This window comes from Chenopodium album, chromosome 6 (assembly GCF_948465745.1).
Source record: "Chenopodium album chromosome 6, dcCheAlbu1.1, whole genome shotgun sequence".
In the NCBI taxonomy this organism is placed as follows: Eukaryota; Viridiplantae; Streptophyta; class Magnoliopsida; order Caryophyllales; family Amaranthaceae; genus Chenopodium; species Chenopodium album.
The window spans coordinates 1,589,806-1,728,546 of NC_137839.1; the positions used below are offsets into that span (position 1 = coordinate 1,589,806).

Genomic DNA, 138,741 nt, shown 5'->3' on the forward strand with positions numbered 1-138,741 from the left:
GTCGGCAGTTGAAAAAGGATCTTCAAACCGCCCATCGATCTTACGAGTACATGCTTGTCACAACTTTATCATTACAAAATTTGCTTGTTTGATGCACATTTATAGGTATTAAATTTACGTGGGAATGTACTCTTTTTCTAAATTTAATCAATATAAAGTCTAATTATTTTTTGTCGACTTTTTATTATGACAATTTCATCGTTCAAAAAAATTTTTTTTTTTTTTTTCTCAATTCGCTTTATTTCAAGCCCACCAAACAACATGATGAAAAAGTATACAAAGACACAAAGTATAATGCTTGAATGATCATTTTTTTTTCTTTGTTTACTCACAAGTTGCAACCAAACAAGGAAGTGAACAATTGAATGCTAGCCTCTTCATACTACTTACATAATTACATACATTGGCTAATCAATACGAACCGAGATTAGCCTTTAAAGGGTTGAACTCAATTGCATTGATGCTTATGAAGGTCATATATAGAGTAGTTTCCTCTGTTCGAAAATAATAGTCACATAAAAGGCAAAATGATCCATGCATGCAAGTAATGTCATGTATGCGTAGTATAAGGTTTAAGTATATATAGTTATCAGATTTTGTTCATAGAAGAATTGAAATCAAGCACGAGTAGTCAACATTGAATAAATTTTATTACGGTAGTTAATACAGGGAAAACCTTTATTAAAGGGAGGTTATACATGATTAAGATATTAGCATCACAAAGCTAGGATCTCAAATATATTACAGGAGATAGTTTAGAGGCAAACACATCTCATAAGTGATCCTACAGACTACAGTCATCTACAAGAGAGCTATCACATAAAACTCAGGGATGACAGTCAGAGGTCACACAATCACAAGTAGTGATTAAACACAAAGTTACAAGACTTACAGCTATGTAAGGCGATCTATTACTGATCCATTTCTATGGTGAATTAACCTTAAGCAACCGAAAGTACGGGTTGCTTAGTAAAGTGCTTACCTACTGAGTTTTTAACTGATAAGTGGGATCCGCCAAAGCACAAAATCGGGTTCACAAATCTCTTGTTCATGGATCCTTGCTTCCTCATCGCATCTGGGGCAGCATCAGCACTGGTTTGCTTTAAGCGAGAGGGTCTAGCATTCTCATCTTCCACATGAATTTCTTTCCCCTTTTCGAGAGAACTATTAGAAGAAAGTGATGACTTGGAAAATGAAGGTTGAGATGAAAGGTTCACAATAAGCTGATCCTGCATGGCATCATGTGCTACCCCTGAAGCCAACCTCTTTCGGTTGGTAGGGCTAGATATGTTACTCCTCGCTTCAAGTGTTCTTTTGTTACTGGAAAGAGAAGAAGAATTGGAGTATCTCTCTCTTAGCGAGATTGGTGTTTCCTCCGAAGTGCTCCTCCTTTTATCAGAAACACTCTCGTCTTTCTCCCTTGTTCTCTTGGATCTCTCAGTTTCTTTCCTTTTCCCCAATGGCCAGTGGAACATAGTTTTAAGGCGCTTAGCTGCATTTTGTAGAGGGCCTGATTTCTTAATGTCCGGAGTTCTATGGTCCTCCTCACTAAGTGACCCGCAATGACTTGCCTCACTGGAGGAGTTAAAATGAAAACGTTCTCTACTTAGATGGCCTAGGCTAGGATGCACTACATGATCAATTCCTGTCCCTATAAATATTTCATTATCAGAAACTCTGAAAGATGTTCCAGGACTGCTGCAAATGCCTTGCATCTTCAAATGAGAAGCAAATGCTTTTCTCACGGCATAATCTTTGCAACTGGATATACCACCAGCAGATATCAGCTGTCTGATCAAGATTTCTGATGATGCAGATTTTGGTTGTCGCTTAAGATAATCAAGCGGGGTCATCCCATGATCATCACGGATGTTCACATTGATGTAGCGGGCACTCGTTAACAATTGCACTAAATCAGAGTGAATGTTCCCGATAATGGCTAAATGAAGGGCAGTCCTCCCTTCATTATTCTTGGAATTGATAACATCTTCTATGATGAAACATTTGCTACTTACTAACTGCTTCATGAGTTCAATCTGTTGATCCAATCTACGAAAACCAGGAGTTTGGAAACCAGCAACAGCCACATGAAGAAATGTTTCCCCAACCTTGTTGACTACAAAGGCAGCTTTAGGCGATGCTTGAATCAGAGCTTCGAGAACAGGCAACTGACCTCTGTATGCAGCAACATGCAATGGAGTATTGCCTTTATCATCGGTGACAGAGATCATGTCATAGGATGCTATCAAGTGTTTAACTACCTGCAAGAGCATAAAACATCTCTAAGTGATTGCAAATAAATACTCCATAGACAAAAGAGTTATAAACCATCTGAAAATGAATTACTGAAAATTATAATGGTTTGAACTTTGGCAACATATCATCCTAAACTTCAAAAGGTTCTTTTCCATTTTGTGTTTCACCTATTGTCTTTTTTCAAGAAAGGGTGCGGTAAGAAGTCTAAGGTTGAGTCCCTTTTCCCTTTCTATCTTTACTTGTATCATGGATTATACATAGGAAGCTTGAATACCAAGGGTGTATACTGAATGTCACAATAAATCTGAGGTCATTGTCTATCCCCCCTCTATCAAGATAAAATGATGGTTATCTAATTAATAGTGTGAGCCAACACCGCGAGAAGGCAACGAGGGACATAGATGGCTGCAAGTACATGATAATTAAGTGTATAGAATCTATAGATAGTAATTTAAACATGGTGCTAAGTTGTTAACTGTAATAATCACAGTCCTCAAGTTAAAAGCCCACCACGGACCACTCCACAAGCGCGATTTCCAATACCCCATATTAGCTTTTAATACATGAATTGTCACTGCCTCTATTACTTCTATGAGTTACATATTATTACTCAGCTATTACTACTTTACAGGCTTGGTTTGCTGCCTGACACTGGCTTAATAGAATTACCTGTCGTATAGCAACACTTTTCAGTGTCCCTACTGCGAGTTGGATGCAAGCCACTTGTGCAAAACATATACCTCTCTCTTCCCTCCACAATGAAGAGAAGTATTAATCTACCTCGGTTTCTCAGATATTCTACACTATTCAACCAATTTTGTTCAACAAAAGCATCGTATACTACATCGAAAGGTCTTGTATAGAACGGTTGTATTGTACACAACTATACATGCACACACTAGGCCAATGCACCCCTAAATCACATAAAAGTCACTACTTTACAAAGTTCACTTCAATGTGATTCAGGATAGCAAAACATGTTGCAAACAATACATGCGTTGCATACAAGTCTTCCTCATATCAATAGTCTCAACACATAGCACATTTACTAGACAACCAGTTGCTATATCAAACAGCATCAAGTCATGAATCCTGCCAAAAAACTTTCATTCATGAACAGAAGAATGAACACAAACAAGAAATCTAACACCAAAACTTGACAGTTGGGATCTTGAAACTTTGTAATAAAAAATCATCCAAAAACAGAACAACATAAAAACATAAGTCAACTAGTTTTTAATTTTTTCTTTCAGTAAGAAGATAGACCCTAACCACTAACCAGACCTTAACTCTTGTGGTTTTACAGTATTTTCATTATTTGCGGGCTAGACACTTAAAAGTGAGAGGGAACGGTAAGGGATCCTCACCCTCAAGTACCGCATTTGAGAGGATTCGACCTTTGTGAACACAAGTCAACTAGCTAGCATATTAAAAACAAAAAATAAATAACATTGCTAAAAACAAAAAAGCAAGAACCTCACCTCAACTTGACCTTTACCAGCAGCAGAATGCAAAATAGTTGAGCAATTAACATCTCTAAACCCTAAAACATCAGTACAATCAGCAAGAAGCTCCATCAAAACAACCAAATTCCCACCTCTAGCAGCAGCATGAACAGCTCTATTCTTCACCTCAGTCTTAAATTCCATTGGAACATCTTCAATCCTTTGCTCCTCCACCACCCCTCCACCATCCAAAAACCGCGGCGAAACCGCGAAACCATAAACAGCCCTAAAAACCTCAGGATTCTTACTCTTAGCAGCAGCATACAGTATATCAGTCAACCCATATTCACCTTCTCCAAAAACAAGCAAAGGGTATTTTCCTAACAAGTATTGTACAAAACCCAAGTTCCCAGCTGATGCAGCAGTGTATAAAAGCCAACCACCATAACCTGCAACAATCAAAGAATTCTTTTCTTTCCCTTCTTTTTGTGTCTGACATTCATCAAACAGTTGGTGTGCAACTTCATACCTGCACTTTGCAACATCATCGAACAATTCTTCATCATCCCACACCGCTTCAAGGCGGCGGATGCGGCGGAGGGAGGTCAGGTTGATGAGGTGGTTGCCGTCGAGGCGGAGGAGTTCCCTGACTAAGTCGTAATGACCATTTGCAGCAGCCCAATCAATAGGTGATGCATACCACCATTTATCCCCTGTACTTTCCCATCTTAGAGGAAAATTTGAAGGAGACATCTTTTTTGCTTAAAAAGGAAAGATTTTGAAGATTACCCAGAAAGTTTTGGATGAAGGAATCAAATACCCAGATGATAGATTACAGATAAATTACAGAAAGATTCAACTTTTTTACAAGAAAGATGAAATTTAGCTAAAAACTTCAAAGGGAATTAGTGGGGTTTTTTTTTTTTGGGTTTTTTCTTTTTGACAGATAGAAAGGAATCTATTGCTGTTGGGTTTTTGATAAAAAAAAATGAAATTGTACCAAATTAAAGGAATTTAGAGAGAGAAAAAGGAAGAAAAAGGTGATGTTAACAAAAGGTGCTAAGATAAATAGAGAAACAAGACAATGGAATTGTGACTCTTGGAATGTTATTGAAAGAGTTTATATAACTACCATCATAAAATATTAGTTTGGCATGAGGAGAAAATAATAGAAATCTAATAAATTAATGTGACTTGATTTGGTCATCTAACACCAACAAGTGATTATCAATAGTTAATGAACGAGTTAGTTCTAACTTAATCAGATGTCTCTAAATGTAGTACGTAGCCACAGCTCTTTAAATGCAACAATATTTATCGGGAATAGTTTCTTAATATGGGTTTACGATGTTAATCTTTGTCTAATCGGTTTGGGTGGAGTATCTTTTAATCTTTAAAAAAGAATTGGTCATACAAAATAGAAAAAGAGACAGGAGGAATAGGACGGCAATAAAAATGAATAATTGCTCAAACTTTGATAAAATGAAGCATGGCTTTTGAGGAAAAAAGTTAGAGAAGGATGGAGGAGACAACTTTTTTTATAAGCCACATGCAAAAGGCTTTCCTTCACACTCAAAACTATATTGTCACTGATTATGATTTTATTCAGAAAATGTCTAACAAATTATAAATTAATTTGGGTGGGGAAAATTTAATGAGGATTGGATTAGGAAGATAATGAACAATTGGTAGGAAGATTAGTTTCAATTTGCACCATAAAATTTTTGGAATTGATAGTTTCTAGCTATTTTGTCTGCTACAAGTTTTTGGATTTTGGGTTGATTGTTTTGTTGTTAAGTATGACAAAATGATCATATGTGTAATGTCTTTACATAGTTAATGGTTTGTCTTCCTATAGGAAAAAACAAGGGAAGATTGGTCATGTAATTGACTATTGCCGCGTATGGCTACGATGATTCTTAGAAACACACGAATGAATTCATAGTGTTTATTATGGTGTGATTGCCTGTCCAAAAAAAAAATGGTGTGACTACTTCTTACTTTCCTAGTAGGCTAGTAGCTCATAGTGGATCATTGGTTGAGCCGATACCATTAAAGTTGAACCAAACCTTTGATTAGTGTTGAAACATGTTCGAAGGCAAATACTTGGTTTTTCAAGCCGACTGTTTTTTACCAGGATTATGTTATGTAGTTTTATATGTAATAGTTGTACCATCGGAGCTAGTAAAGCTTCTTTGGGTAATTTATCGAACTTAGTCCATAGTTTGTACGTTGTATATGTCTATTGAGCTAATGTAAAATAAATAAATAAATAAATAATTGGTGATGTATTTTTAACGTAAGAAAAATTATTCTAGTGGGATGAAATTGATGACATGTTTGTTCCTCAAGGGTTAGCAAAGTAGACCCTTAAATAAGGAGGAGAATTGTCGAATTGATAAAAACTACAGTCCGTTAAAGTGTCTCTATTGAAAATTGAACTTTCACATAATCTGAATGTGATCAGAATTTCTCTATCTGATCTAATTTCTAAATTTGATCAAAATTTAACTTTATTTATACAAGATCAAACAAGGGAAATAAAATCTTGTTCTAAAACACTTGAAAATCGACCATTTGAGTTAGGCTCTGGCATATTAAAAGGGCCAATGCATGGCCCAACCATTCTAGTCGTATTTATAGCAATGTTTAATTTTAAATCATTGCCCTGAAATCAAGGTGGTAAGTGGGTCATAAATCCATAATGATTCAAGTTCTATAGTACTCGTATCATAACTCAGAAGCTCATGTATTAGCCAATTATATACACTTGTCTACGGCCATCTTACTCTATAGACTTCAGAAAATTATGTACGTAGTAGAAAGTTTTCAACTACAACAGAGAAGAGATGTTATCTACGTATTAGCCAATGCATTGTATTAGAAGAGGTTGCTTGAGGTCCATGCTAGTCATTTTTCATTTATTTAGTAATAGCGTAGATGATATTAGGCTAACATATATTCACGTGAAACCTTTCATAGAATGACAAAGATTAAGCAGATCAATCTTACACATATACTGTTAGATGTACAATCTAATAAGAGGTTACCTTACACAGCACAATCGCTTTTGTATTTTTAAGGGTCTGTTCTCATACGTTTATTTTCAGTTCAGTTCAACTGAGTTCAGTCAATGAGAACGGGCCCTTATTGTAGTAAATTTACCAATTCGCCATCAATTAAACCCTCTACTATACATTTTTTAAAAAATTGATAAGGAGCACTTTGATCAGAGCCCAACCCTCACGTTTTTTTTTTTTTTTTTGCCGAACATTTGTAGATTAGGTACTTGGGAGTAGAAGGAAGGGTAAGGGAATCCCTCACTTGGTAGAATTCGAATCTCATACCTCTAGGATCTGAGATAAGAGTCTTACCAAGTAAACCAACACTTTATTGGTAATCAAACCCTCTACATACCTAACAACTTTCTCCACTAATATAATAATCAACCATCACCCTCGTTACTCCATATTATATTAATTTTGTGAACATACGAATTTAGTTTTTGTCAAATAAAATAAAGTAATTTCATACTCCGTATATAATAAGCAAATACTCGTATTAACAAGCGAGGTCGAGAATTGAATTAGAGCAAATAAATACTCCAAAATCCTTTTCAAACTACACGAAATGAAACTTCTCGACTATCCAAAAACAAAACCTATAACCATACTAGTTGGTAATACAAGTATTTCATTTCATTAACTCTCCTCTTATAAGTCAAAGTTTAATAAGAGTAATTCCATCAAAAAGAGGCATCCAATCATGTCGTGGCAAACTTACGTAGATGATCATCTTATGTGCGACATCGAAGGCAACCACCTCTCCTCCGCTGCTATCCTCGGCCACGACGGCACCGTTTGGGCTCAAAGCCCCTCTTTTCCAGCGCCGGCTACGAGCTCGTTGAGCGATCGCTCAGGGCCCCCTTTTGTGGGGCCCACTTTTTTTTTTTTTTTTTTTTGGATATCTTATTAAAAAAAAAAAAAAAAAACCTATTCTTTGATAAATTTATAAAATGTAATACTAATGACAAGTATAACTGCTTCTTTTTAATCTAAAGATGAATCAAAAAATTAACTTACTTAGGGTTCATTTGACATCGTTGTGGTTTTCCCTTTTTTTGGTTTTCAAACTCATATGATATATGTCATATAATAAAACAAAAATTAGACAAACCCATTAAAATCATGATAATATTGAAAACAGACAACAAAAAAGTGAAAACACCTTTTTCTTGTTTCTTGTTTTTGGTTTTTTGTTTTAAAAAAAAAAACTAAAAACTGAAAACAAAAAACAATGTCAAACAAGCCCTTAGCTCAAGTGATTTTTTTGGGTTCAAATGGAGGAAATGAAGAAGCACTAAAGCAGGGGTTTGGTTTATTTGCTTAATTATCTTTTGTTTGATATTTTTAGATTTTTTGGTGAACTATAATCAATAATTTTGGTGAACTTTATAATATAAAAATTTATGAAATACATTATCATAATTTAGGGGCCTTTTTTAAGATTTCGCTCCGGGCCCCTAAAATGTCCAAGACGGCACTGCTCTTTTCCTCAGGTCTCCTCCACACCTATATCTAGTCTTATTTCGCAATCATTTTTTTTTTTCGAAACAAAAATAATAATGTAAACGATGTTTGATCTCGAATATTGACTAAGCTAGTTGACATCCGGTGTGATCATACTATCATAGTAATAATAATATAACATGTACGGAGTACTATTATACCTTTACAGCCTCTGAATTTTATTTTATTTTAACATAATCTCTAGGATATGTTGCACATGTTTGGAATATTCTTAATTAATTATATGCTTTCTAGGATGATCCGGTTCAATTTTGTCAATATCCTCTGCTTAGTATTTTAACGCTATCAAATTGAGGATTTTGATTTTTGTATCATATAGTATGATTTAATTAAGCAAAGTGATCTATTAGGAAGAATTGCCCTTTCGGTGACAAAGTCATGAAATGGTCAAAATTGTAAACATTTTGAGTTTGTCTGATGTATAGTATGTTAAGCTGATCAATGATGAGACCAATCTTGGTTGGGTTATGGCCCCGGGCCAGCCCGACAAAGCCTGGTCCATCCGACCTGGTGTATATGGCCTGTCTTTTCGCAATTAGTCTAGGGTATACCCTTGTGCACCTTAGATAGGTGTAACAACGTAAAAAAATCAACACTACGCTCTACAAAATGAACATTCAGTAAAAAAAATATGAACAATTAGTAAAAAAAATGAACATTTAATAATAAAAAATGAACACGTAAAAAAATGAACATTTAATACTTACAATGCATATGTTTTATAATCATATTATTTTTTATTACTTCAAATTTTTATGTTCATAATTAAATGCATTATATTCATAATAATATTTTATATTTTCATATATAATTTCAAATATTCATAATCCCAATATGTAGTGTTGTTCATGAAATATTAATTAAATCTGTTTATGCATATGTTGTCTTTCTTAAATATTTATGTTCATATTTTTTTTACTTATATGTTCACCTTTTAAATGCTTATATTCACTTTAAGAAAACCAATTCTTACGTTCATATTTTGAAATGTTATGTTCACTTTCTGAAATGCATAAGTTCATATTTTTTATGCCTATGTTCACTTTCTGAAAAGTTAATGTTCACATTTGAGGGAACCTATGCATATGTTCATATTTTTCATGATTATGTTCACTGATAAAAAAAATGCAAAAAATCAGATAAAATTCAATTTATTAGAATTAAGAAAATCATATACAACCTCCGTTAACATTTAGTTGCAACTTTGGAATATTTTATATCTCTCAAATAATACCCCAAAGTTGCAACTAAATGTTGACGGAGGTAGTATAACCTAATCAATCAAAGTTAATCACAAAGTCACCACATAAGAAATCGAAAATCACACATTTTTATGCCTATGTTTACTTTCTGAAAAGCTAATGTTCATATTTTTTATGCCTATGTTCACATTATGAAAAGCTAATGTTCATATTGTGCTGTTGTTACACCTATTTCTAGGTGTAAGAGTGTGTACCTAAGAATATGCGGCCTTTTCGGACACGGCCCGACCCATGATCACCTTTAAATAGCATCTTATAATTAGGCCTATATGAGATGAAACAATAAGGCATATATACAATTGATCAGTATAATCAATTATATCAATTGGTTGTTCGTCAAGTGGTGATTGGGATTGTACTTGATAGGAAACACTATGTGTTCAATCCCCCGCAACAACAATTGGTCTGATGTCAAACTAATTTTATCTGATCTGTTGTTTTTATGAAACAGACATTTTGGTCTGTTTACTCATTATACTGATCAGTATATTGCAAGAATTTTTGCTAAGTATTCATTACTAATTTGTTGGCCAAACTATTTTCTGCATTACAAGAATGGTTTTATTGTATGGTTCAAAAAAAAAAAAAAAAAATAGAATGGTTTTATTGTAATATCTACTGATCTTAAGGATAATTGTACTTTTCTGCATGAATAATTTTCTATCTGATGTTCTGACTCTTAAACTAATGTTGCTGTAGCTTAAGCCTGAAGAGGTAACTGCCATCATGAAGGACTTTAACGAACCTGGATCTCTCGCTCCTACTGGCTTACACCTTGGTGGCTCAAAATATATGGTGATCCAAGGCGAGCCTGAAGACGTGATCAGAGGGAAGAAGGTATTTTCTTGATTTCCTGCTCCTTGACCTTACCTAGTTTTCGAAAGTTATAACATATACTCCATACTTGTTGGCTGTCAAATTGTGTCAATTCAAGTGTGTGTCAACAGCATATTAGAGCAGAACATTAGTATGGTTCAGTTTGCGAATTGTGAACCGGTTGATCTTATTTGATGATGTCCTAACAGGGCCCTGGAGGTGTAACCATCAAAAAGACCAAACAGGCTTTGATAATCGGAATTTATGATGAGCCTATGACTCCTGGTCAGTGCAATATGGTTGTAGAAAGGATTGGAGACTACCTTGTTGAGCAGGGCATGTAAATAAGAAGGTACTTGTTTTGTGTTAACTGACAGCGTGCTTTTAGATCATGTCGTGTCTTTATGCCTCTGGAACGGGATCCTCTTCAGTACCTAGACGGTCTGGTTATTGAGGAATTGGGTTTTTGGGGCATACAACGTCCCATTTATGTTAAATTTTTATCACATTCATTATTGACTGTGTGCAGTAAATTTTTTACCCCAATTGTGTAGGTTGTGGACTGTGGAGTTCTGTGTGGACTAGTCCGGGGATTGAGTATCTTCAACATAGCTTCCTTTGTCTTCTGTTTTATGGTCTCTCAAAGAGAAGTAGATACTTTCAGGTGTAATTATCAAGATGCTGAAAGATTTACAATTGCTAATGTGTAGCAAATTAGCTGATTGAAGATATTAGCAGCATTATTACATTATTATGTGTATATATGATTTTCCGCCCTAAAGAATGATGGTTGCTAATCTTGCTATGTATACCTTTGTCACTCTTTTGGAGATGTATGTTGCAAAAATTCACATAATTATTTCCTGCGCTTGCTTTTTCTTAAGAATATCATGCAATACCGCCCCCTTAAACTTTGTCAACTATCCGATTGGCATCTACTTGTATGCTTATAAAGAGGTTAAGAACCTTTTTCCTAGTAAGTTGTAACGATTCTGTATACCTTATTTATCACGTTTGGCAAAAATTATATCGAGTACTCTGTATATAAGATCAACAAAATAACATAAACATACGACAATACAGAGCTTTGAAACAATCTGATTCTGATTGCCTGACAAGTCTAACAAAATTGGTCTCAACAGCCAATATTTTCATCCAAAGAAAGAAGATGCATAATAAGTATGAAAAATACATTAAGTGGATTGTGTAACTATTTAACAGCGGAGGATCCCTGACAGATCCTACAGATTCGGCAGAGCTAAGGGGATAATGGATCCTGGATGATCTGTTCTTTGTCCAGCAAGCGAGTAATAAGCAACAAAGTTTCCATTTATATTGTATTTGTCCCCATGAACCAGCTCGATGTTCCAATAGGGACGAGCCATTTCTAGCAAGTCAATAGTACCTGTTTCAGAACTGCGGTATCCTTGAACCCAAATGTACCTCAGAGAGCTAAGTTGTTTAGCAGCAATTGCTAATGCACGTTCTGTAAAGCAGCAAGCCCTCATTTCAAGTGCCCGAAGCCTAGGGCAGCCTTTAGAGAACTCAAGAAGCCCTGCATCTGTTTCTCCAACACTGCCTAAAAGCATTCTCTTCACATTTTGACTGTACTGACCGATGTAACTGAGGCCTATATCACTCAAGCCTCCCTGTCGAAGGTATAAGGATAATCTTCGGAGGTTCTGACAACCCTGCAGAAGAGCTCGTACTCCATTATCAAGGGGGAGGTCAGTGATTGTTTCTTCCTTGTCAAGCAATACAAGCCGGAAAACATTCAGATTATTCAAGTTTGCACCTACACATTCCAAAGCCTCATTTCCTATATCAGCCACATTGATAGATAAGTATTCCAGGTCATGACAGCCCTGTGCTACAGAAATTAGACCTCTATGTGTAACTGCACCTGCTCGAACTCCAAGTGTTGGCACATCTTCCCCTCGTTCTACCCGAAGTTTCTTTAGTCTCTTACATGTTAAAGATACCACTTCCAAACCTTGATCCCCTATCACATCAGTTGTCTGTTTAAAAACAACAAGCAAGAATAGTAAGAGGCAGAAATTCTGGTGGCAAAAATAGGGATGCCAGCATGAAGTCTTGACGTTTTCAATTCAACATAGACAGCAATCCTTAAAAATAAGTTATTCTGACAGAAAAAAAAAACAGCAAAGATTCAGATGAAGATTTATACCTCCAAAACTCGTAAATTATGACATCTTTGTAGTAAGTCACATTGAGCGCCACAGGTAAGTGTTGCATAAACAATATCCAACTTCCAGAGCGAGTTTGCAACAGGAAAACATATAGGCAAATAATTGTCCAACATGTACATAGGACCGAAAGAACTTAGTTGAGTAGGAAATACAATATCAGCATACCGGTCTAATTCTGCATCAAAACAACTCCCACAAAACTCTTGCAATCTTGCAGCTATACGAAAAAAGTTTCTAAGACAGAAAAGATCAGTATCACTAATTTTGACAGAAATTAAGGGACAGTTTCGGGCTAGAAGTTCAAGATCTTCAACTTTGATCTTCTCCAGAAAAGTCATGTAGTAATTCAAATATTCAAGAACCGTATTGTTTAATGCTAGCTGATGAAACCATTCACCATTCATCTCATCTATACTGCTTTCTTCTAGAAACAACGTCCTCAAATTCCTGCATCAATTAATGGCAAGTTCATACAGCTGATCAGTCACCAAAAATTAACCATATTTAGGCAAAATATACATTCTTAGGTACATACATAGATAGCTCTCTACATATGAGTGATAAAGATCACGAAAAGTGGTAATCATGGCGCTATTTAGCTCCTCTGACTTGTGGAGATATGCTAATAAATAAATAAAATTTGTCACAAAATGGCATCTCAGAAAGACTAATCATAATATTAATAGATTATAGACTATAAATTATTGATTACGCGACAACTATATAGTATATATATATACATGCCTATTAATTAATTCCGAGATGAAACAGAACATGACATGAAAATGGACTTAAAAGGGTGAGTAAATATACGAGCAATGGCGAGTAATATGCAAAAGACCATCAGTAGAGAAGCCAGAGCACTTATCCAACTTCAACAATTGCAAGGAACAGCCTTTAACCGAACCAATCGTGTAAAGATCAGCATCTGTAACAATCATACGCCTAAGATGAAGGGAGTTTAGACAACGAAAACTCCCCAACACATCGATCCAAGGCTTAGCAAAACCTCCCCAATCATCCGGTATCAAATTATACATGGCTGGCCTCGGCTTCCCCTTAAGCCTCAATGACTCAATGTTTGGAAAACGATCATAGAGTCGTTGAGGGGTCGTGGTGTAACAAAGATAAATAGTGATAGTACGTCTTGTCAGCCTATCTAACTCGTACCATCGCTTTGACACCATTGAAATTGATGATCTATCACTAGGATCTTGAATGTATGGTATGCAACATTCAAGAATTTCATCTGACATGGTGAATTTTCAAGCTATAATGGTTTGAATTTTGAAATTAAATATTTATGAATGAATAATATTGAATAAAAAATTTTGAGTAGATTTTATCTTGAGCAAATGTATGTGTATTAGATTTATCAGCTTTAGTTGCCAAGAAAAAGGCCTATTGAGTGAAATGAAAGGTACATGCAACTGAAAGACTGTAGTACATGCTCCAGCTTATGTGGGAGGTTGTTGTGCTATGTAAACCACAAGTGTGTGTCATCCTTCTCATGCTATCATCATGCTTGAGTGTGTGGCTTTGCTTTTATATGGATGGATGTCAATTCATATCGGGTCATTTTCAAGTAAGGCTCTTCCAAGTTGTTTTTGAGTTCGGGTTAGTTTGTGTGTTAGGTCGAGTCGAAGCATTTTCGGCTTTATTAAAAAAATTAAAAAAAATCATTATTAGAAACATTGATTATCAAGTCAATTCAATTTGGTTCAGATTAGTTCATTTCATATCTAATGATTTCAGGTAGATTTTGAATTCCCTACGAATCATGCAATAGATATATGAAAGTCACAAATTAAAAAAAAGTGGACCCTATTTGAATTTGAAGAGTGCAAACACTAGTCCAAAATCCAAGGCCTGCCAAGATTTAAAAAAAAAATAAAATGTACTCTAGACAAGAATATGAGAAAACCTTTCTACCTTCCAAGCAGACTAAATCATGCGCACTACTCCATACTACAATATGTGCAGTTAGAAATCCTAGCCTTAAACCACATTCACAGTGGCAATATGTATGCCGGTTTACTGTTTTAGACCATCCCATTTACATGGTCATATTACAAAACTTAGGCAGGGCTGTATGTTTGACATCACATCTACACTCCCAACCTTAGGAAAGAACGCATCCTCCGATCCATTTTGAGCCTCAGTTCCTCATCCTCGTCCATCAAATGCCACTGAAACTTTAAAGCCGTTATTTCACACAAGTGGTAGCAGAAGTGAAAGCAGTCCAGCAGAAATCCATGGAACAAATGCAGTTTGCCTCTGAATTGATATGGCTTTTGCAGGTGTAGCACTCATATTATTTGAAGCAGAAGTTTTCTTGTTCCTGTATGAAAATAGACATTACAATACAATGTTAGAAAGTTAACATAACATGACTAATGAATTAATCAAGTCAGCCGTTTATATAGATTGCATTGAAGTAATGGGATAAGTAGAACATACCCTGCAGTCATATACAGGCACTTGTCGTAGCCTGCAATAGTAAACATAACAATGTTTAGTTCACTACACTGATAGAGTACAATATCAAGCCAACTGAACAAGTTCTCACAATATCCTCGTAAATAAATCTAGGATTATTAAAGAATGCTATATTATGTTGCAGCGTGTATATGCTGGTGCTATCTTCCCTCCTCTCTTTTTCTGACACCTTAATATCAACATATACCATGAACAACCTGTTATTTGATCGTGCAGAACATACATCAAATTTGAGACATCACCAATATTGAAATGTATACTACCACAACTTTTCAGGATACCTGCTTCAAATTTAGTAACATATACATGCAAGAGTGTCGTGTAGCTTAATCAAGTTTATGCAGATTGATGAGCTAAAATTTGTTCAGAACCAAGAAACTTACTTGGATCCTTGGTAACTGTAAGACCTGCCCCGCCAAAACTACAAGCAACATCAGTGGCTCCATTTTGCTGGTAATAACTGTTGAATGCAAAGGATGCATGAGAAACTAGAGTATTAGGCTCATAACAAGGCTGGCTAGGCTGTATTGGTGTACAATCTACATCTCCAGGTCCACAAGCCCAATTCAAGGCATTTTTCAAATCTGCCTCAGTAGCATTTGATGAAGCAATACACCAAGTTGGCTTGGTACTGTTAGTAGAATTTCCCCCTCCAGCCATCTCAGTGACACCTTTTCCGGTAAAATCCAGATTATAGACACTCGTCCCACCTGGGTAAAATAAACCCCAATTCCTCTCAGACTCCATTCCTGGCTTCCTGTTTTCGTTGAATAGCGAGAAGATATAGACATCGAGTTCCTCTCCTGGCTTAGCTGGCGTTCCTGTGTCATTGATGACATGGCGAATGAGATTGGTGTTAAATGTCTGAGCATTATCAGGAGTAGCAGCTGTCTCCTTTGGAGATCCTTTAGAAGGCCACCCCGTTTCAGTCACCATAACTTTGATGGTTCTGAAATTTAGAGCCATCAGTGCAAAGTACAGAGCATCGATTTGTGCATCAAACATATTTGTGTAAAGCATGCCAGTGTTTGGATCAATGACCTCAGATGATGATTGGAAAAGAGCATAGTCTAATGAAACATTGGTGGGGGAATCTCGGTATGCATAATAGGGGTAAATGTCAACCATAAAAGGTGACTGGTTTTCAGCAAGAAACTCCAACATGGGTTTTAGATAGTATGCATAATGGCTACTAAAAGCTCCAGCTGAGGGTGGGAATGAACGAGACAAGACCCCAAGGGAGTGGGTGCTTGAGACCTTAATCTTCTTATGCAAGCCGACTTTCTTTAAAGCTGTGAAGACATTTCTCATAGCAGGAACAACCATCGCAGAGACATTCTTCGGGGCCTCAGTCACCTCAGCACCAACTGTTATGTATGTGATCTTTGTGGTTGGATAGTATGGGAGGATACTGTTTTTGAGCCAGGAGTCAACATTGGATTGAAACTGAGAGAACGCAAGCAAATCATCGTTTGGGACCCCAATCATAAGCTCCACTCCACTATTGGCAAATGCTTTGAGAACCTGAACATTGGAGTCATAAATCCTGACATATTTGATGTTGTGCTGCTTAACGAGGTCTGCTGCTTTATCAGGAGTTGGAAGATCGTCACCATTCCGTCCGTAGCAAACTCCAATTGTGCTGCCACTACATATATCTGTAAAATAGATTTCTCCAATAAATCATAGCTAGTATACCATTGATTACAAGACAGAAAAACAGCAATTTTTCCTTTTATATGCTTTTTGAAACAAGATATTGATGTTATGGCCATATGGGGCTCAATAGCTTTAATTCACTCTTTAAAATGTCAAAAGAAGATATGAAGCATCAAATTGTAAAGGTCCCTCTTGAGGACCCATAAACAAATGTTGCTAAAAAAAGCCACATGAAAATCTTGCTTCACTTATCAAATTCTATAGCGCAACAAGATGCACGCCGAATGACCATGACCATAATTCATAGCAGTAACTGACAGTCAATTGCCTTACATCAAAATATTTAATTTGGCTATATTATTTATACATGACACGAGCCACAATGATTGAGGGTAGTACTAAGATGGGTGACCTCTTGGGAAGTCCTCGTGTTGGTTCATGTAGCCGACCCCACTTTATGGGATTATGGCATTCAAGCAAGCAACCAAGGGTGAATTGATCAAATTCTTTGATCAAAAGGGAAGCTGACCTCTTACCCAATTCATGCTAATCATGCTAACCATCAAACAATTTCACATGATTGATGAGAACTTCATACTCATGATTTGTTTACTGAATTCAACTTGTCAAAACTTATAATATTAGCCCCTATGTTTTCTGAACCTATCTAGCCTCATTTGAACTTATTCCCCCTATCTTATTCGAACTTATTAACTCTTATCAAGATTAATTTAAACGTATTAAGCTAATGCCATTTTGTCTCTCACTTCAAATGACCTTTACTAGTCACTAAAAGCACAAGAGTGACAAAAACTACAAACAAAATGTCATTAACCAAACAAGAAATTACCACTAAACTCCTCTGGCACCTCAGCAGAACATGTGAGGAACCCTCCAACTTCAACAAGACAATTTGATAAATCTTGTTTTGGCAATTTACACTAAATTCAAGAACTTACTTAAATTACTATAATTTGCCAAAATTAGAGAGCTGAAATCACATAAATTCACACATTAATATATCATCTTTTATTAGTCAAATTTCCAGAAAATCAGTAACCCATTTTCATGCATACTTCCAACTGAAAAAAATACAAAATGACATCTTTATTCAAACCATCAATAAATACCCACCAACCAGCATAAAGACTCATATCAGCAACAACGAAATTCATAAATACAGTCCCTTTTTTTTTTTAAGCTATACACAAAACATATATAGTCAGCATTTCAGCTAAATGAAACTCTGAATACATTAAAGATCTTGCTAACGAACGCTCTAGATAAGTAGATAACACTTTAAAATATTTCCAAATATGGTATTAATTTGATAATGCATGCCAAAATCACACATCAATTGGTGTAATTAATGTTTAATTCAATTAAATTTCCTACTTTTAATTATCTTATTATCTAACGTCTCGAGGACATTCGTTAGCTTTTGTCCGATGTACTATAGTCTTAACGACACCAACTATAGTCTTAACGACAGCAAAAACTTTAATGTTGAGTATGCTCAATAACACGCTACCCGTAAACTCCGCCGGATTCCGGTTAATTTCCTTCTTTTTTTTTTAATCAAGTTTAGAAATATTATAGCAGAATGTTGGTCTTACTGTCTTCCACAAATACCCAAACTCATAATAATAGTAAAAATCAAAGAAATAAAAATAAAAACATAAAACCCAGAAATTTAAAGTAATGTAATTTAATTTACTCAAGGAATTAATGAAGAAAACAAGAAAATGAAACTTACCCAGAAAACTAAAGAGGAAAGAAGCAGCAAAAATGAGTCGAAATCTCCAAGCCATTGTTACTCAGAAAAAAGCAAAGAACAATTTCTTCACTTTAAATTTCGTATAAATAAAAAAAAGGAAGCTTGAATTAAAATGTAACGTTATAAATATATCCGTTAAATTGCTTCTTTTTAGTATTCTGAACTGTAGAGAGTTCCAAGGCTCGAGAGAAAGAATGGAGGAGAGAGAATCATAGGAAGAAGCAGAAAAAATAATGAAATTTTAGTGGGTTTTTGTCAGATATTGATGGTGAATGAACAGAGGTTTTAGCGGATTTCAGGTTTTATTTTATTTTTTTGTAAAAAAAGATGGAATCGAGTTCTGAGAATTACTCTTAATTCCGGGATTTTCTAGCATGTCTGTTTCACTGTTTTTCCCACTATATTAATACAGTATAGAATATAAAGTACTTGTGTATTATTATGATTTATGCTATATTATGTGGAGGTTAACCATTTTATTTGTCACTTAAAGATTGCTCTTTATTTATTTTTATTTTTTTTATATGGAGTAGGTTGTTTCTAAGAATGGGGATGGGATGTATTGGGTTGGGCTAGACTGGACTAGATTGGATTGGGTCGATCAAACATAGCACAATGCACGAAAATGTCCTAACTTGATCCATACCCACCATAGCATGAAAGGCGCGTCAGTTGACTATGAGTTGTGGATGAAAATTATTTTCATAAGTTAACACTACAAGTTGTCGAATCAGCCTGCTTTTATGTACACCAATTTATTACATACTTCGTACAAAAAAAATTATTAATGGGACCGTTAGCATGACACGTACTGACGTAGGGTAGGATGTACAAGGGCTACGTTGTTGAATGTGTGGTCAACACGAGCTCGATATGAAATGATTTTTTTCTATCTATTTTAAACACCACGAGATATGCTAACAAAACACGTGAGCCTACACACCCTAGATCAAACCCGTATTTAGCTTGTTCCTAAACATTATCATTCTTTTCTTTACTTTAAATGCTCACATACTTACATGCTAAAACAAATCTAATTACCCATTTAACATAGCTCAAAAAAATTATTTTTTTTTCAAGATTTAACATATCTTAATTAAATGAATAAGGATGAGCCAACTTTAGAGATCGAGGAGTGCTCCCAAATTCCTTTTTTTTTTTATTTTTTTTATTTATATTTTTTATATATCCATTAAGAACTTTAAAATCTTAAATCAAATTTTGTTTATATTATTTGTCATTATTAGTTCACATATTGACACACGCATGAGCGTACACACATACTATATCGTATATACTGTGTACACCGTATACGGAGTATCTTTTTAAAGCAACTAGATCTTATATAGTTAGGTTAAACATTGGAAGATAATACTATCAAAGATCTAATATTGAATTTCATCTATGGAGTACATATATATCAATAAAATCCATGCATGCATGTAGCTTATTGCAGCTTTTTTTACAATCAAAAAAATTACTTCCTACTTAGGGCATGTTCTCATAGACTGAACTCAGTTGAACTAAACTGAACTGAAATGAAATGAATATTTTATAAGAGAAGGAAATTAAGAGCTGAACTGAAAATAAACGTATGAGAACAGACCCTTAGTATGTACAGAGACGTACAATAGTTAGATAGATACACTCCATATTTTACCACGGGGATCGGACTACCCCCTAGTCTCACATAAAATAATTTTGCCCAACTTATCTAGCACCATTTTAGTTTCTTATAAACCTCACTTAACCAAAAGTTAACAAATTAAAGTCAAAAATGCATAAGGGATATATATTTAGAGATAGAAGAAACAAATTTTCATTCTAAAGAATAATATTAAATGATATAAATTTATAATTATAGTATAATACTGTGCAATTATGATTTATGAAACACTGATAAAGCTGAAAGCTCTTCGCTTCTAATTCTTTGTTGCTCAGTGCCTGTATTTTATACAAGTAAATAAGTAGAAAAGGTTACATATGATAGTATGTTGGGAGTATTTGGGTTCTTTGCTTGCAATATGTGGTTTTATTGTGTCTTAACATGCTGCGAGTACATGCAATTTACAACGGTCAAGATATTACATATATACTTTACTACTAACTTCAAATTTTATAAGAAAACATTAAATCTCATCCTAACTTTTGAATGTAAGATCATCTTTAATGTGGACTCAAAAGTAGATAATAGTGTTGCTAAGTACTCCATACTACTACATAACAACTCTCTTTTGAATGAATTATTAGAGATTATAGCTTTTTTATTATTTAAATGGTTTACAATAAGCCATTGTCTAAGGTTTTGACAATCTAAGTTAGATAAAACTATAATCAAATACCAATACTTACCTATATACAACTACGAAGTACTCCACTATTATTCATTACAGAGTATATTATTTGTAAAATATACGCAACACAAATAATCATTTTAAAAACAATTATTATACGACATTTCACATTAATCACAAACAAATTAAATAATCTTGTGTAAAAAAAAATAAAGAATGATATGATCTAACCCGATTACATGTTGACGTGGAATGACTCGAATCAAAATGATCCAAATGACCCGATTGCAAAGTCTAATTGTACTCGTGTTTCGTAATAAATAAAATAAGCAATTTATTTAGCAAAAAGTCAAAAAATGAGTCCACATTATGATAGTCCAAAAGTCCATTACTCCTCGTTTTGGCGGTCATCCTTATTCAAAATCCTCACTCCACTCTCTCTCCTTCTCTATTAAACCCTAATTTTTCGACAAATTCAGAATTCCGACCGATCAAATGAAGACGAAGACTCCATTGAAGCAGCTCAAGCTCTCTCTTCCTGCTCAAGAAACTCCCATCACTAGCTTCTTGTAAGCTCATTTTGATGTCATCTTTCTCTCTCCTCCCCCAATTTTGTAATCCTTGTTTCAATTTGATTGATTGAAATTACTTTATTTTAGGGTTTTGTGTTCGAATTAATTAATTAATTTTACATATTTAATTTGATTTTTTTTTTTTTTTTTATTATTCTGGGAAATGGGACTGAATTGAAATTGATGTTTCAGGAGTGCGAGTGGGACATTTCAAGATGGTGATTTGATGCTGAACCAGAAAGGGTTGCGGCTTAAATCTGATAATAAAGAACCTCGTGTAAATTTCTGCTATTCTTTTTTATTTTGAATTCTTATTGATTGTGCTAGTTTCTAATCGATGTTTAATTTTCCGTTCAAAAAATAAAAAATTGATGTTTAATTTGTGGGTGCTATTAATGCCTTATCAGTGTTATCACTGAAATTAGTGGGAGTTTTCGGCCAATCGATTTCGGGTTTAAATGGTATTAGCTTTGATAACTTTGTTGAGCACTGGTTGAGGTCTGTTTGACTGTATCAAATTTGATGTCCACTTGTCCTGTATAATCTTAGGATTGAACTCTAACTTGTGAATGCCACATTGTAGTGTAAGTTGCTTTACGCTACTCCCTCCGTCCCTTAATTAGATGCCTACTTCTCTTTATTATGTGAGTAATAAAGGCTAAAGATAGGCATCTAATAAAGGGACGGAGGGAGTAGCGATTTCAGTTGGTAGTGTAGATAATTTAAAATCCCGGAGTCAACAATTGCAATCTGATTCTTGTTACATACATGGTTTGTTGGTATTCTTCATAAATTCTAATAATTGAACAGTTTGGTTTTATTTGTATATTAATTAATGGTATGGTCATGACATTTACAGACTAACACAAGTTATATAATTCATAGATGGGCTATCAATCTGGTATTCTGCCTTACATGACTAAGCAGAAGCAAGTGAACATCTCATGTGGTCCATGTGATCTATGTAACTCATCAACAGCCTCAACAATTTAAAGTTTCTGTTATTCTGCATTGAGTGCATAATCATGACGGGTTTTCTTTCTTCAAAATTTTCTGAACTAGTGTTATTTGTTTGAACAGCAATCAGATGCTAAAGAGCTTGACTTTGAAGTTACATTGGAAGATCTTGAGACTGTAAAGGTCATTGGTAAGGGAAGTGGTGGAGTTGTTCAGCTTGTTCGGCATAAATGGGTTGGGAAACTATTTGCTTTGAAGGTAATTGTATTTATGACTGTTTCATATCCCGTGATCTACTACTCTGTACCTATTTGTTATTCTTATGTGGAGAGTAAATTAAGAAGTATATCAAAAATTCAAAACTTGTAGTACCACAAGGAAATGCCAACCTTTCTTTTACTTTTTTTTTTTGGGGGGGGGGGGGTTATGGAGTAAAAGCCAAAAAAAAATAGCATCGTAATAATGAAGGATGGTCTAAGGTGAATATTTTGCTTCTTAGACAACAATTTTATCAGATTCAAGTTCATATTGGCCTAGAGTGTAAAACGTGCTGCATTCCTTTTCCTAAACCAAGATGCACTACAATATAACAATCACTTTGTAGCTTTTCATATTAATATTGGCATTGTTGTTTAATTTGCTGCTTCTTTGTAATTTTTGAGCAACAATGTCAGTTGCTATCCCCTTCTACCTATGTTTAATTTGGTACGTGCCAATGTTAACAGGAGCCATCCTAACTGATTATCTTAAGTTACAGTGTTTAATATGTTAACATGAACATTCCTAAAATTACAAATTTTATTCAATAATGTATATGTGACTAATATATACAAATGCTATTGCAATTTAATAAGATCATTCACATGAATCTATAAGGAATTTTTTGTACTTGTAACAGGTCATCCAGATGAACATACAAGAGGAGATTCGTAAACAAATTGTACAGGAGTTGAAGATTAATCAGTCATCTCAGTGTCCTCATATAGTTGTATGCTATCATTCCTTTTATCACAATGGAGCATTCTCTCTAGTTCTAGAGTATATGGATCGTGGCTCTTTGGCGGATGTCATTAAACAAGTCAAGACGATCCTTGAACCTTATCTTGCTGTTGTTTGCAAACAGGTATCTTTTTCTGGTATTTCATATCAATGCTTTTGCATATAGACCCTTATTTTATTTGTTCTGGGTGAGTAGCTTTGTTCTTCTTTGCAGGTATTACAAGGTCTTGTATATTTGCATAATGAAAGGCATGTCATACATAGGGACATGAAGCCTTCCAATCTATTGGTAAATCACAAAGGAGAAGTAAAGATTACCGACTTTGGTGTCAGTGCAGTGCTAGCTAGCTCAATGGGTCAACGTGACACATTTGTTGGGACCTACAACTACATGTCGGTAAGTTGAAATTACCTTTCTCATTCTTAGCTACAGTCCAGGAATGGTAATTCATTAACCTGCTACAAACATTTTTGTGCATGTTCTAAGCTGATACATGAATTGTGTGCCTAACATGTCATGTCCAGCCGGAGAGAATTAGTGGAAGCTCTTATGACTATAGCTGCGACATTTGGAGTTTGGGTTTGGTTATGTTGGAGTGTGCCATTGGGCGTTTTCCCTACATACAAACTGAAGATCAGCAAAGTGCACCGAGCTATTTTGAGCTTTTGGCAGCTATTGTAGGAAGCCCAGCCCCTTGTGCCCCATCCGATCAGTTCTCCCCAGAGTTTTGTTCCTTTATATCTGCTTGGTAAGAACTTAGACACATCAACTCTTCGAGAGAAATATCTGGTTCATATGATGCATATTTGTTCAAGATCTTTTAGTCTCAGTCTCTCACTTAACTTTATCCTTCTGTTAAAAAAACGTTTACACACTCTTTTTCAACTGTGATATTCTACCTGCTACTGGAACATATACATGATGTGTGTGTGTGTATTTTGGGGAGAGTAGCTACTATATCGCCTATCCTTTTTACTTAAATATTGGGCTGGTGGTGGTATCTTGGTAAGCTGGTGTGGCTGTAGCATAATAATGACTCATAGAAAATTTTCTTGTAGCTTGGAAACACTAGACCTTTGAGATTTGTAATGGAGGATATCCTAATGCTTTATTACAGTTAAGAATTCCGTTTGACATATAGCTGTCAATTGATCGAGTTAATTCATATATGGAGTGTAACCTAAGTCATTTTGGCTGAGCCTTTCTTTCTAATTAATCTAACATGTGGTGAGTTTCCCTTTGCAGCATACAAAAGGACCCAAAAGACAGATGGACATCTTCTGACCTTCTGGTTTGCACTCATATCTCTTATATAGATGATTTACTCTTATTCATAAATTCTACTGAACTGTCTACTAAACTTTTTTCTGTTGGCTGCAGAATCACTCATTCATCAAAAAATTTGAAGACAAAGATATCGATCTGGGGATTCTGGTTGGCAGTTTAGAATCCCCTGTAAATTTTTCAAGATAAGTTTACTTACAATCGTTTCAATCATTGTATTATTGTAGGTAATGTAACAGAATTTACTATTATACATTTATACTATGTGAAAGTAAACTGGTTGAGACTTATAAATCAAGCAAACAATCTTTTAATTACAATCATTCATTTAGTAGTATTGTAGGAAGGATAGAATTGAATGCTGGCATATTTGCATGAGACTCAGATTCATTGAACGAATTTTTTTTTTTCAACATTTTTCAGTTCCTAGGCCTTAATATGTTCAAGTCCACTTGGTTAAAAGCCCATTCGAGAAAATTGCCCGATAGTTGAGATTTTAGAAAGCACTTTACTCCCTTTGTCCCATAAATATCACAATTTCGGCTTAAGGTCAAAGATTGTTAACTTCATAAAATATATAGTTGAGATTTTAGAAAGCACTTTACTCCCTTTGTCCCATAAATATCACAATTTATGGCTTAAGATCAAAGATTGTTAACTTCATAAAATATTACACGATATATTGTTATCTATGGAGTTAGTTAACCATATTGGATCTTGTAAAAAGCTTTATTGTCTTGCTTAAAATACGTTGTCATACGTCAAACGAAATGAGTATGCTTGACGATTGAAAGTGTAAACCCTATTAGATAATTATGCAATGTCTTCTACAAGTGGATGCTTCGAATATCACACAAACATTATCACTTATCAAATGTACAATATTTGTTGTATCCAATCCAAATTCTAAATCAATTTGATTATATAAGCATAGGTGGTAGTTATCATAGCTCCTTTATCTACTTTTAAGAAAATTCTCCGTATACTCTCCTAATGAAGATATCACTATCACTAACATCACTCTCCTTAGAATATAACAAAAGGCAACAATTAAGGACTTATTTAGGAATTTATTACTTAATCAAGTGGGGTTTAGCTACTGCATGCTTAAATTCTTTTACAATTTACCCTTCTTTGGTACTCGTATGATCAATTAGTTTTTTACTTACAATCTAATCTTTCAATGTTCCTTTCATCATGTGAAAATTTTATAATAGTCGACTGAAGTATGACTACCATTATGTTTTAATGATTATGCAGTTCATCATTGATTAATTTTTCTTCAAGTAACACAGTGTATTTCTTTATTATTCAATTTTTTGTTTTCATTTAAGTTATTTTTATTTAATAATTTCTCTTTTATTTTTATGTTGGATTAAATTTTTCAAAAAATTATATTTGCATTGTAGATATTAAAAGAGTAATTGTGTCCATGTTATAAATTCAAAAAATGAACTATTCATATTGTTTTATTAGAGTTATCAATCCGGGTAAACGGGTTGGATTTGGGTCGGGTAAGAGTGGGTCGAGTCAATCCGGGTTGGATCAATTCAGATTAGTTCCATAACCTATGCAGGTCGGGTTTGGGTTGGGTCATGCTTGAGTCGGGTCACGTCGGGTCATACTTCTTATTGGGTTTGGGTCGGGTTTAGGTCATGTTAATAACAAGTCGGGTTACATTCGGGTCGGGTGAACAATAGGTCGGGTTTAATTCGAGTTAAAACGGGTTAGGGTAATTCTCGGGTTAGAGTCGGGTTCGGTTCAAGTCAATAATTTGCTGGTTAGAATCAGGTCGGGTCATTCTCGTGTTTGAGTCGGGTTCGGTTCAACTCAATAATTTGCGGGTTATAATAAGTTCGGGTCATTTTCAAGTCGGGTCATCTCGAGTTCAAGTCGGGTTCGGTTCAAATTAATAATTTGCGGGTTATAATCAGGTTGGGTCATTTCCAAGTCGGGTTGTGTTCAAGTCAATAATTTGCAGGTTACAATCAGATCGGGTCATTTCCAAGTCAGGTCATATTCGGGTTCAACTAACTATAAATAGATAATTATCATTTTTATCAAGCTAATTATTTCCTTTGAGTATAATATATATGGCAATATACTAGGGAACTATAGTCTATAATTTAGGAAGATAATTATCTACTTTGACCATACAACAAATATATACTATATTTGACTCTTAAATTTGAGGATGATGCTCCTTTCTTTTGCTGGCCTAGACCGACTTGGTATCCTAAGACAAAATGCTTTGATCAATAATAATAAGGTGGTCTAAATTGCATTTAAGGTGATTTGAAATCGGGACAGGAACAATTTGGGTTGAATTTAGGTCAGGTTAATAACAAGCCGTGTTAATTTCGAGTCGGGTTAGTTACAGATCGGGTTGAATTTTTAGGTTGGGTAAGTCATGGGTACGGTAAAATTCGAGTCAGGTCAAGAACAAGTCGGGTTGAATCTGGGTCAGGTCAATAACAAGTCGGGTTGAATTTGGGTAAGGTCAATAACAAGTCGGGTTGATTTTGGGTCCAATTTGTAACAGGTTGGGTTAAATTCGGGTCATAATAGGAACAAGTCGAGTCAAGTTGGGTTGAATTCAGTTCAGGTTAGTAACAAGTCGAGTTAAAATCGGGTTTTGACGGGTTAAAACGGGTTTGGGTCAATTTCGGTTCAAGTCGAATTCGGTGCAAGTTAATTAAATTGGCCGTTGTAAAATGGTAAATCGATGCAAGTTAATTAAATTGGCCGTCGTAAACTGGTAAATCGGTGCAAGTTATAACAGGTAAATTGGTCGTTTTAAAGGAGATTGAATGGTTCCAAACACCCAATTGGACTTGCGGATGGTATTAGGGACCATGGTAAACATTTCGGCAACTTTTATTTCAGAGCGAAAAAAAGTTAAAAAATTCCAAAATTGAAGGCTAATATCCACACTTTATGAGAAATTTTAGAGGTTTCACGACCCGGCGTCGAAAAGTCTTGAAATTCTATGGGATACATCTTGCGGTCATTTAATGCCGTTTGGAACCATATATGATCATTATTTGTGGTCATAACCAGCTTGAGTTAAAGAAATCAGTGCAAGTTATAAAACGGTAAATAGGCCGTTAAAAGGAAAATTGGATGGTTCCACCCACCCAATTGGACTTCCGAAATGTATTTAGGACCATGGTAAACATTTCGACAATTATTAGTTCCAGGCGAAAAAAAGTCTTAAAATTCCAAAAATAAAGGCTAATATCCACGCTTTTTGAGAAATTTTAGAAGTTTTTGGGCCCGGTATCGAAAAGTCTTGAGATTCAAAAGAATACATCTCGGGGTCATATAATGTCGTTAGGAACCATATATGATCACTATTTGTTGTCATAAATGCTTGTGGTAGGCTTGAGTTAATGAAATCAGTGCAAGTTGTAAATCGGTAAATAGGTCATTTAAAGGCAAATTGGATGGTTCGACCCACCCAGTTGGACTCCCGGAGAATATTAGGGACCATGGTAAACATTTCAACAATTTTTATATCCGAGCGAAAAATGTAAAAAAAATCCAAAATTAAAGGCTAATATCCACGCTTTTTGAGAAATTTTAGAAGTTTCGGCCCGGTATCAAAAAGCCTTGATATTCAAGGGAATACATCTCGGGGTCATATAATGTCGTTTGGAACCATATATATATGATCACTATTTGTTGTCATAAATGTTCGTGGTAGGCTTGAGTTAATGAAATTGGTGCAAATTGTAAACCGGTAAATTGGTCGTTTAAAGGCAAATTGGATGGTTCCACCCACCCAATTGGACTCCCGGAGGATATTATGGACCATGGTAAACATTTCGGCAATTTTTATATCCAAGCTAAAAAAGTAAAAAAAAATTCCAAAATTGAAGGTTAATATCCACGCTTTTTGAGAAATTTCGAATGTTTTGGGGCCCAGTATAGAAAAGCATTGAGATTTTAGGGGATACATCTCGGGGTCATATAATGTTGTTTAGAACCATATATGATCATTATTTGTTGTCATAAATGTTTGTGATAGGCTTGAGTTAATGAAATCGATGCAAGTTGTAAACCGGTAAAGTGGTTGTTTAAAGACTAATTTGGTGGTTCTACCCACCCAATGGGACTCCCGGACAGTATTAGGGACCATGGTAAACATTTCGGAAATTTTTATTTCCGGGCGCAAAATAGTCAAAAATTTCAAAATTGAAGGCTAATATCCACGCTTTTTGAGAAATTTTGGAGGATTTAGGGCCCGGTATCGAAAAGTCTTGAAATTATTGGGGATACATCTCGGGGTCATTTAACGCCGTTTGGAACCAAATATGATCATTATTTGTTGTCATAAAATGCTCGTAGTAGGCTTGAATTAATGAAATCGGTGCAAGTTATAAACGGTAAATAGTTAAAAGGAAAATTGGATTGTTCCACCCACCCAATTGGACTTCCGAAGGGTATTTAGGACCATGGTAAACATTTCGGCAATTATTATTTTCAGGCGAAAAAAAAAGTCTAAAAATTCCAAAATTAAAGGCTAACATCCACGCTTTTTGAAAATTTTTAGAAGTTTCGGGGCCCGATATCAAAAAGCCTTGAGATTAAAGGGAATACATCTCGGGGTCATATAATGTCGTTTGGAACCATATATGATCACTATTTGTTGTCATAAATGTTTGTGGTAGGCTTGATTAATGAAATCGGTGCAAGTTGTAAACTGGTAAATTGGCCATTTAAAGGCAAATTGGATGGTTCGACCCATCCAAATGGACTCCCGGAGGGTATTAGGAACCATGGTAAACATTTCGGAAATTTTTATATCCGAGCGAAAAAAGTAAAAAAAATTCTAAAATTGAAGGTTAATATCCACGCTTTTTGAGAAATTTCGAATGTTTTGGGGCCCGGTGTCGAAAATCATTGAGATTTTAGGGGATACATATCGGGGTCATATAATGCTGTTTGAAACCATATATGATCATTATTTGTTGTCGTAAATGTTTGTGGTAGGCCTGAGTTAATGAAATCGATGCAAGTTGTAAACCGGTAAAGTGGTCGTTCAAAAGCAAATTTGATGGTTCCACCCTCCCAATGGGACTTCCAGATGATATTAGGGACCATGATAAACATTTCGCTAATTTTTTTTTCCGAACGAAAAAAAGTTTAAAATTTCAAAATTGAAGGCTAATATCCATGCTTTTTGAGAAATTTTGGAGGATTTGGGCCCTGTGTCGAAAAGTCTTGAAATTCTATGGGATATATCTTGGTGTCATTTAATGCCGTTTGGAATCGTATATGGTCATTTTTGTTGTCATAAATGTTCGAGGTAGGCTTGTGTGAATGAAATCGGTACAAGTTATAAACCGGTAAATAGGCCGTTTAAAGAAAATTGGATGGTTCCACCCGCCCAATTGGACTCCCGAAGTGTATTAAGGACCATGATATACATTTCGGCAATTATTATTTCCGGGCGAAAAAAAAAGTCTAAAAATTCCAAAATTAAAGGCTAATATCCACGTTTTTTGAGAAAATTTAAAAGTTCCGGGGCCCGGTATCGAAAAGTCTTGAGATTCAAGGGAATACATATCGGGGTCATATAATGTCATTTGGAACCATACATGATCACTATTCGTTGTCATAAATGTTCGTGGTAGGCTTGATTTAATGAAATCGGTGCAACTTGTAAACTGGTAAATTGGTCATTTAAAGGCAAGCTGGATGGTTCGACCTACCCAGTTGGACTCCCGGAGGGTATTAGGGGGCCATGGTAAAAATTTCAACAATTTCTATTTTCGAGCGAAAAAAGTTAAAATTTCCAAAATTGAAGGCTAAGATCCATGTTATTTGAGAAATTATGGAGATTTCGAGGCCCGGTGTCGAAAAGTTTTGAAATTTTAGGGGATACATCTCGGGGTCATTTAACGTCATTTAATTTGGAACCATACATGATCATTTTTTGTTGTCATAAATGTTCGTGGTAGGCTTGAGTTAATGAAATCGGTGCAAGTTATAAACCGGTAAATAGGCCGTTTAAAGGGAAATTGGATGGTTCCACCCACCCAATTGGAATCCCGAAGGGTATTTAGAACCATGATAAACATTTCGGAAATTATTATTTCCGGGCGAAAAAAAAGTCTAAAAATTCCAAAGTTAAAGACTAATATCCACGCTTTTTGAGAAATTTAAGAAGTCGCGGGGCCCGTTATCGAAAAGGCTTGAGATTCAAGGGAATACATCTCGGAGTCATATAATGTCGTTTGGAACCATATATGATCAATATTTGTTGTCATAAATGTTCGTGATAGGCTTGAGTTAATGAAATCGATGCAAGTTGTAAACCGGTTTAGTGATCGTTTAAAGGCAAATTGGATGGTTCCACCCACCCAATTGGACTCCCAGACGATATTAGGGACTATGGTAAACATTTCGGCGATTTTTATTTTCGGGCGAAAAAATTTTAAAATTTCAAAATTGAAGGCTAATATCCACGTTTTTTGAGAAATTTTGGAGGATTCGGAGCCCTGAGTCGAAAGTCTTGAAATTCTAGGGGATACATATCGGGGTCATTTATCTCCGTTTGGAACCATATATGATCATTATTTGTTGTCATAAATGTTCGAGGTAGGCTTGAGTTAGTTAATGAAATCGGTACAAGTTATTAACCGTTATATAGGCCGTTTAAAGAAAAATTGGATGGTTCCACCCACCAAATTGGACTCCCGAAAGGTATTAAGGACCATGGTAAACATTTCGGCAATTATTATTTCCGGGCCAAAAAATAAGTCTAAACATTCCAAAATTAAAGGGTAATTATCCACGCTTTTTGAGAAATTTTAAAAGTTTCGGAGCCCGGTATCGAAAAGCCTTGAGATTCAAGGGAATACATCTCGGGGTCACATAATGGCGTTTGGAATCATATATGATCACTATTTGTTGTCATAAATGTTCGTGGTAGGCTTGAGTTAATGAAATCATTACAAGTTGTAAACCGGTAAATTGGCCTTTTAAAGGAAAATTGGATGGTTCCACCCACCCAGTTGGACTCCCAGAGGGTATTAGGAACCATGGTAAACATTTCGGCAATTTCTATTTTTGGGCGAAAAAAAATTCTTAAATTTCCAAAATTAAAGGTTAATATCCACGCTTTTTGAGAAATTTTAGATGTTTCAGAGCCCGGTATCGAAAAGCCTTGAGATTCGAGGGATACATTTCGGGGTCATATAATGTCGTTTGGAACCATTTATGATCACTATTTGATGTCATAAATGTTCGTGGTATGCTTGAGTTAATGAAATCGGTGCAAGTTGTAAACCGGTAAATTGGTCATTTAAAGGCAAATTGGATAGTTCGACCCACCCAGTTGGACTCTGATAGGCGTGTCGCGTACCTAACAAAAATAAACCTAACTAGACCACTACTATGTAGACGGGCAAGCAAGGGTCGGATCCCAAGAGACTATGGTTCAACTAATTAGATAGACTCAAGCAATTACTAAGCAAGTAACCAAAGAAAATAAGTAAGAATCAATATCTAAAAAAAAACTAATTAAAACGATAAAATCTAAACAATATGACAAATCAATGCTAAAAACATCCAAGATCAAGCTTCACCACGAATACAATTAATGCAATAGTCATTCTACCCCTAACACCTAATTCAATTGATTAATGAGGAAAAGTAATCCATGAATAATACCAATGGTCTCTCCCGAGTTATCAATGACTTCTCTAATCACAATCAAGCCTACTTCCGTGGAATCATGTAAATTAAAGACCTTAAGCACATTACTCTAACTTCCTAATCATCCATTCAACTACTCCCGTGATGAACTTCAAACCCTTAATTGATTTATTCAAATCCGTCAAAACCCAACTCCCGCTGCGATTACAACAAAGGATTAATAACAATACCAATTATCCCTAATCTAGTATTGGCATAAGCATAATCAATTAAGCAAATCAATTACAATTATTATTAGAGAATTTAAAGAATTAAATCATGCATTAATCATATTCGGGTTCCACTAGATCTTGGAATAAAGAACTACTCACACATATTGATGGAAGCAAAAACAATAATCAATGAAGAAAGCATGATTAATAAACAATTAAAAGTGAGAGAAGAAATAAGATGAATACCAATTGCTTGAATGAAGAAAAGTACCAATTGTTGATGAACAAAGATCAAAACTTGAAAGTGCAAATTAATCTAGATCTAGAGAGAATATTAGGGTTCTAAGAAGGTTTTAAAGCTAGAAAATAATAACTAAGTATGTTTTATCGGGGTTTACAATGGGTATTTATATCCCTTAATTAAGAAATCCCGAAAAATAAGAAAAACGGGCTTCGCGAAACTCCGCCCGGTCAGACCGGGCAAAGCCGCCCGGTCGGGCGCGAGAAGCAAAAATGATCTTACGCCTTCAAGAAATCTTTCATATGCAGTGCTTTTGTCCGCCCGGTCTGCCAGGGCAATGTCGCCCGGTCCGGGCGGATGGAAGTTGAACTCTTCCATTCTTTCTCATGACTTCTCTTCTTTTCCTTCTTCGCCCTGGCTGCCAGGGCAATGTTGCCCTCCAGGGCGGACACGGGTAAAATTCTCCTCCATCATAATAAGCTTCCGTGGCTATCCAAAACAAGTCCAAATCATCCGGAAATCTTCATATGCCTACAAAATCAACCAAATAGACCAAGCCACACTAGAGAGGAGGATATTAGCGAGAAATAGCTCCGTAGAGCTTAGGAATCATACGAACATAGCTATAAAATGAGGGTAAAATATGGTATAGAATATGTACATCAGACTCCCGGAGGGTATTCGGGACCATAGTATACATTTCGGTTTATTTATTTTTACGGTGGAAAAAATTCCAAAATTGAAGGCTAATATCCACGCTTTTTGATAAATTTCGGATTCTTCCCCGGTGTCTAAAATTTGAAATTCTAGGAAATACATCTCGAGGTCATATAATGTCCTTTGGAACCATATGTGATCATTATTTGTTGTCATAAATGTTCGTTGTTGGCTTGAGTTAATGAAATCGGTGCAAATTGTAAACCGGTAAATTGGTCGTTTCAAGGAAATTAGATGATTCTACCCACCCAATTGCACCCCCAAAAGGTATTAGGGACCATGGTAAACATTTCGGCAATTTTTATTTACTGTCGAAAAAAAAAGTCAAAAAAATTCCTAAATTCCTAAATTTGCGGGTTATAATCTGGTTGGGTCATTTTCAAGTTGGGTCATTTCGACGTCAAGTCGGGTTATGTTCAAGTCAATAATTTGCAGGTTACAATCAGGTCAGGTCATTTCCAAGTCAGGTCATATTCGGATTCAACTAACTATAAATAGATAATTATCATTTTTATCAAGCTAATCATTTCCCTTTACTATAATATATATAGCAATATACTAGGTAACTATAGTATGTAATTTAGGAAGATAATTATCTACTTTGACCATACAACAAATATATACTATATTTAACTCTTAAATTTGAGGATGATGCTCCTTTCTTTTGCTGGCCTAGACCGACTTGGTCTTTCTAAACAAAATCCTTTGATCAACAATAATAAGGTGGTCTAAATTGCATTTAAGGTGATTTGAAATCGGGTCAGGAGCAATTTGGGTTGAATTTGGGTCATGTCAATAACAAGTCGGGTTGATTTTGAGTCGGGTTTGTAACAGGTTGGGTACAGTTAAATTCGGGTCAGGTTAGGAACGGGTCGGGTTGAATTCAGGTCATATTAGTAACAAGTCGAGTTAAATTCAGGTTTTTACGGGTTAGATCGGGTTTGGGTCAATTTCGGTTCTTGTCGGGTTCAATTCAGGTCCATAATCTACGGGTTACATTCGGGTCGGGTCATCTCCAGGTCAGTTCATGTTCGGGTTCGGGACTCACATACTTGGGTCAGCTCGGGTCTAGGGTTGGTTTCAGGTCGGGTTTGGATCACCATTTTTTCGGGTTTAGATGGGTTAGTTAATAATCGAGTTTGAGTCGGTATTTCGGGTCGGGTCAACTTTTGACAGCTCTATGTTTTATCATAAAAATAGTATGGTAGTCCTATATCAAAAATTTTACTTTAATTAAAAGTCACATTGATGGAGATGCATAATTTAAATATTTGATACTTTGCATAATTTAAAGTTTAACCCAAGTATTTATAAGGAAAAAAAAAAAAAAAAGGGATAGGGAGAATAATCTTTACTTTGAACCTCGTTAATTTTGAAATTTGTAAGTCGAATTTCATTTTCATAGTTTTAAATGTAGATGGATCTTAAATGTCCTAAACACGTTCTCAAGCAAGGTCAGCATCTTAAATGGTCCACTTGGCCTGAAAAAAATTAAAGATTAAAAAAAAAAAAAAAAAAGGTAATGAGAGAAATTGAAGTAGGAGAAGGTCAATAGCGTAGGACTAGTTAGGTAGGGGACAGGTTTCATTTTTGTTAGACATTCAATAATCACTCCAATTTTATCAACACCAAAAGTGCATATCACTAGATAAGAACGACCAATGTGTAATGTGTATGGCTTGTAATTTTTTGAATTTGTCAATCTTAATATCATCATATAAAAGTATATGCGAATCTTTATAAAAATATATCTACAGAGTAATATTTTGACTATTAATACTATCTCCATTAGAAATTAGTCCTCTGTTTTTAAATATTTATTCCACTTTTTTTTTCGGCCTCTTTTAAATAATTACTCCATTTATTTATTTGGAAAGTTTTTATAATGTTTAATTCATTTATTTCAACAAGAATATTAGGGTTTGTTTACATTTATTGAACTAAACTGAAGTGATTGGAGCTGAACTGAACTGAACTGAAATAAATTAAATTGAATATTTTATGAGAGAAGGAAATTAGGAGCTGAACTGAACTGAAATGAAATTAAGTTGAAGTGAATAGACCCTTAATTTCATACTTGTAATTTTTTCTCCTATTCTCTCAACTATTTTTGTTGTTTACAATTTTTTATTCTTTTACCAACCCCACTACATCCATATTTTACTACGAAATAAATGTATCAATCAACTAAAGGAACATATAATCCAAATGATGTCTGATATTAGCCAACAAAAGGGAAAAAAAATATATTTTTGCCAACACAAAACTCATATCAACCAACAAATGGAATATATTGGCGAACACATAAAACATATCAGCCAACAAATAAAATGTATTTTCTCCGTTTTTCTAATTGACACCGTTTAACTTTTACACTATTCACACAACACGCTTTGACTCGCTTTTGTGGTTTATAAATACGATAAAATATATTCATGTTGGATCTTGTTTGAATCGTTTCAACGTATAAATATCCACTTTTTATAATTTTACAATGTTAATAATTAGAGATATTAATAGTTAAAAATATGTGTTGGCATGCATGATAATATAAATATGTCAAGTAAAAAAAAACAGTGGAAGTATTAGACAAGCCTCTCACGCCAAACAGTTCGTGTGTCCGTCCGCACGCAATACCTTCTTACGTGACAAATAAAAAAAAAAAAAAAAAAAAAAAAAAAAAAAAAAAAAAAACCGATGACATATTTTTATGGAATAATTTATGCAGTTTGCCCCCACCTTAGATGAACACTTTTTCTGAATTTACACAGCTACCCTTGCCATGTACATTCATCATGTTGATTACCTATCTAAACATTGGATAATGGCTATTCTTAGCCACAAATTTTCTTTTTATGGATATACCATTTGCAATAAATGCCTCATTAATTGAGTACTCGTGTAAATAAATAATAATCATGTTAATCACGTTTGTGAGCTAAGACAAGAAATTACCATAATTTAATTGAATGGTTGGAGTTGAACACTAACCCTAATGTCTTCTTAAATTTAGAAAATGCACTAATATTGTTTAAGAAAGATAGATTAAAATATCTTTATTATCTAATGAATCTTTTACATATATATATATATATATATATATATATATATATATATATATATATATATATATATATATATATATATATATATATATCCGGTAGCTTTTTTTTCATCAACTAGAAACTTGATTTATTTAGGGAAAAAAATGTTTATGGTATATAATAAATGTAATTAGACTTATCAGATCAAATGAGTAAGCCTAATTGTCAAGTTTAAGCTTGCTACAAATTGCTTGGTTTGAGGCCTTTTTCAAATGGCTACTTGTTTAAGACCCAATACATCTAAAGAGGAGTAATTAAACACTTTAACAACATGTTAAAAAAAAAACTATGAGATCATATTACAATGAACATGTAAGCTCGTTTCAACAAAATATTTAGTTTAACTTATGAATCCCAAGTCAGACCAAACAAAATTATTAATAGTTGAATCCAACTAAACATATGATTCTTCAAATTACGATTAGAAAAACAAAATGTTAATAAGTTCCATGATTTTATTAATTTTAGATATTTTTCATGATAACATTTTATTTAAGTGTAATTTAATTGTAATTGAATTTATTGAGTTGGAGATTATAGGGTGTGGTGTATACCAAGTTTGTTTTCGAATTCAATCACATTTTGAGTCACTCAATCAACCTTGTTCATTAGTTCGAATTTGGTATCAAATCAGGTTAATTACTCCAAATTAATAAAGACTATTGAGTAAATGTCATAAGTTACAAATAATGAAATGTATTGTTGAAGATTCTTTGATATCCCATACTTCATATCATCTTATTCATTTCCTTAATTTTAAAATCTTAACTCTCCTCAAAAGGAAATGTATTTTGATTTTCTATCCTAGGATTTGTTTTAAGAGAAGTTTTAATGAAGATTTGTTTCTATGCTAGGATTTATTAATTAAAAAACACATGTCATCTAATAAAATGGTATTGGAAGATTGCTTTGCAAACATTCCTCTTTAAGCAAGTAGGCAACAATTTCAAAGTTGTAATTGTAATTTTGAGCAAAAAGTGCAAATTTTCAACAGTAAAATGTTTGCAATGTTATCACTTTGAGAGGCAAAAACATGCCCAAAATCGGGCAAAATAACTGAAATAATCTCATCCACTAAAGAATAAAATAAATATTTAATTGTGTGACTCAGCTAAGAGTGTCTTCAAATTTGACCTTATCCATTTTCTTGTGAATTGGGAAATCCTAGACAACTTCAAAACTTATGGAATTGATAATGACAAGGCTCAAGATAAAAGCAAAAGTGTATTACTTAATCAATTTTTTTTTTAATTAAATAAATAATAATTAAAATTAAGAAGATAAAAATAAAAGCACACCTCAGCATTATTTATATACCTTATCAGAACTGTACATGTATTTCCTCCCCAATCCATGACTTGATACCTATCCATAAAATATTCTTTTATTATTTTGGAATTATTTGTTTTATCAATTATCAATATTATTATTATAATAATTATCCGAAAATGTCACCTATATATAAATAGTATGCAGCATGGTTGTGTAATAAACCAGAGGAAAATTTTGCTATTACTTGAAGCCAAGAAATTGTTAACAAAAAAACATGGGAAAACAAGAAGAATCAAAGATTAATTTTCAATTAATTCCAACACCTGAGGAAATGATTGCAGCAAACAATTTTGAGCAGAAAAAAAGTTGTAATTTTTACAACAAATCATCAGAGAAATTATCATTAGGTACTAGTAGTAGTAGTATTAGTAGTTGTGATTCAACCACAACTTTTGAATCAAATTCATCATCTTCATCAGATTTAATGGAGGATGCTACTTCTACATCATCATCTTCTACAGATGGACCTTTGTTTCATTTGTCAGATCTCATGGATAAACTTCCTATCAAGTAAGTAACATTTTCATGGCTCTTTATTTCTTTTTTACGCATCATGTTCTCGAGTGTAGGATCTAAGTGTCTGTTTTATTTTGGTTGGAAATTATTGTTTCATGTAACCGGAGCATGTTGCGCATCATGTTCTCGAGTGTAGGATCTTAAAGTTGGTTTTTTTTGGGGTTAAAATTTTGTGTATGTGATGGGATTTGGCAAATTTGCACAAAAGAGAAAATGGGTATTTTGATTTCTGCCATATTTTATGTGTATGTCATTTTAAAATTGAGTATATGTAATTGAATATTATGCTAAACAAAGTTTTAATCTTTCTACAGAAAAGGGTTGTCAAAGTATTATTCAGGGAAATCGGAGTCATTTACATCACTAGCAAGTGTGGAGAATTTGGAAGATCTTGTGAAGAGAGAAAATCCGTACAGAAAAAAGATGAAATTATGCAGGAGTTATTTCAGTCCAAAACCAACAATTTCAAAGAAAGTTTCTTATTCAAGAAATTCTTTTTCCAGAAATTGTAGCAGTAATCTCATGTCTTCAGCTTGCAGACCGCCTTCTATACCTCCTATGTTCAAGGAATTTTAATTTCATCCTTTTTTTTTTTTTTTTTCTTTCTGTTTTTAGAATAATATTCATTTTTAAGGTAAATCAGAAAATTTTGTACGGTTAGCAATTTGCCTGTTCCAGTGTTCACTGCTGCAAGTGCAAGAGTAAAAAATTTTTGATGATTTTTTCTCAATTTTCTGGTTCATAATCATTTATCGCAAATTTTGTTAACAGAATTATTATTGCAAATCAAGTTTCGCGAAAGTAATGATGCATTGTAGGAAAGAGTTCATATAAAGTAACTCAATATTATCCCTTGTATACTTATATGGTGTAATCCATCTTGCTACGCTGTAATAAATAAGCTAACAACATTCCTTACCCGCTAAACATGTGAAATAACAAGTGCATTAAATGCTTCATATATCAAGAAGAGAAGGTTTATGTCACTGTGTTATTGTTTTCACAACTTTGAGGGGATCACATTGAAACCAAACAAAATCATAACCAGAATATCGAGCGAGTAGCAAACTAGACTGATCAATTGCCACCTCTGCAATCTCTGCCTCCCAATTCGTCGCCACCAAAGGGAGACCTTCCACCGGGGCCAAGTCCCCCGTAAATTATTGTAATTAATTAGTCAATAAACTTAAATAACCTATATTACTTATAAAACATTGGGATACAAAGATTAGTTTTGAGCAAGAGGTAAGCTTTTTAAATCCCGGCCCCTCTAATATTTTCGGCCAAGATCCGCCACTGGTCGCCACCCTTATTGCTAGACCATCTCAATGATCACCTTGAATTCAACATACAATCCCGCGACAATGTGAGAATCTATATAAAATAACCCTTTTAAAGGACACCAATCTGAAGGCTGAAGCTACGACAAACAAGGCGATTACAGCTCTTGTTTGTGTCGTGATGCTTAGCAGCAATTATAGGTGGTTGCTGGTTGTAATAAGGCGATGCAACAAGTGAAGGTGGTAGCAACAGTGGTACAAGACTTTGGTGTTATGAAAGAGTTTTTAGGGTGGTGCAGGAGAGGCTGGGGAGTATTATTTAAAGTTAATTATAGGATTTCATCATGAGAGGGAAGCCTTTTATTATATAATTAAGAAATTTGTGCAAATATAGCCAATTTTGAAAAATATAGGAATCTGCCATGAACAAATTCAAAGCACTGCAAGAGAAGGATCATTTCCTTTTGAACTCTTGAATGAGTATTTCTCAGTGTACACTATAACAACGTGACAATCAAGTCAAGAACAAACTCCAAAAATGTTGATGCCCTCTAAAAATACATCAAGAACTACAATAACTTGTCATATCTGGTAGACGGGAGTGATTCCAAGAAGCTTAAAGCATTTTCTCATGACCACAGCAGTCGCTTCACACAACAAGAGCCTGCTTGTTTCTTCCGGTGAGCCAACCACCTATAAAGTCGTAGGTAAAGATCAGAAGGTTTTCCAGCCATGATTCTAAGAAGTAAGCCTGAATTGATCCAAGCAATTATAGTTCCAGTAAAGATAGATAAAGAATTGATTCCATACCTGACAATTGGAGTAGAACTTTGTGAAGAACTCTGACAAGTTATACAAGTACTCACATATCACGTTTGGCAAGAGATTGGTACAGGCTTCTTCAACAATCTGACCAATTTTTAAGAACAGCAGACATACTATGTCAACATATCTTCAAATACTGAAATTCTGTGCAATTGCCAATATGAGCAACCTGAATACAGCCTGCTATCTTGTGATGGAACAAGTCTTACCTCAGAAAAATGAAGCAAATGAAGACCCAAAGCACGCTCATCAGAGTGATCCAAAACAACTTCCTCATTCTGTTTCAATTTGTTGATTACTTAGACATCAAGTGTATGGTGCAAGAGCGACTTTCATGGATTTCATCCATTGATAATAATAATACTACGTAAAAAAAAAAAAATTTTAAAAAAAGAAAGAAAGAAATGTAACTCACCTTCTTCAGCTCCTCGATGTCTTTACCAGACTTCCGAATAATTGAACAAATTCGAGCATGGGCATAGAGTAAATAGACAGCTGTATTTCCCTACAACATAATTGCATGAAATTGTTCAGCTTTCAGCAAAGGCAAGAGATAAGCTTCAACAAACCACGGCACCATGCAAATCCAAGATCCCCCAGAAGAAGCAGAAAGAAAGATAAGAAGACAGCAAAAGATACCTTATCACTAAGCATCTGATCAAAGTTAAAGGTATAGTTAGTGAGTCTGTTGTTCTTCAGGTCAGCATACCTGTATAAGACATCGAGGGAAACAAAAAAAATCAATCTATTTAGCCATGAATTGATAGTCATTATCAGTTTATCATTTTAACAATAATATTATGAACAACCAACATAATATCTAAGGAAAGCATGTATATATATTGCAGTGATTGGCACAACGTTCAGTAAAATCAACAGCCCTGTGAGCCCTCTGCCCCCTAACAAATATCACGTCTTCTTGAGCCAAGGAGAAGAGCAAACTAGCACAATAGTCCCAAGGAAAGGGATAACTAATAATAATTCTGCTTCCTCGGTCAGCTAGAAGAGGGCAATAAGGAAGCAGAGATAAAAATATGCAATGATTATGATAAAAAATAAACAGGAATTACAGAACTTACTTAACCGCCCCATAACCAACAGCTTCTGCAGTTTGCAACAATTGCTCCTCAGACCACTCCTTATCTTTACCTATTAAAAACATAGCCTCAATGTAAAACTTGGCCTAAAGTTCCAGAAGATAAAAGCACAAAGCAATACGATAAAATGCACAAGTCTGCCTAAACTTTTGAGCAATAACCCAGAAAAGGAAGTGGAAATTGGAATACATGGAATTATATAAACATATCAAAACTAATTAGTGATACCTCGCTCAATAAGAGCTTCTTTACTCCGATCTTTGGCCTCATCTAGTAAATCAACCAAACGGACTACTTCGGTGCTTCGAGTTCGGAAACGCTTTCCATTATCTCCTAGGACAAGACCAAAGCCAACATGATTAACTTTGGGGTACTTATTGTCACCGCTTGGAAGCCAGCCAGCAAGCTTTGCAGCCTGTAAAATTTTTGTTTAAACACAAAAGGCACAAATTTTATCAATGCATAAATGCAAAAATGTACTGACAAGAGTGACAACCAAGTCACACATAATGGTAGGCACTAAGCATCATCGAAGAAATTATCAGTATCTACAAAATACTGAAACACCAAATACAGTTACCCAAAACAATATGGGAAAAGAAAATACGTACATGGAAGAACATTTCAAAGTGCTCACGCTGACCAACATCGGTTACATATATTATCCATTCGGCTTTTTCTTCATTAAGGCGGTACCTTCCATGAAATAGATAATTGGAGGTATTAGAAAGATATTATACTAAGTAGTTCTAAATGGATCAACTGAGGCAAGCAAGATTTACCAGTAGGCATCTGCCAAACAAGAATGGTAAAGACAATGATGGATTATATGCTTAAAAGAGAAAACCATCTTAAAGACTAGAATTTGACATTTACAATTAGTTTAATTTACTATATACACTTACCAGAGAGCTGTTAAGTCAGTGGAGGCATAATTGAAACCTCCATCTCTCTTCACGACTATGAGAGGTATCTGTTTGCCTTCAATAAATATAACCTCAGCACCCTCACTTGGTTCAACTAAACCTTTACTCCTCAAAATCTCCAAAACTTTTGGTATATATGGATTATAGAAGCTTTCTCCCTGACACAAGCAAAAAAAAACAGAAAGATTTGTAATTTGTAAACATAGTATTAAGTCTCTTAGATCAACCACTAATGCCAAGAGAAAAATGCCAATAGTATGTAGCATGCACACAACTTTCATAGCTAGCACACATAGCATTGACCAGTGATACGAGGAACGTGGGACGTTAGGGCGAATCCCGTCCTGAGTCGTTCGTTCCGAATCGCGGAACGATCGCGTCCCAAATCGCAGCGGTTCGCGTCTCAGATCGGTGGTCATGGCGTTTCCTTTTTCTTCTTCAAGTGTTGCAAAATTAAGGCACTTGTCACAGGTTTTTCATCAAAATAAGTTAGGGCTTTTATTTGAATGATGAAATCGAGTGTTCTGCTGTGCTTGATTTTGATTTTTGTTATATTTTTCAAATTTTCAGATTCAAGGAAGGTATGAAAAGGAATTGGTCGGGGAGTTCAAAGGTTGAAGACGGTTTACAGTACAAAACGCACAACTGTTGCAGTACTCTTTATTGGAGTGGGGGCCATCATCTATTTTTTATTAATTTATTTTTCATTTATATATATTTTTTTAAAAGGTGTGTGGTGTGGTTGGCTGGTTGCACATGGGAAACTAGCAAAGATTGAAATTTTCAACCAATATTGAATTTTTTTTAGTATCAGTGCACTGGTTTTACAAGTTACTAGAATAAAGTACTTCGTATTAAAGTATTACTTGTATTTTGATTACAAGAAATTAAATTTTAAATGTGTTGGTGCAGCCCTCCTAAGTGTATTACTTGCATAATTTATACGAGGGTCTATAACAAAGGATGATTCTCGTCAAAAATAATAATAACAAAGGATGATTAAAATACTTCTCATCAAAATAAAAATTTTAAAAAATAACTAAAATTTTAAAATACTAACCTATAACTAAATAATAATTATACTATGAATGATCGATAAAAAGGATATATATGATCGTACTATGCGTGATTAAAATGAACTAATTAATCATACTATGAATGATCGATCGAAAAAGGATATGATCATATATACTATCAACATTTGATCAAAAAGATAAATGACTACACATGGAATGACACCTATATAATAGTATCAAACTATGAATGATCGATAAAAAAGAATTGATTGTACTATGACTAATCGATAAAAAGGATATGATCGTACTATGCGTGGTTGATAAAAATGAACTAATTATACTATGATTGATCGATCGAAAAAGGATATGATCATATATAATATCGACATTTGATCAAAAAGATATATGACTATACATAGAATGACACCTACATAATAGTATCATATACTATGAATGATCGTTAAAAATAAAAGAATTGATCGTAGTTCGTACTATGACTAATCGATAAAAAGTATATGATCGTAGAAAGTATAGTGTTATACAATGAATGATCGATAAAAAGGAATTCATCGTATTACGAAACATCGATAAAAGGTATATTATCGTATATAGTATGAGTGGTCGATCAAAAAGGATATATGAACATGCATAGTATGTCACATACATATTAGGGTTATATTGATATATATACTATGAGTGTTTGGTAAAAAGAAATTGATCATACTACGACAGATCGATAAAAGGTATATAATCGTATATACTATGAGTGGTCGATCAAAAAGGATATATGAACATACATTTTAGGGTTATATTGATATATATACTATGAATGATCGGTAAAAACAAATTGATCATACTACGACAGATCGATAAAAGGTATATGATCGTATATACTATGAGTGGTCGATCAAAAAGGATATATGAACATACATTTTAGGGTTATATTGATATATATACTATGAATGATCGGTAAAAACAAATTGATCATACTACGACAGATCGATAAAAGGTATATGATCGTATATACTATGAGTGGTCGATCAAAAAGGATATATGAACATACATAGTATGTCACATACATTTTAGGGTTATATTGATATATATACTATGAATGATCGGTAAAAACAAATTGATCATACTACGACAAATCGATAAAAGGTATATGATCGTATATACTATGAGTGGTCGATCAAAAAGTATATATGAACATACATATTAGGGTTATATTGATATATATACTATGAATGATCGGTAAAAAGAATTGATCATTACTACGACAGATCGATAAAAGGCATATGATCGTATATACTATGAGTGGTCGATCAAAAAAGATATATGAACATACATATTAGGGTTATATTGATATATATACTATGAATGATCGGTAAAAAGGAATTGATCATACTACGACAGATCGATAAAAGGCATATGATCGTATATACTATGAGTGGTCGATCAAAAAGGATATATGAACATACATAGTATGTCACATACATTTTAGGGTTATATTGTTATATATACTATGAATGATCGGTAAAATGGAATTGATCATACTACGATTGATCGATAAAAAGTATGTAATCGTATAAAAAGGAATTGATCGATAAAAAGGAATTGATCGATATGGAGTACTATGAATGATCGATAAAAAGGAATTGATCATACTACGATTGATCGATAAAAAGTATGTATAATCGTATAAAAAGGAATTGATCGTCTAAAAAGGAATTGATCGATAAAAAGGAATTGATCGATACGGAGTACTATAAATGATCGATAAAAAGGAATTGATCATACTACGATTGATCTATAAAAAGTATACGTGGTTATATATACGGAGTATTGTATTATACGGAGTATTATTTTATAATATCAGTTTATAATATTAGTGGGAAAAAGGATCAAAAGGAAATAAAGGAGGTAATGAAGAGACGTATTCATTATTTCAATTTTCAATTTTCAATTTACAGAAAGCTTGAAGCTCAAACGACATGCCCATTCAACTACTCTACAAGTCTATCATCTATATATTCAATGTCTATTACTCTGTTTCAGTATACAAAAATACAAAACACATCTCCATTAATCAAAACAAATTCAAGCACCCAAAAATGCCTTTTGGCAAAAACAAATCCAAGCAAAGAAAGCCCACTGAAACTTCACAAAGAAACCAAACACAAAATCAACCTTCAACAGAAGAGTTCGATGATTTGGAAAATGAAAATCAACCTACAGAAGCTGAACCAAATCATGGAGTGCCCACTACTGACAATAAGCAAAAACCTCTATTAGATGAAATTATTCCAATAGTGGGAGGAGAGAAAGGGAAAAATGCAGGAGGAACGAAGAAATGGTCTTGCAAGCATTGCAAAAAATCATACAGCAGCTCATACACAAGAATACATCAACATTTTTTTGGTAGTGTTGGGAAAAAAGCAGAGATTGCTCGATGTACTGTGGTGATGGCGAATAGAGAATTGCTTCAAAGCATACGAAAGAAAGTTGAGGAGGCTGAGCAAGCAGGTATTTCCCCATCAGTATCCAAATCGAGTATAAAAAATAAACTTCCAGGAACTAGTAACACTCCTATAGCAGATGCATTTGGTATTGTTGAGCGTAATGATGTCGACAAATCGATTGTTCGTTTTCTTTGTGCTAATGGGATTCCATTCAATGTATTAAGAAGTCCAGAATTTTCTACTATGGTAAAGGCCTTGATCCATGCTCCAAAGGACTACAAGCCTCCATCGGCTGACAGAGCAAGGACATCCTTACTAGACGAAGTTAAGCGAGATGTCGAGAAAGAATTGGCCCCAATTAAAGACACTTGGACCACACAAGGAACTTCAATCGTTTCCGATGGATGGACGAATGTGAAGCGTGAACCACTAATCAACGTGGTTGCATCCAATAGCCGCGGTTCTATGTTTCTATATGCGGATGACTTCACAGGGGTGGAGAAAACGGGGAAGGCTATAGCAGATTACTTACTTGATGCAATAGAAGAAGTCGGGCCGTCAAATGTTCTGCAAGTAGTAACTGACAATGCTGCAAACTGCAAGGCTGCTGGAAGAGAAATAGAAAAGGTACACAAGCACATTTTTTGGTCCCCTTGTGTCGTGCATACACTTAATCTAATCTGTAAGGATATTGCTACTGCTTTTCCATGGGTTAGTAACACGTACATTAAAGGGAAAAACATTGTGAAGTATTTTTTGAATCATACTCATGCTCATGCTATCTTTAAATCACAATCTGGACTTGGGTTATTGAAAGTAGCAAAAACAAGGTTCGCATCTCATTATTTGTTGTTGAAAAGAATATCCCAATGTAGGGAATCATTAGCTGCTACAGTAGCTATGAGGGCTTGGAAAGATTGGGTCAATTCAGGGGATGAGAAAACAAGAGAAATGGGAAAAGAAATTGCTGCCACTGTAGGGGACGAAGACTTTTGGGATGAGGTTGAAAATATTCTGGCTATCACTAAGCCAATTTACTTGATGATTAAATTTGCTGATGGTGAAGGACAAAAAATGGGAGAGGTGTATGAAAAAATGGATTGTATGATTGGAGATGTTGGAGACGTAATGAAAGATAATAAACATAGAGATGATATGAACAAAATGAATGAAATCTTGGTATCACGTTGGGAAAAAATGAACATTCCCATGCATTGTTTAGGATTTGCATTAAACCCTTTTTTTTATGACTCAAACTATTTGCAAACTCCGGCTCCGGGAGGGGAGGCTAGGCGAGCACCGAATTTTGATAAGGAAGTTGTTGATGGAGTTTTAACAGCATTTGATAAAATAGGGGAAACTGAAGAAGAAAAAAGAATGTTACGCCAACAACTAGCTAAGTTCCAAGCCAAAGAAGGTATATTTGGGTCACTTGCTGCAAAAATAGATGCGGTAACAATGTCTCCTGTTTCTTGGTGGTCCACTTATGGAGCGGAGACTCCTGAATTAGCTGAGATTGCAATCAAAGTTCTGTCACAGCCCATTAGTAGCTCGTCTGCGGAGAGGGTGTGGAGCACTTATGCGTTCATTCACAATACAAAGAGAAATCGGTTGAATTCCGTTCGAGCTGACAAGTTGGTTTTTATTCATTGTAATGTTAGATTAATTTCCCGTTTCACAAGCAGCTATAAAGAAGGCCCTTATAGAAAATGGGATATTAATCCAGAGGATTCATTCATAGAGAGTTCACCACTTGCACTTGAGGATATGAGATGGAGAGATGATTTACAGGAAGCTAATGCCACACCTATGACATTTGCATGTAAGAGGCAAAGATATGGAGATTGAAACCTAAAAATATTTTGATGATGTAAGTTAGAGTTGAGACTTGAGAGTTAAGCATGTGTTAAGCATTTTTAGCTTTGTTTTTTCAGTTTTTATGTAATCAGATTTTGAGATCGAAATGCATTAATGGTTATTAATATTTTAATTTTATTTAAATACAATTTATCTTTGTTTTTTCATTTTTTTATTTTAAAAATATATATTAAACTAAACACCAAACGTTCCCGATTCACTCAAGGTAGCGTTTCCCGTTTCCGTTTCCGTCCCACGTTTCGTATCGAATTTCGTTCCTTGTATCCTTGGCATTGACTATATAGAACGGAGGTTTTTTTTTTATTATTTTTTTTTATTTTTTTTATTTTTTTTTTTATTATTGGAAGAAGTATAGACATAGTACAATAGCACATAGCTTAAAAACTAGAAAAATACCTTTTCTTCTAACTGTACTCCGAGGCGTACATAGACCTTCTGAAATTCCCTGCGACTAATTTCACAAATTTTTGCCCATGCTTCACGATACTTGGAATCCCCACCCTATGTAAAAGTAAAAATGTAAAATCCATTAAAGAAAAAAGTAATATAAAATATAATAAAATAAAAGGCTTCTCCTCCCTCCATTAGCACTAAACTTGGGCAAGTAGTTTCAAGATTTCTATGGTACGAGGCTATGAGCCCTAGATTGTGTTATTATAATGCAAAAAGTTAACAGGGATACTTTAAAAGTAGAAGTTGATACAGAGAGGCAATATCACATTCCACGGGAGAGGGGAATTTTTATTAATGTCACAATTACAGACCTTCCTACAAATTAGAAGCACATACGCGCACGCACGCGGGGGGGGGGGGGGTTAATATTGGTGGAAACTTGCAAATTATAAAAATAAAGATAACCAACCTCTGGTCAAGGAGAGGAAGAATACAGACTCCCCTTCCTAACCTGACAAACTTGCAAACAGCAAAAATTGATTGCATACCTGAAGGCTCACCACAGCCTTTTGTGCCCTTTCCTTGAACTCGGGGTCATCATCAAATCTCTTCTTTGATTGCTTGTAGAAGCCCTATAAATGCATCATTCTAACTGTCAGGTCAGAACTACAATCTTCCTAAATTATCATCAGTCAAGTATAGCATAACTTTCTACATTACACAGGCGTAAGGACAAAAGTAAGGTGAGGGTAAGTATACAATTGCATCCTAACAACAGAGACAATATCAATACTTCAACTAACAACAGTTTTCCAACTTAAATTTTAAGAGAAGGATGAGCATAATGCAGAGATAGCAGGTTTATAGTGAGAGATCAGAGAAACAAAATAGGAATCATTGCATCTTTTGGATGGATGAGATCAACAGAACAATAAAATTGCAACGCTTGATACTATCACCAAACATCTCTTTCGACTCTTTTGTTTTTCCTTATTGCCACATGGCCCCAAAGAAGAAAGGTAGAGAAAGAAATTAGTAATAGCTGCAAGACCAAATTGCTGCTTGTTCTGGATCTATCAGTCACCAGCAAGACTAATGAGGTGAAGTGGAAGTAATCTCACTGTTCCCCAGCACCACCTCTCCCGCTTCATTACCTTAAATACACTTAACACCTTCCCTTACGATCTCCTGCAACTTCTGAAGGCTATCGTAACTTCGGAACTATCGTCAGTGTCAAAAGGTATAAGTAATCCACAAATCCCCAACACCTAGCCTCCCCCACTCCTTTAACTTTGATACTCTTAAGGCCTTCACAATGTTAAGCAATGTCTCTCTCACTTCATTATTTCAAGCAACTACATCCCCAACCTTACAGACAGTTGCAGTGAGAATAATCACATAAACGAGCATGAAGGGGTTCCTGATTTATGATTCATGTTAGCATATCTACTTAAACCAGAAAGATTCAGACATAGTTGTCATGAACAGTTAATTTTCTTGGTCTGAAGATGCCTTAAGCAATAATCATTCATCAATGTTCAGTGGTTGCCTTGATTACAGCGTATTGAAGAAGAATTTTTTTTCACAAAAATAAACTGACTGAACTTAAGGGGCCTAAACTATCAGTTTGTTGCCCTAAAACATCCTTTCACCATAGCCTCTCTACATGCAGTAGTGCAGTACTATATGCTTAAGCTTCATTTCTTCAAATGATTAATTTGTCTTTACAATACTCAAAGGTTTAAATCACATCAAACTATATTAAGAAAGCTGTTCTAGTTGACCAACATCCTTTCACCATAGCCTCTCTACATGCAGTAGTGCAGTACTATATGCTTAAGCTTCATTTCTTCAAATGATTAATTTGTCTTTACAATACTCAAAGGTTTAAATCACATCAAACTATATTAAGAAAGCTGTTCTAGTTGACCAATGTCATCGAAAAACTACATACTTTGTTGTAAATTCAGCATACATTCATAGTTCAAAGGCCCATAAATCATTTCAAGTGGAAAAGCAAAAGGCATGGAATTTTTAGCTCCAATGAATCAATGAACACACACCAACTCGTCCACATACCTCAAGATCTTTGATTGGAAGTTCATTTTCATTTTTCCATTGTGGAAATTGTTCAAACAAGAACTCAATCAGCATACCAAACTGCAAAAAATTAAGCGAGTTTTAGGCATAAAGAAAATCAAAATATAATTGTGTTCTGATGACAAGTAGCATTTCATGAATGTCTTATATCTGTGTCATTTGTTGCATAACTATTTTACTATAAATTTAGTATCATTACATGCTGACAAATCTAAAATTAGAACGTTAGAGAAATAGAAGATAACTAGTTTTGGCCCCATGCAATGCACGGATTTATAAAGTATAATATAACAATAGTCAGAGTTAATTGAAATTAAATGACTTATGTAACACTTTTTTTTTTTTTTTTAATTTGAATTTATTAATGTCTATCCTTTAAATTTTTTTAATAGAATTTTTTTTTTAAAGTAGAGCATTTTGGAGGGAATTTTTTTCACAAAATCACGCTAAGTGTCCCCTCCGGAGATGCCAAAAAGTTTTAGGGTTTACCTGTGTACCCCAATCACCAACATGGTTTCTCCGAAGAACTTCTACACCAGAAAACTCTAGCATACGGGCCAGTGTATCTCCGATGATGGTTGACCTCAAGTGCCCAACATGCATCTCCTTTGCGATATTGGGTGAAGAGAAGTCTACTACAGCTCTTTTAATTGGCAACTTTGGAGCCCATGTCTCAATACCTTCTGCAAGCATGTTTTGGATGCTCTGTAACAATCATCTCAAAATGTAAGCAGATATGCATATGCATATGCATAAAGAAAACAATACAGGCAATACACAAAACTAACAAGATCACCTTTGCTAACCATGACTTCGACAAAACAATGTTCACAAACCCAGGTCCCGCAACAGAGCAACTCTCTATCAACTCGGATTCAGGTAAGTTTTTTATGATAGCCTAAATGATCAGAAACCAATAGTGAATTTTCCTCAGACAACTAAAATAAATCAGGACACCACATACATTACATAAAACACATACCTCGCCAACCGATCTGGGGTTCTTAAATTCAGTATTCTTCCCCTTAATCTTGGAAAACACACCCATTGCATTATTACTGCACCAAGAAAACACATTTTTATTCAACATACAGCATAAAGAAACATTTTCTTTCAACAAGCATGAAACTCAACAATCATCAAACTAGTGCTTTACCATTGATAATCACCAAAATTTCCAGTACCAACAGTAATAATCGGCTCGATATCGGCCTCACTCGGGACAGTGGCCCGAAGCGATCTCTCAAACACTTTGGCTAACTGCCGTTTCACATTCCCAGCACCATCTTCCTATAAATCATCATTCTAACATTACTACAAGCAATAAAAGCAAAACCCTACAAAAACCCACATGCTAAAAATCAATTTAAACTTACAGCTGCCATTGTTGATAAAGCTTGTATTCTACTAGCAATCAAAACCCTCTTACTTGTTCTCCTTAGAAAACCTATCTAAGTTTCAACAATCAAACAAACAAAATTCACCCACTAAATTACAATCAATCCCACAATAACAATTACATAAAATACATAATCTTGAAATGCAATCACTAAATTAGTAAAATATGGAAATGCAATTGCTGAATTAAATTAAATTCCAAAGAAATAATAAGTTGAATTAAATTAAATTTTAGTGAAGGATAAGTTAAGGAGAAAGAGGGGTTACCGGAAGAGGAGAGAGGAGCAGAGGTAGAGAGAGAAAAATGGTGTAGAGAGAGAAAGTGGGAAGAAGAGGAAGAAGAAGCCGGCGTCAGAAATGAGAGAGCAGTACTCTTCATCACCTTTGTTAGTCAAGTTTCTGCTTTTAACGCTTTCTCTCTCTAAACTTGATGTTTCTCCTCTATCTCTCTAGGGTTTTTCGTCTTCTATTTTCTGTTTTCCTTTTTTTTTTTTATTGGTTTTTTTTTTTTTTCTAGCTTCATCAAATTGATTTTTTTTAGTAGACTAAAAAAAATAAAAAAAAATACAAAGTAATTTTTTTTTTTAAGGGAAAGCAAGGCTAATACATTAACTAATAACGCCTCGTTTTGTACTTTTATGTGTGGCTGACCACATTATGTGACCACTTATATAGAACAAAGTAACCTTTATAAGGCTATAAATTATACTGACCAAGTATTCTTAATAATATTGGTCAAGTGACCCCTATAACACTGACTAAGGGTCTGTTCTGATTGACTGAATTGAACTTATTAGAGCTTAATTGAACTGAACTGAACTTATAAGAGCTGAACTGAACTGAACTTATTAGAGCTGAACTGAACTGAATATTTTACAAGAGAATGAAATTAGGAGCTGAATTGAACTTATTAGAGTTGAACTGAACTGAAAATAATCGTATCAGAAGAGACCCTAAGTAATCACTGTAATACTAAACAAGTAACCCCTAAAACACTAACGAAATAACCTCTATGATGGCTGGCCACACCATGTGACTAGCCCTTTATAAGAATTTGTGCTTAATTAATGGACAAACTATCTAAGAGTACCTAAGAGGAAATCATTGACGGACAGCTTAAAATATTCATGCAGTAGGATTTCTTACAAAAATTATTTTAAAAAAAAACCTTAGATTTTTAGGATGATAGGTGTAGAGAAATTTTACTCTTAAAGCATACCTAATTACCAATATTATGTGAAATGTGATTTGGCAAAGATTTTGATCACTTTTAACACATTGATTTTTTGAGGAGATATTGATATTTACAACCATTGTACAATACACTTAAGGGTGTATTGTTTGCTAATTTTGATGATTATTGCTCATCATAATTTTTTATAAGTGGTTGGCCACACCGTGTCACCATGTGGTCGGGGTTACTCGTAGGGGTTATTTACTATGGGGTTACTTATTTAGAAGTTATTAGTTAGATCAGGAGTTACTCGTTCGGTCAGGAGTAAATCATTGGGGTTACTTATTCAAGGGTTACTCGGTAGGTCATAGATTACTCTCATAGTCTGAGTAAGTAACCCCTATAAGTAACCTTTGAGTTTGTAACCCCTGAATAAGTAACTCATACAAGTAAGGGCCCGCTGTCATTTACTGAACTGCATGAACTGAACTGAATTGAAATGAACTGAACATAGATGAATTGAACAGAACTAAAATTAAACTGAAGAGAACATGGCCTAACTCCTGAATAAGCAACTTCTAAGTAACCTTTGCCGTCATAAATTGTGGCTAGCCATACAGAAAAATTGTTGACCGCTCATTTAACCATCAAATGAGGAAAAAAAATTACCTTTAAATGCATCACACACTTAGGTATATATAATTATTTTTAATTTTTGAGTAACAAGTTAAGAGAGTAGTTGTTCCCTCTAATAATAACCCGGAGGGCGAATTTTCCATCTCAATTTTCCATCTCCAAGGAAAAATACTCTAATCTCTTATAAAAAAAATATCCTTAATTCACCATTTGGTGATTTGACTCTTACATAAAGTTCTTTTTTCGACAATTCAAAAGCAGGAGATGGCTTTTTACTAATGATCCAATATTCAAAATCATTCCATTCAGGATATTTTATTCTATTAAAGCGTTGAATTTCTAAATTCTCAGACCTCCTAGAATTGCCTCTAGAGCTTGTTGAATAATTTTTACGGATTATGCCATTTCACCGATTCATATTAATTAACAAGCTTGTTTAGTATAAGAGCCTTCTATGTGTAAAACAGTTAAAAGTTTAAAACGCATTAGAGGATTAATTTGGAGTTTAGAGGATGGTTTAGCATCTGCAAGTTTTAGATCACTAACAATATTTATAACTAGTAAGCCGTAACTCGTAAGCCCATGGTATGTTGACCAGGCCACTATATTTACATAACCTTATTTCCTTTTCTAGCTATCTATTATAATTCTCCTAATTTTTTCCTTTGTATGGATCACTCATGCAATGCCCATTATAAATCTATAAGGCTGGAGCTAGATTAGTCACTCTTTTATATGGAGTACTATTATTATCACTATAAATTTCATAATGACAATCTTTAATCTTTAAAACTCAAGAGTGCAACTTAAAAAATGCAACATTCATTTAAAGTCCTAATCTTTCCCCCTCAAATTAATTAATGATTAATGAATAATCAGATCTAAAACACATAATCAATCCTTTTCATTTCTTGCTTAATTAATCTTACCCATTGGCGTTGTCATCCGCCCCTTGGTTTATGCTTATCCGTTTGGCCTCATGTCACATGATCTGTCCCTTTTACTAAAAATAAACCCAAAAAAAAAAATCCAAAAAAATAAAAAATAAAAAATAAAAAATAAATCCCAAACCCCAAAAACCCCTTTATATATAAACCCCTGTTTATTCAATCCATTATCCAACCTCCATAACAAAATCCATTACACCATTTTAGAGAGAGAAACAATCAAAATCAAGAGAAGATGAAGCAGTCAGGAAAAGGTATGAAGGCCCATACGAAGTTGGCCCAAGCCCATGAAAACAAAGATCGGAAATCAGGCTCCGGTGTTAATGGGCTGCCCAAGAAAGGTGGTCATGGTGGTAAGTTTACTTGGGCCGGTGATGGACTTTTGGTTGATGATCATGTGGTTGCTCCTTCTGTTGTTGATGCTAAAGATCCTAACTTTGAAGATCCTACTGAGGAAACTGATCTTAGCCGTTGATTTTGTCTGATCATCAGAGTTTATCATCTTAGATTTTTATTTTGTTGTTTTATGATAATGATGATATGATAATGATGATGATGTAAATAGTGCTAGTAGTGTTACTGAGTAAGTGATCTGAAATCTGGGATGTGATGTGATGTTTTCAGTTTCTTATGAAATGAAATAATTCCTCCTTTTTATATGCAGTATTTTAATTCTAGACTCAATCAATCAATCAATCAATCAAAGCCTTAATCCCAAAAGTGGGGTCGGCTAACATGAACCAAATTTGATTATTCCGTGTAGTCATCAACATAAATCTTTCTCCTCCATCCCTTACGATCCAAAACTTCATCCTCACGTAAATCCATGCACTTCATATCCTTCCTCACTCCTTCCAACCAAGTCATCTTTGGTCTCCCTCTTCCTCGTTTAATCCCTCCATGGTCCCACTCTTCCACTCTTCGCACCGGTGCACCCTCGGGTCTCCGTCTTACATGTCCAAACCAACGCAGACGATTTTCCCTTAGTTTATCTACAATGCCCGCCACACCTACTTTCTTGCGAATAACCTCATTTCTGATTCTATCTCTTAAAGTGTTTCCACACATCCACCTTAACATGCGCATTTCCGTAACCTCCATCTTTTTAATATGCTCTTTCTTAGAAGCCCAACATTCTGTACCATAGAGCAACACTGGTCGTATGGCAGTCCTGTAGAATTTTCCCTTCAACTTTAAGGGAATGCTGCGGTCGCATAACACTCCCGTGGCCGCTCTCCATTTAAGCCACCCTGACTTAATCCTGTGGGTCACGTCTTGATCAATGTCACCATTCTTCTGGATGATCGACCCTAGGTACTTAAAACATTCACTCATGGTCAAATCCTTTCCATCCAAACTCACCACTTCATTGCGTGTCCCCCTCTGAGTGCCAAAACGACATACCAAATATTCAGTCTTACTCCGACTTAGCTTAAACCCTCTAGATTCCAACCTTTGCCTCCATTGCTCCAACTTGACATTAACCCCATCCTTAGTCTCATCCACCAAAACGATATCATCTGCGAACAGCATACACCATGGAACCTCATCTTGAATTGGTCTAGTTAATTCATCTAGAACCGTTGCAAAAAGAAAAGGGCTTAATGCAGACCCTTGATGCAATCCGATTGTAATAGGGAAATCTTTTGTCAACCCTCCGCATGTCCTCACATTTGTTGACACATCCCGATACATATCCTTAACTAGGTCTACATACCTTCGTGGGATACCTTTCTTCAACATTGCCCACCAAAGTATCTCTCTTGGCACCTTGTCATATGCCTTCTCTAAATCAATAAAGACCATATGAAGATCTTTCTTCTTTACCCTATAAAACTCCATCATTTGTCTTATCAAATGGATTGCCTCCATAGTAGATCTCCCAGGCATAAAACCAAATTGGTTATCTGAAATGCTTGTGCATGCCCTCAACCTTTGTTCAATCACCCTTTCCCACAACTTCATAGTATGGCTCATAAGCTTAATTCCTCGATAGTTAGAACAATCTTGAGCGTCTCCTTTGTTTTTATAAACCGGGACCAAGGTGCTCTTCCTCCAATCTTGTGGGATCCTTGTAGCCGTCCATATCTTGTTGACAAGGTTTGTTAACCAATCAATACCAATCTTACCCAAACACCTCCACACCTCTATCGGTACCCCATCAGGGCCAACCGCCTTCTTAGGTTTCATCTTCCTCAGTGCAATCTCCACCTCTACTCTCCTAATCCTTCGCACATACTCCATGTTGATTTCTTCATCACTCATAGAGGTATCTCCTATCACAACTCCATTACTTCCATTAAATAATTCATCGAAGTACCCCTTCCACCTGTCCTTGATGCCCTCCTCTTGCACTAGGACCATTTGGTTCTTATCTTTGACACACTTCACCATGCCAATATCCTTCCTTGCCTCTTGTCTTCTCTTTGCCATCTTATAAATGATCCTTTCTCCCTCCTTGGAATCAAGCTTTTCATAAACCTCCTGATATGCCTTTTCTTTTGCTTGGCGAACAGCTGCCTTTGCCTTGCTCTTAGCCTCCTTATACGCTGCAAAGGTTTCATCACTCCTACATTTTCCTAAGGCTTGATAGCATTCCCTTTTTTGCTTAATTACTGCTTATTTTAATTCTAGACTAAAGTTTGATAATATGCAAGTTTGATTTGAGTAATTTTGGTGTGTGAGTGGGGGCTTGATTGATTTATATTTACGTGCAATTAATGGGTAGATTAGCCACGGAATAGATTATAATATGGTGCTGCTGATCTAATTAGCTTAGATTGCAAATGTAGCAATCTGCAATATTATTTTTAGTACAGGATGTGACGATTGATACATTTATATATAATGTGTCAACTTTGGTTGATGTTATACAATTGATGTGTGAACCAATGTGTGTTACCGAGGGAGTAACTATGTATCCGTATCACAATGATGTTCTCGTTTGGAAACTTTTGACTACGGAGTACTGTATTGGACTATGAATCTATGATATCTATAAACAACTCCTTTCACATTATAAAGAGAGTTTTGTAGTCTTTTATTGAACTGAACATGGTGAGAGTGTTAAAAGTCTTACTACAGAAATCATACACAGAAGACTAGCTATGTCATTTCAAATATGGAATACAATAACAAACACAATATCCCTTGAAACACAGCCAAATTAAACAAAGCGAAATTCTACTTTTCGCGCTTTATTATAACCATTAATGAAATTATGTTGATGTTATTGAGCATTTTCATGGGATTGGATGAATCACAACTTTGCCAGTAGCTCTGTTAGTTTGGAGATAAGCAAAGGCTTCAACTGTCTGAGGAAATGGGAATGGACTTTTCGGGTCAATCACCGGTTTCACCCTTCCATCTTCCAAGTACGGCTTCAACTTCTCAAGTACAGAACCAGTAGAAGTGAGTATGAATATGAATGCTGGTGGAGTTACATTGCCAATAATCGATGCCACCTTGCCACCTTCTTTCACTGCTTTTATCGCGATTTCACATTGGCCTGTGTTTCATCGTTGTAACTCAATTCGATTAGCAACGTGTTTTGTGAAGAATCTAGTGAAAAAGTAATAGTAGTAGTAGTAGTATGTGAATGGTTTCAATGTCATACCAACAGTATCGAATACAACATCAAACTTCTCAGGGAGATCTACGACGTTTTCCTTGGTATAGTCTATGGCTAAATCAGCACCCAAGCTCCTTAGTAATTCTAGTTTTGTTGTGCTGGAAGTTGCTGCAATTTTGGACGCACCAAATACATGCTTTGCTAGCTAAAAAAAAAGAACAGAATAATACTCAAATGTTAAGTACGAGTATATAATACTACGATCATGTTCTCTTTACCTTATTGTTATTGAACCCTACATAAATTTATGCTCACTTATTCAAATTGATTTAATTTACAGATCAAGAATGAATTATTATTGATTAAACTTGATGTTTAAGGTCTTCTTTTACAAAGGTAAATGATGTGTGCTAATAAACCTACTAATGTCAAAGAAGGTTCGTTTTAAGCATATGTTGTAAGGCAAAGAGGTGAAAAAAAACTTGCCTGAATAACAAAAGTTCCAACTCCACCAGCACCACCAAGAACGAGGATGCTTTGGCCAGGAGCAAAGCCTGCTCGTTCGAGGCCTTCGTGAGCAGTCTCAATAGCAGGGGGGGGGGGTGCTTGCAGCTTCAACAAAGCTCAAATTTTCGGGTTTTAGAGCCAAAACCTTCTCTTCAACAGCTGTGTACTCTGCCAAAGAGCCAGAGCTTTTTGGTTGTTCAAATGCTTTCTCATTGATATCTCCATAAACTTCGTCTCCTACTTTAAATTTTTTAACTTGGCTCCCTACTTTAACCACTCTACCAGCAACATCATAGCCTGGAATCGTCTGTAAACAATATTGTAACGATCTTTAGCTTGCTAGTTTTTAGTAAGGAATACCCGATTCATATATGGTACGAAAGTTTTTTTTGTTCATACCATTTATTTATGTCATGTTACAACTTACCACGCTATTTGGCATGTGACAAATTATTAAGGTACGATTTGTACAAGAGTCGACTAACTGATCAACTTAACGACACAAAATGTAACATAAAGAGGTCAATTGAAGAATAAAATTTTAGGAGCAATAGAAATTTAAATAGTGGTTACCGGAGGAGAAGAATCAGTGGCCTTTAAGAAACCCAACATCCTTTTGTAATCAATTGGGTTCAAAGAAGCAGCTTCAACCTTGATTAGTACTTGATCGTCCTTGATATCAGGAACCGGTACGTCGGATTTTAGCTTAAGTACATTTGTTGGAGATCCATACTCTTCATAAACCCAAGCTTTCATGGTAGAGGGAACAACGTTACTAGCTTTGGTGTACTCCATGCTCAAATATTGTTAAATGTAATTTGACACACCAGGCAAGATACCAAATTAGATAGGGTGTGTTTTAGGAATTAGGAGATGAGCTCTTTATATTTGTTGCAAATTTGAGGAAGTATGGTTATGTTTGTGTTAAAGTAGAGGACGAAGTTAGGGGGTATATATAATGTAATTCACTAATTTGAGTATGTCATTGGGGCAAGCATGATAAACACACATTGCCACATTGGAAGAGAGTCTAACAATTTATGAGGGTTTACGACATTACGACTTCAAATTTCATTTTGAAACCACAAGTGGAGGCATGGAGCGAGTAGTCCACTAGTCTTAACATTATTTATAAGGCAGATAATTATGTTTCACGGAGTAACTTTTATAATAATAAAAAAATAGTACACTAATAATGATGTATAATCACTAAGGTGTCGTTTGATTGCTATGGGAATTTACTTCCTGTAGGAATTTGTATTTCATGGGAATTAAATTCCTACATCAAATTCATGGGAATTGTTTAAAATTGTTTGGTTGACATGAAGGAAGTTGCAAATCATGGGAATTTTGACTTACCTAGGGGGGTTGGGTAATCAACTTCCCATGTTTTGTGGGAAGTCACAATTCCCATGAATTTGCAATTCCCTCATTTTCACTTTTTAGTGTCAACCAAACTGTTGGAAATAATGCAAAGGAAGGTTTCTTATTTTTTGAGGAAAACTCTTTGTCCCACATTGGTGGGATAAGGAAGGTTTACTTGGTTTAAATATGTGTGTTTGTGTTTTGATGTTTGAAGTGCTTTCCCTATTGTTGTGGGCTAGAAAGGGGCATCCCCGCGCGCGCGCCGCCGCCGTCCGGCCGGTTCGGTTCGTGCGCGGTGTGGTGAGGCTACCTTTTTGGGCCGAGTCGTAACTGACGTTCCAGTTTTATGAGATCGTTCAGTTACGAAGCCCGCAACGACTTTTGACTCAGTTTTTTAAACGTTTGTAACTGTCCCTGATTTTACTCTCACGATTTATTTTGTGGCTTGATTTTCTCCATCAGTTACGATCTTCTTCCTCTATAAAAAACTGATTTCCGTGGCTTTTGAAAACACACAAAATTACTTTCTCCTTTCTCACTCTCTATTCTTCCAGTTTTCCTCTAAATTCGTTCTGAGCATATTGTGAGTTCCTAATCTCTCCTTTTGAGTGCACATTAAGAGAGATCGCTGTGTTAAATCTTGGGGGGCAACGCCATCTCCGATTGCACCATAGTCGGGGCGAATTTTGCTTCTAAGACAGTGTTCTAAACACGTCACAACTTTTCACCTACATTAAATAAATTCGGCCCACATTTCAATCTATATTTTTCTGATTTTACACTCTATCTACCTACACAAACAACTCACCCATTTTCAAATTCCCATGATTTTTGACTTCCTCCATTTTCTTTGTGTAACCAAACAACCCCTAAGAAATATGCCAAGTGCATTCACCAACTAAAAACATAATACATAAACTGTAGGACTGAGGGATGGCTAATCATTTTTCTAAAATAAAGAAGAAGTGGTCTGCTTTTAGAGTTTTAGGAGCTGTGCAATATGATAGCAATTAGGAAAATGTGTGGTTAATGAAGAAGTTGAGGGGGTTTTCAATTGTCAAAAGACTCACAACTCACAAGTGATGGGAGGGAATCAATAGTATGAGAGTCCATTCTGGAAACAAACAATGGTGGAATTGGTAGGGTTATCTAGATTGGAAGTTGATATTTTGTTATTCTTGCTTGTTTGCCCTTATTTGGGTGACCTAAGGGTTTTATATTTACTTGTGAGTTGTGACGTCATGAGGGACGTATGCCAAAACCTTACACCAAAAAAGATTACTCCGTATAAAGTACCAGTAGGTGCTTTATAAAGTAAAATTAGCGTTTGTTTAAAGGGATAGAGATCAATAGAATAAGGAGTTGTTATTGAATTGAATAGGTATTGTTTAAAAGGATTAGAGATGTGCTTTGTGGTTTGTATTTTGTGGTATTTAAACCCCTTTTTACATCAAAAAAATAAGGATCGAATCACCAAAGAAGTAGTATGTATTATTAAGATTAAAATTATGACATTTGCTCATAATTAAGTATAATTGTTATCAACCATAATGTCAAGTTCCAACCAAACTATGTGTGATTTGTTCATCTTAATTACACATTCATTTACACAATCCGAATCACACATTTGATTTCACTTTGGCCCTAAATGAATTTTATGTTTGCTAGAAGAATATAAACAACCACTTTAATAATTGATTTCAGATCAAGCAGGGATTCGAATAATTTCCTCTTCTGTAGAGCTGTCGATTCGGGTAAATGGGTCGGGTTTGGCCTGGGTCGGGTCAATTCAGATTAATTCCATAACCTATGCGGGTTGGGTTTGGGTTGGGTCATGCTTGAGTCGGGTCACGTCGGGTCATACTTCTTATCGGGTTTGAGTCGGGTTAATAACATGTCGGGTTACATTCGGGTCGGGTGAACAATAGGTCGGGTTTAATTCGGGTTTTCACGGGTTAAAAGGGGTTAAGGTAATTCTCGGGTTTGAGTCGGATTTGGTTCAAGTCAATAATTTGCGGGTTAGAATCAGGTCGGGTCATTCTTGGGTTTGAGTCGGGTTTGGTTCAAGTCAATAACTTGCGGGTTATAATCAGGTCGGGTCATTTTCAAATCGTGTCATTCTTGGGCTCAAGTCGGGTTCGGTTCAAGTCAATAATTGTCGGGTTATATTCAGGTTGGGTCATTTTCAAGTCGGGTCATTCTCGGAGTCAAGTCAGGTTATGTTCAAGTCAATATAATTTGCAGGTTACAATCAGATCGGGTCATATCCAAGTCAAGTCATATTCGGGTTTAACTAACTATAAATAGATAATTATCATTTTTATCAAGCTAATTATTTCCTTTGACTATAATATATATGACAATATACTAGGAAATTATAGTTTATAATTTAGGAAGATAATTATCTCCTTTGACCATACAACAAATATATACTATATTTAACTCTTAAATTTGAGGATAATGCTCCTTTGTTTTGCTGGCCTGGACCGACTTGGTCTCCCTAGACAAAATGCTTTGATTAACAATAATAAGGTGGTCTAAATTGCATTTAAGGTGATTTAAAATCGGTTCAGGAACAATTTGGGTTGAATTTAGGTCGGGTCAATAACAAGTCGTGTTAATTTCGAGTCGGGTTAGTAACAGATCGGGTTGAATTTTTGGATTAGGTAAGTAATAGGTATGGTAAAATTCGGGTCGGGTCAATAACAAGTCGGGTTGAATTTAGGTCATCTCAATAACAAGTCGCGTAGATTTCAGGTCGGGTTTGTAACAGGTTGGGTTAAATTCGGGTCGGGTTAAGAACAGGTCGGGTTGAATTCAGGTCAGGTTAGTAACAAGTCGGGCTAAATTCGGGTTTTGACAGGTTAAAACGGCTTTGGGTCAATTTTTATTCAAGTCGGGTTTGGTGCAAGTTATTTAAATTGGTCGTTGTAAACCGGTAAATCGGTGCAAGATGTAAACCGGTAAATTGGCCGTTTAAAATCAAATTGAATGGTTCCACACACCAATTGGATTCCCGAAGGATATTAGAAACCATGGTAAACATTTCGGCAATCTTTATTTTCGGGTAAAAAAAGTCAAAAAATTCCAAAATTGAAGGCTATCCACGCTTTTTGAGAAATTTTGGAGGTTTCGGGGCCTGGTGTTGAAAATTCATGAAATTCTATAGGATACATCTCGGGGTCATATAATGCAATTTGGAACCAAATATGATCATTATTTATTGTCATAAATGTTTGTGGTAGGCTTGAAATAATGAAATCGGTGCAAGTTGTAAACCGGTAAATTGGTCGTTTAAAGGCAAATTGGATGGTTCCACCCACCCAAGTGGACTTCCGGAGGGTATTAGGGACCATGGTAAACATTTCAGCAATTTATATTTCCGTGCGAAAAAAAAATCAAAAAATTCAAAATTGAAAGCTAATATCCACACTTTTTGAGATATTTTAGAGGTTTCGGGACCTAGTGTAGAAAAGTATTGATATTTTTGGGGATACATCTCGGGGTCATATAATGCCATATGGAACCATATATGATCATTATATGTTGTCATAAATGTTCATAGTAGGCTTGAGTTAATGAAATCCGTGCAAGTTGTAAACCGGTAATTAAATTGACCGTTTATAGGCAAATTGGATGGTTCCACCAACCCAATTGGACTCCCGGAGGATATTAGGGACCATGGTAAACATTTAGGCAATTTTTATTTTCTGGCGAAAAAAGTCAAAAAATTCCAAAATTGAAGACTATCCACGTTTTTGGAGAAATTTTGGAGGTTTCAAGGCCCGGTGTCGAAAAGTCTTGAAATTCTAGGTGATATATGTCGGGGTAATTTAATGTCGTTTGGAACCATATATGATCATCATTTGTTGTTATAAATGTTCGTGGTAGGCTTTAGTTAATGAAATCGGTGCAAGTTATAAACCGGTAAATAGATCGTTTAAAGGCAAATTGGATAGTTCCATCCACCCAATTGGACTCCCGGAGGGTATTAGGGACCATGGTAAATATTTCGGCAATTTTTATTTCCGGGCGAAAAATGTCAAAAAATTCCAAAATTGAAGGCTAATATCCACGCTTTTTGAAAATTTTGGAGGTTTCGGGCCAGGTTTCGAAATGGCTTGAGATTTTAGGAGATACATCTTGGGGTCATATAATGTCGTTTGGAACTATATATGATCATTATATGTTGTCATAAATGTTCGTGGTAGGCTTGGATTAATGAAATCGTTGCAAGTTGTAAATCGGTAAATTGGCCGTTTAATGGCAAATTGGATGGTTCCACCCACCCAATTGAACTCCCTGAGGGTATTAGGGACCATGGTAAACATTTCGACAATTTTTATTTACGGGCGAAAAGAAGTCAAAAAATTCCAAAATTGAAGAACATTCACACTTTTTGAGAAATTTTGGAGGTTTCGGGGCCCGGTGTCGAAAAGACTTTAGATTTTAGGGGATACATCTGGGAGTCATATAATGTCGTTTGGAACCATATTTGATCATTATATGTTTTCATAAATGTTCGTGGTAGGATTGAATTAATGAAATCGGTGCAAGTTGTAATTGGTAAATTGGCTGTTTAAAAGAAAATTGGATGGTTCCACCCAACAAATTGGACTCTTAGAGGGTATTAAGGACTATGGTAAAAATTTCGACAATTTTTATTTTTGGGCAAAAAAAGTCAAAAAATCCCAAAATTGAAGGCTAATTTCCACACTTTTTGAGAAATTTTGTAGGTTTCGGGGTCCGTTGTTGAAAAGTCTTGAAATTCTAGGGGATATATCTCAGGGTCATATAATGCCGTTTGGAACCATATATGATCATTATTTGTTGTCATAAATGTTCGTGGTAGGCTTGAGTTAATGAAATTGGTGCAAGTTGTAAACCGGTAATTTGGTCGTTTAAAGGCAAATAGGATGGTTCCACCCACCCAATTGGACTCGTGGAGGGTATTAGAGATCATGTTAAACATTTCAGCAATTTTTATTTCCGGGCGTAATAAAGTCAAAAAATTCAAAAATTAAAATCTATTATCCACGCTTTTTGAGAATTTTTGAAGTCTTCGGGGCTCAGTGTCGAAAAGCCTTGAAATTCTAGGGAATACATCTTGGGGTCATATAATGTCGTTTGGAACTATATATGATCATTATTTGTTGTCATAAATTTTCGTGGTAGGCTTGGATTAATGAAATCGGTGTAAGTTGTTAATCGGTAAATTGGTCGTTTAAAGGCAAATTAGATGGTTCCACCCACCCAATTGGACTTTCATAGGGTATTTGGGACCATGGTAAACATTTCGGCAATTTTTATATCCGGGCGAAAAAAAGTCTAAAAATTCCAAAATCAAAGTCTAATATCCACGTTTTTTAAGAAATTTCGAATGTTTCGGGGCTCGATGCCGAAAAGCATTGAGATTTTAGGGGATACATCTCGGGGTTATAATGCCGACTGGATCCCTATATGATTATAATATGTTGTAATAAATGTTCGTGGTAAGCTTGAGTTAATGAAATTAGTGTAAGTTGTAAACTGGTAAATTGGTCGTTTAAAGGCAAATTGGATGGTTCCACCTAGCCAATTGAACTCCCGGAGGGTATTAGGGACTATGGTAAACATTTCGACAATTTTTATTTCCGGGTGAAAAAAAGGTCAAAACATTCCAAAATTGAAGGCTAATATCTACGCTTTTTGAGAATTTTTGGAGGTTTCGGGTAGAGCTGTCAGTTCGGGTAAACGGTTCGGGTTTGGGTCGGTAAGAGTGAGTCGGGTCAATTCGGATTAATTTCATAACCTATGCGGTTCGAGTCATGCTATAGTTGGGACACGTCGGGTCATACTTCTTATCGGGTTTGGGTCGGGTTTAAGTCAGGTTAATAACAAGTCGGGTTACATTCGGGTCGGGTGAATAATAAGGCGGGTTGAATTCGGGTTTTCACAGGTTAAATCGGGTTAGGGTAATTCTCGGGTTTGAGTCAGATTCGGTTAAAGTCAATTTGCGAGTTAGAATCAGGACGGGTCATTCTCGGGTTTGAGTCGGGTTTGGTTAAAGTCAATAACTTGCAGGTTATAATCAGGTCGGGTCATTTTCAAATCGTGTCATTCTCTGGTTCAAGTCGGGTTCGGTTCTAGTCAATAATTGTCGGGTTATATTCAGTTTGGGTCATTTCCAAGTCGGGTCATTCTCAGAGTCAAGTCGGGTTATGTTCAAGTCAATAATTTGCAGGTTACAATTCAATCAGATCGGGTCATATCCAAGTCAGGTTATATTCAGGTTTAACTAACTATAAATAGATACTTATCATTTTTATCAAGCTAATTATATCCTTTGACTATAATATATAGGGAAATATACTAGGAAACTATAGTTTATAATTTAGGAAGATAATTATCTCCTTTGACCATGCAACAAATATATACTATATTTAACTCTTAATTTGAGGATAATGCTCCTTTGTTTTGCTGGCCTGGACGGACTTGGTCTCCCTAGACAAAATGCTTTGATTAACTATAATAAGGTGGTCTAAATTGCAATTAAGGTGATTTGAAATCGGGTCAGGAACAATTTGGGTTGAATTTAGGTCGGGTCAATAACAAGTCGTGTTAATTTCGAGTCGGGTTAGTAACAGATCGGGTTGAATTTTTGGGTTGGGTAAGTAATACGTATGGTAAAATTCGGGTCGGGTCAATAAAAAGTCGGGTTGAATTTAGGTCATGTCAATAACAAGTCGGGTTGATTTCGGGTCGGGTTTGTAACAGGTTGGGTTAAATTCGGGTCGGGTTAGGAACAAGTCGGGTTGAATTCAGGTCAGGTTAGTAACAAGTCGGGTTAAATTCGGGTTAAAACGGGTTTGGGTCAATTTCGGTGCAAGTCGGGTTCGGTTCAGATCAATAATTTACGGGTTACATTCGGGTCGGGTCATCTCCAGGTCAGTTCATGTTCGGGTTTACTTGGGTCAATTCGGGTCTAGGTTTGGTTTCAGGTCGGGTTTGGGTCACTATTTTTTCGGGTTCAGATGGGTCGATTAGTAATCGGGTTTGAGTCGGTATTTCGGGACGGGTCAACTTTTGAGAGCTCTACTCTTATGAAAAGTACTCGCTATTCCTAATTGGAGTCAAATATATCATCTTTTTGATTCAAGTCAGATTAGTTCTTTTTTCTTTGATAGGAGTCAATATAAGGTTAGATTTGGTATGTTCCCAACACATCAAGGCAGATAGATCAAATCTTATTTATTTTAATTTGTGTTTATCTATCATTAACTATATTTGATTTTGTAATCGTAGTAAAGTTCTAAATTTGATTAGGACGATCAATAAGATGAACTAAACTTAATCTCAATAGTCAACACTAATCTTTACATAAAACGATACCGCCAAATAGGGTCTATATCGCTTATATCCTTATTCAAATGCTCCCTCAACCCAAACACCAAGTCCTTGGGCTTATTGTAGGCCAAATCACAATCAAGTCAAGATATCAAGATTATTACCACGTATGTGGGCATGTCAATATACGACTTATGAACCCCAACACAACACTCAAGGACCCGGTAATTCATCACTCTGACCCGTTTAAGAAACGTACACACATAACCAAACAAACAAACATCCCAAAAAGATTGAAAAAAACCTTAGAATTTAAATCCATGGCAGTCCCAGAATAAGCAATTAAGCAACTGTAGATGAAGCAAAAAGAGGAGAGAGAAAGTGAAATATGGGAAATAAGATCGCAAGAACAACGCAAGCATCAGCAACAGAGTATTACCTTCATGATCTTCCATCATCGTACAATTTAGTTCTTAAAGAAGTACTTGGTCGTGGTCGATTCTTCAAATCAATTCAATGTAAACACGATGAAGGCCTTGTTCTTGTTAAGGTTTACTTCAAACGAGGCGACCAGATCGATTTGCGGGATTATGAGAAAAGACTCTTTCATATTCGGGATATCTTTCGTTCTATTGAAAATCCCCATGTTTGGCCTTTTCAGGTATCAATTTTGTTGCTTTTTTGGGGTTTGATTTGTTGGGTGTTTTTAATTTTGGTGCAATTGAATTGGGCTGTTGTTGGTTTTTGGAAAATTTGAGTTTTTGTTTTTGGTGGAATTGAAGTGTGATTGCTGTTAATTTATGTGTTTATTTTGAGGAATTGAACTATATAGCTGATATTATTTGATAATTTTGATCTCCAACTTGTTGATTAAATTAAAATTCTGACCATTGATTCGGAAAACGATGATTATTCGTATGTAATTGAGCTAATTTCTGTTAGAATTTGGAAATAGGAAGTTTTTCCATGTGGGTTTTTCTGGTGTTGATGGAATTTCGACTAGGTTGCTGCAAGATTTTAGGTTTTTTAAGGAGGGTAGTGGTGTTGGGGAAGGGGTTTCTATCTTTTGATTGTGTGTGGATTTGATGTTGAGAAGGCGATGTTTCGGGTTGCTGGCATTGTTTGGAAAAGTTTGAGAATTCATCTCTGCTGGTGATGTTGGTGCTATTGATGAACTTGAGTTCTGTTACTGGCATTTGTTTTGAACTACCATAATTGGCTTGTTTACTTGATATTGTGGGTGCTCTTGATTGTTGGGATTGAACTTGCTTGTTGGCTGGCTTTGTAATGTATTTTTTGAGTTTTTTTTTCTTTATCTTTTGACAATATGGGCAGTTCTTCTGATATTGATGGTATTGAACTGGGTGTGAGCAGTTTTGGCTGGAAACCGACAAAGCGGCTTATCTGCTCAGGCAGTATTTCTTCAATAATCTCCATGACCGGCTCAGCACAAGGCCTTTTCTTAGCCTAATTGAGAAGAAATGGCTTGCTTTTCAGGTTTTCCTGTAATTTTTTTTTTCTACTCCACATCTTTGTATGTCCTTTTAGAATTGGATTGATTGATCACTTTGGAGTCTCAATTTCTTGCTTTCAGCTTTTGTGTGCACTGAAGCAGAGTCATGAGCATGATATTTGTCATGGTAAGTGACTCCATTGTGGTAATTTTTTGTTTTTCTGAGTTTGCGTTGTGTATAATTTGGTGTTTGGTTTTTCATTTTGGAGGTGATATTAAGTGTGAGAATGTGCTGGTTACTTCTTGGAATTGGGTTTACCTGGCTGACTTTGCGTCTTTTAAACCGACCTATATTCCTGATGACGATCCATCTGATTTCTCATTTTTCTTTGATACTGGGGGAAGAAGGCTCTGTTATCTCGCACCTGAGGTAGGTTATTGTTGCTGTATTCTTCTTTACATTTCATTGTTAATAGTAATATAACTACTCTCTGTGCTCTCATAAGCTACTTGCTGCTATATGGAAACTGAAAAGTAGAGGAACAGTGGCTTCATAATCACTTTTTGAATGCACCATCTGAATATAGCAATTAAATAATTTCTAATTATAAATAGCAAATTTCTGTGGAAATTTTGTACTCGGAACCATACGTAAAAATTACTCTAAATTTTAATCTCTAAATTAATTTCGAAGTGCACAATCTCTCCTGAAATAACCTAATATACAAAGGCAATAAATTCTGTTGCGATGGTTGAGTTTATAGAGTTGGATGTTGACCTGATATTACATATTTATGAAATTTTGATATTTGTGGGCAATATTTTCAATTAAATGAGATTTTTTTTGGGTGCATAAATTCGTATAAGTACACCAAGTTTACTGTAGGTAATATACCCCAAAAAATAATGATGGGTCTTACCAGTTGAAAGTCCATGAATTTTTACTCATCCTGATGTGGTTGCTGGGAAAAGGAAATATATCACATCTAGGTATGCAACTTAAACTATGCATTGAAGATTGACATAGGTGCATTGGAGATAAGTTTCGAAGCCATTCTAGTGTAGTAATATATGACAATTGAGCCTTATTTCAAAATTTCGAACCAATTGGTGCACATGCAATAATGTTGTTACTTCTTCACGATAACCCAGCATACACTCCCTTTTTTTTTTTTTTTTTTTTTTTTTAAATTATAAATTTTTTTTAAAATGAAATCTTGCACCCATAATTACTGACTCTATCTTTGGGATTAAAGCTTTGATTGTTATTGTCATTGTTGTAATCATGTACCCACAATCTCTATTGTCATATGTTACAGAGATTTTATGAGCATGGAGATGATATGCCAGTCGCGCCTGATGCACCGCTTAAGCCATCTATGGACATCTTTGCAGTAGGGTGAGTTTTTATTGTGTATGTAGTAATACCCAAGTGCAGTCTTGAGTTTGTTTTGATCTTATAAAGATTGGATATTTCAATAATATGAGTTGGTTTGAGAAGTCTTTAAAGTAATTATTTCTTGCTTATCCACGAAGTATATGTTTTCTGTGGAAAAGCTTTTAATTGTGTTTGTTCCTTTTTATTTTCATGTTTCTTCATGATAATTTGTTGATCAATTTTTTTTTTTTTTTTTTATTATTACTTTCTTTATTTTTAGTTGTGTGATAGCAGAGCTTTTCCTTGAGGGCCATCCGTTATTTGAACTTTCGCAGCTGCTTGCTTACCGGAGAGGGCAATATGATCCTAGTCAGCATCTTGAGAAGGTACTGCATCTAAATGCATCTTGAAATACAAGCAAGATATTTATTGGGTAACCTGTAATATTGGTGACATGGTTACTTACTGAACATTTAGCAATCATACCATTTTTGATCACTTCATGAATTGATTTTGTAACATGAATCTTGAAATTTTCTGGCTCATTCTACTAGCATGGAATGTGTTGCTATCTCCCATAAGCACCAAATCACCTGTTGAAAAGACAGTATCACAGCATGTTGTGCATGTGTCTTGCTGGTGCCTCACATGTCCTAGCCAATCAGTGGAGAATGTTTGATGGTGGTGTATGAGGTGTTTACATCACTTGTATGTATTAAACTAGCGAACTGAACCCTGAAAGAAGAACAACCGCTTTACTTTGGCTCATGAGGTGGGCAGGTGGCTTATAATCTTATATATATAGTCACTCAAATGTCCAGGGAGGATCATAGGTTAATATCAGTTAACATAATTTTAATTAAGTTCTGATAAGTATCTATATAGATAGGAAATACAAGCCCTTGTCTTCTGGTTGTTAGCCACTGAATTTTATCAATTGCTTTGCCACCTAGTTCCCATGCCATTGTCAACCATATCATTAATGCTAATTTAAAAAAATAAATAAAAAATTGATTCTATGCTCTTGATTTTATTGGCCCAAAGACTGGCTTATAAATTTTATGAAATGTCTACCATCATTTCAGATCCCTGATCCAGGAGTACGGAAGATGATTCTTCACATGATCCAGTTGAATCCAGATGAACGATTATCTGCTGAAGGTTATCTGCAGAGTTATGCTGGCACCGTGTTTCCGAACTATTTCTCACCATTCCTGCACAACTTCTATTCATGTTTGAATACTCTTGACTCTGATGCAAGGGTAATCTAAATTCATATATGTCCAGATTTTTTTAATTCTTCTGTTATTTGACTCTAATGCTTTGGTTGGGTAATGGTTTTTGTAGATTGTAATGTGTAAGAGCGCTTTCCATGAAATAGTTAAGCAAATGACGGACAATAAGTTTAATATTGAGTCAAGTGGAGGACATGGGGTACCATCTAACTATGCATCTAGTAATACATCCCAACAAACAGTCTCAACTCAAGTGCACAGCTATCCCAAGGTCCCTTTGAAGAAAGATCTCCAGACGAGAAGCCTAGCTAATGAGCGGTTTGAGCTTCTTGGTGATTTGAGTGCCTTACTTAGGGACGTGGATCACTCAAATCATTTTTCTAGTGATAAGACAAATCAAGAGGATACATCTAAAATTCACCTTTTGCAAAATCAGGAGGTGTACAGCTCTCCTAATCTACTTCAAACTATATCTGATGTGTTTAAGAAACGGGAGCATGCCTTTTTGAAGAAGATCACTATTAACGACTTGAAATCATTAATGTCTGAATATGACAATGAATCGGATACTTATCGCATGCCCTTTTTACAGCTACCTCCTGATGATATGAGCTGTCAAGGTATGGTTCTTATTACTTCTTTGCTATGCTCATGCATACGTAATGTCAAGCTCCCCCATCTGCGGCGTTGTTGTATACTCTTGTTGAGGTATTCATCTATATATATTGATGATGAAGATCGACTCCAGCGTGTGCTCCCATATGTTATTGCTATGCTGTCTGACACAGCTGCCATTGTTCGTTGTGCTGCTTTAGAGACTTTGTGTGATATTTTGCCACTAGTTCGAGAATTTCCTCCAAGTGATGCTAAAATTTTTCCTGAATACATTCTTCCGATGCTCTCTACGCTCCCTGATGATCCAGAGGAAAGTGTACGAATTTGTTATGCAACCAATATATCTAAGCTTGCATTAACATCATATGGATTTTTAGTGCACTCTATAAGATTGAGTGAGGCAGGCATGTTAGATGAGCTAAATGCCCCGCAGAAATCACTGGCACCATCTACTGATAAAGGTCAGGCACTCAAAGTGTACAGCAATGCACAACTTGCTCATCTTAGAAAATCCATAGCTGATGTTGTTCAGGATCTTGTAATGGGTTCGAAGCAGACTCCAAATATTAGGAGAGCACTTTTGCAGGATATTGCTGGTTTGTGTTGCTTCTTTGGTCAAAGACAGAGCAACGATTTTCTGTTGCCTATCCTTCCTGCTTTTCTGAATGACCGTGATGAGCAGTTGAGAACAGTTTTCTATGGGCAGATTGTGTATGTTTGCTTCTTTGTGGGTCAAAGAAGCGTTGAGGAATATCTTTCACCATACATTGAGCAGGCTTTGAGTGATACAACTGAAGGTGTTATAGCGAATACGTTGGATTGCTTATCTGTACTGTGCAATAGTGGTTTCTTACGAAAAAGACTTCTGCTTGATATGATAAAACATGCTTTCCCCTTGCTATGCTATCCCAGTCAGTGGGTTAGGAGGTCAGTTGCATCCTTCATTGCTGCAAGTAGTGAGATTCTGGGAGCTGTCGACTCCTATGCCTATTTAGCCCCAGTTGTTCGCCCTTTTCTGCGCAGGCAGCCAGCTTCATTAGCTTCAGAGAAGGCTCTTCTTTCATGTCTTAAGCCTCCTGTTTCTAGGCAGGTGTTTTATCAAGTCTTAGAGAATGCCCGGATCTCAAATGCCCGGGGCTCAGACATGTTGGAGAGACAGCGAAAGATATGGTACAATACATCAACACAGCCTAATCAATGGGGTGCTATTGATCTGCCGAAACAGGACGAGGACTTGCTTTCCTTGGAGAATTGGCCTGACACTTACCAAAAATTTGAGGATCAAAATGTTGGGGGACTTTCTGCAATAGAAACAATGGAATGTGATAGTACTGAGGCTAAATTGAGAGCTTTGAGGGGTTGTATCCGTAATGCTTCAAGTACGATTGATATAAGGGATCATCTATCACCAGAGAAGCTACAGTTCTCTGGCTTGATATCTCCTCAGCTCAATGGTATGAATAGCACCCTTCATGAAAAAGCATCTGAAAACATACCTCTATACTCTTTCTCTCTAGACAGAAGAGCATTGGGGAACACTCAAGCAGCATCTGACACTTCATTGCAACCCAACTTACTAGGATTAGGTTCATCTACCGCACATTGGATGGATCCGGTGAACAAACCATTTGGCATGGCTAGTTCAGTCCCAGCACCTAGACTTGTCTCAGGTTCATTCAGCATTGCAAATGGCACAAAACAATTCCATAGAGTGGTACATGAACCTGAATCCAGGGAAAGTGACCAAGCATCATATATTAGTAACAAATTTCAAGACTTGGGAGTTTCTAGCAGTAGCAGCACAAAAGGAAGTTCAACATCTAACGAGGATGTTCCTCCCTCAGCTGATGTAGCCGGATCACCATCTGTCTCATGGACTTCAGCACTTCCCGACTCTGGGTGGAAACCCCGTGGAGTGCTGGTTGCTCATCTACAGGAACATCGCTCTGCTGTCAATGATATTGCTGTTTCAACGGACCACAGCTTTTTTGTCAGTGCTTCTGATGATTCAACTGTGAGGGTTTGGGATTCGAGGAAGTTAGAGAAGGATATTTCATTTAGGTCTAAGTTGACCTATTCCTTGGAGGGTAGCCGGGCATTGTGCGCAACAATGATTCGGGGTTCTGCACAAGTTGTTGTTGGTGCATGTGATGGCAGTGTACACACATTCTCTGTGGATTACATCTCCAGAGGACTTGGCAATGTTATTGAGAAGTATTCTGGTGTTGCCGATGTGAAGAAGAAGGATGTTGGAGAAGGTGCAATCCTCAGCGTTGTCAACTACTCTGCCGAAGCCTCTTCAAGTCATTTGGTCATGTACAGCACTCAGAATTATGGTATTCATCTTTGGGACACCAGGGCTAATACTGATTCATGGACATTAAAATCTCCTCCTGAGGAGGGTTATGTCTCCACTTTGGTGACCGATCCATCAGGAAACTGGTTCATATCAGGGTCTTCCAGGGGTGTATTGACCCTATGGGATCTTAGGTTTCGCATACCGGTCAACTCATGGGAATATCCTCGTCCATGCCCTATTGAAAACATGTGTCTCTATGTACCTCTACCACACACACCTTTTTCTTCGATGGGTAGGCCTCTTGTCTATGTTGCTGCTGGCTGTAATGAAGTTTCTCTGTGGAATGCTGAAACTGGAAGCTGCCATCAGGTACAATTTCAGTTTCTTCATTTGTCTGTGAAAGGCAGTGTTACATGATTGCTCTTTGTCAGGAGAAAAATAGATAATAATCATATTATACTGTACTTAGGAGTATATTAGAGAAATTTGCATCATGCTATCCCTTGTTAATTTTGTGCAAATAATCACTCTAGGTTTTTAAGCTTTCTTTTCTTTATAATATCTTATAACGACCATAGGTTATTTTACTTTGGCAATTCATCATCCATAACACTATTTTGTGGAGAAGAACAGATATACATTGCTTTCAGAATTTAAATGAACCACCTATATGTATATTTTTGTCATTTTATGAGATGTTGAAAAAATATACGTGTTGGTGGTATATTGTTAAAAATTTACATGTGAATAGTGTAGGTGTATGAATTAGAAGTTTGAAAATAAAGGCTGGTTTTAAGCAAAATTACATATATGAAGAATGGTTTTTGATAAAGGGCAGTTTGCTTCAAGTTCTTTTCATAATTATACTTGTTCTACTCTCTAAGGTTATTTGCTTCATATACATAGGTATTCAGAGTGCCAGGTAATGATGGTGATGCTGAGTTTTCTGAGTTGCCCTGGGCATTGGCCAGACCGCAGAACAAGGCAAATCCCAAATCAGACCCTAGACGAAATGTCAACCTGAAATATCGAGTTGACGAGTTGAATGAACCTCCTCCTCGGGTCTCTGGCATTCGTTCATTGCTTCCTCTACCTGGGGGAGATTTGTTGACTGGTGGAACTGACTTGAGAATACGCCGATGGGACCATAGCAGGTGCTGGTTTACATTCTCTTTGTTTTTTTTTATTTTTCATCCTGTGATATTAACTGCTCTCCTTTATTACTTACTTTCCTCGTATAATGCAGGCCTGAGCGCAGTTACTGTGTGACTGGGCCCACAGTAAAAGGCCTTGGTAATGATGAACTTTACGAAAGTAAATCTAGCTTTGGTGTACAGGTTGTGCAGGTATGTTATTTTATAAGTTACTTATCTATATTTATTTATTTTGTAGTGTTTTTGAACCCTGAATGTGATGAAGTCCTTGAAGCTTTACATTGTTTGGTGTTTGCCTTACCGTGTTGCTGAAATCTACCTAATCTTTGAGGGTAATGGGTGTGATTCTCATAGGCCTCATTTATATAAGAAACTATTAGGTTGCATCGGGTTTATATGCTCTTAAGCAATGTGGCAATAGTCTTGGATTTTTGGGAGGGGAAATTTTGGAATCCACTATTTTATTTTTGGCTGGTTATTGCCATTTGCCCCTTCAAGCTGTGTGATTCGAGGTCAATGGGTGAAATAATTTTTTTTCTTTCTTTATTACTGGAGATGTCAAACTTTGTTCTCATTTAAGATTCTTCAGCACATACAAGAACCTAAATTTGTGCTCATGACTATCATAGAGAGAGTAGGTTGTTTTTATTCTGAATTAAGCAGGTACTTCAGGATTCTTAGGCTTGTTGAAGATATGACGAGAATAGTTTTTTTAAATTAAGTTTTATCGTCTACAAATTATTTAGGAGGTGTTTTAAATATTATTGTCAATAGCTATGCTTATTTTGTCCATGCAAAAGTAAAATTATCCTCTTCTCCTTCACACAGGAAATGAGGAAACGACCTGCTACCACCAAGCTGACAACAAAAGCAGTTCTTGCAGCAGCTGCAACTGATCCTGCAGGTTGTCATCGTGACTCAATTCTCTCTCTCGCTACTGTCAAATTGAACCAGAGATTGTTGCTATCAAGCAGTAGAGACGGGGCAATAAAGGTCTGGAAGTGAAAGCCGTTCTTGTCACAGCCTCCCGGGTACTAATTTTCCTGTTTCTTTTTAGGGTCGTTAATAGGTGAAATTGTAAATATATGTACATTACATAATACATATTATATGGTAGGGTCTCTTACCATATTTTGTATAGCCTGTAAAGAATTAAAGATGCAGTTCATTGTATTATACTACGTACGAGTATATTTAATATTTATATAATTATAATCAAATGGGGTAGTTATTTCAAATTACTCTGCCTTCTCCAGAACTGAAATCGTAGTTTTTATCTGTCGTCTCTTGTATTCTTCATCAGCCAGGTGCATTTCTCTCTTTCTAAACTGGCTTGCGGTTTACTTAATTACTAGCAGAAATTGTTAATGTTGTTTTATTTATTTTTAAAAAACATGTGTTTATAAATAACATACTACTTTATTTAGTACAAAGTGTGTAGTGTATATACTACTATTCCTGTCTCATTTTACTTGCTCCACTTTGACCAAAAAGGTCTACATGCTAATTCGAGGCCATCTGTGTTCTTGTACCCTTTTCACATTTCAGTTTGTTTGGATAGTTATAGTTTTCATACAATGATGAAAGGATAGTTATAGGGAGGGGACAAGAAAAGGAAAAAAAAAAAAAAAACTGAGCATGGGAAGGAGTGATGATCTATCATTTTCCTTCCAAATCTATTCATTGAGGGAAAACCTAATTTAGTACAGTAGCTTAAAAATGCGAGTTCCATTGTTAATACTATATGCACTTACTAAATACAATGAAAATTTAAACTCACCCAATCCCTTTACATGATGCTATGCTTTACATCTATATGGCCTAAGGAGTAGGGGTGGCAATTCGGGTCAGCAGGTTGGATTTGGGTCAGATTTCGGGTTATGCTTAGAAACAATAAAAAAAAAATAGTGTAAAACTTAATATTATTACGAAATATGAAATTTTTGGTAAAATCAGGTTTTGTTCGGATTTAGGTTTTAGAAATTTCGGTTTGGATCAGGTCAGGGATTGCCAGCCCTACTAAGGAGGATGATGAAACCAGTTAAAATAAGCTTTGTGCTAAAAAAACTCATTTCTTAATTAAAGCACTATGTATAAGTTTAGAATCAAGAGATAAGATCCCTTAACCTAATTCAACTTCAATTAAAGTGCTAGAATTACGATATGCCTATTACTAATGTTTTGCTAATTCATTAAGAAATTTTAATTAAATGAATTAATACTAACCACAACTTAATGAATCTATAACTTGAATTAGTTTATATGACAAAATTCAATAGCCACAAATTGATCCCTTGACTTAATTTATAATTTTGTATAGAAGCCATGGTTAGGTCATTAAGGCCTTTTTTAGGATGAGTAGAAGAGTGGCAAGGGCGGTGGGTGGCAGGGTGGAGGTACGTGGAGTTGGACTTTGATCATATAAAGTTACATTCTGATATATAGTAACATACAACCATTACTTCCACTTTCTAAATCAAGGATAAGAATTTCTTATTTTTGTATAAACAATTTAAGTGCTTTCCTAATCACCTTTTTTTTTTTTTTTTTTTTTTTTTTTTTTTTTGTTGAACAATTTTATCATGAAGTTGGTGAAATTAAATAATCATTTGTTAATTATTGTTTGGTAAGTTTAAGTACTCATATGTTGACTTAACTATACCATGCATGATGAAGTTTGAATTCCGAATTAATTGTGTATTATCATAGTTATCGTTTGTTGTTGTTCATGCTTAAGTTTGAGGTTCGAATTTGAGGCTTCTCAATTTAAATCACATCCTTTTCATGGACATTCATCCTAATAGCCGTCCCATAATAGAAACCAATGTTGCCCATTATATTATTTGTTGTGTTTTTGTGTATTACATAAACATTGCTAAATTATTTTAATTATGAACATTCTTTGGTGGTACCAAAATTTTGTGGTAGAAAATGGTCCTAAACTCACAATTGTGGGTCCAAGACCATTTTCAATCACAAATTTCTCATGTTCATAATCATCTTAAGAAAAACATTATAAAATCATCCCAACTAATTAGAGCAAGTACTAGTTGAGGTGATCTCACACTATATTATTACTATTTTGTTACACACGGATTGAAACATTACCTCTAAAAAGAGTACTCATAATAAACAAACAATTACGAGTATAAATTAAAATCACTCTGATCTCACAATAAATAAGTAGTCATGCATGTGTTACGAGTTTGTTTTAAATGAAAGTTTACGATAATATCGCTATCTTTAATCACCATGCTAGAATGTAGGCCACAATAGAAATAGAAGCAGATATAGCACCATTAAAACTAAAAGTATGGCGGTTCCAACTCCCAAACATGTGCATAAGTAGAAAAATAGGAAATGTGTTATGGTTGTCAAAGCAGCTAATTATTTGATCAATCCGTGAACTTTTATGGGCCATCAACATGTTTGGTTTGAGCTCAAAAAACAACTAATAGTATTAGGATACCAAAACGCTGTTTTTCTAAAGGCGGTTTTACAGTGTGTTTGGTGAAAAGTTGATGGTTTTGACACTTTTATGTTACTATGTTACTCGTACATTGCTATAGTTTTTGTACAAACATGAAACATAGTACTTGTCATATTACAAATTTCATAAACTATACAACTATTTTTCAATTCCATTTTATCCATGTGAATTTTGTAGAGACTAACAACATAATTTCTATTGATTATGATTACTATGAAATGAATATTAATGGTTTGAAGAGTTAAAAGTGATGATAAATCCGCTATGAGGAGTGTAATATAAAATCGAGAGGGAATGATAAATGCTTGTAATTGTGGGTGTAGTGTTAGGTTAAATAAATTATGGAATAATAAATCAATTCGGAAAGAATGTTATATTTTATGAAAACTCGTAAGTTTTATATATGAGTGTTTGAGGATCTTAACATATATTGTTCATGTTCTGTTATTCATTGTTTTAGAGAAGCTAAAACGAGACTCGGATCAATTTGTAGTCAAAACGAGACTCCGCGCATGGAGAAATGGAGCAAGTACTTAAAAACGGAGGGAGTAGTTTGGTTAGACACTATGGATAAGTGTGTTTTAAAATGGTTAAAATGAGTTTAGAGGCAATATCAATTAATTTCTTTTACCATGGTAAAATACTGGAATGTAGGTGTCCCAAACTCCCAATTGTTTGATTCTTGGATCAGAAACAAACGAGGTATATAGGGTCAACAAAACATAGAAAGTTCGACAATGATCACATTGATAACTGAAAAGTTTTGTTAATAAACTAGTCTCAAATGAGAAAAATACTTATTAATCCTTAAGATGTTCACTTTTCCATCAAATTTAGCAGTCATGTGATATCACAACTTTTAAATTCATTTAACAAGACTAATTAGTAATAAGGCCACAAAATGATACAATCCTCATGAGATAATAGTACTTGATAAACAATAATTTATCCACAAACAAACACAAACACAACCAAAACCAACTCAAGAAAAAAGGCATTCACGGGTATTTATTTACACCAACTAGGAAAAGACTACCGTAACAAGTTGGTACTAAAAATAGAATTCTATACTTCAGCTATTTGGCTAACTAGTTCTCCATAAAACATCGTTTTGAACGTATATCATATTCTTGTGAATTGTGAATTAAGGTGCATTCGCTTCACCTGAATTTATCTGAAATGATATTATTAGACCTTGTTGGACTTATTTAGGTTGATTGACGCAAATTTCAACTTATGCAGTTTATACTTAATTTATTGACTTTGATCAGCTTTAATCAAATCTAAAAAACTTATTTTATTCAGATTACTAAAACTGAACATGTATCAATATTCTTACATACTATTTGTATGGCACCGAGACTATATATATAAAACCCGCTAATTTCAAATGATGTTTTATGGAGAACAAGTTAATCATTAAGTGTATTTTTTTTAATGATCCGAATTGAAAAAGTAGTGCAAACGTGGGATCCTCCCATGTCTTTGTGGCCTACTTTCCTCACTTGTGAATCCTCTCACTTTCTCTCTCATTATTTTGTAATGTTGTAAGCCGAAGCACCCGTGACCTATAATAACATTCCATTAAACTACAAAACAAACTCACTTTCCACCTAAAACTAAGTAATACTATATAAACTCACATTTTGCCACACTTTAAACTCATCCCATCAACATTCCCTCCACATTCTCTTAGCTATTTCCTACAACATTATTTTTAGTCCTTAAAAACTAGTTATGTCTAGGAAAAAACTATTTCTTTCAATTCTCCTACTTTTTTTGTTACATTGTTCAATCTACCAAAGATTATGCCATGGCAAAGGTCATAGTGATCATCATCATCATAAACATGGTAAAATCCATCATGTAAAACACCGAAAACCAAACCCGAAACAATTAACCATTAATATGACACAAACATATAACTCGGAAAAACAGTTTATGAAGTGGGTTAATTTTGTTGGTAGTCTTAAACATACCCTTTTTAAAACAGCCAAAAATAAGCTATTTCCTTCTTACACTTTGACTGTTAGTAAAAACCCTGTTACTGGAGATTTTACTACTATTCAAGATGCCATTGATTCTCTTCCCGCCATTAATCTTGTTAGAGTTGTTATCAAGGTTAAAGCTGGAACTTACACGTAAGTTTTCTTTTTCTTTCTCTCTTTTTTTCTTGATTTTTGTTGGGATGCTCTGTTTTTTCACCTTTGTGAAATGCTCTGTTTTTTTAGGTTGAAAATGATCATAAGTTTTGAATTTGTAATAATTTTGAGAAATGACATTGAGTTTGATTTTATGAACGTAAAGTTTGAAAAGTGTTTGATTCCAAACTTGTTTCTAAAGGTGGAAATTACATGCATTTGATTTAATTTTATTTTTTTACTGGTGTACATTTTGTCACTGAGACCAATGATAGACGAGATTCTTTAATAGGGTACAACCTCCTCCAAGACTTAATATGCTTTTGATGTCAAATTTAGATGCATATGTCACAAACACAACACTTCTTAATGTGTACAAGTTTTTTGATCCTATGTCTTGAATATACACCTAACTCAAAACCCAATTGCATTCGATTTTTAAGTGTTTCACAAAGCACGTTGAAGTAAGCAATATTGTTTTTAATCTCGAGTCTTAAATACTTTCCTAAAACTTTACATGCAAATTTTCACTTGATCAATGTGCTAATAATTTTTTGATTTTTAATGATTTTTGCTTGATAATGATCAAATATGAAATGAGAGATTTATATACTCTAAATTTTTTGTGGATTAATTTTTTTATGGAATTTATAGGGAGAAGGTGAACATACCCCCACTAAAATCTTTCATAACCATACAAGGAGAAGGAGCAGATAACACAATAGTCCAATGGGGAGACACAGCAAAAACAATTGGGCCCAATGGCAAACCTTTGGGAACTTACAGTTCAGCTACATTTGCTGTTAATTCTCTTTATTTCATGGCCAAAAACATCACCTTCAAGGTTTTTATTTTCTTATCTTTTTTTTATATTTATGTCTCTCTCAATTTGATATATTTTTGTTGTACTATTTTTAAAATATCCTTTATAAGGTTCCAATATAATTATAAGCTCTAAGACAAATCTTTGAGTTAGCATGAAAATATTCAACTCTTTTTTTTTTTTTTTTTTTTTTTTTTTTTTGTTGGGATTTTATTTGGACCTTGTTTGATTTGCATGTGACTTTGGAGGTTGACTTGGTGTAGTTTACTATTATTCGTTCGGTTTGGATTCAATTATTACATTATTAGTTCAAATTATGATGAGTAATTTTCAAATCTAAATAATACTTTTACTAAATATTTTATCAAGTATTCGGCTATACCTAAAGCTAAATACACCTATGAGATGTATGCTCATTTGAAGATTTAATTGAAACAATCCTCTCTACCACTTAAGTAGTAGACTTATATTTAAAAACTAATTAAGCATGAGATAGTTTAGAGTATTCATTAATATAATCATTTATAACCGTCTACCAAACTTGCTGTAAAATTCTTATGAAATTATGTTTATGCAGAATACCACTCCATTACCAGCATCAGGAGCACAAAGTGTACAAGCAGTGGCATTCAGAATATCAGCAGATACAGCTGCTTTTATAGGATGTAAATTTTTAGGAGCACAAGACACTCTTTATGATCATCTTGGTAGGCATTATTACAAAGATTGCTACATTGAGGGTTCCGTTGATTTCATCTTTGGCAATGGTCTATCTCTATTTGAGGTATATTTTATTTTTAAATATCACGCGAATTTGAGTTACTCTCATGTAAATTTAATTTACTCATGATCGTAGATTCTAGTCATACTTATCTTAAATATTTAAACATATGGAGTATTTTAAAATATTAAAGGAACCACATCGTTATTGTCTTATTGATATACCCTTATTGACATCTTATTAGTCAATCATAGTTTATAACTTTAATCAATGATTGATAGTGACGATAAATGTTGTTTATGTACATAATTTCCCGTTAAGATGTTCTGTTAATGACGTGCTAACTCTTTTTAGAAGTTAGTAGAAAGTTTTGTGTAAAAATGTTTATAATTAACGATCCACATTAAAGAATTCATAAAGTAGAAACTTTAGTGTTATTGGCCAGCTCTAAATATTGTATGAATATGGTATATCCACTTTTGTCCTTGTCTTGGGAGGAATATTTCATTTACCTATTTTTATTTTTTAGGTTAAAAACTTAAAATACATTGATTGTATTAAAAAGTCCCTTTTAATTGTTGCATAATATAAGAGATTGAGAGTCTTCCAACTTTCACAAACAAGAAATTCGTGAAAATATATACTAAAGTTCAAAAAATAATCAAATTGGTTTGACAAAGCCATGCAAAAAGCCGAAAACAAATCATCTATAACAATGTAGACAAAAAGATATGAACTTTCATGTGAATATATTGTCTACTTACATTATTTATATCCTTTTACTGTTAGGTTCCCCCCATTTGAAATCGACACGGTTTTAAGATTATTAGAATCTATCCATTATTAATTTATTATTTCTTCTTCACTTCTTGTCTTATACTTGGTAATTTGTATGTTAATATGAAATATACTTTGTAGTTTTTAGAGGGGAAGAAAAACTTTTGCCAAAATACTTAAGTAAGTTATTCTAATAAAATTGTTTTTGTAAAGAGAAGTACTATTTTAAATTCCCCATCTATTACCTATATAAACCATATCCTATAGCGCATAAAATTAAATAATATTGAACAAATAAATTAGCATAAAAATAGATATTAAATTTTTAATAAGAGTGAGGATAGCTCAAGTGGTTACTGGTTAGAGCTTCCCTCCCGCCCTAGGAGATTTTCGGATTGGTTTTCATCATTTGTCCTTATGGCTCTTAAAAAAAAAAAAAAAAATTAACAATCATATAGTTTTATATTGCATTGTACATGTCATCACTTAAATATTACTCATCTAATGTTATACATGAGTCATACTCAAATAAGTAGAAAAAATACAAGAGCAAAATTCCTTATATATTCTCAATCTTGTAGAAATTTTATTTATAATTAGCCTTAATTATTGATTTTTGTATTAAGAAATGGATGATTGGATGGCAGGGATGTCATGTGCACGCAATAGCACAAAGATACGGGGCAGTAACAGCGCAAGGAAGGAGTAGCATGTTAGATGATACTGGCTTCTCTTTTGTTAACTGTAAGGTCACGGGTTCAGGTGCTTTGTATCTTGGTAGGGCTTGGGGTCCCTTCTCTAGGGTCGTCTTCGCTTTCACTTACATTGACAACATCATCATCCCCGCCGGCTGGTATAATTGGGGTGACCCTAACCGCGAATTGTATGTCCTCCCTCTCTCTTTTACTAATCACGCGTATTTATCATGGTTTATCAAAGTCTGATGTTATGTGATTGCATGTATGTCATACGTTGGTGTGTGAATTAATACAATGGTGGGCCTGGTGGCATAGGCTGGAAACTATTCTTATTTAATTAAGCAAAAGGATACATATATAAACATAACTTCATAGTACCAAGTTGCATAAATTAAACATATATATGCATAGCTAGACCTACCTCGCTCTTGGCTCTTGTCATGTAAAAGTATGTAGCATAAAAGTACCAAGTTGTGTTTATTGAACTTAAAGGACTTGATATTAGGCTAAATAACATAAGATTGTCTAGTTAAACGGAAGATGACAAAGGTCTATATAAGCATGAAAAGCAACTATGTAAAGAACAAAACAAATTAAAAAGCGTGCGAAATTTATCACTAGCTATGATGAGTCTATGACCATACCTTTGGCCTTTTTGTTGTATATGAATCATAAAATGATTTTAATGAGTTATTATTGTTAAGAATAAGATCTTGAACTAGGAATTGAAAGTAGCTCTAGAAGCTAAAATAGGTATCTTGACGACTATATTAGTAATAATGGAGTTCATTGATTGATATTCTCACTTTTTCGGTATTAGTATTACTAAGTAGATACTAAAAAGGTACAGAATATCTCAAATTATTGTAATATACGAAATAATATATTTAAACTTTTCATCACATGTACTCAACAACTTATCGAATAATTAACACATACTTGATTACATGACTCGTATCTTATCCTAGGTTGGAGTAAACATCAACTCGACCTAATCTTACTATAAAAATAGAAAAGAGGAAAAACACTCAAACACATAAAGTCCATTATAGAGAGTTGGTGGTGGGACTAGGCCTTCTTACACCCGTGCATGACTTTATATGATGATTGAAGCAAAGAGCGCTCAACCCAAACATAGAAATTAAGAACCAGATTCCACCTTAAGGCTAGTCAGATTCCTCCATAAAATTCCATGCTTTTTCCTCTTTCATTTTTATTAAATTAATTTGTGATTTTAAAATAAAAAAGCTCATTCTTTATCTTACCTATTTTTGCTAGAGTCCACATTGGATGGCACCGTACCCTTTACATAATTATTTTAATGAATAACATATGCTCAAAAATATACAATCCACTAATTAAATTTATTATGTACTTTGATCATCTTGAATAAACGTACCAAATTAAAGATTATTTATCATCTTAATTAAGTAGCCAACCTATAAAGTACATAGATTCACTAATTTTGTCACTATATAATAGAATGGTACTTAATTGGAATGATGTGTAGCTATTTTATGTAGTTCAAATGATTCTTACTACCTAACTTCGAATCAACTTAGATATTCCACCATGGTGTAAAATAATTATAATATAATTAATGAAAATAAAAAATAACAAAAGAATAAGTATTTTATAGTTATAAAATATGTTATGTAAGGACTACAATCCTATCTAGTATCTATATATATATGGACTATATCTAGCAATTTCTTTGGGATATAGCATGCGCATGGAGTTTGCATTATCAATATATGCATATTTAGTAATGAGGATGCTAGGTGAAATAAAAAAGTAACCTCTTATACTAATTTTTCTAGGCCGGGTTTAAACTTGTACAGAGCGTGTTTATTTTATCTTTTTAAACTTGGTCAAAATATAGGGTTTATTAGTCTGTTGTATGTAAAACATGTACTGAATGTTACGTACTTGTATTAATGTTGTCGTTGGAATGCGTGTAGGACGGTGTTTTACGGACAATACAAGTGCACAGGTCCGGGGGCAAATTTTGCCGGGAGAGTAGCATGGTCTAGAGAACTTACGGATGAAGAAGCGGGGCCTTTTATCTCGCTTAGCTTCATTGATGGTTCCGAATGGATTAATTCATTGTAAATTATCATACTAGTATTATTTGAAATAATAATATATTTTTTTAGTTAGTATTGGCTGTCACTTTTTTTCTTTGCTTTGAATTTACATCTATTTGTTGTATGTTGTATATTATTGTAGTTGATTAAGATTCAAATTATAGTCATTTGGACGTTCAATAATTGGTGTCGACATCAAAATAAATCCGGGATAGGAAAGAAAAATAAATAGTTTCATTAAATCACCTTTTTATGGTTTTGATATGATTAAAACATACCATTTTTTATTTTTCACTCTTTTACCCTTGTTTGAATTGTTCAACATTATTAACATGCCCTTGGGCTTAGCAAAAAAATCATACTATATCCGGCTTTATAATGCTCTTAACATTTTTTATTTTGACACTTTATAATCTTAAACTGTGACCATTTGTTCATTTGCTATATCAGAATGTTAATTTTTTATGATTATTTATGTTTTTGATAAGAAATTTTTTGTTTTTTCTTACACGTACATGATAAGGGATATATGTTCCATGTTCATATTGACGCACATTAACGGTTAAAAACAATATGAAACGAAGATAGCACTTCTTATATGCTCCGTATCACACCATCATGGATCAAATTATAGGTTCAACATGAAAAAAAAAAAATGAATTGATACTTGATACTAAAGCCTAGCTTTTTGATTAAATATTTTTCGCACAGTCTTGTTCACTTCTTGAAAATTCCAAAACAACGAAAGCACAAAATAAACTAAGTGGGCCGCATAGCCCAGTAATATTAATATTGGATCAGATTTGATCCAGAAACAGTAAACTATTTTCAAAGACAAGGCCCATTTTATAGTATGGCAGGCTCGTTAATATTATTCAGACTAATTTAATGCCCAGGGGTCTTTTGATTACAATATTAATGATTTAGAAAAATTAAAGCCTCAATGATTTAGTTAATTTTTCCTGATTAATTCAAAAGTATACAAAGTAAATTAAGTTTGGGTTGAAATTATTTAGGTAAGTCTATGTTACTATACTAGATACAATAAAATTTGGGTTGAAATTGGGTGAAGCTTGCAACTACAGAACCCAGGATGTAATCTCTTCCTCAAAAATCACAAATTTTTATATGCAGCTAGCCACACAGTGTGGCCAACCATTATGGGAGTTACTTTGTTAGGGTTATAAGGGTTTCTCGATCACTGTTATAGGGGTTACTTCATCGGTGTTCTAGGGATTATTTAATCAGTGTTACATGGGTTATTCGATCAGTGTTACGAGGATTACTTTATTTTTTTTTACAAGTGATCACATGGTGTGGCTAGAGTTGTCAATTCGGGTAAACAGGTCGGGTTTAGGTCGGGTAAGAGAGGGTCGGGTCAACTCGGGTCGAGTAAATTCATATTAATTCCATAACCTATGTGGGTCAAGTTTTGGTTGGGTCATGCTTGAATCGAGTCACGTCGGGTCATATTTCTTATCGGGTTTGGGTCAGGTTTAGGTAGGGTTAATAACAGGTCGGGTTACATTCGGGTCGGGTGAACAATATGTCGGGTTTAAATCGGGTTTTCACGGGTTAAAACGGCAAACAGGTTAGGGTAATTCTCGAGTTTGAGTCAGGTTCGGTTCAAGTCAATAATTCGCGGGTTAGAATCAGGTCGGGTCATTCTCGGGTTTGAGTCGGGTTTGGTTCAAGTCAATAATTTGCGGGTTATAATCAGGTCGGGTCATTTTCAAGTGGAATCATTCAAGTCGGATTCGGTTCAAGTCAATAATTTGCGGGTTATAATCAGGTTGGGTCATTTTCAAGTCGGGTCATTCCCGGATTCAAGTCGGGTTATGTTCAAGTCAATAATTTGCAAGTTACAATCAGGTCAAATCATTTCCAAGTCAGGTCATATTCGGGGTTCAACTAACTATAAATAAATAATTATCATTTTTATCAAGCTAATTATTTCCTTTGACTATAATATATATGGCAATATACTAGGGAATTATAGTCTATAATTTAGGAAGATAATTATCTCCTTTGAACATACAACAAATATATACTATATTTAACTCTTAAATTTGAGGATGATGCTCCTTTCTTTTCCTGGCCTGGACCGACTTGGTCTCCCAAGACAATGCTTTTATCAACAATAATAAGGTGGTCTAAATTGCATTTAAGGTGATTTGAAATCAGGTCAGGAACAATTTGGGTTGAATTTAGGTCGGGTCAATAACAAGTCGTGTTAATTTCGAGTCGAGTTAGTAACAGATTGGGTTGAATTTTTGGGTTGGGTAAGTCATAGGTATGGTAAAATTCGGGTCGGGTCAATAACAAGTCGGACTGAATTTGGGTCAGGTCAATAACAAGTCAGGTTGATTTCGGATCGGGTTTGTAACAGGTTTGGTTAAATTCGGGTCGGGTTAGGAACGGGTCGGGTTGAATTCAGGTCAGGTTAGTAACAAGTCGGGTTAAATTTGGGTTTTGACGGGTTAAAATGGGTTTGGGTCAATTTCGGTTCAAGTCGAGTTCGGTGCAAGTTAATTAAATTGGTCGTTGTAAATCGGTAAAGCGGTGCAAGTTGTAAACCGGTAAATTAGCCGTTTAAAAGCAAATTGAATGGTTCCACACACCCAATTGGACTCCCGAAGGATATTAGGAACCATGGTAAACATTTCGGCAATTTTTATTTCCGGGCGAAAAAAAGTCAAAAAATTCCAAAATTGAAGGCTAATATCCACGCTTTTTGAGAAATTTTGAAGGTTTCGAGTCCCGGTGTCGAAAAGTATTGAAATTGTATGGGATACATCTCAAGGTCATATAAATGCCATTTGGAACCATCTATGATCATTATTTGTTGTCATAAATGTTCGTGGTAGGCTTGAATTAATGAAATCAGTGCAAGTTTTAAACCGGTAAATTGGTCGTTTAAAAGCAAATTGGATGGTTCCCCCCACCCAATTGGACTCCCGAAGGGTATTAGATACCATGGTAAACATTTTAGCAATTATTATTTCCGGGCGAAAAAAAAATCAAAAATTTTCAAAATCTAAAGCTAATATCCACGCTTTTTGAGAAATTTTGGAGGTTTCGAGGCCCGGTGTAGAAAAGTATTAATATTTTAGGGGATACATCTCGGGGTCATTTAATGTCGTTTGTAAACATTCTGGCAATTTTTATTGCGAAAAAGGCAAAAAATTCCAAAATCAAAGTCTAAGATCCATGCTTGTTGAGAAATTTTGGAGATTTCGAGGCCCGGTGTCGAAAAGCCTTAAAATTTAAGGATTACATATAAGGGTCATATAATGATGTTTGGAACCATATATGATCATTATATGTTGTCATAAATGTTCGTGGTAAGCTTTAGTTAATGAAATCGGTGCAAGTTGTAAACCGGTAAATAGGTCATTTAAAGGCAAATTGGATGGTTCCACCCACCCAATTGGACTCCTGGAGGATATTAGGGACCATGATAAACATTTCAGAAATTTTTATTTACGGACAAAAAAAAGTCAAAAAAATTCAAAAATTAAAGGCTAATATCAACGCTTTTTGAGAAATTTTGGAGGTTTCGAGGTCCGGTGTCGAAAAGTCTAGAAATTCTATGGGATACATCTCGGGGTAATATAATGCAATTTTGAACCATATATGATCATTATCCGTTTTCATAAATGTTCGTGGTATGCTTGAATTAATGAAACCGGTGCAAGTTGTAAATCGGTAAATTGGTCGTTTAAAGGCAAATTGGATGGTTCCACCAATCGAATTGGACTCCCATAAGGTATTAGGGACCATGGTAAACATTTCGGAAATTTTTATTTCCGGGCGAAAAGAAGTCAAAAAATTCCAATTTGAAGGCTAATATCCACGCTCTTGAGAAATTTTGGAAGTTTCGAGGCCCGGTGTCGAAAAGGCATGAGATTTTAGGGGTACATATCGGGGTCATATAATGCCGTTTGGAACCATATATGATCATTATATGTTGTCATAAATGTACGTGGTAGGCTTTAGTTAATGAAATCGGTGCAAGTTGTAACCGATAAATTGGCTGTTTAAAGGCAAATTGGATAGTTCCACCCACTCAATTATTGGACACGAAGAGAGTATTAGGGACCATGGTAAACATTTCGAAATTTTTTTATTTCCGGGCGAAATTTAGTAAAAAAATTTCAAAATTGAAGGCTAATATTCATGCTTTTTGAGAAAATGTGGAGGTTTCGGGGGCCGGTGTCGAAGGCATGAGATTTTAGGGGATACATATCGGGGTCACATAATGCCTTTTGGAACCATATATGATCATTACATGTTGTCATAAATGTTCGTGGTAGGCTTGAAATAATGAAATCGGTGCAAGTTATAAATCGGTAAATTGGTCGTTTAAAGGCAAATTGGATGGTTCCACCCACCTAATTGGACTTCTAGAGAGTATTAGCTAGGGATCATGGTAAAGTTTTCGGCAATTTTTATTTTCGGACAAAATAAAGTCAAAAAATTCCAATATTGAAGGCTAACCACACTTTTTGAGAAATTTTGGAGATTTCGAGGCCCGGTGTTGAAAAGTCTTGAAATTATAGGGGATATATCTCGAGGTTATATCATGAGGTCATATATTTCCGTTTGGAACCATATATGATAATTATTTGTTGTTATAAATGTTCATAGTAGGCTTGAGTTAATGAAATCGGTGCAAGTTTAAACCGGTAAATTGATTTTTTAAAGGCAAATTAGATGGTTCCACACACCCAATTGGACTCCCGGAGGGTATTAGGGACCATGGCAAACATTTCGGCAATTTTTAGTTCCGGGCGAAAAAAAAGTAAATAAATTCCAAAATTGAAATCCACACTTTTTGAGAAATTTGGGATGTTTCGAGGCCCGGTGTCGAAAATTTTTGAGATTTTAGGAGATACATCTTGGGTCATATAATGTCGTTTGGTACCATATATGATCATTATATGTTGTTATAAATGCTCGTAGTAGGCTTGAGTTAATTAAATCGGTGCAAGTTGTAAAATGGTAAATTGGTCGTTTAAAGGCAAATTGGTTGGTTCCACCCAGCCAATTGGTCACCCAAAGGGTATTAAGGACCATGGTAAAAATTTCGGCAATTTTTATTTCCGGGAGAAAAAAAGTAAAAAAAAAATCCAAAATTGAAGGCTAATATCCATGCTTTTTGAGAAATTTTGAAGGTTCCGGAGTCGCTGTCGAAACGAAATGAGATTTTAGGGGATACATCTCGGGGTCATATAATGCTGTTTGGAACCATACATGATCATTATATGTTGTCATAAATGTTCGTCGTAGGCTTGATTAATGAAATTGGTGCAAGTTGTATACCGGTAAATTGGTCGTTTAAAGGCAAATTGGATGGTTCCAACCACCCAATTGGACTCTCGGAAGGTATTATGGAACATGGTAAACATTCCGACAATTTTTATTTCAGGGCGAAAAAAAGTCAAAAAAATTCCAAAATTTAAATCCATGCTTTTTGAGAAATTTGGGATGTTTTGATGCCCGGTGTCGATAAGTTTTGAGATTTAGGGGGATACATCTTAGGGTCATATAATGTCATTTGGAACCATATATGACCATTATATGTTGTTATAAATGTTCGTAATAGGCCTGAGTTAATTTAATCGGTGTAAGTTGTAAACTGGTAAATTGCCTTTTAAAGGCAAATAGGATGGTTCCACCTACCCAATTGGACACCCAGAGGGAATTAGGGACCATGGTAAACATTTCGACAATTTTTATTTCCGAGCGAAAAAAAATTCAAAAAATTCCATAATTGAAGGCTTAATATCCACGTTTTTTGAGAAATTTTGAAGGTTTCGGGGCCCGGTGTTGAAAAGCCTTTAAATTTTAGAGGATATATCTCGTGATCATATAATGCCGTTTGGAACCATAAATGTTTGTGGTAGGCTTGAGTTAATGAAATCAGCGCAAGTTATAAACCGGTAAATTGGCCGTTTAAAAGCAAATTGGATGGTTCCACCCACCCAATTGGACTCACGGAGGGTATTAGAGACCATGGTAAAAATTTCGGCAATTTTTATTTTCGGGGCGAAAAAAGTCAAAAAATTCAAAAATTGAAGGCTATATGAGACTATATCCATGCTTTTTGAGAATTTTTGGAGTTTTCGGGGCTCGGTGTCGAAAAGTTTTGAAATTCTAGGTAATACATCTCGGGGTCATAAAATGTCGTTTGGAACCATATATGATTATTATTTGTTGTTATAAATGTTCGTGGTAGGCTTGAATTAACGAAATCGGTGTAAGTTGTAAACTGGTAAATTGGTCGTTTAAAGGCAAGTTGGATGGTTCCACCCTCCCAATTGGACTCCCGGAGGGTATTTGGGACCATGGTAAACATTTCAGCAATATTGTTATTCGGGCGAAAAAAAAAAATTCCAAAAATTTCAAAATTGAAGGCTAATATCCACGTTTTTTGAGAAATTTCAAATGTTTCGGGGCCCGGTGTGAAAATTATTGAGATTTTAGGGAATACTTCTCGGGGTCATATAATGCCGTTTGGATACATTATATGATCATTATATGTTGTCATAAATGTTGTAAACCGGTAAATTGGTAATGTAAACTCCTCAGATTGGAGTGAATTCCATTAATCAATATATATAGGGTTACAACTTACAAGGATGAGTTTTAATCCTATTAGGAAATTTCAAGAGATAATTACAGAATATCTACAAAATATATCCTAATATAATAGAATACAAAGAATATTAATCCTATATTCTATCAAGTAGTTTTGTATTTTTGTTATTTATTCATCATCTATTCTCATCCACTATCCAAATAAAGTATTGTCATATTTTTATGTATTCGCAACTATCAATTCTCAATCCCATTCCTATATTTTAATCCCCAAACTCCCATTCCCACATTCCAAACGCTCCGTAAATTACATTTATATATTTCTTTATTATGTGAGGAATAAATGTTAGAAGTATGAATGTAATTTAGGGACGGAAGGAGTATGTTTTAATAATTGGACAAACGGAAATATGTACTTGTAGGGAATATTTCAAGCTTTAATCCCACTAGCTTGAACCCCACTATGATCATACACTAAAGTACGGTGGCGTCCAAAAGGGAAGAAGATAGAGCAAAAGAGTCGCCAACAAGTTTTTTTAGGAACTTGTAAACCATTCACGAGGTGAAGGTTACACCCCTTAACGATCCAAGAGATCGTCAACTCCATAAGGTCTAGAACCAAATAAGGGTTCGGGGATGATGGTACAAATCCAACCTAAAAGAGATTGAACCTGCCCTAATAATAGGCCTCTACTTTATTCTGATCGTATTCATGTGCGCTTTCTTACTAACATGCAATCAATAGGTTTACCCTAAACCTGTTTAATCTATGTTGGTTGAATATTAATGCACAAATAAACTATTATTGGCGATCACTTGAATTATAATCATATTAACCCTAAACAAGATTATTAATTATCTTACTAAACGTGATTACAAGTACCAATTCCCTTTAAACATGTATAAAAGGTGTGATAAAGCAATAACAATAAATAAGCATCAAGCAACATAATAATCATGATAATAAAATTATAATCATAATCAAAACAATAATAATAATAATCATAATCATGTTCATGTTAATATTAAAGCATAATAATAGTAAGATCCTAGGCATGATACTAACAAGATTAATAACAAACCCTAGCATGTCACTAAGAAATAAAAATCAAATCTTTAACCCTAACGTGATACTAACAATCATAAATATTAGGAAGAACATAGAAAGCATCGTAACAACCATATTTAATATTAAAAATACCCTAGACATGATACTAGGAATATCATAATAACAATGTAAACATGATTACTACATCATAATATCAATAAATCAATTAAAGTACTTACTTTGATGTCTCGTACCTCTTTCTAATAACAAAATACACACGTTAGTAACTTCAAGGAAAATAATAATCAAACAATTAAATTAAATAATTGAAATAGAGATTTGGGACCAAACCCTCAGAAATTAAACCTTTCACGTCTAGGGCGAAGGCAACTTCGAATATGGCTAGGTGTTTCTAGATCTTGTGAATGCGGAATTTTGTATGAAAAAACTAAGAAAAGAATTGAAAGACAATTAGGGAGAATTGATGATGAATGAAAACTGATTGTTGATGATAATTCGTGAGAATTGGTGAATGAAAACGGAGTTTTTAATACGTTATTTATAGAGAAAATCAGCCAAAAAGATAAAATTAACAGAACAGAGTCTGACGCACAAAAAACAGAGCTGGCGCAAGCCCTGGCTAATTGGCGCTAGGCACCAACACCAGCGCCAGGCGCCAGGCCTGGTCCCAGGCGCCAATGCCTAGGGTCAGGCGCCAAGCCTGGTATTAACGCGTTTTCGAAAATCAGATAAGTTTGCCGTACTGGAGGATAAAATCATATAATTTCCTCGAAAATGCTATTTGATTTTGATTAAAACTCTAAGAAGTCAACAAAAAGTCAATTTATCAATGCTAATTGAATTATGAATGAAAAGAACCTTCTAGAAGAATCTAGAAGACTAAAACCATTCCTAATCGCATTAGGAATGATAAATCATATTAGGCCCTCCCCTAGATCATTGGGCCACATATAAAGCTCAAACTAGGCCCAGTTTAGTAATTTGGTCATAATTTCCTCAATATTCATCGGAATTGGGCTTATAATATATCGTTGGAAAGCTCTTGGCAAGCCCCATCCAACTAAACTACTATTGGACCCATATCATGGACCAACCAAACTGGATTGGCTGTTTTTCTTTAAAATAAGTTTTCAAAAACAGAGAGAAGAAAAAAGAAATTAAAACTATCCGCAACACTAGACTTTCTACACTTTCACTTCATTCGATTATGATTCGACGCGAAAGGTACTCATCACTGGGTTTGGTTTTGGGGAGACACAAATGGGTGTCTACAGTACTCCATAATATACTTAATTTTACTATCAATATATTCGAGGCCCTTTGATTTGGTATCGTACCCTTAATTTTTCTCATCATAATTTATCAACAATCACGTTTTCTATGTTGTTCTGTAACACTTTAAAAAATAGCATTGTATGATTTGTATCTAACTATCAATCATTGCCTAACTTGTACAACCTAGATAAATAACACATGTACTATATTATTACCTTATCTTTTTCTAGTATGTTAATTTACTTGATGTAAACTTACGAGTAAGAATGACACTATTTTTTTTTGGTGAAATATGGAAAAGGACTAAAGAGGTGACGATGACAACAGATAATTTGCTCTGAGAGCATGAGACATAAAGCCATTAACTTAGCTTTATAGTTTAGCTTAACCTTGAAATCCCCACTAAAGAATGAGACACTAGTTTGATTACGAGTATTCAATTCTCAGTCCTTTTCAACTTTCCTCAACCACGCTCCTTGTCTCAATACTCATTTTTGCGGTAAATTTAATTCGGCGGGCTTATAATAATTTATTATCGAGATACTAGTAGTATCGTCGAAATAAGTTCAGCTCAGTATAACACTATGGAGTACTCGCCTTGATGATGCTACCGTGATAAACTGAGAATATAAAATGCACAATCCAAACCAGACTATTTACGTATATATGTCACGTCATTGGAAAATTTCTATTTTCTTTATTTAAACCAGTTTAAATTCTAAATCTAAGTATAAACTTTATTCCTAATTTCCTATGCTAGATCATGAGTCATAACTCATTAGTATTGGGTAATATATATATATATATATATATATATATATATATATATATATATATATATATATATATATATATATATATATATATATATATATATGAAACCTAAGAGTAGAGGTAATAATAAAACAAAGTTGGACTGGCGGTTGGGTCGGGCCTTAACATCATATCTCATGTCTAAACTCACAAAATAGTAGCGGGTTTGACAGGACAAGAGGCCTTTTAGGAAATTAGGGTTTTTTCGGGCCGATTCAGCTTTTTAACTAAATATGCATTTTTAGGATTGCCCAAACTCGTCTGGGCTAGCGCGCCGGGCCGATGGTGATCATTCTACCTTAGAGTTACAAATAAACATTTACTAGTAATATTCTTTTATATTAATGTGGAATTAATTTATAAATGCATGACAAAATCTCGTGTAATTTAGTGTGATTAATGTTATACTTCAAATATGTTTTCACTTCGTCAAAAAAAAAAAAAAAAGTTTTCACTTTTAGTTTCTTAGGTTTGTTCTCTTTACCTTATTTTTGCTGAATTGGAATTATTTTTTCTGAGTTGATATTATTTATCAAAATTAAATTATTTTTACTGAATTGAAATTAATTATACTAATTGAAATTATTTTTAACATATTTCTTATTATATTTGTTCTTTTTTTTTTGGTGTTTAGAGAGCCACAAGGGTGGGGGTGAGAATCGATCCCAGGATCTCCTTGAATCGGGAGGGAAGCTCTAACCACTTGAGCTATTCCTCACTCTCTTATTATATTTGTTCTTTAAAGTTACTAATTTTATTTTCCTGATCTAAACTTATTTTTATCAAAATTGAAATTATTTTTACTAACTATTCTTCTACTATAAAGTATTATTATTTTAAAACAAAGAATGTAACTTTTCCCAGATTGATTAATCAAAATAACATATACAAAGTATTTAATTTGTAGAAGTGTAGCTAATAAATCCACAAGGAAGGAATAATAAACTGAAAACAACGTAATAGATAGGGCAACAATTTGAAGCCTCTCATTTTCGCCTACAACTTTAACTTACCCTAGAAAAAAGGAGAGATGAGGGTCGATAGAAGAATCTGAGAGTGACATTAAGCATCAACATACAAATTACAGGGATAAAATAACAACAAAATTACATTGAAACTTCCTTTTCAAATTTATTTGTTTCCTTGGAATTCGATTACATGACAAAATGTCACAAAATTATGCAAGAGAAGCACATGCATGCAATGCAACTCCGATTTGTTTTCCTTGATGACTTCCTTGAAGTTCAAATTGATATACATTCAAATTGATGGCTATTTGTATCTTTGGAGGCAAATACAAATTGATTCGTTGACAAAGACTTGTGTTATAGCGATTAAGTTCTTTCAAAACTTTCATAATAATCCATACAAAAAAATTTAGCAAATCGAACATCTATTTGGTTATCAACCTTTCAGAGCCATCACAATGATGGATATTGGATACACTGTTATCATTTTTTTTATTCATCTACTAAAAATATAGATTTTTAAGTCACACCACGTCTGTCTATTACAATACATACGGTCACGAATAAAATCATACCTCATGGACAACGGATGCACACTCAACAATAATCACTATACCATCAATTGTTTATGGACTATATTACAAGGTGTAGAACTATTAATTTAATTAGCGAAACTTTTTTTTTTCATACATTGCATATTTCCTTATAACCAACTCAGTCAAAAGAGCCCAAATTCCTAGTTAAAGAAAGGTAGAATGTTAAAGTGAAGTAGTATCCCTTAAGATTGTTCACAAAGTCTACTTTTAAGGCTTAATTTGAAGCTAATTAAGTTGCTAATGACACATACATGTGTGTGACTTGGGAGGGGCCAAAATCCGGTCTACGGTCGTTGGACAAATAAAGGTCACATTTTACGAAATATTCAGCGGCAAAGTGTGGTTTTATTATTAAAGTGACGAAAATATGATGCATAGAATCTTGGTTTATATCATTTTTTTTATTAGTTTAATAACTTGTCCGTCAAATCAAGAACTAATCATTATAAGACATGTCTTTACTTGGGAGAAGAAGTAAATCCTTGCTTAATTATGTACAGAATAACACTTTTTGGGTTGTGATTTGTGAATGATTAGAGAAGTTTGGAATTTTTCTTCCTATATGATTCCTTAATTATTTCTTGTTGTACAATTAATTTTATCTTACCAATTGCTAATCATTAGTTCAATAGTATTAACTAACTACTCCATAGTTTACTACCTAACTAGTACTAATAGAAATCTATTACGAGAACTACGGAGTAGTAAAATTGCCTAAAAACACATGAAAATATATATAAAAGATAAGATTGACAACTAATTAACCATAGATATGTGAAGATTTTAAATCTCAGTATCTCACTACATATATGTATTGAACTAATAGTCTTGAATTTTATATTGGGATCTTTGGAAGAAACTGTTATTGGTTTTACCATCATACCATTATGTTTGATAAGTACTGTGTATGGAGAAATTATAATCAACCACGCTCCAATTATTATAAAAAGAGCCTTTAATTTTTAATGTATGGTTGGTGCACCCGGAAAGAACATTAGGTATATTTAAAAGAATATGGGCGAAAAAAAGAACATTATAGGTATTTATAAAGAACGTGAGCATAATTTGTTCTTTAAATTTGATTAATATGTTCTTTGAGTTTGAACTATATGTTCTTTATATTATACAATATGTTCTTTAATGTATGTACATTAAAAAAAAAAAAAAATCAATCACCCGAGTAACTAGAAAAAAGAACATGTTCTTTGCTGTATTATCATGTTCTTTTTGTAAAGACTTTATGTTATTTGGTTAGTGGTGATCAAAGTTAGACCGACCCGGCTTGATTTTGGACGGGTTTGGGGCAAAAAAATTTCACCCCCAAATTCGGTCGGACCCGGCCCATAAATTTAAATTTTTGGGCGGGTTTGGGATTGCGTTATGATGCATTTTAGTTGATTTTTTTATACTCAACACGAAAAGCCCGCACGGCCGGACCATTTTGGGCAGGTTTGGGCACAAAAACTTCAGCCCAAAACTTGGCCCGACTCGAGAAGTGAGCTGATTTTTTAACCTTGGCCCGGTCCGCCCAATGATCACCTATATATTTGTCAAACACGAACATGTTCTTTTTTGTCAAATATAATGTTCTTTTTCAAACACGTTTAACCACCCAAATAACCATGAAAAATAACATGTTCTTTTTGTAAAGACTTTATGTTCTTTGTAATGTCATGTTCTTGTCAAACACAAACATGTTCTTTTGTCAAACACAGGTATGTTCTTTTTCAAAGACTAGCATGTTCTTTTTTTTTTGCCCATGTTCTTTAAAATATGTCTAATGTTCTTTCCGGGTGCACCATGCGCATGGTGCACCCGGGTGCACTATACTATTTTCATTTAATTTTATTCTATTGTACTTTGAAAAGTATAAAATTTAAGCTTTCTGCCTTCTTGAATTGGGCGGGGTTTATTCCTCATTTTCTATAGAGGAACATTAAGCATGTGTTGCATATAACGTGTTCATCACACACCAAAGTCACCAATGTATGAGAGGCACACACACAAACCTCACGGATTGTTTGGGCCTAGCTAATACGTACGCATTGGCTGAGGCACTATTCTTTATGCTCATGATAGTATGAAACAATTCATTCTACAAAAACGTAATTTGCTAAATATTGAAGGTATCAAACATATAGCTTATATTGGGCGCTACCGCGCTATGCATTTTCTTGAAAGATAGATGAAATTGACAGTCCAAATATTGCCCACTAGCTTGTAAAAGACAATAAGTTTAATTACAATTACTAACCCTGTTTAGGATAATAAAACATGATGCAATAAGGGATAGAAACCAAAGGTTTGTGCAAAAGAGTGAGATCCATTTGTTTATTATATAATCAAACAAAAAAAATTGGTCCCATATTTCAAAAATGTATAGAATGCAATGGGATATATTCCTGAAATTGACAATGAAGAGTCCAAATTATTTGAATCACCATTCATATTTTGTCATTTTGTGTTCTCGAAGCTATTATATATCTCATCACAAAATGCCACAAAATGAAAGCAATCTAGGTTATGGAACATACACATGCTGTTTCAAAATTGGCCTTATTCCATTCAAAATTTCAAAATTACCAACAAATTATTCCCCTATGTAATTCAAGTGTAGAAAAAAATTTTGTAATATGGATGTCAAGCAAGTAGTAAATGGTAGTATTATTGAAACTTAACAAACGAACATGTTAGCTAAAACGAAGCAAAGTATGATTCCATATATTGTTTCGCATTAAGGTAGAATTGTAAAATTTGTATACAAAATTTATGTTAATATATTCAATAATACATGGACACATACACTTTTCTTAAATAAGGGGAGAGACACTAAGTGTTTGGACTTAATCTATAACAATTATGATCTATAAAAACAATTTATGAACATTTTAAAATTTTATCCATTTTGTAATTCAGCTAAATTATGAACGCATGCATTTGAACTCCAATTTCGCGATGCCCAATAATTACAATTGTTAATATTTCCTTATTAGAAATCTTGACATCCAACCCTTTTTCTTCTTCTAAATTGACATCTAATCTATTGTACTTTGCTAAATATTCAAACACACTTAGATCAAAACTCAACATTTTCATTGAATTTATTCCTTTCTTTCCATATTTTCAAATTACATTCAAATTTCACACTAGACATGTGGGTGGCATCACACAATGTGGACCTACAATTTACTAAACTACAAAATCATCTCAATATGACTAAACAAATAGGTGCCAAGTGATACAAAATTCAAAGTTCACACATGGTTGAAGTAACAATAAGGTATTGTAGATTATTATTATAAATTTATAATGATGACAAACACAAACCCATACCCAACAAACCAATTTACATTTTCTTGTATTATCAAAGATAATAATAATAAAATTGCACCAAATTAAATTGGTACATACTTCTACATTATGATAAAATTTTATGATTTTTTTTTTTTTATTCCCTTTGCAAGTGGTATACCTCAGCCTCTCTAGCTAAGTCATAAGACCTCCCAAGTTTACCCATAACAGCATTCTTAAAATTAATGGCATCTTGTACTTGGGAACATGACCTTTGCATTTTTACACCACTTAGACTATTTCTAGACTCCATCATCTCATTTAAGGACACTTTCTTCTTAGGGTACCCTGCCTCTGGCCTCTGCTTTGGGGCACTTTGGGACCTCACCTTTGCCCTAAATGACTGTGTATTTGCCATGTAATTAGGGTTATGATGGTAATTTCCGTAGTGCCGTAAGAAGTAACTATTGTTATCCCCACATACACTTTTCGACGGGGTCACCGGGCCCGGGTTTGGCCCGCCCGTGTTCATGAACCGGGGCGTGCTTTGGGCCGTTGAGAACCGGCATTCGTCCCCCGTTAGGCCCCATTCGGTGTCGTGCCAATGCTGGCAGCACGGGATCGATATCCGGGGCGGGTAGAACGGGTCGAGATCACCGGGTTCGGGCCTAGGCCCGGGGCTGTTATTTGATCTCCACCCTCTCGACGATGATGATCTGGGCCGGCCCGTGTCCACCTCGACTATCTTGGGTATGTCTTCGGATATCGGGTTCATGGTCCTGCTTTCAAAGGATGCGGATAGCCTCCTGCTGTGTATTGATGATCCATGCTCACTTCTTGTGTCATCATATATTTCCTTCAAATAATATACACAAAAAAGTTATCATCTAATGGAAAAAAATTAAATTGCTAATCAAATTGAACTCATTACCAAATCATACACTTTAAAAATTCACCTACCTAAATCTTTTTAGACCTACACAAGATCAACATTGTCTAACAGTCCAAAATAATTTCCAATTAACTAATAATTTGGTGGCCAATTAAATGTGATACATAAATGCCTAAATGACACATTGTACTAAAATGAAAAGTACACTAATTTAGATATGACTTCAAATGGTCCAAAATTTATATGGACTATAATTAACTTAGAGTGGATTCTCACCAATGGCAAAATTTTTACAAAGGTAGACAATTTTATCCCTATCCTAGAGTGAGTCCAGACTCAAGACGAGCCTATTATTCTTTATATTATAATAACGAGTACATGGTCCATAATCTAAAGACGGATATTTTCTATAAATTTTCAAAAACATAGTAGACAAAAATAAAATTTCTAATTGATATGAGTTGGGCAAGATGAATTACCAAAGATCTTCGGGCTCTAAAATCGGGTTGAGAAAGACCGGAAAACTCGTGATTCGGATACCGGCCTTGAGCCCGTTTGGACTTTACGGTAGCTTGAGCCCTAATGAGTGCTTGCATACCATGAAGAGTTGCCGTGGCTTGTTTTCTTACCAAATATCCTCTTACTAATGCTTGGATCTTTACTAGTCCTTTCAATGCTCTTAATGCTTTTCTCGCCTTTTTCAAATCACAATACAATTAAAAGATTAGAAACACAATCATAGTTAATTTTAAAAGACGAATCATAAATTCATAATTATAAAAAACAACCTAATACAAATTTCGAAACTAGAGGAAACTTGGAATTTAATAATAGAACAAATTTTAATACAACAATTCTTTTTATCCAATATTCCCATGCAATTATATCATGTAATATGCTAGTCATGAAAAACAATAAATTGAAAATTTGAACATATAACTAAATTAAGAAGGTATAGTTTTGAATGCATAAAATAATTTACGATACTTTTTATTTTGACAAGAGGAAAATGTATACTTTTTTAAGGAATAGTGTACATTTGAATTCTATATATACTTTTTTTTATTAAGAGGAAATATTGATTATACTATCAACCAACTCTTACTAGAAAACAAGACAAAATGAATTAAAAAAAAACCCCAATTCAAAATTTTATAAAAGACATAGAACTAGTTAATTTTTTAATATGTTTTGAAACTATCAAATCCATAATACAAAAGTTCTTAAAAAAAAATATATATATATAGTTCATTCATACTCACAAATATGAAGTAAATTTAAAAATTTTGATTGGGCTAATTAACTAATACAATGTACAATATTCATTGTTGTATGACTATTTATTAATGAATTGATTTTTGTAAAAAAAAAATAATAAATAAAAATCTTACCAAATATCCACGAAACGTTGCTTGAATTTTCATAGCCGACCATTTCTCAACATTACCACCACCACCGGCACCACTACAACTATCAGAAAACATGGTTCCTCGTCCATGACTCGTAAGACGAACAACTGCGACAGCAGCTTGAGCTGCAGCCACTGCCGCATCGGCTGCTGCGGCAGTGGCTGCAGCAACAGCAATAGCATGTTTACTTTGTTCCTTTTCAGAGTCTTGATAGTAAGACTTTAACCAAGCTGCTTCCGAACTAGTTATATTGGGTGGCACGGTTGCCGGATTATTACACAACCCTTTTTTATTACCGGAATCACGGTTGGACCCACCGAAGCTTGACCTTTTCCGGTCACCGGAATCATATTGGTCATTTGAATTGTATTTACTTGTGTTTGGTTTAATCCCAAATATCCCTTTCAACCATCTAGTAGCTTTTCCCATTATGAAAAAAGAGAGGTTTTGAGGTTTTTTTTTTTTTTGAGGGATGAGAAAAATGGGATTATATTACTTGGAGTTAGGATATAGTTGAAGTAATAAAAAGGAGGAAACAAAAATAAAAATAAAAAAAGGAAAATGGGTGGAAATTTAGAGGGGTGGAAAAAAATATAATAATTTGAAAATTTGATGTTATATTTTTTGAAAAAAATAGAGAAGAAGTTCAGGCTAGGAGACAAGAAGATACCGCTGGAATATGTAAAATAAGATGCCCACCTCCAAAATTGAGACGTTATAAACCCCAAGAAACATTATATTAGTATAATACTTCATTAGAATTCAGTCAAATGACTTGGGGTTTTGTTTAAAAGTTTTTTTAAAAAATAATGTTTAAAAGTTATATATAAAGGAAAGAGTTGTCTTATGAGCTTAATACATTGATTGGTGTATACTAATGAGGGTTGTTAGTAACTCAATAAGTATGTTGTATACACAATTTACATAAGCGTCGTTTCAAATTATAAATCAGTTAGGTTGGTCACGTGACTAAATGAGAATACTTATAAGATTTTGATCCAGTGGCAATGAATAAAGGACTCTTTACTCGGTCATTGGCCTGAAAATCTCCATATGTAATTTGCTATGTCCTTATAATTCTTTTGGACAAAATAAAGTGAACAAAAAAGATTTGCCTCTATAATAGCCTTTACATGAATTTGACATTAATATGATATACAATTACACACTGGCAAACTGCGGTTGCACATATTATATGAGAGACCTTAATTAATTTAAGGAAAAATTGACAAGAATTATCCCAACTTTGCCTCATTCGTCCAAAATAATTCCAACTTTTGATTATATATGAAATCTGCTATATTTATTTTGGAATGATTTTAGGGATGAAAAAAATAAAAGCAATAATTATAGAAAGGTGGAGGGTATATGCATGTAACGCATGAAACGCTTGCATTTTGTTTTTTATATTCATCAAAATAAATGAGGAAATCAAGAGGACTTTGAAATCAAAAGAAGAAGGAGGAAATTAGGCAGTCATATGGCATAGGTCCAATATTTGTCAATAGATGCAATAATTCCGTGTCTAAATTTCAATAGAATTTGGTGCATAACTTACGAATGTCATTGACAATAATTTCTCTACTATCTCTTGTCATATATTATCCATTTAGGTGATTTTCAAACTTCACTTTCCAATTTAGGCCAAAAATAAAGCTCAGAATTCTAATTTGCACCAAATATCAACTTCACATTCTAATTAAAAAGGACAAAAAATTACTCGCATCTCAATCTATTGCTTGGAAAATGCTAATGAATTTCCTTAAAGAAACTAAGAGCGAGTACACAAATATGTTATCATGTTACACACACGTTGTGACATGGTACAAACACAAAGCAAGTTTACCCGGTGGAGGCAACAGAAATGCATGGATTATTACTCACTTCTAATCCAACGAGTATAGTAAAAGCATTTCAAATACGAGTAGCAATTAACTTTTGTGTACAAAAAGTATTCCATTTATAAACCAAGTAAACACACTTTACTCATACTATATTGAACAATTGTCCCTTCATATTCTACTAAACTACGAAGTATATTTTAAGATGTCATTTTGTGACGACAATGACCACCATTACCCTTTGCATTAGTAGCAAATAAAATTAAACACCTTGTATTTTAAGACATATAGCTTTATGACTGTAGTTGATCAAAATGATATAATTATATACGGAGTATAAGATATAATTTTGATCAAAGTGTTATAAAGAGTTTCCACATATAAATGTTGAAACAAAAAAAGTAAAAGAGAGGTACAAGATTAAAGAGTAAAGAGGGTAGTACAAATGACTAGCAGTAGAAGCAGATATTTTCATGGCGTCTCTCATGTTATTGGGTATTTGCGGGGTACATGTCTTTATAAACTAACATACTTCCAATCTTTCTCCTGCTTCTGACAATCCCGTGATAAATTCTACTTTTCTTCTTTTATCATTTTTACATTTTTGAGAATTTATTCAACAAGTACTCGTACATTTTAGGGCGCGTTTTTTATATGAGTTAGGGCTTGTGCTCATTTACTTAACTGACGTGAACTAAACTGAACTAAATTGTTTATGAGATAAGAAAATTAGGAATTAAACTGAAATTAAGCTAAAGATAACAAACCCTTAATTATGATTGAGCAATGCAACGTTACATGATTTCGATCTTCTATAACAATATGTCAATATAGCAATATTAAGAAAGCTTCATCATTCATAAAGTTTCTACCATGTCACAAGTTATTGATGCCTCAATTCAATAATCTTCAACGAACCCAAAACATTGTCCAGACACTTAGGCAGGCTAAACATTAGGGTCTGTTCTCATTGACTGAACTGAACTGAACTGAATTTCAACGTATGAGAACATGTCTTTAGTTATAATTTATTTCTAGTACAAATAAGTGTTTTAAGGCGTCAAGAACAAAGATTTAGTAAATAGTCTAATTATATCATACGATGATACATGTGTATATTTGAACTTGTTTGTCTTTTTAACTGTATAAAATAATTGGTACCACTTATTCAATTCTCCAAAGTAATTGTTGTATTATCATAGAAAAGTGCATTTATAATTGAGTACTGGATTTCTTATACTCATCTTATAATCATTTATAAAAGTTTTCAATGCTGGACTTTATAAGTTGTTGGGCATTAAAGTTAGTTATTATAGATGTAATTTTCTCCCATCAATAACTTAATACTAAAAGCGAAACTAGTGATGACACATGTCATTCACTGGTTAAAAATTTTCCCTCCATTTTTTCTTTCCTTTTTTTTGTGTTTTTTATTTTATTTTGTCAATTCTTCATGAAAATTATTTATAGCCTATAATATTCACCTAATGAAATATTCTTATATGTCTATATTTTTTATATTAAGTAATTTTTGTAATTTTCTCCAAGATTTCTACAATATACTCATGCTAATATTTCTATAATAATCTCATTCTAATATTATAATTTGGGAAAGCTTTACTTCTATATTAATCTCATGCTAATTTTTTTTTATAAGAGTATTTGATGTTTCATTATTTTCCTCACCTTACTTATATATCATAATAAAAACCTATGACTCACTCATTTTTAAGAATTTGATTTTTACATATAGAAAACTAAAGTTAAAGTTAACTAAACTTGTGTAAACCAATCTGTATGTCAAACTGCGTCAACAAAATAAGGACAGGATAGGGTATGTATATAGCATGGGTTCTAAATAATCAATAGACCCTATTTTTTTTTCATATTTATAAAGTCTAACACATCAATAGCCTTAGAAATCAATAATCAATAACTTAATACTAAAAGCGAAACCAGTAATGACACATGTCATTCACTGGTTAAAAATTTTCCCTCCATTTTTTCTTTCCTTTTTTTTGTGTTTTTTATTTTATTTTCTCAATTCTTCATGAAAATTATTTATAGCCTATAATATTCACCTAATGAAATATTCTTATATGTCTATATTTTTTTTATATTAAGTAATTTTTGTAATTTTCTCCAAGATTTCTACAATATTCTCATGCTAATATTTCTATAATAATCTCATTCTAATATTATAATTTGGGAAAGCTTTACTTCTATATTAATCTCATGCTAATATTTTTTTATAAGAGTATTTGATGTTTCATTATTTTCCTCACCTTACTTATATATCATAATAAAAACCTATGACTCACTCATTTTTAAGAATTTGATTTTTACATATAGAAAACTAAAGTTAAAGTTAACTAAACTTGTGTAAACCAATCTGTATGTCAAACTGCGTCAACAAAATAAGGACAGGATAGGGTATGTATATAGCATGGGTTCTAAATAATCAATAGACCCTATTTTTTTTTTCATATTTATAAAGTCTAACACATCAATAGCCTTAGAAATTTACATGCATCATTGTCAAAAAGAATCAATCAATAACTTAATACTAAAAGCGAAACCAGTGATGACACATGTCATTCACTGGTTAAAAATTTTCCCTCCATTTTTTCTTTCCTTTTTTTTTGTGTTTTTTATTTTATTTTGTCAATTCTTCATGAAAATTATTTATAGCCTATAATATTCACCTAATGAAATATTTTTATATGTCTATATTTTTTATATTAAGTAATTTTTGTAATTTTCTCCAAGATTTCTACAATATTCTCATGCTAATATTTCTATAATAATCTCATTCTAATATTATAATTTGGGAAAACTTTACTTCTATATTAATCTCATGCTAATATTTTTTTATAAGAGTATTTGATGTTTCATTATTTTCCTCACCTTACTTATATATCATAATAAAAACCTATGACTCACTCATTTTTAAGAATTTGATTTTTATTTATAGAAAACTAAAGTTAAAGTTAACTAAACTTGTGTAAACCAATCTGTACGTCAAACTGCGTCAACAAAATAAGGATAGGATAGGGTATGTATATAGCATGGGTTCTAAATAATCAATAGACCCTATTTTTTTTTTCATATTTATAAAGTCTAACACATCAATAGCCTTAGAAATTTACATGCATCATTGTCAAAAAAATGTCAATATAGCTATTGTTTTTACGTTTATAAATGTAATTCTTTATTTATATATAATTGTTAAATTAATGTTATAGTTTGTTAAATAATTTTATTAAAATCCGTGCATTGCACGGGACTTTAACTAGTTATTGAAATAAGCAAACTTTCTAACCATTAATTGACAAAAATACATTTGTATCATTGTCATTCTTTCCTTTTCCTACCATAATTTCTACCTAATTATTAGTATTATGTATGGCTATACACAGCCAAACATCCAAGTCAATAAGACAACTATTAAATTCTAGGGGGCAATGTAGCTTTCAAAATCGAACTCATTACGTTATATGTCACCAAGCTAAGCTTAATCATTAAAGCCTCGAGTCCAAAAAGGTGTTAGGTTTTACTCGCGTTATGAGCAAGATCAAATCTCATCTATCTCATTGTGTTACTCTGTATTAGCTTTTGCGTTACCACAACCGTTAAAGGATGACAGAAAACCCCCTGATTAAAGTATATATCATGATGACCTATCTATGCTTCTGCAATGTTATTCTTAATTCTTCTGTTTCAATTTTTTTTTTTTTAACCCTTATTATTATGACAGAGTACTCTGCCCATAAATTATCACACTTATAATTGTTGGGTTTGAAAATGAAAAGATACTTTATAAGTTTGGTATGTTATTTTCATCAGAATTTAGCACTGTTAAATTATCAGAAAACTCAGAATTATTTTCTTTTTTGCCTTGTTCTTTAATTAATTAACAACTGCTGTCATTGTACATATATTCTGCAGCTCTCTTTTTTAATTTCTGTAAACAGAAAAAAAGCTTTAAACATGATGAACAAAAAAGTTTCCCTGTTTTTTTAGTGTAGAATCTACCTTTTTTCTCTGTTCTGAAATCAGCTTTTTTTTTTTTTTTTTTTTTTTTTTTTTTTTTTAAATTTTTTTTTAGTGCTTGGTTTAGATTCTAGGACTGTAGTTTTTGCCAAACACTATTTTTACTGTATTTTTGCTGTGATAATAAATGCAACTCATTTATCTTTTATCCACTATTCCTAACAACAGCTCAGTCTAGCATGATTGTTTGATGAATTTGCAATTGAGTCGGGCTAATTATCTAACAGTTAGCAACTAACGAGAGACAAATACTATTATAGGTCTTTACTCGACCTCTCTTGTTTGACATAAAAAGTTAACTCTAAATTGGCTTGTCGAATGCATATTGTTGCATAAACACATATTTGTAAGCCTATTTATCAACAATCATCATCTTCATCGAGTATAATTTGACCCTACACTCGGGTATAAGATGGACGTCATCAATATTCAATATAATAATCAATCGTCACCAAATTTTTCTCTTAAATATTTTTTCTAAGAATGTCCTACCAAAATATGCACCCATTAATGTCTGATTCTTCAATAATTTCTTTGCCTCCTTTTCATCCAACTATTTAGGCTCCACATTATTTGCTACAACCTGTTTGTAGTTGAACTCCACTGTTAATTACTCCCACATAAATTAAAAACATGGAGAACGAGGACTAATATAAATTTAATTTAGTAGGCCATATTGTCAAATTATTAAATAAATGTAACCTCGCTAGGTTTATGTGGTCGAGATTCTCCTCCAACACAAGCTCGTCGTCATAGCCTATTCATGCTCAATAAAATTGTACGTAATCTTATTAACTCATGCAAGGGAAATCTATGTTGAGGTCATGAAATTTTTTGTTCATTTGACTATTATTTCAAGTAACAGAATCTATATAATGATGATGACAGTAAATATATTCTTGAATCTTGATGAGATTATGTAACAGAAGTAAATCACGGGCGTTTATAAATGGATGAACAAAATTGTAACGAAAATGTAGATTTGTTACATTTTTATTGGTTACGTTGACTTTCTTGTTAATTGACACTCTGATGATCGGTTAGAAGTACTATTTTTGTCAGACTTAACAATCATATGCTTTTTCTTCATCTACTGATGATATACCTAATACCTTCCATCTTCTTTGAAAAAAAAGTACTCTTATGTATCAATAGAAACACCCGGTAATAGGTTAGTCACTCGATTGTACATTCGAGTGTACCATGCTTTGATTTTTGTTCATTATTCTTAAAGGCTTAAAGAGATCCTCAAAATGAACAACTAATCCAAAAGTAAAATGGAAATTACCTTATAAAAGGTTATCGTACATATAATCTGTTTTTTTTTTTAAAATAAAATTGTTGTTCATGAATCTTGAGTCGTATTTGTAATAGTAATAGTAATAAAAAAAACATTAACTTTAAAAGAAAGTTATACTTCGTATGTTCTAATTTGTTTGGAATAAGGATAAAGGATTAAGATAAACTAAAGAGAGCAGTAATATTTGTTTTCTTGTTTAATTTTTTTTTTTAAAATAAATTGGAAAAGACGTAGTTCATTAATTGGTCAAAACTCTATTTCTCATCTAAATTAGGATGTGATACATGTAGAGTATGGTTAGGGGAATTTGATGAGATGATATAAGAATTGATGAATTCAGATAAATATTACTAATAAGTTCAGATAAATATTCATTTCAAACAATGTAGATTTGTTGATCCAAATCATGAGGCATGCCCAGTTGGCTAGTTGTAATAGTAGCCCATTCAAGGTGTACACATATGTGGGCCTGTAATCCAATGGGCTGATAATGTATACAGATTATTTGGGCCGCAATTTTTAATGGGCCGCCAAAATATTGAACCAGTAAAGGTGATTTTATAAGGCCAATTTTAAGAGGGATTGATGAACCAAATCAATATTGGACGAAATTTTATCTTCGTAAGGTGATTTGATTTATATTACATAAAACTATTTTCTTTCCTCAAATTTTTTTTTGCTACGTTTTCTTTTTTCTTTTTACTTGTAAATTGTAATACATCTTTGACATGCTTGTTGGAATAGAGATTAAAGAAGATAAATAAATAAATTAATCAAGTAAATTTATATTATGGGAATAATCAAGAAAATAATTATATAAGAATTTAAAATTTCAACAATCATGTATCAATATATACGAGGATTAATTAAGATATTATGATTTGAAGACTAAACTTGTGATGAGAGGAGCTGAGGAGTTAAGACTTAAGAGGAGTATCAATTTAAGTGAGTTGTCCAAATGAGCATAGAAGAAAAGGAGTAATTAAAGTGTTATTTGGGATTATGGGCTTCTTTGGTATATTTTGTTGGGATTATAGCTTTTAGTTTAATGGAAACTACTAGAAGTTCAACTATTTGAAAAGGCTAATATTTTTATTTGGTAAATAGTTTATTAAAAGAGCTTTCGGGGTCAAAAAACTCTTTTAGAAAAAAGCTCTTCAGAGAGCCTTTTGAAATTAACTTATTGAATAATTAGTTTTTTTATTATTAAATATATTGAAACCGCCAACAATAAACAGCTACTAACCAAACACTTTTACACAATCAACTATTTTCTACCAGCTAATCAAATAATTTATCATTTGTTATAATTAGAAAGTCAAATCAGTTAATACAATCAACTAACAGCTAATTACCAAACAGGACCTATAAATATATATGCTTCATATGTAAGAATAATGATATTATAGAAAACAAAATTGATCAATAACCATTTTAATCCCTAAATAATAATGTATGAGTAAATACATATTTTTGTCCTTGAATATAACTTTTTGGAGCTTTAACTACCATGCATAGTGTGATAAAAAGGGGAGAAATCAACAAGTTCAAGTGTTCCACATTATACCACATAATATACGGGGACCACGTGTCGAGCGTAGGGGGGTAGATGATGATGGGGTAGAATATGCAAACCTAACATGCTAGTCCCTAACTAGGGAAACATGTCATGCCATTTCAAGAAATAAACAAACCATTCTAAACACAAAAGTTTCAGCAAATCATGGAACTTACTTTCGAACATCAAATCAATACTATGATCTCACTTTGATAAAAAGAAAAAAAAAAGTTCTAAATATATGGTATTTATCTCATTTATAAAATGCACAAAAATAATAAAAATTGAAGTATACATTGATCATATATATGTTGAAAGCCACTCTTAGATAGGAAGATCATAATGCATCTAAATTGATCAATTCTGAAATGTTTTAACTGAAAAATAATACTATTAGCAATTAACACAGTACAACATGTAGAGTTGAAATTTAGAGATGATCTGTTTTGACGTGATATTGAGGCTACTATATGAAGTACGTATACAGATTGAGATGATCACATTTCTCTATACACAAACCAAAATTTAAATATACCTCATCATTTAGACTATTCAATTAATTTGTAACAATAGACATGCAGTATCTAACAATAAGTTGAAATAAACTTTAATAGACAAACATTATCATAACATTCAGTAGACAGTTGAATAACATTCAGACAGTTGATTTAAAACTTAGATATGATTTCATTCTAAAATATTGAGATGGATCTTTATCCAATAATATTTATAGTAAGTGATATACTATCATATATATCAATTGTCTATATATGCAAGTTGCTTCTTATAAGGTGGACAAGGGCAATAGGGGCTATGAGCTAATAGATTATCCCACAAAAAAACTCTGGCTAAAGAGCCAAAAGACACTATTTTGTGTGGGTATATTTCTCCCCTCTTACACTGACACCATCATGGTTGCTAGCTAAGTTTGTGGCTTTGGTGATCATGATGTTCTAGTTTAAGATAAGGAGACAAAAGGAGTTGGAGAGACATACAATAAGGGGAGGAATTGAACTAAGAATTTAAAGTATGCAAACAAATTAATTTAAATGGAGTTTTTATGTTTTTGTTTTTGTTTTTGCACCAAAATGGTAGCCATGTGAGAAGAATGATGGTGCTAAATGTATCTTGTCTTTGAGTGGTTCTAGCTCTTCTTATAATTCCACCACTAATTAACTATATACTATATATTATATATATAGTATATACTAAAATAATATTTTTTTTTTTATATATAAACAACTCAAACAAGGACAAAGTTTATGGTTAATATAGTGACTCCTAAGGTCTTCCTAGAGACATGTCTTTAATCTTAAGGGCACTCTAGCTAATTTTATAGATTAGGACATGCATGCATTCATAATCCTATAAGGTCATCTATCTTAATATAATTAATTTAATTAGTTTTTAATAATACATGATCATCAATATCATTATATATGATATCTTTGTAGTGAACATAATCACTATAGTAGTACAACATTATATAAAGATATCTTGCTCTAAAGCTAATAAAGGCTTTGTAAATCAATTTTCATAAGGATGATAGGTTTCGACGGGCAAGATCGAACTTGGAGTCATGATTCAATCCTTTTTCCTATGTACTTGTATGTTTCATCTTGTAATAAAAGTACTTTCTTGTTGAGTTTAAGTATGATAATTGCACTTAAAACCACATGATCATAATAATGGTAGTAGGAAGACAAGATATAGGTAGGCTTTTCTCAAGATTAATTTGATAATACCGCGAAATCTGATGATTGGAGAGTGATTTATGCAAAAGAGAAAGAAAGCTAAGCTAGCACACGGTTGCTCGATTATTATTCAAGGTGTCTTCATCATTTAGGACACAAACCCTTAAAAAAATTATCTAAAGCTTCTTTTTTTTAAGGCAATATGGAAGATAAAGAGTGGTCCTTGTAATTAGGGTGCACTTTGTACTAGTTTAAGGATGAATTTTGATAACCAATTGTAAGTGTTGCTTTATTATCTACAATTAAAATATTGAGTTAGAGTTTGTAAAGTTGTTTTTAATTTGCATCAATAATTTTGCTATTTTTTAGATAATTATCTTGAGATATATCAAATTTGTTTGTTTAAGGACCACTCAACTGAAACCCTAACTGATTATGCATGAGTTTTATTTTATAACACTTAGTAAGTAGAAGATCATATTTTAAATTAAGGTAATACATGGTCATGTGATTGACGATAAGATTTGATTAACTATTGTTTAATTAATCTTGATACTTTGGTATATGCTTTGAAGATATTATTGTAAGGTACACCATGATATGATATTATATTATTGTTACTTTAATCACAAGTCTTATTAACTTAATTAGAAAATTAATTCTAATATATAATTCATTTAGGGAAAAAGTTTATAACAGAAAATTAGAACGAAATTCAAAGAAATACAAAGACAATTTTTTTTACAGGAATTACACCAAATTCTTCAAGACAATACTAGTACTATAGTTTATATAAAAATATGCTAATTTATGTATTACTTTCATGTTCCTTGCCTAACTCTACGCTACACTAAATAGTTACATTGCACAGTACATATTATAGTACGTACTATATGTAATTATGTATACTAGATTACTAGTATATATATTTCAGTTCATGGGAGCATGTGTTTGCTGTATACCTTTCGGTGTTGATAAATACGGAAAAAATGATTAGCTATATATTAATTATTTATCTAATAAAATATTATAATTTTAATGCTTTCGTACATGCTTCGAGTAGAGCTATTATGAGCAATACAAATATCTAGTATATATCTATATTATGATATGTTATTGTTATGTATAAAATGTATCAGACAATCGATATGTATGGAGCAATGGTATATAATTAAAAACTATACTATAAACTAAAAGATTATATTATCTTTATTTATGATATGGTACAATGGCCTTCTATGTTCCCTCTTGTGCTTACCATGGGGTGGGGGAAGTTATGATTATTAGTTTCTCTAATATTTGATCTTAGCCAAAAGGTCGAGAAATGTATATATAGTTTCATATATATATATATTCTGGAACTTTATGGACAATTGCAAAAAATAAATAAACATATTTTACGGAGTACTTTTCAACATCGACGTTTATGCCTATCATTAGTAATTAAGATTATGTATGAAGTATGATGTTGTGCAATTGTACGTAAAACACTTTGATTGAGATTGTCTCAGAATTGAATTAGACACGACTTACAAACGTTATAGTGATGAATTTAGAAAAAATCCCAAATTTTCGGTGTTGTAGACAATATTGTTGACTTCTTAACATCCTTCTCCCCACACCATAACTTCATTAACTCCATGTTAAAGATTTGTGTACCAAAGGTCAAGTGATGGTGACACCACAACGGCAGGCAAATGATATATACTTCGTATACAATAGTAATGCATGCATATAATTATGTATACAAACTATAGTAAATGACAAAATAATTTGATATACATACATATAGAAAAATATTAAAATGTTATTTGTGTTATGGATAATTGTAGTATAGCTAGCAATTAGCCAGGTTGGTTGTGTGCGAGTTTGCTTGCTGTTTACGGAGTACTATTATTATTATTATTATTATTATTAGATTTAGGCATTCTACATTTGTGTGCTGCCTGCTTGCTGTCTTTTTTGACAACATATACCTCAATTGGATAGTATGGAGTACTTAATACAATAACGATTTAAATTCGCAAAATAAATCATTATTTTATAGATAGAGTGAGTATATATAAGCAATAAATTGATACGTTGTTATTTTAATCAATGGAGTTGTCTACAAGAATGTAGGCATGGTAAAATTGACTTGATTAAGCGTATGTATGAGTATCTACAAATGAGCTCAAATGACCTAACTAGCTAATCCAAGCATGTACTACTCAAACTAGTTGCATTGTCTTGATTCTTATTGTTGATAAAAAGTTTTTATTGAATAAAAAATGATAGATTTTGTTTCTCACAAAACCGATATTAATATATTAAATTTTATTTCGATCTTTAGGTTAGAACAAATCAAGTAACCCATGTATTCAAGACATCATTTTCAATCATTCGATCAACTTTTGTATTATGTACTTCAGTGAAAGACTTGTAATATATGCTCAATTGCTCATGATCTACCTCCCAAAATAAATTAAAAAGCCTTATATTCCTATCAATTGTATGGAGTAGATTTAATTTGATCCTCAAATACTACATCTATTTTAATTTAATCATTATTTTAAATTATAGCACCCTCGTGCATTCACTGGCAAAAAAAAAAAAAAAAAAAAAAAAAAAAAAAAAAAAAAAAAAAAAAAAAAAAGTCAGAGAAATTTGTGTGCACATAAGTAAAAGGACAACCGGACAAAAGTTTATTTTGTTTTTCCATTCAAGAACAGCAACCATGGTAATGGAACTTGGAAGAGTCCCTTTTTCAGTTAATTCATTATGCCCAATTTCTTTTGTCTCAATTGCTCGATCTTGCTATAGAGTAATATCCAAACAGCTACAAACTACACATACTTGTATTTTGGTCACGGACACGGGAGTTGTGTCTATTATCTATATCCACAATCTCGCGTATTAAACTTACTATACTTATATAGTTGCACGACTTTCACTATGTACCACGTATTAATTTTCACCCCTTGTTTATTGATACATATATGTAAATTATGATGATTTTAAATGAAAACTTGTTGGATTATTCTCAATGTTTATTTTAATAGTAATGTGTGTACGTGTTCAGTGTTTTATACAAGAAGCTTATTGCAAATGTTGTAAATAATAAATATAGTTTAACCACGGATTCAAATTAGATCAACATGTCATTCAACATCATTTATATATACTCCATAGTATTTGCATGTGTTTATGGTCTAATGTTTTATGTTATGTTGTAGAATCTATACCTCGCTTAGCTTATTGGATCGTGACACGTGTGAGTAATGTCAGTGATATCAAATTCAACTAACTTGCTATATCCCCACATAAGAGGAAATTCATAGATGAGCTATCGTAAATGGTAGAAGAATAGAGGAAACAATAACTAGCATATATAGTAGAGTTTAGTAGACTATTACGCCTATAGTAATTAATTTAATTTATTATTGTGATAAAATTAAACCACGCACAAATAAACTCGTATTCTTTATATGGTAATAAATTGGTAAAACTCTTCTCCAACACATTGACACGTAATGTGTTGTAGGCTCATTTTCGATTTAACACTTTTTTCCTCCTATGGTAAAAGATTCATTCCTACGTATATGAAATTTGGCATAAGGGTCTGTTCTATTCAGCTAAATTTCATTTGATTTCAGTTCAGTTTAGTTTAGCTCCAATCAATTTAGTTTAGTTCAGTTCAGCTCAGTTTTTAATTTCTTTCTCTTGTAAAATATTAATTTCAGTTCTATTCAGTTTAGTTAAGCTCCAATCAATTCAATTCAGCTCATTTCAATAAATCAGAACAAGCCATAAGATTTGAAGGGAAGGTAATCAAATTTCACCTAACATTTTTGAAGTTGAAGGACAATAATATTTATGGTATAAGAGAGTACAAGACGAAAATTATAGTGATCATGCATTTAGTTCAAGGACCACAAGCAAAATTTCAAGCCGAAAATGGAAACTAAAATAAAAAAATGGTCCAACTTTAATTCCTATAAAATGGAAAATTCTAAGTAAGTGACTGCTTAACTTGCTTCTTTTTTTTACATACATGGACCATTTAGCAACCTATCTGGCTCTTGTGCTATATTAAAGGATCTAATATTAATGCAAATCTGCAAATATGCTTGAATGCTACACCAGTTATTGTATTAATGCATAATTAAGAGTATCCCTTCTAAATGACTAAAATGAGACATAAAAACAAACCAATTGAAGTTTCACAATAATATTGATGAGTTGGCCGGCCTTTTTTTTTTTATATGTGTGTATTTTTAGACCGAAATTTAGTCTGTAGTTTGAAATATCGGAATTATTCTATTACAAAATTATAAGGTAAACAAAAATATGAATGAATTACATGATACAATTGCGTTTAATAGCATTGTTCAACTAACAATTTGATGTCGTACACTTGTTCTAAACCTAAGGCCGTGGTTCAAATCTTGTACAAACCATATGTTTAAACACGTGAATGTAAAACTCGATTGATTAAGGAAGGTGGCACGTACTCCGTAGTACATATACTTCTTTAAAAACGCCTTTTAATAGTATTAAGAGTTACTATAGATTAATACTAGTATTAAATTTACATTGTGTATAGTGTTTTGCATTGTTATTGTGAACTTGTGAGTACAATATTTCTTACCATAGCGCAACTAATTTAGGGCCTGTTCTCATAGGCTGAATTCAGCTAAACTGAACTGAACGGAACTGAACTGAACTAAACTGAACTGAACTGAAAATAAACGTATTAGAACAGGCCCTAATTATTCAAGAATTATTAGATGAGTATTTTTTAAATCCTTGTTGGAACCTCTACATACATATATGTTCGTCCATGAGACCATAATAATTTAAATTGACAATAGAAAATATCTAGATAATGAAACACAGCGAAATAAATAATAACCTTAAATTATCCCGAGTTAATCAACACTTTATCTATTTTTCGAGTAATCCTCAAGGTTAACCAAATATTTCTCATAATACTATTTTCCTATACATGTATCCAAGTAGATAGTGATGAGTGAATCATAATGAATATATGAGTTGGGTAGATGGGTAATTTGCAGAAGCACTAGTTCGATAAGTTGACACACTTTATATTGTATAGACTCTTTCAAAATCCAGAAACATGTCTGAATTTCCGAGACATTCCAAAATAAAAAGACAGTGTCACTGAAACTCTGATTTTTATTTATAAATATTGGCTCATCATTAATTACCACTACTACTTCCCTTGCAAAAAGGTTGTTGTGCTTCTTCTTTCATTTACTGTTGCTTTCATTACCCCAACCTTCATGCTATTGCTACTTGCTACCAAAAAATATCCCTCATATACTGACAAATACTTGCACCAATTTTATAATTTCGGAAAAAAATAATAATTTATACTTGTAATAGTAGTCAAGATAATTCATTTTTATTTTTTATTTTAAATCGGCAAGGATAAGAACTTTACTTAACCCGTACCTCTTGCAGGTTAATGCAATTCAACTTTACACTTCTTCATATTATTTGTATGAGGATGCATGTATACATTCATTTTACAAACATATTTAATAAATTGATAGATGGAGTGACAGGAGTGTATTGTCCCCATCTAGCATTTTGAATTTTGATGTATAGGATGAAGCACAATAGTTTCGTGCATGCACTGGACTTAATTAATGATCATGAGTTTATAAACATGTATATAGGTCAAAGTAAAATCTCCCCATTAATCAATATTACACATGTACAATAACTCTCTATATACTATCTATTTTCAGGTACATAAACAGAACAGGTTGTCATATCGTCTTATATAAGTTTTTTTTTTTTAAAAAAAAAACTCTTATAATTATATGCAAGCAAACAAAAAAAAAAGTACGTACACGACAAGTTATGTTACGTATATATGTATCTTTATATGGAAGATCGAAAAACAATATAGATGATATATATAAATCGTATACTCTTAAATTTCTCAATCTTAATGCATATTATAAGAATCTTAAATTATGAGTTTAATTCTTGATAATTTATGAGTTTAAATCTTAAATGTCTCATTTCTACAAATTCATAATGCTTTTCTTGATATTTGCATTTTCTTATAATCATACACTAATTTATATAAACTTGATAATGCTTTTCTTGACACTAATTTGATAATGAGTAGGTTACTAATTATTATTTATTGTACATATTATTGATGGAAAATAAGATGGGATTATGGAGGTTAAGATGGGAAATATATATATAGACTCTTCCATTTAAGATAGGTGATGAGTAATGCACAAATTAAATGTACCTATTTAAAATAAAGAACGTAGGTATAATATAATCAAATCAAACATATAAAGTTAATAAATAAACATACACTAAAAATGTATATGTAATTAGGTAATATTGCAAATTATGTTTAATATCTTAATTACAATCCTTACTAAATTAATGGAGAGATAGTAAAAAAAGGTGGGGAAAAAAAAGAGGAAAATAGAAAACAAAAAATGTCTTCTTTCCTCTTTACACTTAACTCTAAAAGCCAATCTCTCCCAACTATGTAATGCAAGTAAAAATAAAAATAACTAAATATCTAATCTTTACTTAACCGATCTAAAAAAAAAAAAAGAAAATTAAAATTTCTACTGAGTATATGAAAGAAAGTCCAATTTTATTATTATAATTTATTATTTTTAAATAGGTTTATTCATCACAGATTAAATATTATTACGTCACCGAGATAGAAATCAACGGCTCAGATTCACCTGCAGTTGGATCATTTTCCTTTATTCGATCAGCTTCATCATGAATCATGACCAAAGATGAATCAACGGTTGACGTTAATTCTAAAGAAGGGGCAGGCCCACCAGTTTGAGTCAGCAAGTGGGCCCGTTGTGCTTGATAATCCCAGTCAGTGGTCCCAACAACATACAATAACAGCCCAGCACAGCATATCTGGGCCGACAAAAGCCCAATCCAGAGCCCACAAAAGCCAACTCCAAGATAGAAAGCCAACCCAACCGCTATTGGTGTCCCCACCATATAGAAGGCCCCTAAGTTTACATTTGCAGCTGTTGCTGGCCGGGCAGTCCCCCTTACCACCCCACATGCTGTCGTTTGTGGGCAGTTTCCGAGCTCGCAAAGCCCCAATATTGGCAACGCCGCTGCGGTTAGAGCTAGGATCTCGACGTCTCCGGTAAACATCCTAGCCCATACATTCCTTGCCCCATAAGCAAACATCATAGCTGTAAGGCCCATTATTGCGGCCCAGGTGATTCCGATAAAACCCGATAGCTTGGCCTGTTTGGGCCGGCCCGCTCCTAGCTCGTTCCCGACACGGGTGGATACGGCGTTGCTGAGCGAGGCCGGGAAGTTATAGATCAACCCGGTGGTCTGGATCAGCACCCCCATCGAGGCCACTGATGCCTTGGGGTTCGGGAGCAGGCCACAGAGCACGATCATGATTTCGTACCACCACCACTCCAGGCAGACGGAGACGCAGCTGGGGCCTGCGAGGCGCACCAGTGGCCACCAGTCCCTGAGACACTCGCGGCTGGGCGGGCTCCACGTAGGAGAGTGAAGCCCGCCGAGCCAAACCTGCATCACTAGGGCCCCTAGTGATACGAGGTTGGACACGGAGTTGCTAACAGCAACTCCGGCAATCCCGAGGTCGAGGTGAACAACAAGAAAAAACATGATGGGAAAGTGAAGGATGGCCCCGACTAGGGATGCATAGGTGACAGGGTGAGTAATACCTTGCGCACGAAGGTAAATCTTGATTGGATGGTGAAAGGAATAAGTAAAAAGGTCAGGGAGACAAAATGTGATATAAATATGAGCCAATTTACCAATATTTGGGTCTTGGTGAAGGTACCCCAAAATGCTTGACATATTCAACCAAAATACCGAAATTGGCAAACAGCAAACCAGCAAGAATATCACGCACCGTTGAAGCGTAAGCGAAAGGAGCTTCGGTCTACAAGCACCAAATGCTTGCGAACACAAAGGCTCCATCCCCAAAGCCAAACCCGAAAACACCGAATAACCGGTGATATTCGCAAACGCAATGGCTAGAGAACCGGCCGCTAACTCGGCGTCCCCGATTCTGCCTAAGAAAACCATTGACATCATCGACCTGGAGTAAAGGATGAGGTTGGTTAAGAGTATTGGAAATGCCAAGTAAAAGAGTGAACTACTCTCTTTTAAAACGTCGGATACGGTAGGAAACAACAATGATGGGTCGTTGTTATTGTTGTGATCAGAACCAGAATCACCACTAACAACATTTCCGACCTCAACAACACCAATGCTGGTGAACCTTTCCGCGTCGTCGTTTTTATTGGTTAACGATAAAAGATCCAAATATATATTGGAGTGTTGGGGAGGATGATTATGTTGTGGTGGTGTTTTTGAAATTGTAAGAATTTGGTTATTTTCAGGTGGATTACACATTGTTTATTTTTTGATTTGCTCCAATGTTTTATGTTTTTATGGAATGAAAAAATGAAGAATGAAGAGAAAAAAAATAAAAAGAGAGAGAGAGATACTGCCTTAGACAGCACTCTGAAGGAGAATTTGTGTTTGTCAAAACTAAGATTTCAAGTTGTGAGGGTGACACCATGATGTTGATTGAGTATTAATAGAGCGAAAAAAGAAAGTTGGGTAGATTTTTTTTATTGTATTAATTACTTCTTTAATTAATTTTTTTAAATCCTTTTTTTAATGGATTTTGTTCTTTTCTTTTTTTTCTTTTTTTTTTTTGAAGAGGAAGTGAAGTGCTACTTTATATTATTATGATGAAGAAATGGGGTGGAACTTTTAAATATTTTGTGTGAGGTTAAAAAGATTATAATTTTTGATTAAGTAAATAAAATAAATGGGAGATCAGTTAGTCCAATTTCCTAGAGACTCAGAGTGTGCTCTCTGTTCTGCCTAGCTCTGTGGTTTCTGCATTTCTTCAGTTACCCATAAATAATTTTTTCATCAAAAACAAAATTATTACGGATCAATCATTTACATTTACTAAATACTTGTAATATTGCTTATATAAAAAAAATTACTTGTAATAAATATATGTATAATTATGTATGACAATTGGGAAATGTATTTAAAAGATACAATGATTCATTCTTAAATTAAATGTGAAAAGTAATAATATTGAGTTTGATTATGTGATACTCTATATTAAGCTTGATAATAAAAAAATTATAAAGCTTGGTTATGTCTAAATACTTGAGGAATTCCCTCATCTCTTTTTAATCTTTATTATATTTTAATTTGACCATTTTTCTCTCTAAATAAGGGTAAATATTGTTATTTTAATTTTTAGACATGTAACAAATAGTGGTACCATTACTCATAAGTAATGGTAATTGTTATATATCTAAATATTCACATAACCAAACACTTGGTAACAATAATGCTTTAATTGAATCCATTTTCAACAAAAAAAAAAATCCTTACCAAACACGCTCATAAAGTGATGGAGTAAGTAAGTAACTTTTTAGACATTGTGAACATAATCCATTGAGATTTCAATATTGTTTACAATGGTTTTACAAGAGTGTAAAGATATCTTAGGCATTGTGAACAAAATCCATAGAGATTTCAATATATAATGTTTACAATAGTTTTATTACAAGAGTGTAAAGATCCCTCACATTTATGGCGTATCTCACGTGATTCTAATATATAAAGTGATAAATAAAAAAAAAATAGTGGAAAATCATATATAATAGTGGTATAATAAATCACTAAATTAAAAGACTGTTTAAATTGTGAATGATCAACTAAATTAGTTGGTTATAATTTCAAGGGTGATATTCAAATCATAGAATGAATTAAATCTTGTCTACATAATTGTCTTTATAGTTTCAAAACAACAAAGAAATAAAAATAAAGTTGACAATAAATAATAAAGGTAATCAGAATGAATTTGTATATTCCCCTATTACTTCAATATTGCAACATGGATATGATCTTAATTAGTGAGAAAAAGGAAGAGCAAGAAAGGCAATGCAAAACTTATTACTCATCTACTATTAAATTAAGTGTGACTGTTTCAACAAATGAGTGTCTTGCAAATTTTTGTAAAACTTCGTAAAGAATTAAAAGTTGTAATATTAAAGGAACAAAGTTGTTCTTGTTAAAAAAAAAAAAAAAAAAAAAAAAAAAAAAAAAAAAAAAAAGAGGAACAAAGTTGTTCATTTTAAAAAATAACGTCAAACAATATCTACATACAAAACATATCTTTCTGATTTTTATTTTTTTTAACCATGCATAAGTAATAAAACTAGTTATAAACTAATTTTGATATCCTTTTATACTATTTTAAAGATAAAGATCTCCATAACTTGTATTATTGTACCAATAATATATAATTGTTAGTACATGTACATGAGAAATATCTGAATTATATTGTTTTCTTAATGTTAAGATTTACTTACTCATGTATGACATAAAACCATTTTTACCATATTTTATTCGATTCACCATTTTTTGAGATATAATTTAGAAAACTAATAGATAATATTAGACGAGTAATCAATTAAGAAAATATGTCCAACTAAACATTCTAGCTAGATGCATTATATACCACACTTCAACTACAATATGAAGTATAAATTATTTGTACTTATAACTATACACTCGTACTTGTAACAGTTTAAAACTCGAGAAAATAATGCTACATTATTACGATATCAATATAATTAGGAATATTGTCTTTCAATTCACTAACCGTATAGAGACTTGAGAGTTTAAAACCATATATGTACGTCTTTGTGCTTCTTCTAATCATTATAAATTAAAACAATGTAACATAAAATCTCTATATAACCAATTAATTAAATTAATTTTTAAGCAATCGAATCTGATTAGGCTGTCAAATTAGTTGGTTATGTTGTTAGTTAACCTTAATACAATCTATCAAGCCCACAAAATCTGTTGTTTATGATCTGTACTGCCTGTTCATGTGGTCCTAAACCAACATTATAGTAGTGCTAATTCTTTTTTTTTTTTTCCCCTCTATATTTTGAATTTTATAAATACCTAAAAAAAAAAAAAGATTGTACCATGTATTGGAAGTACAGTACTTGGAATATTATTGAATTAAGGTTTTTTTTTTGCATGCCACACGTGATGCTTCTAATAGGCTTGCCCTTTCCTAGTTCCTACCATATCATATTCATCTACTAGCCTCTTTTTCTTCTTTATTTTCATCTTAATTCATATTTTTAATTCTTTAGTTTTAACTTACTTCGTATTTTTTAGAGTTCGTATGAGAGGTCTATCTATTTTCTAATAGTGGTAAGAAAATGGTAAATTATATTTCCGCCCTAATTCCATAAATTACCACTATCAAAATAGTTACTTAATGCCTTTCATTTAATGAAAAATGATAGCATATGTATAGTTATCTTTGCTGCTTATTTGATTTGGTGCTAAATTATTGTTTATTTGAAGCCGTCCAAAGGACATGCTCGATAAAATATAGTTGTGAAGGTAGTTGTTAGCTGTGTAGGTAGTTATTAGCTGTCAACAAGCTGTATATATGAAGATAGATAATTTAGGTATGAGTGTTCGGTAAAGTAGCGGTTGACTAATTGTTATATATAAAATCAATAGTTTATATTTAAAATACCTCAAAAGCTAACTCTACTTTTAAAAGCTAATATTTCTATTTTTTCATAAAATCTACCTCTACCACTAAATTAAAAGCTACCCTAACCACTACTTTGCCAAACACTCACATTTTTTTTGTTAAGTAGTAGTTTGACCAAGTCAAACCAATAAAAGCTACTCAAACACTAGCGCCGAACACGCCCTAAATAAGTAAGACAACATTCTTTGACACACTAGGACATAATTTAAAGATTCAAACAAAGAACAAAATTTACGCTTACAAGTTAGCTACCATATCAACTGGTCTGCTGGATGTTAGATGTCATGCAGAAAAACTTAAAAAATGTAATTCCATTTATTAAAATATTAATTACTTGTAGTCTTGGATAATAATGACTCCAAGCATGGTTTATAGAAATATACTATTTTAAGAGCTTTACAACACTTCATTACTAAGAAAGCAAGTTCAAAATAATTACATCTTCATTTCATATTAGAGGAAATAAATGAACCCTCCATCCTAGACATAACGGTCTATTGTATCATATTACTACATATTATGGCCTTTCAAATTTGGACTACTATAGAGTGCATACGATATCTACCTCTTTGTGGTACAAAATTGTTGACTTCTTTGGATTGAGATTTGGTTTTCAATTGAAAATTACTTGTCGGTCCAACTCTTTGATTGGACTTTCATTCCCTAAATTTTTTTGTAACAAAAAAAAAAAAAAAGATTGAATTCTTTATACTTTTCTCCATTGTCTAACTAAAGTTATCCAATTTCAAAAGTTTTTAAAAAATTGGAAGCATGCTAAAGATGGGCAAGTGAAGTCGATCTTGTGTTCTATTTTATTCAATTTTATTATATTGTGTTTATTTAAGTTGTCTAATTTTGAAAAGATTGAAAAAAAAATTAATTTATAATTTTTCCGCATATTAGCTCTAAAGTAAATGCATTCACATCGAATTGTACGTGTTAGCTCTCTCTCTCTCTTCTTCTTTTTTTTTTTTTTTTTTTTTTTTTTTTTTTGGGGGGGGGTTGGTTTTCGATGACTAATTCATCGGAACAAACCTTGATCCTCGTAACAATGTGTATTCAAGTTCCACCATTATCTAGCTTGAGACACTTTATACGATCGTAAATACACACTTGAATGTATCTATCTATTACATATGCACTACTAAAGACGAAACTAAAAGAGACAATTGACAACATATTATTAAAACTTCTCCCTCCAAAATAACTTACATAAATTAAATACGACTTTTTCTTTATATAAAATCTATCTAATGTAAACTTCTAAAATATCAAATTGTCCTTTAATAATAAATATTACATGTTAAATTATTTTCTCTCGCACGGTTTTAATGTATTGTTTTATTTTATATATATATATATATATATATATATATATATATATATGTTTAATAATTTAATATCATTATATATAATTATTTAACAATCGTGTATGCATACGAGATTTAACCTAGTTATGTATTTAATAGGTAACAAAAATTAAATTAAGTCTTTTAAATAAAGTATTAAATGCCTAAAATAAGTTTAAAAGAACAATTTCTTAAGTAGAATGTCGTTTCTTTAGGTGATTAGGTTTTATATTGTACCATTTTGTAAGGATTTTTGACAACCAATCAAGTTGCGACAAGTTCCATCACAATGATGGATATTATTGTGATTTAATGTATGGATCGTACTTCTTATTTTGGATAAATTAAGGACAATCCAGAAATCACTGCTCTTCGAAATGACAACCTTTTAACATGCCATACGGAAGGATATGAAGTACGTACTTCCTTTATATAAGTGGAAGGTTGTAGTCTTGTTGCTATCACTTGGTTAATGAATAGTTTGTGTGACGTTGAAGTTAAAATGTTTAATAAAGGATATTGAATTCTTAATTTTTCTGGTGAAATAAAAAATTAATAGAGTTGTTGATTCAATATCTAAAATAAGGAAATTAATGTATCCAGGTGCTTTTATTTGCAAATAAGAAGCTAAAAGTGTAAGTATTTAGTAAAAACATATGTTCATTACGCTACCTGTTATACACAAAAATAGAGATTGTAATGTATTTTTAATTTAATACTTAAATAAATAAGGGTAATAATCTATGATTAAGAAGATTAACTTTTTTTATCGTATAATTATTTTTATTAAGGTGCTCTTTTCTTTTTTAATGTGGAATAACTTGCATGCAATGTACACAATATAAACAAGGCTCAACAACAAACTTGCATGCAAAATCATACACCACATTTACAAGACACCAAAGAGGTGACGAATTTTTATTGGATCTAAATGAGCAAATTCCAAGGCAAGTGTACAATGTGCATGGTACACTAGTGTACTTTAGACCGTTATAAGTTTTGCGGTCAATACAAAGTTTTTCCAAAGAAAAATCCAATGGTCTTGACTTATTGATTTCATAATTCAAGATCTTTAATTTGTAAATTGTAACCTAGGATTCCTAAATTGTACTCCGTACAAGATTTTCTTACTTCTCTTTCTCATTTCAATTAATTTTATCAAACTTAGGACTTGTTCTCTTCACCTGAAACAAGTAGATTTGGTCTGAATTTTTTAAGGTCTGATATGAATTTTTCTGATATGATATGATTTAACAATTTGTCTAAACTTTGACCGCATTTTAATACTAATCTTTAGAGGAAAATATTATCAAAATGGATCTTGTTAGATTCGTCTTATTATGAACTTTTTAAATATGCAATTTTTATAAAAAAAAAAATAATCAAAAGTTCTGATCTGATCTGGTCTGATCTGATATGAATTTATCAAGAAATAAGTAATAAGTATTTGAAATAAGTTGAAGAGAACAAGTCCTTAATTTAATGAAATAAACTTGTCTTCCTATGACACACATATCAAAAGATGGTGCACATGAAATCCTTAGTCATTCACATAGTTACGGTAATCATTATACTTCGTATATGATATGTACAACAAAGTTTGGACTCCTAACCTCAAATATATTTGAAAATTAACCTTTTAAGAGTTTAATCAATTAGTAATTGACTATTTTTGTAAAAATATTGATCACATACAATAATTACATAAAATCATATGAATTTATATAAAGACTAAAAAATCAATCTTAATATCCAATTATTTTTGTTCTTTCACTTAACTTTTTTAGTGTCACAAAAATATATTTCAAATTGAAAGAACAAAAAAGATTAGTTAGAGCAAGCAAACCTCGGTTTTTAATTGAACTAAACATAACATAACTAAATTGAATTGAATTAAAAAAAAAAAAAAAAAAAAAAACTTAAGTAACTTTTAAGTTGTTGTGGTCTGCGCTACTCTGCTGAAATCCACTATACTTTGCTCTATTGAGTATTAATAATTTGTTATACTTTGATGTGCTAATACCTGTTCTACTCTATTAAAATATGTTATGTAATACTTAAAAGCTTAAAAGAATAGGGCCTAATACTAAACATGATTCGATAATAGTACGATGAAAGCCTAAAAGGGGCTTAAGCATACGTACACGTAGCACCATGGCCTTTGTCGATGCCCTCCAACAGTCGTACATATATACAACATACGGACATAATCTTTGCATTGATTTCTGAAATGAATGAATCATCCAATTCAGTGTAGGATGTCATGTTTTCCGTCAGAGCTTGAAAATTGAAATGGAGAGATTTTATTTGCAACGGAATTCAAAAAACACTTGTCATAAAATTCGGCAATTTTTGTTTTATGCAACCTTGAGGGGGTCAAAAAGAACTAAGCTACTTTGTTCCCTAATCTACAACATTAATGCCATGCCCAAATACACATAATTTTAAAGTGTCATATCTTATGTTAGGTAGAATTTCAATGCCTTTGGTCGGATTTTCTTCCTTTTGTCATGAGATTGTAATCATGTTGGTAATTGAAAATCTATATTACAAGGATGCTTTGTTTTGTCGGTTGTATAAAGAGTCGAGAAGACAATGATGTAAACGAGAGTTGATTCTGTAATTTAGATATTGTTTATAGATTATCTAAATGGCACAATATACATGATACATGATTTTGCTAATTATTATTAGTTGCGACTTACGATTTTTAGAGAAGTGATACTCATATTTTTAACTATGTATCTTAACTCAAGAGGTTATTAATTAATGTATAGGTATGAGTTGAATAATGTCATTGACACTTCTTTGGGAGATCGAGGTTAAATATGTCTTGATATGCACCTTTTAAAATGCCACTATATTATTTTTAGTAAGGAAATGTATAGTCAAGTTAAATAATTTTAATTAGATTCATCTTGATGTATTATCTATCAAAATATAGACTTTATATTATCCATGCGCACTACAACAAAATAAAGCAAAGGTAACAGTGAAAAATCATTGCCTAATATAAAAAAAGTGTTTCCTTGTAGCTAAGGCAACACATATGAGGCGTAGTATATGCCCCCGTTGTTTATTCATAAGGCAACACATTTTTATTCAAAGGCAACAATTTTGAAAACCAAGGTAAAATAATACATAAGGCAACACTTTTACAAAGACAACAAATGAAAAATGTTGCCATCTAAGGAGACAATTCAAAAATGTTTCTAAATGTTGCCACTCCCAAGCATTTAGTAGGTTGTAGGGCTCGAACTTGTGACCTCAAAGTCACGTCACAAGGTGACTTCACCACCAACTCCACCAAATTATATATATATATATATATATATATATATATATATATCTCACTCATTACACACACTCGCCATAAAAGCAATATCTTAAATTATGTTGTCTTTTTAATATAAATGTTGCCTACATTTTCAAGCAATAGTTTTGTTATTGTTATCTTTTCATGCAACAATTATTATGTTTGTTGTCTTAGACTAGAAAAAGGTAACACTTTAAGCGACTGTAGCCTTATATATTCTAGAGCAACACTTTTTTATCTGTTACTTTAGTTCAAGGTAACAAATAAATATTGTTGCTTTAGATTACTAAGAGCATGCACAACAATGAGGAAAAAATATTTTCCTCATTCTCTCTCTACCCACTTTCTCTCTCCTTTATTTCATGAGGAAAATTGGTGAGGAAATTTTACCCCATCAATGATCAAAAAAAATTTCCTCACCTTTCTCTCTCCTACTTATTCCAATACTCCACTTACATTTCTCTCTCTTACACATCACCATATATTTGTTGATTTTTGTATAATTAAGTGTAAATATTACGATTTAGGTTTAGTAATCAAATTATTTTAATGAATTTAAAATATAAATTTCTAATTTAACGTGCATAAAAATAAAACCTGAAAAAAAAATTCCGTAGTAATAAAACCGAATTTTTTTGGATAATAATAATAGAACGAATAACGTACAATCGTTAACTATTCTACATACTAAAATAATATATTGTCGTACAATTATTATAAACTATTCTACAAACTTTAATATTTAATAACCTTACATTATTAAAATTACGCTTACTGAATTCGAACATTGTACGATATTTGATTTTTTTACTCATTAGTAGAACCATATTTTTGCCAAATGTGTTCCACTAAATCCGCCTTTAAAGAAACATGAGTGTCTCTATCACGTAAGGTCATTCTTCTCTGAACATACGTGTCAAAATCAACGTTAGGCGGTCGGCCAACATTGAATTCAAAAGGCTCGTTGTTGTTCACCGTGACACTTGTTGTTGCACTGTTGTGTTGTGGCCGATCTTGTTCGTAGTACTTTCTCAAAACTTCGGCCCGAGTATAGTTGTGTCGTTCATCTTCGACAATCATGTTGTGCATAATGATACAAGCTTTCATAATATCGCACAAAATGTCTTCGTTAAAGGCAAGTGCCGGTTGTCGTAGTATGGCGAACCTGGCCTGTAGTACCCCAAACGCTCGTTCAACGTCCTTCCGAGCAGCGGCTTGTTTATCAACAAATAATTTATCCTTCTGAAGTTGAGGTAGATTTATACCTTGAATGAAAGTAGGCCATTTAGGGTAAATGTCGTCTGCTAAATAATAGCCCAAGTTGTATTCATGGCCGTTCACAGAAAAATTAATTGGAGGTGCCCGGCCATGCAAAACATCATCAAACACCGGAGACCGATAGAGGACATTAAGATCATTACAAGCTCCAGGGATTCCAAAGAAGGCATGCCAAATCCATAAATCTTGATCTGCCACGGCTTCCAGAATAAGGGTAGCATTTTTACTTCGGCCTGCGTATTCCGCTTTCCATGCCATAGGACAATTCTTCCACTCCCAATGCATGCAATCAATGCTACCTATCATACCGGGAAAGCCACGCATTTCATTTTGATACAAGACTCTCCTTAAATCTTCGTCCGTGGGACTTCTAAGGTAATCAGCTTCAAAATGGGTGATAACCCCTTGGCAAAAGTGTTGCAATGCATTCCGAGCGGTAGTGTTACCAATGCGTAAGTATTCATCCACGACATCCGGGGCGGTCCCATATGCCAACATCCTAATTGCTGCGGTGCATTTCTGTAACGGAGATAACCCAAGTCTGCCAGCTGCATTCCTACGTTGTTGGAAGAATTGATCTCCTTCAACGACCTTGTTCATAATCCTACAAAACAAAGGTCGTTGCATTCGAAATCTACGGCGAAACTGTTTTTCGTTGTATACTGAGTTACTTGCAAAATAATCATTAAACAACTGTACATGCCCCTTTTCCCTATCTCTCTTATCTGTATCGCCTCTAGGCTCTGGAACACGATCAATTTCGGTTATGGGTTGGGGTTGTGTTTGGTTAAGCAACATAGTTGGTAGCTGAGTAGTGAAAAAGTCATCAACTAATTGATCAAATTCCGCATATTGATCAGAATCAGATGAGCTTGATGTTGAGCTAATGGAAAACATTTTGTATGTGGGATAAGAAAGAATTTTTGGAGGGTTTATTATATTTTGGTGTGTTTGTGGGTGATTGTTTCAGTGGTATTTATAAACCATGGACTCAATGTGTGGTCATAAACTAGAGCGACAATTCAATTACTGACACGAGTGACAATTCAATGACACAAAGTTCACATGACTACTATCAATCCAAAAAGACACGAGTGACAATTCAATGAGACTTGTCTACTTTTCAATGACTACTGAAAATACATTAAAAGGGGATTGACATAAATGAGACAAGTGACTTTTCAATGCAACCCAAAACAAACAACTTATTACGACTAGTCATTGCTTAAAACAAATAAACTTCAGTACATACTTAGCTCATTACAAATATATAATCACAATACTTAAAAACCTACACGAGTCTTCGCCCGTAAACTAGTTCAATTAACTCTTCCTTGTGCGCCTCTTCAGCAGCAGTGAGTGGTGTTGTCTTACTCAAATACAATTGCAGCATATCAAAATTCATCTTCTTCTCTGCTAATTCAACTTGTTTTTGCTTCCTCTTTTCCTTTTCCCTATCAAGTTCCAACCTTTGTTGTCGTAGATTTGCTTCTCGTTCTCTAACCTCAGTACACGCCCTCATCTGTTCACCGATACTCAGAAATGCACTCTCGGAAGCCACTGCTTTGCCCTTACGCTGAGATTTCGTTTTTTTAACACCATCAGGTCGTCGTAGACCTCCCGACGAAAATCCATCAGTTCGAACGTCACTCTCACCCTCAGCCCTAGACCTCTTCCCACTTCCACTACTATTTTCTTCGTCATCAGCACCACAAGCCTTTCTTTCCTCTTTCGACAGACCCCATCTAAGCTTTGTCCGCCACTTCGGGTCTTGATTAACCATTTCCACTGCGTGGGGAAAAGCAAAATTATGTTGTGGATTAGTGGAGATATAAAACAACTTTGATGCATTTTTAATTCGATCAGCTTCGTTGTAACCACTTCCACTTTCTGGAAGTTTACCCGCTTCCTCATAGCAACTAGTCCACTGAAGCAAATCAGCCGCCATTCTTCGCCAATGTGTCTCTAAACTCTTCAAAGGTCTTGGCGGTAGTATATGCGGCTTCTCTGCTTGAGCTGCATTATAAGCGTCACATACTTTTCGCCAAAGGTGAGATGCTTTTTGGTTCGTACCAACAAGCGCGTCTCCACTTATTTTCAGGTATAACCCAATTAGAGCTTCATCTTCAGCAACTGACCAAATGCGACTTGCTTTAGCTAGTGGTTGGTTGGTCGGTATTCTAGGAGGTGGTGGAGGGTATTGAGGTGTCTCCGGAACAGCTTCTTCTTGGCTCTCATCATACTCAGAGTTGCTCCCTACAGTAACGGGAGGAGTTTGTTGTTCATAATAACTGTTTTGATTAGGAATTTGTGGAGGTGTTTGTTGGTGATCAGAATTTTGCAAAGACGGGTTGCCTAATCTTCCTAGGAATAGTTGAAAATTGGGATTAGTGATGAAATCTTCTCCTAAATCAGAAAAATGTTGAGAAAGATGATAGTAATTAGGGTTGTTGGGATCCATTAGATTGTATGTTAAAATAACAACAATAATAATTACTTTATTTTTTTAAAAAAAAACCTCCGGAATTACAATAAAAAATTAAATAAACGATAATGTATTAATTAAATATTAGACTAATTAAAAAAAAAAAAACAAATTACTTAGGAACACAAAAAAATAACCCTTTATTAACTTAACAATAGAAATTAAAATTTTGTTTTTAAATAAACAACAATAATAATTACTTGACAACAAAATTGCTCCGAAATTATAATTAAAACAACGAAACAAAATTATAAATATTAGAGGGAGATTTTTTTTTTTTTTTAAATTATAGCCTTTCTCAAATTTATATTAGAAAATAATATTTAGATGTAAGTAGATTTGGGAGAAAATTAGCAAAAGAAAAAATTTGTGCTTTTTAAAAGTTTGTCAAAATATGTCAAAATGGATGTCTATTTGTAGGGAAAAAATTTTTATTACCGTTGGTGATTTTTTTTTTTTTAATTATATTTAAACGAAAATAGCCGTTTAGATATGTGACCGTTTTAAAACGGTAGGAATTTTCTGATTGGCTGGTTCGGGCTGACAGGACGCGTGTCAGCGTTTCATTGGCGCTGCTGACGCGCCCTGTCAGCAGCTGCATTTATATTTTTTTTTCTGAGCAACCATCAAAACGACGCGTTTTGATGGAAGCTTGTTCTTTCAGCTTCCCAAAACGCGTCGTTTTGGGGGTGGGCTCAGCAAAAAAAAAAACTGCGATTATAAATTTTTGTGGGGCCCACTAAACACTATTCATCATCAGATTTCCTCATCCTATGAGCATTTTTGGACTTCCTCATGAGCATATTTTTTTTTCCTCATTGTTGTAGTACCAAATTCATCATTTTTGCTCAACATTTTTGCTCATGAGGAAAATTTTCCTCATTGATGGCAATGCTCTAAGAGTATCATTTCTGTAAGTGTTGCCTATTATCATTTTTTTTGTAGTGGCGGGTCGATAATTAACTTAATGCTTAAAATTGTGCATTAAAAAAATGAAATTATTCTAAATTGTGCTATTTAAAATTAAAAAAAAAAAAAAAAAAAAAAAAAAAACAGTAGGTGATACTATAAATTTTTGACTTTTTGATCAATCTTAAAGTTCATGCATGTAGCTCATCTTAATGCAGTGAACCTTGAAGTTAATGGAGCTAGATAGTCATAATTTATATTATAAACCCTTAAAGTCATGCTCTCATGCATTCAACTTTATTTTTAAAAGTCCTTAAAAATTAGCTTTAATCTTTCCTTTCTCCCATTTTCCTCTCACCATTATTAATAATTAACTAATCTCCAATATATATCCTAAGCTAAAGTTTTAATTGTTCTCTCTCCCCCCCCCCCCCCCCCCCTATTTTCCCCTCTTATATTATACGAAGTATACTTCATAACAAAAAAGAACCATGCTATTAAATTATTTGATTTTATATATAATTGGAACAAAATAGAAATAGTGTGGCGTACTATTTTAAATGATACAATACATTAATAATTTGTTCTATTTACATACAACAGTGCATTTATAATTAAGAAATTGATTAAAATTAACCATAGTGAGCAAATAAAAGTTGGTGTAGAATATCAAACACATGCACTTATGTTAAATATAGGTTTAGGTTGTAAGCCTGCACCCATCATCAAGAGAGAGAAATATTCCATTTTACAAGATTAAAAGAGATTTCATCGCAAAATTGTATAGGAGGATTGAAGCAGCTTCTTAGCCTTATGAAGTATTTAACTCTTTGTATATCGATCAACTTAATTATATGTATACTTTTAATTTATCACAGGACTTCATTGTATTACCTTGCCCCTTCACCTCGAAATGTAGATCAACAAGATTTACTTTTGGCGTTTAAGTAGCCGCAAAGAGCTTATTACAAAATTTAAAAGGGAGCATAATAGTGTATATTATACATAATGCATGTACAACCCACTAGTGCCTTTCCACCACTAATAGTGAAAAGAAGACTGAAATAAAAATATGACACATTAAGAAAGTAAATTACTATATTAGTGATTATACGAAGTATATTATATGAACTTCCAAAAATGTTGAAAATCTAATCATCAAGAATAAATTAGATTGGTGGAGTATATCACAGGTGTTAATGCTACAAGAAGCACCTTTGTAGGAAGGAAATGTATGTCTGTGCTTTTCAAATGGGTTATTACTTGTTAGTGAGGTGGATCCCACTAATTTTTGTTCTACAAGAATGAAGGGAAGACTTAAGCTTTACTTTATTGGTCATGGCTCATGGGCATCAACACTTTAAAAAAAAAAAAAAAAAAAAAAAATCAAATCGGGTATCTGGAAAGTCTATTAAATTTCGACTAATTTAATTCAAATAGAATCTGAATTCAAATGGGTTGAAAGCTTTTCTTGCTCAGCATTAATTAAAGTTGAGGCTACATAAGTCTCAGGATTTTAGAATTACTTTCTTATCAGCTGTTCGATATGCATATGATTCAAATATATTATATTCGTACTTCCAAGAGTATGGGCAGCAGTACTTTGCAAGTAGTATACTACATGATCAATGACCTTATTTAAACCACATGAATGCAAGAATGAAGTTGGGAAACCAGATCTGTGGAAGAGTATAGAGGGCCATTACTTAATGAGTTAGTATTAAAAAGATCTAATAAACATCAATTCTGATTTTGTATGTGCATTACAAGGAGTGAACTCAAAAAACACTCTAAAGAACAACTGAACTACTCATAAGACAATGAATAATTTTTGAACAATTTTTTGAACGTTTATAAGTGTAATTGTGAGTTAAACTATACTTTAGTTTGACCCTTTCGAATATTATTTGAGCTACGTACCTTCAGATCATGACATTTAAATGTCATTACTAGAAGGGCTTATTCTCTCCGGCTTAATTTGAGTCCAGTTCAGCTCAGCTCCAATCAGTTCAGTTCAGTTCAGTTCAGTTCCTAATTTCCTTCGCTCATAAACAATTCAATTCAGTTCACTTCACCTCAATTCAGTAAATCAGAATATGCCCTTATTTGTGGTGAAAATTTTATTATCTTTCACCTTTTGTCCCTCTGTTTTTGTTTTACTCATTCATAAGGCTATATTGGAAGACTTGTGAGAAAACAAGGTATAAGCTAGATAATAGCGTACCTATCTTTATTACGTAGTACATTGATTCAATTTTCCACCCCATCAACAAGTCAATAACCCAACAAAGCTATACTTCGTATATGTTATGTTTGTGACATGTGACTTTCTTTTGGGCCAATTTTCAAAACCCTCTCTATGTAAACTCTCCAACGGTCCAACCTAGCTAAAACTCCGTATAAAGTATTATACTACCTCCGTTAATTTTTATGTGCAACTTTGGAATATTTTATATCTCACAAATAATACCCCAAAATTGCACATAAAAATTAATAGAGGTAGTACAATTCTGCAATATTAAAAGAACTTGTAACCAAATATTATGCAATATAAAAAAAAACTTATAAATGCAGCTAAACTGTTGTCAGTGAAATTTAGGAGAGCCTATTATGTACACCCAGGTGTACCATACACTCGGGGTCATTTTTTCATTCAATCAACAAATGAGTAAAAATATTATTTGCTTATTTGTTGATTAAATGAGTAAATAACCTTGGGTGTACATAACAAATTCTAAAAACCTAGTCTCCACATATATGTGTCAATGTGTGTATACAAGGTTAGAAAGTAGGAAAAATTGCTCCCATTAATCTGAACTTTGCCTCATCCGCCGAAAATAATCCCAACTTTCGTTTATTATCTATTGCACCGAACTTTGGGGGGTATTAATTTTCGTTGCACCCAACAAGTCATCCAACCTGATGTAGCAGGTTACCTAGACACGTGTCAACACGTGATAGGTCCAAAAAAAATAAAAAAAAGAAAAAATAAATAAAAACAAAAATTAAAAAAAAAATAAAAATAACTCCCAAACCCAGCCACCACCCCCCATTCCCGGAAAACACTGCATCACCACCCCACCCCGCCGGAAATTCGCGCCCATCCCCGAAAACTCCTCCCCCGCTGCCGAAAACCGCCGCCCAGCCACCCCTTCCCTTCCCCCACCCCCGAAAACCCCTCCCCGGCAGCCCAACCACCTCCTAAACCCCTTCCCCACCCCCGAAACCCCCTTTCCCAACAGCCCCAATCCTTACCCCTTCGACAATCAGCCACGAAATCGGCCACAAACGGCCGAAATCGGCCGGTGTAGGGTATTCAGCCCCAACCTCGGCCAATTTCGGCCATTTGTGGCCAATCTACGTGGTCGATTTCAGGGAGGGGGTTGCGTTGTGGCCACTTTTGGTGCCCAATTTTGGTGAGGAAACGGCCGGTTAGGCCTTTGATGGGTTTTCCGGTAGTAATGGCTAGGAAGGGAGTGCGCCGGTGGTGGTAGTAGTGTGGTGAGCAGGGCATTTGTCGATGGTGGTGGTGTGGTGGTGGAGGTGCGGCAGCTGGGTTAGTTTTAGGATTTTTTTTATTTTTTTATTTTCTCTATTTTTTTTCAACCAATTACATATTGACACGTGTGCAAAAAAAAATAATTCAGAAATGTTTACCCGATTGACCGGTTGCAAGTCATTTGGGTGCAACGAAAATTAATACCCCCAAAGTTTGGTGCAATAGATAATAAACGAAAGTTGGGATTATTTTCGACAGATGAGGCAAAGTTCAGATTAATGGGAGCAATTTTTCCTAGAAAGTATTGTTTACAAGGCAACTTGCCTAAAATATTGAGGAATTATATAAGATATATGACCATGATAGGTGTTGACTGAGTGATACACAGAGCCTTGCTTTGTCTCCTATAAATAATGCATGATGTACTGTGTCAAGGGTTTGATAGATACTAATGTAAAGCAACTTATAGCATCTCTTAAATAAACTTTCATTGTATTTCCAACTCCAAAATGGGGTCCATTAAACATTATTTGTGACATGATAATATTAATAATTCACTATTGTATAGTTTTAATATTAATCTTTATTACTTATATTATATTCTTGTGTCAAATTAAAGCTGTCTCAAAGCATATTAAACATTATGAAAGCATATGTATGTTTTTGTTTGAAGTAACTTAGCATGCATGGATCATCTCTTCAATTTAAGTAGTACATTACTACATTTAACTAAGA

The 138,741-nt window shown here is 33.7% G+C and overlaps 10 protein-coding genes, 1 long non-coding RNA gene and 1 pseudogene across 13 annotated transcripts; 5 read left to right on the plus strand and 7 right to left on the minus strand.

The window, feature by feature from the left end:
- Positions 1-628: 628 nt before the first annotated feature.
- LOC145635527 (uncharacterized) lies at positions 629-5,284 on the minus strand. Its single transcript, XM_081686827.1, has 2 exons — positions 3,738-5,284; positions 629-2,261 (listed from the first exon to the last, which is right to left on the minus strand). Exons 1-2 carry the CDS (start codon positions 4,452-4,454, stop codon positions 942-944), a joined length of 2,037 nt encoding a protein of 678 aa, XP_081542953.1. The 5' UTR covers positions 4,455-5,284; the 3' UTR covers positions 629-941.
- A 6,189-nt stretch (positions 5,285-11,473) lies between these two features.
- On the minus strand, positions 11,474-14,000 carry LOC145634218 (coronatine-insensitive protein 1-like). Its single transcript, XM_081685644.1, has 3 exons — positions 13,392-14,000; positions 12,557-13,025; positions 11,474-12,386 (listed from the first exon to the last, which is right to left on the minus strand). Exons 1-3 carry the CDS (start codon positions 13,832-13,834, stop codon positions 11,610-11,612), a joined length of 1,689 nt encoding a protein of 562 aa, XP_081541770.1. The 5' UTR covers positions 13,835-14,000; the 3' UTR covers positions 11,474-11,609.
- Positions 14,001-14,430: 430 nt separating this feature from the next.
- Positions 14,431-18,824, minus strand: LOC145634219 (glucan endo-1,3-beta-glucosidase 13-like). Its single transcript, XM_081685645.1, has 4 exons — positions 18,493-18,824; positions 15,461-16,735; positions 15,039-15,069; positions 14,431-14,919 (listed from the first exon to the last, which is right to left on the minus strand). Exons 1-4 carry the CDS (start codon positions 18,545-18,547, stop codon positions 14,790-14,792), a joined length of 1,491 nt encoding a protein of 496 aa, XP_081541771.1. The 5' UTR covers positions 18,548-18,824; the 3' UTR covers positions 14,431-14,789.
- A 2,358-nt stretch (positions 18,825-21,182) lies between these two features.
- Positions 21,183-24,943, plus strand: LOC145634220 (mitogen-activated protein kinase kinase 6-like). Its single transcript, XM_081685646.1, has 8 exons — positions 21,183-21,376; positions 21,572-21,656; positions 22,460-22,594; positions 23,235-23,459; positions 23,550-23,732; positions 23,861-24,084; positions 24,582-24,627; positions 24,717-24,943. The coding sequence occupies exons 1-8, from the start codon at positions 21,303-21,305 to the stop codon at positions 24,807-24,809; spliced, it is 1,065 nt and encodes a 354-aa protein (XP_081541772.1). The 5' UTR covers positions 21,183-21,302; the 3' UTR covers positions 24,810-24,943.
- Positions 24,944-38,043: 13,100 nt separating this feature from the next.
- On the plus strand, positions 38,044-39,137 carry LOC145634221 (uncharacterized). Its single transcript, XM_081685647.1, has 2 exons — positions 38,044-38,401; positions 38,722-39,137. The coding sequence occupies exons 1-2, from the start codon at positions 38,106-38,108 to the stop codon at positions 38,981-38,983; spliced, it is 558 nt and encodes a 185-aa protein (XP_081541773.1). The 5' UTR covers positions 38,044-38,105; the 3' UTR covers positions 38,984-39,137.
- Positions 39,138-40,085: 948 nt separating this feature from the next.
- On the minus strand, positions 40,086-52,233 carry LOC145635528 (arginine--tRNA ligase, chloroplastic/mitochondrial-like). 2 transcript variants are annotated; one of them, XM_081686828.1, is made up of 18 exons: positions 52,047-52,233; positions 51,758-51,828; positions 51,538-51,671; positions 51,364-51,439; positions 51,178-51,279; positions 50,871-51,086; positions 50,361-50,441; positions 48,830-48,913; positions 48,285-48,389; positions 42,515-42,693; positions 42,221-42,305; positions 41,838-42,024; positions 41,592-41,661; positions 41,152-41,221; positions 40,928-41,017; positions 40,722-40,790; positions 40,498-40,596; positions 40,086-40,380 (listed from the first exon to the last, which is right to left on the minus strand). In XM_081686828.1, the coding sequence occupies exons 1-18, from the start codon at positions 52,156-52,158 to the stop codon at positions 40,270-40,272; spliced, it is 1,941 nt and encodes a 646-aa protein (XP_081542954.1). In that variant the 5' UTR covers positions 52,159-52,233; the 3' UTR covers positions 40,086-40,269. The 2 variants fall into 2 exon arrangements, with proteins under 2 accessions (XP_081542954.1, XP_081542955.1); XM_081686829.1 differs by having other exon boundaries at positions 51,758-51,832; positions 52,047-52,183.
- Positions 42,845-43,449, plus strand: LOC145635529 (uncharacterized). The gene is made up of 2 exons (XR_014113854.1): positions 42,845-43,006; positions 43,106-43,449. It is a non-coding gene; the product is annotated as an uncharacterized LOC145635529 (long non-coding RNA).
- A 5,395-nt stretch (positions 52,234-57,628) lies between the features above and the next one.
- On the minus strand, positions 57,629-60,066 carry LOC145634222 (2-methylene-furan-3-one reductase-like; annotated as a pseudogene). The gene is made up of 4 exons (XR_014113381.1): positions 59,188-60,066; positions 58,594-58,921; positions 58,153-58,312; positions 57,629-58,044 (listed from the first exon to the last, which is right to left on the minus strand). The product of XR_014113381.1 is annotated as a 2-methylene-furan-3-one reductase-like (transcript).
- Positions 60,067-67,533: 7,467 nt separating this feature from the next.
- LOC145635530 (serine/threonine-protein kinase VPS15-like) lies at positions 67,534-76,677 on the plus strand. Its single transcript, XM_081686830.1, has 11 exons — positions 67,534-67,966; positions 68,680-68,802; positions 68,900-68,945; positions 69,028-69,188; positions 70,078-70,157; positions 70,417-70,522; positions 71,222-71,398; positions 71,484-74,654; positions 75,192-75,439; positions 75,532-75,631; positions 76,268-76,677. The coding sequence occupies exons 1-11, from the start codon at positions 67,694-67,696 to the stop codon at positions 76,442-76,444; spliced, it is 4,662 nt and encodes a 1,553-aa protein (XP_081542956.1). The 5' UTR covers positions 67,534-67,693; the 3' UTR covers positions 76,445-76,677.
- A 3,932-nt stretch (positions 76,678-80,609) lies between these two features.
- Positions 80,610-86,421, plus strand: LOC145634223 (putative pectinesterase 53). The gene is made up of 5 exons (XM_081685648.1): positions 80,610-81,070; positions 81,725-81,914; positions 82,471-82,677; positions 84,039-84,274; positions 86,051-86,421. The coding sequence occupies exons 1-5, from the start codon at positions 80,667-80,669 to the stop codon at positions 86,199-86,201; spliced, it is 1,188 nt and encodes a 395-aa protein (XP_081541774.1). The 5' UTR covers positions 80,610-80,666; the 3' UTR covers positions 86,202-86,421.
- A 14,343-nt stretch (positions 86,422-100,764) lies between these two features.
- On the minus strand, positions 100,765-103,626 carry LOC145635531 (protein IQ-domain 26-like). The gene is made up of 3 exons (XM_081686831.1): positions 103,075-103,626; positions 102,163-102,378; positions 100,765-101,647 (listed from the first exon to the last, which is right to left on the minus strand). The coding sequence occupies exons 1-3, from the start codon at positions 103,519-103,521 to the stop codon at positions 100,949-100,951; spliced, it is 1,362 nt and encodes a 453-aa protein (XP_081542957.1). The 5' UTR covers positions 103,522-103,626; the 3' UTR covers positions 100,765-100,948.
- A 16,415-nt stretch (positions 103,627-120,041) lies between these two features.
- LOC145634224 (protein DETOXIFICATION 51-like) lies at positions 120,042-122,010 on the minus strand. Its single transcript, XM_081685649.1, has one exon. It carries the CDS (start codon positions 121,957-121,959, stop codon positions 120,235-120,237), a length of 1,725 nt encoding a protein of 574 aa, XP_081541775.1. The 5' UTR covers positions 121,960-122,010; the 3' UTR covers positions 120,042-120,234.
- Between the last annotated feature and the right edge of the window lie 16,731 nt (positions 122,011-138,741).

Excerpts from the sequence above, each read along its gene's own strand:
- LOC145634219 (XM_081685645.1), bottom strand. The coding sequence starts at position 18,547 with ATGGCTTGGAGATTTCGACTCATTTTTGCTGCTTCTTTCCTCTTTAGT. Across the intron at positions 16,736-18,492 it reads TTTCCTCTTTAGTTTTCTGG|ATATATGTAGTGGCAGCACA; the intron begins GTAAGTTTCATT and ends TCTATTTTACAG. Across the intron at positions 14,920-15,038 it reads TGCCTGTATATGACTGCAGG|GAACAAGAAAACTTCTGCTT; the intron begins GTATGTTCTACT and ends ATTTTCATACAG.
- LOC145634223 (XM_081685648.1), top strand. The coding sequence starts at position 80,667 with ATGTCTAGGAAAAAACTATTTCTTTCAATTCTCCTACTTTTTTTGTTA. Across the intron at positions 81,915-82,470 it reads CCAAAAACATCACCTTCAAG|AATACCACTCCATTACCAGC; the intron begins GTTTTTATTTTC and ends ATGTTTATGCAG. Across the intron at positions 84,275-86,050 it reads GGTGACCCTAACCGCGAATT|GACGGTGTTTTACGGACAAT; the intron begins GTATGTCCTCCC and ends GAATGCGTGTAG.
- LOC145634220 (XM_081685646.1), top strand. The coding sequence starts at position 21,303 with ATGAAGACGAAGACTCCATTGAAGCAGCTCAAGCTCTCTCTTCCTGCT. Across the intron at positions 22,595-23,234 it reads GGAAACTATTTGCTTTGAAG|GTCATCCAGATGAACATACA; the intron begins GTAATTGTATTT and ends TACTTGTAACAG. Across the intron at positions 24,085-24,581 it reads TGTTCCTTTATATCTGCTTG|CATACAAAAGGACCCAAAAG; the intron begins GTAAGAACTTAG and ends TTCCCTTTGCAG.
- LOC145635531 (XM_081686831.1), bottom strand. The coding sequence starts at position 103,521 with ATGGGAAAAGCTACTAGATGGTTGAAAGGGATATTTGGGATTAAACCA. Across the intron at positions 102,379-103,074 it reads CAACGTTTCGTGGATATTTG|GCGAGAAAAGCATTAAGAGC; the intron begins GTAAGATTTTTA and ends GATTTGAAAAAG. Across the intron at positions 101,648-102,162 it reads TTAGAGCCCGAAGATCTTTG|GAAATATATGATGACACAAG; the intron begins GTAATTCATCTT and ends TATTATTTGAAG.
- LOC145634224 (XM_081685649.1), bottom strand. The coding sequence starts at position 121,959 with ATGTGTAATCCACCTGAAAATAACCAAATTCTTACAATTTCAAAAACA.
- LOC145635528 (XM_081686828.1), bottom strand. The coding sequence starts at position 52,158 with ATGAAGAGTACTGCTCTCTCATTTCTGACGCCGGCTTCTTCTTCCTCT. Across the intron at positions 48,390-48,829 it reads AGGCTGTGGTGAGCCTTCAG|GGTGGGGATTCCAAGTATCG; the intron begins GTATGCAATCAA and ends ACTTTTACATAG. Across the intron at positions 42,025-42,220 it reads ACTTTGAAATGTTCTTCCAT|GCTGCAAAGCTTGCTGGCTG; the intron begins GTACGTATTTTC and ends AAAATTTTACAG.
- LOC145634218 (XM_081685644.1), bottom strand. The coding sequence starts at position 13,834 with ATGTCAGATGAAATTCTTGAATGTTGCATACCATACATTCAAGATCCT. Across the intron at positions 13,026-13,391 it reads CATATTACTCGCCATTGCTC|GAATTTGAGGACGTTGTTTC; the intron begins GTATATTTACTC and ends TAATTGATGCAG. Across the intron at positions 12,387-12,556 it reads ATAATTTACGAGTTTTGGAG|ACAACTGATGTGATAGGGGA; the intron begins GTATAAATCTTC and ends GTTTTTAAACAG.
- LOC145634221 (XM_081685647.1), top strand. The coding sequence starts at position 38,106 with ATGGGAAAACAAGAAGAATCAAAGATTAATTTTCAATTAATTCCAACA. Across the intron at positions 38,402-38,721 it reads ATGGATAAACTTCCTATCAA|AAAAGGGTTGTCAAAGTATT; the intron begins GTAAGTAACATT and ends ATCTTTCTACAG.
- LOC145635530 (XM_081686830.1), top strand. The coding sequence starts at position 67,694 with ATGGGAAATAAGATCGCAAGAACAACGCAAGCATCAGCAACAGAGTAT. Across the intron at positions 70,523-71,221 it reads CTAGTCAGCATCTTGAGAAG|ATCCCTGATCCAGGAGTACG; the intron begins GTACTGCATCTA and ends CCATCATTTCAG. Across the intron at positions 71,399-71,483 it reads CTCTTGACTCTGATGCAAGG|ATTGTAATGTGTAAGAGCGC; the intron begins GTAATCTAAATT and ends TGGTTTTTGTAG.
- LOC145635527 (XM_081686827.1), bottom strand. The coding sequence starts at position 4,454 with ATGTCTCCTTCAAATTTTCCTCTAAGATGGGAAAGTACAGGGGATAAA. Across the intron at positions 2,262-3,737 it reads CTGGTAAAGGTCAAGTTGAG|GTAGTTAAACACTTGATAGC; the intron begins GTGAGGTTCTTG and ends ATGCTCTTGCAG.